The sequence below is a fragment of the Myotis yumanensis genome, unplaced genomic scaffold (assembly GCF_028538775.1).
Source record: "Myotis yumanensis isolate MYYU_CA2020_CCGP unplaced genomic scaffold, mMyoYum1.0.hap1 SCAF_19, whole genome shotgun sequence".
Lineage (NCBI taxonomy): Eukaryota > Metazoa > Chordata > Mammalia > Chiroptera > Vespertilionidae > Myotis > Myotis yumanensis.
The window spans coordinates 16,823,982-16,967,786 of record NW_027223770.1 but is presented as its reverse complement, the minus strand read 5'-3'; the positions used below and the strand labels follow the sequence as shown (position 1 = coordinate 16,967,786).

Genomic DNA, 143,805 nt, shown 5'->3' with positions numbered 1-143,805 from the left:
AGACGGTACCCTTTTATGTAATGATTTTTACTTTGAATTTATATTAGTTCACACAAACACTCCATCCATGCTTTTGTTCCGGCCCTCCGGTCCAGTTTAAGAACCCACTGTGGCCTTCGAGTCAAAAAGTTTGCCCACCCCTGGGTTATGGGCTCCCATCCCCAGGGTTCCTGATTCAGGGCATCTAGGGTACAGCTCAGCCATCTGCATTTCCTACTCGTCCCAGGGGCAGCTGCTGCTAATTCAGAGACCAGGCTTTGAGATCCCCTAAGTTAATAGATGTCAGACTTACAGCAGGGCCGTCACTTCGCAAGCAGATATGCATGTTTGCTAGTCTAATATTGTCCCCAAGTGCCTGAGGGCGCCAGAAGTGTCTGGGTATTGAGTCAGAAAGGGAACCAAGAGTGATTGGTTGAACATTGTCCGTGACAGATACTGGAAACTGAGCAGATCTATGGAGACAAAAGAAGACAGTCCTTGTTTTTGAGCAACGTGTATTGAAGTGTGTATGTGGAGGTCCATTTCCACGATAGGAGAAAGGGTTCCTGTCTGAAATATGACACTTCTTTGGGACAAAAGCTGGCAATCTGAGTGTGTGACTCTGGGTCTCACTATTTAAACTTCCTAAAATACATTGGCTAGTAACATGGCAGAACTTAAGAATGTCTTTCCCAAATAACCCTTGGAGGTTCAAGTGGAGGATGTATTGAGAGGCCGAGTTCATGGTCTGCCCCGGAGCATTCGCAGACTCGCAGACGGCAGGCGGCTGGGAGAGATCAAACCTGGGCCAATGTTTGGAAAGGCTATCGGCGCCCAGGTGGGAAGTTTCAGCAGGAAAAACAGATGCCTCCAATTTGGCTTTTAAGTGTTGGGAACTTGGAGGGAATGCCAGAGAGGCTTGTTAAATGGGGATCCACCTTGCTGTGAAATGTTTATTCTCGTAGCAGGTTTATTCTTTCAAAACACAGTATTTTAAACTCTATCTGCTGCGCATATCTGCTCTTTCCTCATTTGGGGTGTGTTTTCCTTTCCTGGAGGACCCGTGGCAGGTTCTTTGTTCTTCAGGACAGTCAGATCCCATTGGTGTGCGAGTTGCTGGGATGTTGCCAGGGGGAGTATTTCTCTCAGGGAAAATCTTGATCTACTCGGAATCTGGCTTGATGGTTGTGGTGTTTGGGAAGCAGAAAGCTGTAACCCTGTCACCAGTTCACAGAAGGCGACGATTAGAGTTGAGCTGCCCTCCCAAGCCACTTCCAGGGGATGGCACTGATGGAGGTTTGTGCAAGACCCTCTGTCCACCAGCATCCCATCCCTGACAGGACCAAGGATTTAAGGAGGAAGGGCCGGAGGCGACGGAGCAAATCGGCCAGCTTCAAGCAGTACATTAGGAAGAGAATCCATCTGCAAAAACCCATCCTACATACCTGCCCTATGACTTTGTTCTGCTAAGGAGGTTTCTAAGAAGGCCTGGCCCCGTTCTCCATAAGTGAAGGCTAGTTCTCTGGCTAGGGGCTGGGTTGGCTCCTTTTTGTCAATGTTACATTGCCCCATCCTTTCTTTTTCCACTCTGGCTCCCTGGTAGCTTGCCACCCTGTGCTGTTCGATTACAATACCTTTTTTAAAAATATACATATTTTTTAATTGATTTCAGAGAGGAAGGGAGGGAGAGATAGAAACCTCAATGATGAGAGAGAATCATTGATCTGTTACCTCCTGCACGCCCCCCACGGGGGATCAAGCCCACAACCTGGGCATGTGCCCTTGACCGGAACTGAACCCTGGACCCTTCAGTCCACAGGCCGATGTTCTATCCACTGAGCCAAACCAGCTAGGGTAGATTTACAAGAACTTTTGATACATGTTTCTGAGTGTAAGCTGAAAGGTACTGAGTCCAAGCAAAGGGTTAAGTGTGGTGTGTGGAGAGAGCAAGAACTCATCTGGGATCTTGTTCCCTCACCGTTAACACAATACTTACACTTATTTCAAAGAGTTGCTGTGCCCATTCAATAGGGTGATGCACTTCAGTGGCCATTAATAAATGCAGGCGATTAATAAATGCTACCTCGCTTCTTCTTTTCGGCATGATGCGAGGGTGACTTTCAGTAAGACAAAGAAACCAGAAGTCCCACCCTATCTCAGGAGTCTTGCCGACCCTCCTCCTGCCCAGGGCTAATTTTCTGACACCTGCCAACCTAACTTCTCCTGGTGCCTCGTGTTACCAGGCAAAGGGGGAGGCAGCCTGCCTGCGAGGACCAGAGGGAGAAGCCCAGCCCTTAGGGACCGGCGACCTGGGTCTGCACAGAGTGCCGGGCAGCCCAGGGCAGCGAGGACAGCAAGGCCTGCACCGCAGGTCCCTGGGAAGGAAGGTGACTTAGAGGAAGCCGCTGAGCCCTGGCTGGTTGAGGAGTTACAATGCCAATGCCAGCCTTCTCCTAGCCGTCCCCCGATTCCGCTGCGTCTCCAAAACCCTCGGAAGTAACAGCATTGCACTGGAAATCCCAGGGGGCTGGGAGAAAAAAACACACACACATTCTCTTAACTTTTTCAAACCACAAATATTTGGGCCGCGTTGGGAAAAGGTCCCTGGGGCACCGAGTTCCTATTTGACTCCAGCAGTTTGACCCTTCTTCTGCAAGCCCTGGAGCGGGGGCTGGGGGCCCGGCCGGGGCCTGGCGTCAGCCCCCGCCTGGCTCGCGCTGTGAATGGAAATCTGGGGGTGGGGAGTGAGGCGGGCGCTGGCCGAGGGCCGGGAGGGGAGGGCCGGGCGCGGGCGGGGTGCGGGGTGGGGGTGGATGCGCGGAGACAGCCTGTTTTTCTCCGTGTCTGGCCGCGCACAGCCTCGCGCGCTCTCTCTCTCTCCAGATGTTCGCTGTGTTTATAGCTGCTGAAGCCAGAGGAGACCCAACGGCCTCGTTACTAAGTTTGCTGGGTGCGCGGCGGCCAGGGGTCCGAGCCGAGCCGGGCGCAGCTGGAGGGGCTCGCGGGGGCGGGGCTGGGGGAGGCGCGGGCCCCTCCCGCCTCCGTGTCCCTAACCCCCCACCCTGCCCGCCCTCCTCCCTGCGCGCCTCCCCCGATACGCGAGCGCACGAGAAGAAAAACACCAGCAGATTTTTTATTTCAGAGAGTAAACACTCGGGCCGCGGGGGTCTGGAGGTTATGGGAAAAGAGGAAACCATCAGGTTAATCGGGCCGGCGCACACTTCCCCTGCTGAAAGAAAGCAGAAATCGCCACGCGGGGCGGGCGGTTAACCCCCGCGCTGCCGGCGCCCCGGGACCGGGATTTCAACCCGGAATGCAGGCAGCAGAGGCGAGGGGGAGAGGCGGCCGGAGGGCCTGGCCTGAAGGACGCCCCTTAAGTCTGTGTTGGCACGTCTGTCTGTTCCCAGCGAGGAAGAGAAGGTTGGAACACAGATTCTGGACTCCGATTTTTTAAAAAAAATATTGTTATTGATTTCAGAGAGGAAGGGAGAGGGAGAGAGAGATAGGAACTTCAATGATGAGAGAGAATCATTGATGGGCTGCCTCCTGCACACCCCGCACTGGGGATGGAGCCCACAACCCTGGCAAGTGCCCTTGACCGGAATGGAGCCGTGACCTCCTGGCTCATAGGCTGATGCTCAACCACTGAGCTGCGCCCCGTCATACTCAGATTAGGTTTTTCCAGAGGTGTGGGGGAGGTATAGATAGTAGGGAGCTAGGGAAGGGGGCCACACCCACCCCAGAGCACAGGTGCGGGTTGCTGCTGTGGAGATGAGCAGAGGTCAGAGGGACTGACTCAGGTCCAAGGTTTTAGGCCTGCGCCTCCCACCCCTCCCACCATGGCCAAGCTCTGAGGCCTCTGAGCCTCAGTTTCCCTAACAGTGGCCACCTCACAGAATTGTGGGGCCGAAAGAAAGGCCCTCGCTGCAGATGGCAATGCGCCAAAGCATGGCTCCCACTTCATGATTTCATATTTACTTTAAATTGACCAAGTCCTCCCTCCCTCCCTCCCCCCTCCCTCCTTCCCTCATCTCCCTCCTTCCCCCCTCCCTCCCTCTCTCCCTTCCCTTCCTTTTTCTTTCTGTATTAAGTGCTTCAGCTTCCATCTCCAGGCATTTGCTCCCTGGCTGCCTATCTGGAGAGCATAAATATTTCATGGGCTAGAGGTCATAGGTCAAACATGAGACCTAATTGCACTCGGAGAGAAATGACCTTTTCACTGATGTATAGGGCAACCTTTGGCTCCTTCGAGGCTGCCCATTGTGTGGGCCACCAGCTTTCAGTCCAGACCCTGCCCCCACACCATGGTCTGGACAAGTGACCACCCCTCCCTCACCATCACTCTTTTTAAAAACAGGATTATGCTTCCCCCGCTCCATTCCTGAACATCCCAGTTAGATTCACTTACGACCTTCAAAGAAACGTTTGACTCTTGGACTTTCTTGCTATTTAAGAACACGGACCTTTGGCCTGGCCACGGTGGCTCAGTGGTTGAGCGTCGACCTATGAACCAGGAGGTCATGGTTGGATTCCCGGTCAGGGCACATGCTCGATCCCTGATCTTGCAGGAGGCAGCCGATCAAGGATTCTCTCTCATCATTGATGTTTCTATCTCTCTCTTCCTCTCCCTTCTTCTCTGAAATCCATAAAGATTATATATATATATATATATATATATATATATATATATGAACACAGACCTTTGGACCCTCTGTTCACTATTTTAGGCGGCATTACAAAATGAAAACACCAAAGCTACCAATTTCCGAAGTTATCTTAACAGTCTTTCCCACACCTCCGCAGGCTCGCAGGAGTAGAAGTAACAGTGACTTACTATCCACGGAACCAGGGTTCTAGTTGCTTTGCGGTTGCCACTGAATCCTTACCTGCCTCACACCTTTTGAAACATCAATCCTGACAGCTTTGCTAAGTCTTAGGCCTGCAGATCCTCATAGCGCCGGGGGTCTGACCCAGGCGAGGTCCAGGAGTGTGTGATGCCTCTGAAATTGTGTGCAAGGATTTCTCTAAAGGTCTGTAGCCCGCCCCTGATTCTAAAGGTGGTCTGAGACCCCCAAGAGGCTAAGAGCTACTGCCCCAAGGGAAGGGTACCTGTGTATCCCTGTGGCACTTGGCATTTTGCACTTGAGGACACCACGCATATCTGTTGAACCGGATTGAATTCACTCGTAGAAGCTTTCTTCCTATCAATCCCTTCTCGCCCCTTGGTCCTCCCCCTGAGAGAGTGTTTAAATCTGGAAGCTGTTTCCATCCCATTGTCTTAGAGACACTGGGCCTGAAGCCTTGCCTGAGGTCTAGCCACATCTCTCCTTTCTCTTTGTCCTCATCTGCTTTTACTTTATGCTCCTTAGGATGATCTCTCCAAACACCCACGGAGGTCATGGACCGTGACCTCTCCACTGGGAGGCGGGGGAGGGGAGGGGACAGGGCAGAGCACCCCGCTCCACTTCAGGGCACACTTGCCAGGGAGGGACAGATGTGCCTCAGCATCTCCAACTCATGCCCGTGGGGGAGCGGGGGGGGGGGGGGGGGGGGATGAGTGGTAAAAACAGTGCCTCCCATGGGAGCAGAAAGGCAGAGGTAATGCCCCCTCCAGCCGTGGCTACGGAAATAGCCCCCTACTTAACCCTCTGGTGCTGCACTCTCCAGCCAGTGCCTCTGACTCTGGGTGACCTTTGGAGTCTAGGCCCTCATTGATGACCTTTGGTTTTTCTTGGAGCCATTGTTTGTTCTATTTGCTGCCACAAACGAACTTAGATGAGAGGAGACCATTTCCAGAAGTCTCAGATCTAGTGAGAGAGATCGCCCCACCCTGTGAACTGGCCCGGGACCTCTTAGCATCTCCTTGTTTGGTCAATGCCGATGGACATTCTTACCAGGGTTACGGGCTTGCATCGTGTTGAATGCTCATAGGTTAACTGTTGGGTTTTATAATGAGACAGGCTGAGAGGACTGTGGGCTATTCCTGGAGAGTTGAGTAAAGTTTTGGAGATTAAAAAAGGTTGTGTTGGCCTCAACCATGTCTGAAATACCCCGGCATTTCATCTGTGCTTTGTGCTTTGAAAAACTTGAGTTTAAAGCCCCCCGATCAACAAAATCAACCTATTAGGATGCAAAGTTCATTGCCTTTTGTGCTGTGTGCTGTGTGTGTGTGTATGTGTCTGTGTTTAACATGGTTTCCATTCCTCTGAATTTCCAATTAGATAGCTTAGCTGGACTTACCTCTCCTTCTAGCTTGTCTCTCTACTGATCAAGAAAGAAAAAGACTATAAGTAAAAATAGTTCCCATTCTCTTTCAGTTTTAAATACTATTATTGTAGAAAACTCAGGAGAAGTCCTGTCCTGTCCTTGAGGTAGAGGAGTTGTCCTTCACGGAATACTTCCCAGATGCTGAGGATCACACATGTGGTCTCTTTCATTCTTATGAGGGTGACATCATTCCCATTTTACAGATGAAATGAATGAGGCTCAGAGAGGTAAGGTTACTTCTCCAAAGAAATCTAACTATAATTCTAGGAGGTGGGAGAGGTTTAATTAAACTCCAAGGCCCGTGTTCCTAACCATTAAACAAACATTACCTGCTGCTCCAAACCTTTTTTAAAGTCTTCATTGCTGCCTCATCCCTGGTGGGTAATGTCTACCCTCTAGGGCAGGGGTGGGGAACCTTTTCCTTGCCAAGGGCCATTTGGGTATTTATAACCTCATTCTCAGGCCATACAAAATGATCAGCTTAAAAATTAGCCTGCTATATTTGGTCAAACAGTTCATTAACTCACCCCTAGTGCCTTGGCAGGGCCAGACCAAATGATTTCTCAGGCTTCATATGGTCCTCGGGCCGGACGTTCCCCACCCCTGCTCTAGGGTAAGAGAATATAAGCTTTTCTAGCCATCCCATAAAGCAGGGAGCCATGGGAACCTTACACAGACGAAATAGGGAAAAGGAGCCACTGTGGCCTGATTTCTTCTGGGCCCGCTCTCTGGTTTCTTTCGGTCCAACGCTGGTGATGGAAGTGCATGAAGGGGCACCGATCTGCGAGGCTGCATCGGAGAACGGCGTGGTCTCTGCTGGGCATTCACTTCGGCTCTGTCACCTCTTACTCCCCTGCCAAGCAGCTTTGTGGGACACCCAGAGTCGCTGAGCAAGAGGAGCCCCCTTTTGAACGTTTCTGAAAGCTTGTCCCCTTGACGCTGCCCACAGTGTACACAGCACGTGCTGAGGTTGACACAGACTCCTCAGCCCTCCGAATGGGGAGACTAATTGAGGGGAAGCTGCTCTCAGCACACAGGCTGGGCTGTTCTCTGTGGGTTTTACTATCAAAAGGCTTTGAAAAGTGCAGCTCAGCCATTGTTGAATATTCCACAATGAATTAAATACCATTTCTCTCCTCCTCACAGCTGTTCCATGTGAGTGAGCGTGGAGTGCTTTTTTTTTTTTTCTTTCCTGGCAGAAGACGCCTGATGTCTAAACCCAAGCACAGGGTAATGAGATTATTTGTGTGTGAATTCTTTAGGAAAAGCATTGCTTTCTTTTAAACTCAATGTGATGCGGAGCTGCTGCTCTGCAGACGGGGAGGGGGAATCCAGGGAAAGAATGGGATTCAAATGTGTCTGAGCATCAGTGGGAAGAGGCAGCGGGGAGGGTGAAGGGAGGGGCCCAGTCTCAGACCTTGATCCACAGGCCCCAGGCTGCCTGCCTGCATCTCTCAGCCCTACCAACTGGGCTGGGCTGATGGAGGGAAATTCCATATAATTTTTTAGTAAACAATTAATCACTTTCCCATCTGCCCTTTCAGAATTCCTTCCTGATCTCCCATGCTTTTCATGGAATTGCAGGAACGCTTGTTTGGCTCCCTACCTATTTTTATATCAAAGAGCTTTTTAAAACTTTACATGACAAACTCCAGAAAATCGGTTTTCTTAGAACATGCAGGGCGGTTTCCAGAATTAGGACATGTTCGACCTCTGCATTACGGACTGTACCAAGTACCCACTCAGCTTCCCTTGCTTGAATCACTGTCCCTCCTCAATTTTTCATCGGCTTTCATAGAACACAGGCTGCAGGTAAGCAGTGAGTTGGAACTAAGTATAAAATCAATTAAGATTAAATACCAGCGTGGAGTTAACTCTTCTTAAAGTATCACCAGCGTGCTACCAGCTGCCCTTTAGATTTATGGAAAATGAAGGAAAAGATGGAATAAATGGAAAAAGGGGGATTTAGGTTAGCCAGGGTGAAATTTCACTCTGACATCCATTTTTAAAGGATTTGGGGATTTACCTCTCCCCTCAAATACTTTTCCAGGATATTTCGGAGGCAGTTTTAAGTGATGTTTAAACATTCATATTATCCTTCTGCTTCTCTCATACAAGACAAAAATTTCAAAAACTGTTTTAAGGAAACGTCTAGGGCATGTTTTAGGAAATGGCCAATCAGAAGAGAGCAGGTCAGCTACGAAAAGTAAGCCATCGACTTTGAGAATAATCTTCCACTTCTGCTTTGGTGAGTGAGGCAGCGGGGGCCTCGGTTGAGGCATGCTGATAGGAGAACTTGACCAACAAGACTTGGGGGCCAAGGATAGAGCGTTTGAAATATTAATCTGCACCTTCTCCCATTGCTATTGGTCACTTTCTCTTTTCACTTCCTAAATTCCCATGTCTGCCTGAGTGGGCAGATGGAAATTAGTCATTCCTCCCTCCCCCTAACAGAAGTGAAAGGTCTGCTGGTAAGGCAAGGGAATCTATGTTGTTTTTGTTGCATTATTTTTATTTTATTATTATTTTAAAATATATTTTTATTGTTGAGAATGTTAGGGTGTCCTCATTTTCACCTCTTTGCCCCCCTCTGCCAGGCTCCCGCCCCACCCCAGGCCCTCCTTGCACTGTTGTCTGTGTTCATGGGCTATGCATATATGCATACAAGATCTCTTACCCTTTGAGACAGCATGGATAGACAGTGTTACGCTAAGTTCAATAAGCCAGGCAGAGAAAGACAATACCACATGATCTCACTTATATGTGGGATCTAATGAACAAAATAAAGCGACGAACAAAATAGGTCCAGAGACATGAAAGCATATGGAACAGACTGACAGATCTGGGGGTGGGGGAGGGCGGGGCGGGAAGGGAGGGAGGTGGTGGGAAGAGTTTTGGCTGCTTTAGAACACATAATCTGCCCTAGCTGGCTTGGCTCAGTGGATAGAGCGTCAGCCTGCAGACTGAAGGGTCCCAGGTTCCATTCTGGCGGAGGACACATGCCTGGGTTGCAGGCTCAATCCCCAGTGTGGGGTGTGCAGAAGGCAGCCTATCAATGCTTCTCTCTCATCATTGATGTTTCTTTCCCTCTCTCCTTCTCCTTTCCTCTCTGAAATCAATAAAGAACTATATTTTTTTAAAACGTGTCTAACAATACGCTTTTTTTTAAAAAAAGAACACATAATCTTTCCTCTTTCTGGCTGTATATTGGTTCTTTACCATATGCATATATGTCATGTTTTGATTACTTTTTTGTAATAATTATAGACATATCTCTTTAAAGGGAAATTGTAAATTAAAGAATGGTTGGGGGAAAGGCAATTTGGTCTCCTCATTTACTGGTTAGAGCATTGAGGTCTCTTCCATGGATATTTTTCTGTGAGTAGTTCACCTGGATATCACACAGACACCTCCAAGTTACACCTGAGCTCATCACTTTCCCCTTCCGCAGCCTAGTCTTTGCCCTCTATTCTGTCTCGATGAATGACACCATCATCTACCAATCACCAGGCTAGGAAACTGGAAGTTACTATTTACTCCCTTCCTTCTGCCTTTAGATTGCTTAAGGCCCTTTTAATTCGGAAGTGGCGGACATCTGGCTCAACCAGTTTAAGTTTAAGAAGGGAATTTGTGGACCTACCGAATTGACAAGTCCAACAGCACTCTGCTAGGACAATTAGGGCCTGATGGATAAACAAAGTAGGATTGTTCAATGCACCCCTCTAGCTGGCTGTGAGAACTAGCAAGATTTGGAAATCAGCTAAGAAATTACTAACATTCAAAACAACAACAACCAAACCATCCAAATCCTGCAGAGCAAAGTTCAAACAATTGGTCCAGAAGGCTGTGTTCTGTTTCCTCTCCCTCTAAGGCCAAGGGACTTTGCTATTTATTCCTATGTCCCCGTTGTGTGGCCAATACTTACCCCAGTGCGGAGGATGTGATAACTATCTATATCTGGACTGTCCAAATTTGGCACAGCTCGTGGAGGGGTGTCTGGTATCTGGGTGCTTATTTGGATCCCAGGTAATTCAAGGTGTTCGACTAGTTTTAGATCCTGGTTACATTAGAGCACCTTTCTTCTGTCCCTCCTCAGTGAACAGATTTATTGAGCCTTTATTCTGCATGGTATTGGGGTCCTAAAGCAGGTGTTCCACTTGTGCTCAAGTAGTATCAGCGTAACCGTAAGGGAGCTGAGAGAGACAGACCACGATGGGCAGTCAGGAGAACCCCAAGAGATTGGGATGAGGGGAGACCAAGGCAACAAGGTTTCTCCCATGGCCTCTTTCCAAAAGGTGTGAACGTGCGTGAAGGTGGAGTGAGTTTGCCTGGAGAGGCACTCCCTTGTCCAAACTTGGGGAGCAGGATGAGGGATTTGCACAGGGGCAATTTTACTGCTGTTTAGAATGTGGTCACTCTTGCTCTGCTTTATGTATCCTCGTTCAATGTTATTCTTTCCGTATGTACCCTGTGTTGATGTTCACCTCCCTGACCCCAGTCTGGCCCCGTGTGAGCCTGCCCGCCCGTCTTTCAGAGGTGAGTGTAGACTTGGCTTATGCCTCCCAACCTGCGTGAAATGTTCCATTCGCCGCTCTGCAGCGGCTCACTTCATTAGCTGGCCTGGTGTTTACAGAGCCAGGAGATAATATTTTTAGGTTCCATTTGGAGTTTCCTGGGCAGCTTCTCTCTAAGCCACTTAGGAAGTTTAGAAAAGGAGGTCATGGAAATGTTAGACGTTTTTCCACTGAACTTGGGTTAAGCAAATGGTCTTGAGATGATGTCCGTAGGCTCCACTGGGCAGACGTTACTGGATGATAGGAAATTCCTTCTTCTTTCTCTTTTATTTGTCTTGCCTTCACCTCTGAAAAGCAGAGGGGCTATTTTTTTTAAATAACTTTACTGAGATAACCTGTATTGATATAGAGTTCACATACTATACAATTAACCCATAAAGTGTACAAGTTAAAGTTTGTATATATATTCACAGTACTGCACAACCATCACCACAATTTAATTCTAAAACATTTGTCCCTCCTAAAAGAAATCCCATTCCCATTAAGAATCAGTTCCATTTTCTCTCATCCGTTGCACCCCTATGCCCTAGTACCACTGGTGGAATTTTTGTCCATAAATTTGCCCATTCTGGATTTCTCTTACAGATGGAGTCACACATTATGTAGCTTTTTGCCACTGTCTTCTTTCACTATTTTCAAGGCTCATCCATTTTGTAGCATATATCAGTACTTCGTTCCTTTTTATCATCAAACTAGAGGCCTGATGCACAAAAATTCATGCAAGAGTAGGCCTTCCTTCCTCTGGTTGCTGGCACCAGCTTCCCTCCGGCACCTAGGACCCGAGCTTCCCTCCTCTGGCTGCCCACAGGCATCGGAACCTGGGCTGGCTTTCCTCAGGATGCCTGCAGGCAATGGGGACCTGGGCTGGCTTCCCTCCGCCCCGGCTTTGTCAGAAAGGACACCCAGATTGACGTCCGGAAGATATCTGGTCTAATTAGCATATTATCCTTTTATTATTTTAGATAATATTCCATTAAATGGATATGCCACATTTTATTTATCCATCATTTGATGGACTTTTGTGTCTATTATAAATAATGCTGCTATGAGCATTCCTATATAAGTTTTTGTGTGAACATATGTTTTTTTTTTCTCTTGTAGAAGTGGAATTGTTGGGTCATATGGTAACGCTATAGTTAACTATTTGTGGACGTGACAGGCAGGTTTCCAAAGTGGCTACATCATTTTAGATTCCTCATACAGCAATGCCCGAGGGTTCCAATTTCTACATGTCCTCACCAATACTTGTCATTGGGTGTCTTTCTGATAGTTCCCCTAGTGAATTCGGAGTAGGATCTCATTGTGGTTTTGATTCATATTTCCTTAAAGATTAAGGATGTTGAACATGTTTTTTTCATATGCTTATTGGCCATTTGTATATCTTCTTTGGAGAACTGTCTCTTTAAATCTTTGCCCTGTTTTAAATTGGGTTGTCATTTTTCTATTGAGTTCTAAGAGTTATTTTTTTTTTTTTTAGTCTAGATAGTTTTTTTGTTTGTTTGTTTTTATATTTTTTAAATTTATTTCAGAGAGGAAGGGAGAGGGAGAGAGAGATAGAAACATCAATGATGAGAATCATTGATTGCCTGTCTCCTGTGCACCCCTTCCCTCCCTCCCCCCACTGGGGAGTGAGCCCACAATCCAGGCATGTGTCCTTGGCTGGAATCAAAGCTGGGACCCTTCAGCTCAGCCCACAGGCCCAAGCTCTATCCACTGAGCCAAACCAGCTAGGGCTGGATATAAGTTTTTTTTTTTTTTTTTTTATCAGATATATGATTTACAAATATTTTCTTCCCCAATGAGTTGTCTTTCTACTTTTTTGATATAGTTTGCAACACAAAGTTTTTAGGTTTAATTAGCCCAATTTACCTACTTTTTCTTTTGTTTCTAGTGTTATCACTAAGAAATCATTGCCTACCCCAAGGTTATGAAGATTTACTCTTGTAAATATTGTTTCTTATAAGAGTTTATAGCTTTAGCTGTAACATTTAGGTCTATGACCCACTTTGAGTTAATTTTTGTACTTGGTGAGAAGGGGTCTTTCCTTTGTATATGAATATCTTGTTGTCCCAGTACCATTTGTTAAAAAGACCTTGAATTGAGGTCAGGTCAGCTCGACTCCTGTGCTGGGCCTTGAGCAACTTATGTGAAATAATAGTAGCCAGCCCTAGCCGGTTTGGCTCAATTGATAGAGCATCGGCCTGTGGACTGAAGGGTCCCAGGTTCGATTCCGGCCAAGGGCACATGCCTGGGTTGTGGGCTCCATCCCCAGTGTGGGGTGTGCAGGAGGCAGCCAATCAATGATTCTCTCTCATCACTGATGTTTCTATCTCTCTCCTTCTCTCTTCCTCTCTGAAATCAATAAAGAAATATATTTTTTTTTTAAAAAAGAAATAATAGTAGCCAGGAAAAAGCAACAGAAAACAGCCATGATTTGTGCAACTTGTGAAGAATGCAAAAATCTGAAAATCTAGTAATGCCAATTGGTTATCAATTTCCTCATCTCCAAATAGGAACATAATTCCTTCCCCTTACTTCCTGAATTACAATAAACCACAGCATATTTAATTTTTAATTCACTTCAGTGTATTTTAACTCCAAGGGAAAAAAATAAGCAGACTTACCTAGGAAAATGTCATCAAAATGTCATGAATTATTTGTATACATCTCATTTAATGCAAGTTTGTTTGTCCAAGGCATTAATATTGATGCTATAGTTCTTTTTTTCCTTATTTTTGATAGTTTTAAAGGAGGTCACTAATAGTTGTCTGGCAAGCATCTTGAAAGTATAGAGTTTGCCATAGATAAGACTCTTTAAAAAAAAGATTGATATTAGAGAGAGAAAAAGGGGGAAGAGAGAGAAAGAGAGAGAAATATGGACATGAGAGAGAAACATTGATCTATTGCCTCCTGAATGTACCCTGACCCGGGATTGAACCCCAAAATTGGGTATGTGCCCTGACTGGGAATCAAATCCACCACCCTTTGGTGTACTGGACCATGCTCCAACCAACTGAACCACACTGGCCTGGACAACATCAATAAGACTGTAAGAGGATTAATATATTCAATTAGGGCATCTTAAAGGAACAGCCACTATGAAGCCAGAGGAAGCAGAAGTACCTCCTATATTGGAGGTGTGGGCACACATTATACCCAAATCAAGCCCTCGAGTCCTCTTACCTTCTTTTCCTCTTTCTCCCTCTGTCAGGGGCTCAGTTGGCCTTTGGGGAAGAACTTGAGATATGTGACTTTAGGACCATGAGACCTTTCCCAGAATGTATTGTTCATGCATCTGTAATGCCATGTCCTACTCTACAGAAACATGCTACTATATCATCCCAGTATACATTCAGGAGAGGAAAAAAAAATAGAAATCTGTGCCTGTGACCAGCTGCTCTTAGTTGTAATGCTTCCCAACATCTTCCCGCTGCAGCTGCGAGGGAGCTGTGAGGCAGACACTGACCCTTCGGACCACAGGGGTGACTCCATGTCGGTTTCCCTCGCCCCTCAGTTCCCAGGGGAAGAAAGCTGAGTCCTTCCTCCCCTTTCCCTTAATCCCCAGCCTTGATTTCATTCCTTCTCTGGTTCATCCTTGAGCTCAGGCAGATGCATCGCTTCGCATCCTACTGTATCCACCTCCCAATGAGGACTTCGCTTACTGTTCCCTGTTTCGAGTGGAGATGGGTGAGAACTAATGCATCAACACTCTCTTCTCACCATCATGCCTTCCCTCCGTCTCCCTCTATGCACACTTTCTTTTTTTTTTAAATTTTTTTATCTTTATTTTTTTTAATATATTTTATTGATTTTTTACAGAGAGGAAGGGAGAGAGATAGAAAGCTAGAAACATCGATGAGAAAGAAACATCGATCAGCTGCCTCCTGCACATCTCCTATTGGGGATGTGCCCGCAACCCAGGTACATGCCCTTGACCGGAATCGAACCTGGGACCTTTCAGTCCGCAGGCCGACGCTCTATCCACTGAGCCAAACCGGTTTCGGCTATGCACACTTTCTTAGTGGGAAAATAACGACTCCGAAGGTTTATGGTACACAAGTGATGAAAGGTCTCATGAGAAATCCAACAAATGATGACAAAAGACTTGGCAGGAGAAAACCACAGTTAAAGGTCTCTGAGTGGCAGGTGAGAGATTTGGGACTTAGGAATAACTTGAAAGAGTCCAGCCAATGCGTGTCTTCAGTATTGTGTGCAGCTGACTCCGATCAGAGTTGTACAAAGCACTGGGGAATCTCTGCACCTTTGGACAGACACGCAGGCCGAGGGCTGGGGTCCTGCCCTGCTCCTGAACATTTCTCAGAGGGGCTGGGAGATGCCATAGAGCAGCAGTTCTCAACCTGTGGGTTGAGACCCCTTTAGGGGTTGAATGACCTTTTCACAGGGGGTCTCCTAAGACCATCAGAAAACACATATATAATTACATATTGTTTTTGTGATGAATCACTATGCTTTCATTATGTTCAATTTGTAACAATGAAAATACATCCTGCCTATCAGATATTTACATGACGATTCATAAGAGTAGCAAAATTACAGTTATGCAGTAGCAACGAAAGTAATTTTATGGTTGGGGGTCACCACAACATGAGGAACTGTATTAAAGGGTCGCGGCATTAGGAAGGTTGAGAACCACTGCTGTGGAGGGACCTGCTTCGTGACCTTCCAGGCCAGACAAGGTAACTCACTGCTGTTATTTCAATCACAGGAAAGGGGCTGTGCACGCTCACATTTAGTTCTAAGGTTTGGCACATAAAGGATTTTAAATGATCCAAACTGAAGAACAATATAAACGAACAAACAAAACAGAAACAGACTCATAGATACAGAGAACAGACTATGACTGCCAGCAGAGTCGGGGGTTAGGAAACTAGGTGGAAAAGATGAAGGGATTAAGAAGTAAAAATTGGTAGTTACAAAACAGGACAATGTAGGGAATATAGTGAATAATATTGTAATTACTATGCATGGGGCCAGTTGAGCACTGGAAATATCGGGGGTGGGGGGGAATGCTTTGTAAAGTATCTGACCGTCTAAGCACTATGCTATACACCTGAAACCAATACAAAATAATATTGAATGTAAACTATAATTAAAAAGCAAAATAAAATAAACTTTAAAAATAAAATGACCCAATTTATGAAGATAGCATGTAATGGATATCTCTTAATCTCTCTTCTAAGGAATCCCATTTGCAGAACTACCTGGCCAGCTTACCCTGAAGCCATTGGTTAACTATAACCTGCTAACTGGAATGTATTGACATGAACTATCCACAGGGCTGTTCCGTAGAGTAATTTCCTTTTCCTAATGAGACATGTCTTGTGTGTTTTTATTTGTTTCTATTATGCCTTTTGACATTGCTCAAAACCTCAACTGGTTTTAGAAAGCAGCTATTTCTTTTTTTAAAAGATATTTTTATTGATTTTAGAGAGGAGGGGAGAGCGATAGAGAGATAGAAACAACAATGATGAGAGAGAATCATAGATTGGCTGCCTCCTGCACACCCCCTCCTGGGGATCAAGTCCGCAACCTAGCCATGTACCCTTGACCGGAATTGAACCTGAAACCCTTCAGTCCGAAGGCCGATGCTCTTATCCACTGAGCCAAACTGGCTAGGGCAGAAAGCAGCTATTTCAATCCCACGTAAAGTATGCTATCCTCTAAGACCCTAATAATATTGTTTACCCCGTGTACTTAATTCTTGTACCCAATATCTCCACGACAGTGCTCACATTTGCATGTTTCTTATCTTATGTTCCTACTCTTTGAAGATTATATGCATGTGATATTTCTACTGGATCAATATGGCATTCACACTTGCATCCGTTTCCAGTCGCTCTTCTCTTTCTACCATGTTTTCTATTTATCTTTGTTGGAACAGGTTATTCCTGCCATGTAGTTTATTTGATCTGTCCTTGCTGATTTAACAGGTGTGATTTTTACATGCTCCATGCTCAATGGCTGCTTTGTATTCATACATTGTCTTCATTTATTATCCTATTTTCTACATATCTTCGAGGTGTTGGGTGAGTCTGCCTTAAGGCAAGGTGTTAGAATGGAGGCCCACTGTGGTGAAGGCAAGTAATAAAGAGCTTCTCGCTCAGCAGAATTTAATTTTACAGACTTCAATCCATTATGATCATTGTAAAGTGGGCATTCCTAGCAAGTTGGGGGGGCTTGCCAGAGTGAAGTCACTGCCAAATGAATGGCAGTGTTTTCTCCCCTGATCTCCAGTTGGAGGTTATAAACGCTTTTGCTGATATGATGACTTATTACTGTGATGGCTACTGCATGATCATGGAATCGTCTCTGTGTCTTTCTGCCTTGATTTATCTCTTTACATGGAAGGTGCCCTCAAATATTAGAAAAACACATCTCTTGAAAGTTGAAATTGTGGTGGCAAAATAGCAAGGAAAGAAATGACCCCAAAGGACATCATGCACAGAAATGAATTTATACAAGAGTCATCAGACATATACAAGACTTTATGATTTAGGGATTGGAATCATTCAATGACTTTGGCTTTTTAAAAAAATGTTTAGGGATTTGGCAGAGTTCAAATTCTGTTTTGCCAAGTGCTTTAAATTTTTTTTTAATGCTAATTTTGAGGCCCATGATTATTTCATGGAAAATTTAAATTGAATGGGATTTCTTTGTAGTTTAGTCATTCCCTCAACAATGTAGACATCCAAACAGATTGGTGAGGCTTCTTAAAACACTTGGACGGAAAGGTTTGCATGGTTTAAAAATAATTAAGCTAGAACCCTCAAAGACTGGAGTTGGTTTGAAACGTTAAGTTATTGAACTATTAAAAAAGATTTAGAAAATGACTGGCCTGGTCTTCAATTTTATTATTAAAAAATTGTATCTAGCCCGAGCGAGTATGGCTCAGTGGATAGAGCATCAGCCTGCGGACTAAAGGGTCCCAGGTTCGATTCCTGTCAAGGGCACATGCCCGGGTTACAGCCTCAATCCCCAGTAGGGGGCGGGCAGGAAGCAGCCGATCAATGATTCTCTCTCATCATTGATGTTTCTATTTCTCTCTCTCCCTCTCCCTTCCCCTCTGAAATCAATAAAAAAAATTTTTTTAAAATTGTATCTAAAAAGTATGTGTATGTGTGTGCATGTGCATGAGATGGGACACTTTCAAATGGAGGGAACCATGTCTTAAAATACTAATATTCTTTCCCAAGGGCACAGGCCATCAGCAGGGAGGCTGGCCATAGGCCTGCTTTTACTATCTCAGGTCACATGGAACATCAAATGGTCCTTTTCGTCATCCATCCTTTGATTCATTATTTCATTCACTTACTCCTTTATCTATGCTTTCAACACCGATTAAAGCAGTGACGATGTTACTATGGTGAAGTCACTGTGTTTTAAGCTGGAAATGAAAACGTGGACGGAATGTGGTTCCTGCCTTTGAAGGGCTGAGATTTCTGAGCTGTGGAGAGAGTGCTTGCTCAGTCAGGGCCTTGTGCACTGATTTGAAGCGATTTGTCCTGAGAACAGAGAAGGTTGGGGCAGGAGGGCAGGACTGTGCCCAGGAAGGGTCTGGAAACCTTCATGGGATGGGGGGCAGGGGGTGCTGTTTGCTGCTGTGTCATGACAGATGAGTGGGACAGGTGGTCTAGGGCTTTCCAGCGAGACAAAGGCCTGCAAAAGCGCACCCAAGGGTGAAGCAGTAGGGTGTGTTCAAGGGCCTGGACAAGTCCCCACTGTTGGAGTGCAGGGTCCCTCTGCGGGAAACAAGTGAGCCATGCTTGAAAGAAGGTAGACACCAATTTTGGCCTCTTGGGCTCCGCTAGGATTCCGATGGGCAAGAAGACGTCTTTGGAGGGATTTATGTCTCCGTCATATTTAGAAAGTTGTGGTTGCCACGTGGTCTCTGATTTCTGCTTTCCTGTCTGATACCCGCCCGAGAAGCCCTCTCTTCCCACAGATCTGAGGGCTGTCCCTGCCCAGGACACAGATCTGCCTGCAGCTGTGCTGGCTGCGTCCCCCAGGCTCTGAGGCTTCACCGGGGAGTCCCTCAGAAACGCTCCCCTCTGGCGGGAATGCAGCTCTTGCAAACTCTCATGTGGCTGGATTCTCACCAAAGATTTTTATGTGGTAACAGAAAATTTTCCTTCCCAAATCGTTTATTCATTTTTATTTTTTAATCCTCACCTGAGGATATGTCCATTAATTTTTAGAAAGAGTGGAAGGGGGGGGGGAGAGAGAAAGAAAGAGAGAGAGAGAGAGAAATCGATGTGAGAGAGACACATCCATTGGTTGCCTGCCACAGGCTTCCAGACCAGGGCTGGGGATGGAGCCTGCAACCGAGGTACGTGCCCTTGACTGTAATCAAACCTGGGACCCTTCAGTCTGTGGGCCGATGCTCTATCCACTGAGCCAAACCAGCTAGAACCCAATTCATTTATTTTTAAAATAAAATAAATTTCATCCATTCCGTGAGGCCAGAGGTAACTGAAGTCTGAACTGGGATTGACGATGTGCATGCAGCATGCACCAATGATGCCATCATTGATGAGATGGCTTTTCAAAGGCTCCCACTGGTGATGGGAGCTGGTGAGAAGTGGAACATTGGCTTGTCTATCTCTAGGCGCTTTGCGGAGCTTTAGGACTGAGGCTAGCTCATCAGGAGACCTGCATGGGGAGGGAGGCGTGTTATTTAATTAGCTTCACAATGGGCTGACTTGAAGGCACGTGGTGGTTTTAATGGAGGGAGATAGATGTCCTTTTTTGCAGGGCTAATTGTTGGGGAAAAGCAGGGTCTTTGTTCAGGCCCAGCATGAGGGCTCTGATCCTTTGGAGCCTAGGGCTGCCCCTGCTTATAATTTTAGACAGAGCTATTCAAGGCTGCCCTGTAGAGCAAAGAGGAACAAGAACAGCATTGTGTGTGCAGGATCCGTGCCCAAACCTCCCCAAAGTCACTAGGAAAAAAAGAGAGAATGGGAGGACCCGGCCATGTGCATGTCGGAGTATTTCCCCATCATTCATTTGCTACGCTTGTTGGAAAAGGGCAAAGCAACACTTTAATCCACTTGGAGCTGAGGCGGGGTGACTTAACTAAGCACCCCCAGAAAACCAATTAAGTTCACTCTCCCCATGGGAGGGCGTTCATCTTGCCAAAACGGAACGAGCAACCAGTGTGGAGACTGATGTATATTCCATGCTGCCAGCTTCGGTGGCTGGGTGCCAGGCACTGGTCGTGCCAGAATGCAAATTGTGTAGCTGGTGCCTCTAAATAGCGCAATCTGTGTTGCTAGAGGGCAACAGAAGAGCAGGGATGTGCTGACGGGTGGCGTGGGAGAGGCAAGGAGAATGCCTTTCCCTGGGGCTCTTTTGGGCAATTAGTCAGCACAGGTACTTCATCAGAATGGTGGGTAGCAAGTCCAAGCTGGAGGGAGTGCTGCTACATGGGCCCAGCATTCTGTAACCGAATGCATGTGTATAGCCCAACTAGAAATGGTTAGAAATTCAGGTTTGAGTACAACTTGTTAGAAAACTTTTGGCGGTCAGACAAAAGATTAGGTAAGGAAAATGTAAGATGGGATAATACAGTAAAGGGCTTTAATGAAGTGAAGGCAATGGTGCTCTGCCTAAAGGGGGCTCATATGGAGAAGGCCTCAGCCACATGGACTAGGGTAGGGACTGCACAGTGTATAAGATTCTACTAACTCTCTGACCACCTTAAAAACCAAGTGGCTAGGCCATTTGCGTAAGACAGGGGTCCTCAAACTTTTTAAACAGGGGGCCAGTTCACTGTCCCTCAGACCATTGGCGGGCCGGACTATAGTTTAAAAAAAAAAACTATGAACAAATTCCTATGCACACTGCACATATCTTATTTTGAAGTAAAAAAACAAAACGGGAACAAATGCAATATTTGTATTTGCATGTGGCCCGCGGGCCATAGTTTGAGGACCCCTGGTAAGATCTTATTTTGCTCAGGTGGTACAAATCACTGAGTGGGTATCAAACCTGCAGCAAGAATCCAATAGTGGAAGGAATCCGAGAGGGTGCCTATGCTGCTAACATGTAATGTAGCTGTGGACACGTGATTAGAACTCCGCATCTCACGTCTATATAATCATAATCAACCGCTTTCATACAAGGGTTTGGTGTCAAGATTTGTGCAGAGTTGCAGACTCAGGCCTAAAATTAGCTTTATTATGATGTCATGATTTTAATAGCACACACCAGGGGGGCCTCCATGTTGGAGAACGTCGGACGCCACAGTTTGGATGAACTTCCATGAAAATGTTATACTCACTGCCTTTCATTGGTCACAAGCTTGTTTTCCAATGAAAAACAACAGTGAAGAGATACTGAGCACACGCTCTAGATCCGACACAGTGCAAGTCCTTGGCACACAGTTCCTTCCACACTCAGTTCAACCCTGCGCACTGGGCTCCGTGATCGGCTCCATTCTCCAGGTGGAGAAACTGAGGCTTCCTGGGACTGGCAGCTGGAGACTGGCAGGGCTAACCCCCAAGGGCTGCCTATCTCCTGCCGGGGCCTGTGCTCCTTCCCAGTCTCTTACTTTGCCTCCTGGGTCGTTTCAGGGTTGAAGTACCTTCTCTGCAGTTAGGGAAGCAAAGCCCCTCCAGAGTGGATTTGGCAAGAAAATCTAAGATGGGATAACACAGTGAAGGGCTTTAAGTGAAGGCAATGGTGCTCTGCCTAAGGGGGGCTCATTTGGAGGCCTCAGCTGCACGGAATAGGGTAGGTACTGCACAGTGTATAAGATTCTGCTAACTCTCTGACCACCTTAAAAGCCTCCTGGGTTGTTTCAGGTGTTGGTATGGGCTATTTGGAAACTGCAGATGTTTGCATGGGGCGTTTACTTAGACATGTCTCCCTACCTCCACACTTTAGTCAATTCAATTCAATTAAAAAAAAAAACACGCGCCCAAAACAAAACCTGCTCTCCACAGCAGAACATGCTCACTCCCCGAGACCGAGGAATGTGCTGGTCCTCTCCTGGATCTGCAGGGATTGCTGTCAGCCATCTGGTCCCCCAATGCTGTGGAATTCCCTGAAAGAAGAGCCCAGCATCTTTTTGATTTTTCAAAATTCTCAGCATGAGTCAGAAGGTCTAATTCCTGGAAAGGGATCTCTCTTGGGAACTTGCCCTGGGAGAGCTGCCTGCCCTGTGCTTTCCGCCACAGTTTTGCTCAGGTCCCCGCCCCCTGCACCTCACCCTTCCACCCCCCACCCCATACTCCCACGGCATCCCTGTGGCACTTCCCACCCAGGGCCTTTCTGGGATGAAGTCTTTCAAGATGGTTTCCCAGTCTGGGGAAAACACGTGTTTCTGATCAATCTGATGAAATCCGTTTCCACGCGGAAGGAACCTCTATACTTTCTCCTGTCTTCATGCTCCGCATTGCCTCCATCACTTATGATGTCGAGCCCCGGACCCTTGAAAGGGCCGCACAGGCCAGACTGATTAAAGGGCGCCTTCTTGCAGGTTCCACACGTCAGACTTGCTTCTCTGCTCTTCGCCAGCTTGAAGGAAGAAAGGTTTTTGTTGCGTAGGAGCCCATCCGGATAGATGATGTGCGCTGGGGGCTGTTCCACCCCACGCGTCATCGCCAGGCTCCCTCGCAAGGGAGATGCAGATGTGGAGCGAGCACAGCTGGCTTCCTGTCAATTCAAGAGGCTTCCTCTCTTTTCGGCCCTTAAGAACAGAGAATTCAATGTGAGCTGGAATCCCAGAGAAGTTGACATATCCTTTCTTGAGGCTGTTTTTCAACTGTCAGCTTTCACTCAGTGGCATAGTTGCTGCTCAGTCAATTTGAAGTCTGAATCGTTGCACTGGACACCCTGTTGTTGTTTTAATGGATTTATCTTCCTGCGTTATTGATGAAACTCAGATTCTGGGCACATTTTTTTCAGGATAATACACATACAAAAGAGGTCTGTCACAGTAAGATCTGTAACATCAAATGAGATCTCTGTTACTAGATTCAGCGTTGGCAAAGGTAGGATTTGTATTGGCTCATTAGAACCCAATAACATTGTACGGTGAAGGATGCTAAAGGTAAGCTAGAAATAGATTCCTGTGTGCAATGTTTGTAGATGACTGCAATGTTGTACTCAAAGAACGTTAGATTTATGGGCTAGTAAGATATACTCACTCCATGTTTTCTTGGGCCTGTTACATGAACCGAGGTCTGAAGGAAGGGATACAAAATCATGTGTGTTCATGATCACCATCACAGCTCAGTGGCAATGGTAGACCCTAACCAAACCCATTATTTCTTTGGTTTCTATGGCTTAAGATCAGTCTGGTTTCCCATGGACACAGCTCCATTGTCCATTAGCAGATATAACTAAGTGTGGAAAGGGGTAGGCTGCCACAGTCCAGCCAGCAAGAGGTTCAAGCCGTCTTTATATGTTTCTGCACCACCTGCGAGGGGGCAGTGGCTTAGCTAACTTACCCTCCCCTCTCCATTCCTAGTCCCACGCTCAGACCATCCCCTCCCTGGGGGGTGCCTGCAGTATGCCCAAAGGATTCCAAAAATGCAATGCTTCTGGGGACCCGACCAGTGACAGTAAACTTGAGAAGGTGCAGGGGATTCATAGCAGGCACTGGGCTCCCTATAAAATGCCTGACACCTGATCCTTCCTCACAAAGATGGAGAAAACTGGGGTCCTTTTATGCATTCTCTTATCTTACAAATAGTGAATTCGGCGAGCACCTCTTACCTTCATGACAACCTGAGAAATAAAAGATTCCACTAAAAGTTCAGAAATTGCTGAAGACTGTTTCTGAGCAGCAGTCTGAGACTCTGAACGGTATGCTGTGCAAAAGTTCAGACCAACAACAGAACAGCTAGCTTGCTTTGTGGTGAGCCAAATGCCATTTTTCACTAACGATACCCAGGTATACTCAGATGAAAACAAAAAAAAACAAATATGGTGACTTCAGGTAACATTTTCCTTTACGGGGCTGGGGGGTGGGAGATGAGAGGAGCAGAATAAAAGTTTACAAGGCCCTTTTCCGTTGGAAGAGAGTCCCTTGGTTATCTCTTAAGTCTTCAGCTTTGAGGAACTTGAAGTCTCACAAAAAACACAAGACAGATATCGGAGTTCAAGATCTACCTTAGGATGTTAAAAAGTTATCTGTTCACTCATTAAATAATCAACATAATTTATTGAGCTCCTCCCCTTCTTGGCTGAGCACCTTAGTTTATAATGAGGATTGGAGCTAGCCCCTGCCTTTAGGCCAGTGGTTCCCAACCTTTTTTTGGCCATCCCCCACCTAAGCATCTCTAAAATCCTGAACCGACCCCGCCCCCCCCCACTACCCCCGGGACATAGAATTCTTATTATTCAAAAAGTGAACTCCTATTCACGTGGAGGAAGCCTAAAAGGCCATTAACTTGGTCTAAACAAGCTTCCAAAGAACATGGCATCCATGAAAGAGAAAAATAAAAGAACAAAAGGGCAGTTGAAGGATTGAGGAAGAAACCACTAAGAAATTGTTAAAATAATCATATGAAGTGACATGAAAAAATAGCAAATAAAGTTTCAAAACATATAAGAGAGAACTGAAATGCATAAATAGGTCACAGCATATATCTATATGCTATATATGAGGCCCCAAGAACCATAAGAAATGCAAAAAATTCACTGTGAATAACTCATTCTTGAATTGCCCCCCTTAAAAATCAAATTGCCCCCCTGTGGGTCGTGTGCCCCAGGTTGGGAACCACTGCTTTAGGCCGTGTGGGAGGCAAACCGGCAGGTTCAAATAGGCCCTTGGAGTGTGCTCCCGCTGCTGAGCACAAAGGGGCACCTCTGGGGACGGCGAGGGGGATTCTGGAATTCTTTGCGTGCAGCAAGTGTTCATGTGGGGAAAGGCTGAGAAAGGGCCTCTGTGTTCAGTGTAGATTTTTGGCTTGACCTTCCCTTGCAACTCCTGTGACCTGCTGAGACCCTGTCACTTCCATTCCACTCTGTATCCTTTGCCCTGTACCAGACAGAGGGCCTCCTATTGACTTGGCTTATTGTCCTCCCATCACCACTGGCCATGCAGGACAATTAAACTGGCTCTGTGAAGTACTGGATGTATCACCAGTCCTTCATTTCATTTTGGAATCCTGGGGACAAGGACATAGAATTTCTGTGACTCTACCGCCTCTTCTGGTCCCACCCTCCCCTTCCTTCTGGTCCCGGACTTCTCCTTCCACTGTTCTCAGAGGAGGTCCCTTCTACTGCTTCCGCCTACACCACAGTCCCTCTTCCTCTCAGGGACACTTCTTCTCCCAGTGCTATCTGCTCCCTCCGCCTGGCCTCCAGCATCAAGAACAGGATGAAGAAACCCCCCACCCCACCTCTGCTCCTTCATCTCTAGGGTGGTAAATGCTAGTCTTTTGGGGCCATCAACTTGGCATTTCTAAATGAAAGGGAGAGGAGAAGGGGGAGGGGGAAGATTCCACAATAAAATTATCTTCATTTAAGATTCAGGCCACAACTGCACAGAACATCTGTCTTGAAGTCTGGTGTTGTCTGTAACCAAGAGGCGAGCAGGGTAAGATCAGGGGAGGGCCTTGGCCTTCCAGCGGCAAAAACACCTGCATCCTGGGGAGGGGCCAGGATCCCGTTCCCAGGGGTGCAGCGAAGCACCTTGCTAGCAGCCTGGTTTCCTGCCTCTGCCCAGTTATTTAAGAACATCGGTCCTCCTGCCATCTACGCTAATGCCATCATCCCTCTCACTCCCCCAGAGGCCAATTTAGGACAACTTACATTGGAATCCAAATTACACAATCCCCAAAGGCTCATGGGGCAGCGTGCATTCTGCATGATCCCTGCCCAAGAGGGAGCAACATTCCTGGGAAATCTGCTCAGGCCCTCGCAGGAGAGCAAGCTGATGCTGGGTGTGGGGGAGCCTTGGGACCCAGTGGTCTGGCCTGGCAGCTCCCCGCCTCTTTGTGTGCGATTAGGGTACGTGATGTCTAAACTGGTGGATTCTAAACTGCCTCCTGGCCTGGTTATGGGGCCAATCCATCCCACATTGTTGGGGCTGCAGATGCAGCTGAATGGCTCATAATTACAGTCTACGGAAACTGCAGACAGCGAGAGAGCCAACCCAGACCCCTATTCTCCTGCCAGCCCACACCAAGCTGTCTTCCACAGGGAATGACAGTGGTTATCCTGTCATGTGCTCGCCCAGCGACAGCACATGCAGTGCCCAGAAGACGGTTATATTTCTAGAAGCCGAGCGATCCTCGGCCTGTTCCTGTGCACATTGTATCCCTGCTTCGTGTCTCAACAGTGTCCGGTAAGAGACCAAGCCGAATGGCAGTGGCTTCTCCAGCGAATGTGATATCTGTAAACGCAAGGAGCTCCCAGGAGAGAATTTCAAACGGGGGGGCGGGGGGGGGGGGGGTCCCGTTCTAGTCCTGGTGTTGCCTTTTTTTGCAGGCTGTGTGGCTTGGGCCGAATGACTTACCCTCTCAAACACACACACACACACACACACACACACACACACACCCTGGTAAACAGGAGGACTGTCCTTGCCTCTCCCTAAGAGACCCTCCCCTAGTTCTAATGTGTGACAAAGCCGAGGCCTAAGGTTTTGTTTGCAAAGAGCCACCAAAAACGTGACCTTCCTTCTCGAATGCGGACCACAGCTTTTCCGTGACTCTTAAAACAAATACCAACCTGCAGACTTCTCTTCCTCTCAGATAGGGCTGGCGTTTCCCAACTGAGACCCACGCGGGTGAGTTCCCAGATCGGGAAGCAAGGAGCAGGCGTGGGGAGAATTTTAAAAGAAATGTGGTCATTCAACCTGAGGGTCCCGGCTTCTCTGTCAAGCTCCCCCCAACCCCCGCCCTCCGAGAGATTTAATATGATTTCTCAAATATTCTACCTTATGCTGGAGCTTAATAGCAATCACAGTGATTTAATAATAACTGAGCACTCATTCTAACCCATTGCTTTGCACGCATTTTCTCATTGAATCTTCCAAACCACCCTAAAAGGTGGGTGGTATTATTATCCCTGCTTCTCACAGGGAGGGACTGAGGTTCAGGACTGTGTGCCTGATGTGGGCGGGCTAACTCAGCTGGTTAGGTGGGGGAGCTGGAATTTGAACCTGAGTCTTATTCCAGAGCTTACACCACTCTTGGTTTTACTATGGAAAGCTTCCCAGGCCAACAGCCCGCCCCCTCCCCCAGTCCTCCCCTGGCCTGCCCATCCCTCCAGCCGCTTCCCTCCCAACTGCAGCTCCTCTTATCGCTCATTGTTTATTGTACCATCTAAACAATAGCTAATGAGTCTGTATTACATGGTGGGGAGAGCCAGGGCTGGTTTTATTCCCTGAAACAGAGATGAGGTTGTGACACAGGAAGGTTAAGTGGCTTTGGTGAGGTCACAGAGCCAGCCTGCAGTCAGTTCTGGGTCCCCCACTCGGGTTCTTGGGTTGACCCCAAGGCCCTTTGACATCAGAGTTTAATTAAGAGAGTTATTCTCAACCCCCGCCCCCCCCCCCCCAATCTCTGATTTTCCATTTTATTGCTGCTTGATGGTGGTGGACGGGGAGCCCCAGGAATCTTTCTTCCCCGGGTGCTTTTAAAGGGCTCCACTTATCAGAGAAACCACTTGCCTTCCAGTTAAGCCTTAGGAGCCTGTTTCTGTGTCAGAGACTGTTGCCTGTTCTCAAAGAAAAACAACCACAAACTCAGACAGGTTGTTAATCGAGGAGTTTCTCTCTCTCTCTCTTTTTTTTTTAATCTTACACTTAAACCGGTAAATTAACATCTGTGAGTCATCAGCTTGTTCTGGATTAGCCGTTAGTGGTCTGGCTGTTTTTGTATTTACCTCTAATAAAGCGTACTTTAGCTGGAAACTCAAGAGATCCTTCGGTTTGTCGAAGTTCAACATTCAGGAAATTGACGACTTATTCTCGCACACTTCTGGAGAGGGGAGTCTGTCTGCTATGTTTGAAATTAGGTGAATTTTCATTTTTCTTTTAGTTCAGTTTGGGGTGGAGTTGAGGGAGGACTATAACTGACAGAGTTTATGTTTTTTTTTCTTTTTACATACTTCATGTTTTTTGAGGGAATTCATGTGAAAATGTGACTATTTTTTTTTCTTGTACAATAATGTCTAGTTCCACACCCTTGTCCCTCAACTCCTGCAGCCTCTTTTTTTTTTTTTTTTTTCTAAATCTTACTGGCATGATGTTCCTGGCTTAAACAGCTGCAGCACTTGCTGGATGTAATTCCCTAAGTCTAAGGAATGTTTAAAAATATACTTCTGTTTTCTCCCAAATGAGGGAGCAACAGAATGCCAGAGGACAAGCACAAGCTACTAGTATAAAGTATGTCCTCTGCTGACTTGTCTTGAATGCCTTAGCAATCAGATATAATCTAGGAACAATTTAGCCAAGCGGGAGGCAAGGTTCAGCCGATTTTGTTTTGCTGGTGGGGAAACTGAGGCACAAATGACCTGGAGTGACATGGGGACTGGGGAACAGACGCTCCCCCCTGCCCTATGGGAGAACGGGCAGACCTGGGTGCGGAGTCACTGACGTTTTTCAAGTTCATCTTCACAGCCATGGCAGACCAAACTCACTCGATCTTTAAATTAGAGAGAGTTGGTGGCAAGCTGACGCCCACATGACCAGGAAGTTGATAATTCATCATTCAACACGTATTTATGGAGCATCTGCAGTGTGTCAGGCACTGGGCCAGGCATTGTCTTTAAGGACATGGCAAGACAGAAATGGCATCTGAAGTTCATAAGGAACATTTAGGAAAATCTACTTGTCTTCTAAAGAGCATAAAATTTTCCCTCAGCTGTTGTGGCTCAGTAATTGAGCCTGGACTTATGAACCAGGAGGTCATGGTTCTATTCCCAGTCAGGGCACACGCCTGAGATAAGAGCTCAATCCCCAGTAGGGGGCATGCAGGAGGCAGTTAGTAAATGATTCTCTCTCATCATTGATGTTTCTCTCTCCCTCTCCCTTCCTCTCTGAAATCAATGAAAATATATTTTTTTTTAAAAGAAGAAAATGTTCATTAATCAAATTTGATTGGGTTAATCACATTGATACTTGCAATGTTTTAACTTGTCCGTACTAGTGCTCCTTGTCCCAAGTGAAGTTTCAACCAGAGGGTTCGATGCATAACTTCTGATAACACCGATATGATATTTATGAGCAGCTCCCACAGAGATAACTTTCTGGGGGGTCTGTGGGGGCTCCTGGCCATCTCCCCAACCCCATTCCTTGACTGGGACCCTCAAACATTTCGAGTTTCTGTGCTTCCGGCCTGGCTAGGTTAGAAAAGGGTGAGGACACGTTGAGTTGAAGAACTGAAGGACTAAACCTCCCTGCTGCTGGAGTGGAAAGTGTTTACAGTTTAACCAGGGAGGACTCTTAGCGAAGAGGGGGGTTGGGGGATATTAGCAGCGGTGTTTAGGCTAACGTGGAGAAGAAAGCTAAGGACCCCACTGGGGAAGAGAGAAAAGACGTGTTCTGAGGAAGCTGCTTTTGAAAAAAGCCAAGTACTCATACAAGAATTAAAACAAAACCCAACATTTTCTTAAGAGAACATCAATGAGAGAAAATTCCTCCAAGCAACACTTGATTTGCTCAGTTCTTCTGCTAATGTATTCACAGTGGGTACGGCAGGGCTGGTTTCCGATCCTTTTCTTTGGGGCTCATCTGGATGTGTGAATGCACAATTCATCCATCAGCTGTTTCCCCGGCTTTTCCCAGGATCAGAACTGCCTGTTCTTGTCATCTGGGGGCCAGCATTGTTTTCCCGTACCTTTTGGAAACACAGCTGGATGACAACAATCCTTCACAAATGAGGATTATTCCGTACAAATATTTTCCCCCTGGTTTACTGAACGAGGGGCATGATCTGCAATGTGAACCGGAAGTTCAAGATTTATTTTCTATTCCTAGTTCCTTCCCTCATTTGCTGTGGGAAGCCTGAGAGTTAGAAGGCTGCAAGGAGACGAACCTGGGGTTAGAGGAAAGCAAGCAGGTGTGTTAAAACTTATGAGAGGCAGACGTTACAGCGACAGGCAAAGCTGTGGGAGTTCAACGTATGCTTAGAAATCGGGCAACAGCACTTAGTAAAAATAGCTTTCTCCGAGGTTGCTCAGAAAAGTTTATATTTCATCTTTTAGTGACTGAAAGAGAGATCTGAATGTCTGGCCCTAGCTGTCTCTATATTGGAGTAGATGTACATACCTCTATATCTTCTGGTTGCTAAGACCAACCATCTCCATTTATGATAAGCAATGTACCAGGGGCAAATCATTAATGATTCGGGATCATGTTGGGGTGTCCGAAGTGCCTGGCGTTCCCAAGTGAATGATGTCACGGGTGATGGCTCCAGAAATTCACAGCCACAGAGACACCCGCTGTCAATTTTATCTCCCAGAGGAGAGCCTGTGAAAGGGACAATGGGGACATAGTTAGGGGCAGAACAGTAACTTCCCCTTCGGTGTCAGCACTGCTCTGAGTGAAATGAAGGTTATGGAAGCCCAGGACTGATTCTAGTTTGGGGGCCCTGTTCTGGACTCTCCCAATAAAACAGCAGCATGTGAGCCTCTGTTTTGGGGTGCCCAGTAGGCTGCCTTGGGCTTGAGGCTTATCCAGGGCAGGTCGGTCTTTTCTTGATTGCACTGTTGGGTTCTGAAAAAACCTACAAACAGTCCTGCTTTCCGGCTCACCAAGCAGAGGGAGTCCACTATTCCTACAGCCCTTGTGCGGACACCCGCTCGCGAGGCTCCCGCGCCTGCTCACACGCACGCCCTCCACCCGCATGCCTCACGTCCTGTGTGTCAGTCTTTGTGAATGAATGATGTACACGCACTTCCAAAACTATGCTGCCACCGGGAGGGGGCCGGAGCCGGTGACCAAGCCCTCAAGAATGCGTGGAGAATCAGGGGGACTTTCCCGAAGGTCGGGGAGACTCTGCACGCAGCCTGCTCCCCGCGGCCCCGCGCATCCGTGCCCAGGGTCCCCCCGGCCCCAAGGCGCACCCAGCTCCACGCCTACCCCTTGGCGGCCTGAGCCGGGGTCCGGGGTGCGGGGCGGGGCGCCGGCTGCCGGGAGCCCCGCCCACCTTCCTTTCACTTTGGGCGGCCGCTTCCGATTGGCTGGGAGTCCCGGCCCAGCCGCTGCCCGCCCCGCCCCGCGCCCCGCCCGCGCTCCCCCCCGCGGAGGTCCTGGGGGATGCGGTGCGGGGGGGGGGGCCGCAGACCCGGCGCCCGGCTCCGCGCGGAGAGAAACGCCCTGAAGAGGAGGGAAGAGCGCGCGCGGGAGGGAGGACCGGCGAGCGGCTCCGGGGAGCGGCGACGAGCGGAGGCAGCCGGCGGCCCAGAGGAGGGAGCGGGCGCGGGCGAGCCTGGGACCCGAGCGCGCGACTTTCCCCGCAAAGTGCCAACTTCGCCGGGAGGACCGGGCGCGCACCTTCTGGGCGCGGGAGGGGGAAAGCCGGCGGGCATTTGAGACTTTTAGGGAAGAAAATCGGATTGCCCCCGTCCCCTCTCCCCCGCGAGACGAATCCCCATTAAAAAGCAGAAACAACAAGAATAACAGCAAACTTGCTATCATCCTGTCCGCCCTCCACTCCTGGCACCATGAAGGCGGCCGTCGATCTCAAACCGACCCTCACCATCATCAAGACGGAAAAAGTGGATCTGGAGCTTTTTCCCTCCCCGGGTGAGTGGTGACGGCCCAGACGCGCACCCCAGCTCTGGGTCGGGGTCCCCTCCTCGTCTCTCCCCTCCCGCCTGGCAATTTCCTTGCAGGCTGTGCATTTGTGCCTGAGCGGGCGATGCTGGTGGCAGCTGGAGAGAGGCAGGGAGGAGGACTGTTGGTGGCCTGAGACCCTGGTTTGGGGGTGGTATTTATTTTCACAGCTGTGTTTTCGTGAAGAGTGGGAAACAGCTTATAGAATGTCCAGCACCCCATTCCCACTTCTTCATGTTTTTTCCAAATGAGCAAGAACCCTCTGGCTTTCCCCCCCCCCCCCCCCCCCCCCTTCACGTTTGGGGAATGGACAGCCTCAGAGGACATCCTTCCCCTGACTATGCATCCCTTAGAAATGGACCTGGATGGAGGGCCTGGGCCAGCAGAGGGGGAAAGGTGTCTAACTGGCCGGCCCTCCAGGTCTTGTGTTCAAATGTCCTGCTTTCCTGAGCTCCCCTGTCACAGGTCGCTTAGCTTTCTAGCGCCTCTTTTCTGGGTGAAGGACAAGGCGATGGGAGGAGAGTTGAAATGGGCATTTTAATGTCGGGAAACATGCTGATGCTTTTCATGCAGATTACTCACTTTGGCCATTTTTCTCATCCGCCCTCTGGGACTACAGATGCCTTAGAAGAGGGCAAACATCCCAACACCCTGCTTTGGGTCTTTGGTTAGTTAGTGGGTGGTGGTGTCCTCTTCTTTGATTTGAAGGACTTTAAGAAGAAAGGGGTGGGAAAGAAATTTCATGTTGCCTTAGGCACAGTTTTTTTTTGGTGCTAAGCAGTTTCATGGAGTCTGACACTCCATTATTCCTGGAATAAATGCCGTTTAAGAAGAAAAGATGATTGCTTTTAGGATAAGGCACTGCCAGCTATCCTTTGAGATTTGTGATTTTGGAGGTGAAGTTAGCAAGATACCGAGAAAAGGCGATGCTTTTCGGAAAATAATGAACTGCAATCATGTATAAGTGTGCATCAGCTTCTCCATTAGTTTAGCTGCTGCTCCCTGTGGCTTATCCTTCCTCGCCTCTGCCAGAAGGATTAGTTGTGCATTTTAACTCTTTCTGAATCTGCTTACACTTTCAACACAAGCCAAGCCCATGTTTTGTCGCTTGGAGGGTCCTTTATAGATGCCAGTGAAGACAGGGCACGTCCTCCCCTCTCAGACCCCCTAACGCAGTGGTTCTCAACCTTCTGGCCCTTTAAATACAGTTCCTCATGTTGTGACCCAACCATAAAATTATTTTCGTTGCTACTTCATAACTGTAATGTTGCTACTGTTATGGATCGTCATGTAAATATCTGATATGCAGGATGGTCTTAGGCGACCCCTGTGAAAGGGTCTTACGAACCGCCAAAGGGGTCGCGACCCACAGGTTGAGAACCGCTGCCCTAACCCTCAGCCCCAGTTTGGATCCCTGAGAAGTGTGCCGAGAAGGCTCTAGCTTGTGTGTCCTCAAAGGATGGCGATGGATGGTGAGAGCAATGCTGAGATCTACTAGAACCAGAAACATTTCAGGCACTTAGAGCTACCATTCAAAACTGGCGCCCCTATGACAGTTGCCTTTGGGGGTCCAAGGAAGCCAGAATAAGTTCTGTTAGTCACAGTTGATTCAAACCATAGAGGCAACAAGTGAAAGGGTAGTGCCCTATGGAGATATACACGCAACTAGCAGGTCTTTTCCTTTAGAGTGGCTTGTTGATACGCGTGTCCATAGATTGGGTCGTGTGGGAAATATGGTGTAGCTACCAGTATGTCAGTTCACACACCTACAGTGGAGCCCAGGTGCGGGGAACGGAAAAGTCCCTGGCAACCCAAGGTTTAGATCACAGTAAACAGCTGAAGCAACTTTTAAGTAATTAAATGTGACATTTTAGAAAGTTTAAGTATATTATGCTGTTGGTTATTGATAAAAAACAAACCCTGGTTACATAACTTCCCTTCGTTTTTTTCCATCTGTAAAATGGGTAGAATAAGGCCGAATGTTACAGTCACAGCCATTCACATAAACGTTTTTATAGGCCTCTATTTATTTATTCATTTTCTAAAGGTTAACAGACCATGTCAGCAACCTTCAATACAATAAAATTTCAGCTGGTCAAAGGGATTGGTCAGTTTTCTGCCATTCATTGTAATGAGGCTTGATTTCTGGAACTATCTTGGGGGGGAAGAAAAGGGAGAAACTTGAAAACACATAGATAGATTATAATAACCAAGTTTTAGTGAATTTAATTCTGGGTGTTTAGAAACATGTGTGAACGTTATACCCATACCCCATAGAGGGGAGAGGGAAAGAGAGGCCCGGATAAGGTAAGTCACTCACCTGAGAATATCTAGTGAGCTAGCGGCTGAAGTACAATGAATCCCTGTTTCTAACTTCGGCGTCCGCTGCCTTGAGCAACACCGCACGTTACCTTTCAAAGCTCAGCAAAGAACCTTCAGTTGCGACTTAAACGTGCAGGTGCAAGGATGGAAAACAGGCCGGCCTGGCCGCCTGCTTTGTTGTGGGAGGAGAAGACCCTGGCGAGCGGGGATTTGCTTTGCCCATCAGACCGTACAAGACATGTGTTTAAAGTTTAACTTCTCGCAGCAGCGTGGCTCTGTGTCCACAGCTGTGACTTAAATATTTGTCAGAATGAGTCTATGGGTTGTTTAGTTTCTTACGTGTGGAGACGACTAGTTTGGGATCTTATCTGGTTTAAATAGTTAAACCTCCCCCCCCCCCCCCCCGCACCCCGTCCTGGCTCCCATGGGAGAGCCAGAGACAAGCAGAAGGGAGGGGGGGGGGACAGGGGAGGGGGGTAGGGACAGGAGTCCTGGATTGTTTGCTTGTGTTTGTGAATAGGACTTGATCAGGAACCTTTATTCTAGAGATGGAGACCTCCCCGCATTTTTGACAGCTTTCGGGGCCCGAATTGACATGCCTGTACTTTGAAATGACATTGGAATTGCATTTTCCTTCGGCGTGGGAAGATAGACCGTGTTGATGGCAATGTGCGAGGGCAGGGTTCTCAGATCTTAAATGGGCTGAAACAAACAAAGCTCCCGAGGGTCCATGGAGCTCCCTCCCGGTGGGGACCTTGCTGGGGACGGGGTGGAGGCTGGGTGCCAAAGCAAATACATTCCCAAGCTGCTTCAGTTTTTGTCTCCATCCCACTCCACCTTCTTGGGGAGGTGAGTGTCATTTCCAGAGAAGAGCGAGAGCCCTAATTTTGGATGTGTCCTGCTTTACAAGAGTAAAAGGTTCGCACCCCCCCCCCCCCCCGATCCGAGCAGAGGATGTCCATCCATGGGGGACCTTAGAGATAGGAAGACACTTTGTCCCTCTCTCCGTCTCTCTCATCAGTCCGTGTATCTTCATCAGTGTAGACAAGAAGGAGGCAGAGTTGCCAGGCTACCAGGATCCCCTGTTCATCTTGCTTCAAGACCCTCCCCGCCATGGACCACCCCATTAGTGACTAAGGACCCCAGTGGCTCAGAGCTGGGGCACTGGAGCCAACCTGTCTGAGTTGGAATCCCAGCTCTGCTACTTCCCAACTGTGTGACTTTGTGCAAATGACTGCATCTCTCTGTGCTCCAGCTCCTGCATCCATGAGTGTCGTAATTGTTCTACCTCATGGGTTGATATGAGAATTAAATCTAGGAATGTGTGCAGCCTGTTAAAACAGTGCCGGACTCATAATATATTCTCTCGAACAGTTAACTAGAAAACAAGTCAACAAAAAAGGGACCCTGATTGGGGTAGAATTTTCAGGGGCCCTTGAAATGTTGGATAGGGGCTACCGCTGTATTCTGTACCTCTTTAGGTAAGAGAAGAGTACAGTTAAAGAGACCGCCTTCTCCTGCTTAGTGGAGATCTCCAGAGAGCACACACGGAGATGGGTAACTTTCAGAGGGTCTCGAGGTCTCGCCCATCAGAGCTAAAGGCACAAGGGGTCGGTTAGTTACTTTGGGTGATGGGCTTTGTCAAGGCTACCTCAGATTCAAACAGCCACCAAGACTAGAAGCCACCAGGACCTTTGCAGGGCGGGTGGAAAAGTAGGGTATTTCAATTATGCAGGCTTGAGAAATGCATCGTGTCCAGTTATTATAAAGTATCTCACATTTTATTTATTTATTTGGTTGGCAGAGCTTGCATTCCTGGCATTTTTGGTTGGTTAGTATTGCTGGGGTTTTTTTGTTTGTTGTTGTGTGTGTGTGTTTTTTTTTGTTTTTTTTTTTGGTTTGTGCAACTTTTTTTCTTTCTTAAAGAGACCAGACCACCCTGTAGGAGATCACCTCCTTCTAGGAGACAAACCAGCCCTAGGCCAGCCTCCCAGAGCCAGCTTGCTCTGAGCTCCATCGGACTCTGTGCAAACCCAGAGTTGCTTACTGCAGGTCAGGGCTTTTCAGGAAAGCCAGGCTCCCATTTCCAAGAGCACAGGTAGAGGCTCGGTGGCAGCACCATTAGATGCCTCTCAGGTTTGCGGAAGGAATGACCCGGGGCTGTGGTAACATTCCATGAGTTTGCGTTGAAGGGAGATTCTTGTATTCACCCCTATCGGGGTCTTCCTGATACAGGTGGAGCCTGCATCATGTACTTGTCATGCTAACATACAATTGCTTTTTTACATTCTGGGGTGGGGGAAGTTTTATTTTATCTCCTTTTCAGAGGAGGAAAATGATATACAGAGAGGTGCACAACTCACCCAAGGCCACATTGTTAGAAAATTGCAAACTGACCAGCTGTTGCAGGCATTTTATGCCTAAAAATAAAAACACCATGTTATTCTTAGAAGCTGTGGAAATTAGAAGAAGGCCCTAGCTGGTTTTGCTCAGTGGATAGAGCGGCGGCCTGCGGACTGAAGGGTCCTGGGTTCGATTCCGATCAAGGGCACATGCCCGGGTTGTGGGCTCGATCCCTGTTGTGGGGTATGCAGGAGGCAGCCGATCAATGATTCTCACCATTGATGTTTCTCTCTCTCTCTCTCTCTCTCCTTTCCTCTCTGAAATCAGTAAAAATATATTTTAAAAAAATAAATAAAAGGGGAAGATGAGAAGGCAGTGATGGTTGATGCTTTGGGGGTTTAGGGGTCCCAGCCACCCTGCATGACTCCGCTGAGCCTGGGGCAAGAGCCTGCCCAGGCACGGTCTCCAGACCTGGCAGTCAGCTGGGCTGCTTCCAGAAGATGCTGGAAGGGTCCAGCAATGTTTGCCTCCGACCACCAAGCGGAGACTCAGGACTCTTGTTTCCCCAGTGTAGTCACTGTCGCACAGGTGGGGAGGTGATTATGTTCGCCTCCAAGGTCGCATCCTTCCTCAGGCTCCTGACTCGGCTTGTTCCCCCTCTTTCATCACGGACGCTGCCCTTCCCGGCATCTCACTTACACGCTGGGTGATGAGAGACAGACCGGCAATGAGTTCACGTTCTTTCTATGGTTTTCGTCGCATTTTCCTGCCTGCAAAGAGGCCAGAGGTACCTACCTTTGCTCGCTGCACAGCAAGAGTTTTTTGTGTGTGTTTTTTGGGGCCTAAAATTTAGTGCTTTTTCAAAGCCTAAAATGTAGTGTTTTCAAGCCCATTTCACGGGCCAGGGCCCACTATTTGCAGTTATTCCGGCACGAGAGGGAAAGTGAGCCCTCGGATTCTACCTGCAGGCCTGCCCGCCCTCCACAGCCCATGGCTGATGGAGAAGCAGCCAGACACCAGGCTCCTTGTCTGAGCGGAAGGTATCGGCTCCTCTACCCCTGCCCGGCGGGGAGCATTTTCTCCAAATAATCAGCATCCTCAGGCCCATGCGGTCATCACAGAGGAATCTGTGTGTTAACAACACAGTCGCCATGTTTTTATCTGGCTGCTTAGAACCTCCGATGGGATTCGCCTCTCTGTTCACCACCTTCTAGGTCTCTTCTTTGCTTCTCGCTGGTAAGCTTTTCTTAACTCAGGGATAGGAATGCCAAGACAATTTCCAAATCTATCATCTCTTCTCGTCATGCGTCTATAGCTACTTTTTGCAGCTGGATTAAAGATCCCCCCCCCCTTTTTTTTTCACCCTGTCAGTAGATGTTTTTCAAATTGCATAAACAGACTCTTCCTACTTGGATCCCTTTCTGAAACCCCGTGTCTATCTGTGTTACCTTTTAAATTTAATTGGGCAGTGTAGAGTCTCCCATGCAGATACAGAACGAGATCGGTCTGTAGCGTAGGTTGCAGGAGATCCGATTTCGCTGGCGCGGAGCCATGCTTACAGACACACTCAAAATGTTGTTGTTCGGGCCATAAATATTTATTGATTATTTGGCCAACTTCATTCTGTTTTCCAGGTGCTTTCCAGTGTCTCCTGCTGGGGTGCCAGCCTTCCCCCCGGACCCTTGAAATATGGCTTCTTCCTGCCTCATCAACTTCTTTCAGTTCTTTTCTGTAGCATTTAGTTCTTTCTCTGAAAATCGTAAACTATTGGCCAGGTCATGCTTTAAGACGCAGGGGAACAGTGGAAAGTTTTAGGCTATTGGATTTCGGATCTTGATGGCTTATAGATTGGGAGGTCATATAATTTGCTATCTAAACCTGAACACTTTTGACAGTGTAGTGGGCGCTGTTACTAATTGCACCGGGACAATAGATATGAACTGGAATTCTCCCAGCAAACGAAGGTCAACTATTTAGACATGGAATTTGAATGATAATATTCTTTTTAAATATCTACTCTGAGTTGTTAATATTAGGGTTTAGACCAGCCAAAGTAAGCTGAGAGGACCAGATGAAGAGTTTGAGGCAATGTAAGTGCAGTGTGGTTTTCTCCCCAACCCCATGGGTTATATTTTTAAATGTTTTTGACGCATAATATAATATTTCTCAGCGCCTGAGAAACAACTAAACATCAACCTCAAACAAGTTCGTTTCAAGCATCTGCAACCTCTTGGTAGCTTTGGTTGTGATGCTAAGCTGTTCACTTTTGCTTTGCAAGGTTCTGCGGAGGGAGGGAGGGAGAGAGGGAGGAACAGAGAGAGAGAGAGAGAGAGAGCTTTTGAGGAGGTGGGGGGGGGGGATGTCATCATTACACAAGTGAAGACAATTAAAGCTGTTGTTTTGTTTTAATGCTTAGCCAAGATGAGAAGTTCTACTGTTGGGATCAAATGGGGCCAAAAAGAAAAAAAAAGTTTTTGTACCATGAAAGTGGGTAACACTAAAAAGTAAAAGCAAGCCCTCAATTCTTCAGGGAGGGAGGAAGAGAACAGTGGATTCAATTGCAACATCCCTTTTGGCTAAAGAAGGAGGAAGGAAGAGGAATGATAACAAGAAAAAAGTAAGAAAGTGTAAGCAAATGAATGCAACAACAAAAGGCCATAATGAGAAAAGGGAATGAAGGGTTGTACGTGATGTTTCATAGACTTTTGGAAAAGTCCTCCTATGGGCCAAGCATCGCCCTTGGGTAGGGTTTGCAGTCTCCGGCGACCAGGTTGGTCAGCGTGGGTGCCACTCTTTGTGTAATCATTTCTGGGTACCTGTCACCCCTCCCGGGTGGGGTGTGTGGCTGGTCAGGAGAACTCGGACCAACTAGTCCAGGTGTTCCAGGTGCCTCCATGGCTAGAGGTACAGGAGACCACTGTTGGAATTTATGGACATATGTGGCCATCAATGAACACTCCTATTTTCTGTGCCAGTTGGGCCCCTTCTTCCAACAGTTCATGGGTCGGCTTCAGGGAGAACAGGGGTATTTCAGAAGCATTTGCAGGAGGCCTAAGAACAGAGATAGGATGGTGTCAGGTTTTAGATGCAGAAGACGGGGTAGGAAGAATGCCAAAAGTTTGGGGTGAAAGAAAGGTTTACATAAATATGAAGAAAAATACTGATGGTAGGAAGGAGAGAGAGGAGGAAGTGTGAGGCATGACCTATGTGAGAGCATCTGGAATCCCAGGATGAATTTGGCCTTTGAAAGAAGGGAGATATTTAAGGACAGAGTAGTGTTATGGAAGAGCCTTAGGAGAGAGGTGATTTGTTTTTTTTTTGGTAGTGTTTCTTTACTTCACCCTCAAACTGTTAGTTGTTAAAACCTCTATATCAGCTTATCAGGCTAAGCGTTAAACCTCAGAGATGATGACAGGATCAATCACGTACATATTTTCAAGGTACAAATGGAAAATAAAGAAACTAGGTCAGGCCAGGCCATTCCTAAGTCTGCTAAGTGTAGGCACCTGGGTTTTGAAGTATTTAGGAACTCCTGCTCACAATTTACGAGATTTTTGTGCTAGGATTACAGTTTTGTGCTAGGATCACTCATTAGTTGTCATGTACATCTCAAGTCAGAGTGTGTTGTTGAGTTTGATTCTAAAATTCCCTTCAGAAAATGCCTCACAGGAGATTTTTCAGCAGAATTCTCCTCTGTGGACTTTAACACTTCAAATTCTTTGCCTAAGATTTAAGTTTATTCTATACATTATGCATATGGTGTCTTCTATCCTTAATAGCAATTAGAGGCCTGGGGTGTCATGAGAATTCATGGGTGATAAGGGGAGACCCGCCAGCCTTGTAGGAATAAATACTGTGTACGGAATAAATAGGATGGCCACTCCGGGGGGCCTGCCACTATCTGGAGGCCTTGATTCTAGCCCTGGCTTTTCGACTGTTTATCCCTGTGACCTTGGACCTCATGTCCTTCATGAGTCAAAGACATTAACTGGGGACGATGGCCTATGAGGTTGCTCTGAGCACTGACATTTCATGACTCTCACATTGAAAATAACGAAGGCCTCCAGAGAGCAGGGACTGTTGTTCAAGTGGTTGCCAACATAACCTGCCTTCTCCCCCAAATTGTGTTCATCCCCCCAATTCTGTTCATCACGATTCCATTACCTGGGGGAATTTTGAGTGGAGCCGTGAAGGTTGCCTTTCACAGAAAAAGATGGAAAGAGACATTAGAAATTTTCAGTGGCCTTGGTTACAGTGACAGATGCCCAGACACCGGTGTATTGTCTGGGGGTGACCCCGGGCCCGGGGTCAGACCTTCCTCTTGGTCGCCCTCCATGAAACAGCTTCCTTTCTCCATAGGCCTCTGCTACGGTTGCAGCGGAAGGCAGCTCCAGCGCGGGCTCTGATCTGGAGGAAGGAGGTGGAGGTTGGGGGTCCGGGAGGTGAGGCAGCTGGGCCCAGCTGCATCCTCAGGGCTGAGCCTGTGGTTTGCGCAGGGAGCTTATTTCACCTAATGCACTGCCCTGTACATCAACAGTCCCTCCTGGTTCTGCTGAAATCCACCTCGTGCCTCTTTCTGACATCCCCACGGAGTCAGGTCCCTGCCTCCTGTCTGTCAGAGGGGAGGCCCCCCCGCCCCCCCCCCCCCCTGGTTTCTGGCAGCTTAGGGAATGGTGTCTGGACCCAGGCTGCCCGCAGAGCCTGGACAGACAGGCTACCCCTGCCTTGGGCTCCCTTGCCTTGTGTCCATCTGCTCGGGAAGCTACACGTGTGTGTTGAGGGGTGGCAAGCTTTTCAAAGGCTGCTTTTGCAGCAGCGGGAGAGCATCATTGCTCGCACGCAGGCGTTATCTGGACATCATTTTCTTGATGTTATGTCTACATTTTGAGACAGGCCCATCATGGTTACTCTTTTCTTTCAGAAGCAGAGACCTAAGATCAGCAGGCCCCGTTTGGGGGAAAACTTCCCTTGATAATAGGGTAGAGTTTGCCTACGGGTACTTCTGTAGGCTCATCTCATACCCACTCATCTTTAGCTTTGTGTTTTGTTTCTTTCCCATGAATTATTGGGTGCTGTCTTATGAATGTGTTAACTTACTAATTTGCCAAGAACCTTATTATTTTCTCCTAACAGTCCCATTTCACAGATGAAGAAACGGAGAGGTTAAACACCTTGCCCAAGGTCACACAGCTGGGTGCTTGTTGAATTTGGGCAAATGCCAAGGTCTGTGGGTGCCGATTGTGTACCAGTTCACTTAAGGCTTGGCTAGAATCGGCAGCATTGTACAGCTTGACATGAGACTGTGCCGTATTCGAGCCCCCTGGTAATCCTTGGAGTTCTCAACAGTTTACAAGCAGGGGGATTGCAGAGCAGCTATGCTGCTGCTTTTCCGAGGTCACATGGTATATGGCAGAGCTAGACCATGAAGCTAGATTTCTCAACTCCCCCCCCACCCCCGACATCCACATTTTAAACATTCCTTTGACTTGATGAGCACATGGTGCATTTACTTTAATAGTAGTAGTAGTAATAATAATAATAATAATAATAACAATAATAAGCATTAGCTTGAGATCAGAACTGTCAACCAGACATCCTTTCCTCTTTTGCTAGAGACAGATTTCCCTACTTATTTTATATGTAGTCCATCCCATGTACATTAACTGAGCTCTGAGTGGGCCGTGACATAGGACGAAGAAAATTTGCTGAGTTCTCCGTGATGCCAAGGCCCTGGCCAGCCTTTCAGTAAGATGGCAAGTGAGTCCCTTCTCAAGAAGTGAAAAAACATGCCTTACTTCGCGGGCGGCTCACAGATAGGCCATTTCCCTCTGGTGGAGGCTGCCCTTGGACTTTGAGACACGCATTCGTTTTTAATCCTCCGCCTTCTGAAAAGAAGTTCTGATCCCACCTCTGCTTTCTTATGTTGAAATATATGCGCATGGTCTTCCGTGCCTCAGTTTACTCTTTTTAGCAAACGAGGTCCACTTTAATGACCGGGAGGACCTTCAGGTACCTGGAGGAGCAGATCAGGAAAAAGAAAAACACCCCAAACCTTTGAATCTCATACTGCATATTGCGGGAAAGAAGCATATAAGAAATAATGACACCTTAGATGCCTAAATCCCTTCCACCCCCACCCCCCACCCGCCCCTTGTCAGTTTCTATTTGGAGTAGGGGCATTTGCTATGGCACCAGGTACCTACACAGAGTTTAGTCAAGTTGTATTAGATGATTCCTCGAATACAGTGTGTCGCTTCTTGCCAAAGCCGAAGCCCTCTCCCTCCTGTTTGCTTCACTCTGGGAAGCCAGAGCAGCCCAAGGCCAAACCCCAGGTTGTTACATTGAGCAGGATCCTCTTGGCACATTGCTGTTTCCATGGGAGTGAGTGTGATGCTAAGTGGTCAGCAGTGCCCTTGGGGGCCTCTGGATTATTGGGGAACAGGAGGTGGGATGGGGAAGCAGAGGAGGGGTTCGTCTGATGGCAGCACAAATGGAGACCATAGGGTTACGTGTGTGTGTTTGTGTATGGGCACTAACTTGGGTGCCAGGAACATTTAGGCTTGTAAAGCACATCTTAGTGTGTCTCCTCACACAGGTATGCAGGCTCTGGCTCATGCCCCCCTCCCGCCCCCCCCCCCCCCACTTGGGTATAGTTTGAACATTTTCTGGACCGACAGCCAGGCAGGCCCACCTATAGGCGGCCACCCTTTTTCCTTTTAGCGCCTGGGTGAGAATTAGGGCACCTGAGTCTGCTTCTGCTCTGAGCTGCCAGGTGATAGCCGCCTCTCCGAATCTCTTCTGTGCGCCTCTGGGAAAAGGGCGCTCCCCGTGTGCGAGCTGCCCTTCTTGGGAGACAGTGGGGGAGTTCATGCGTTCACGTGGAGAATGCGCTCTGGAGTCGCTGGGTGATGCCAGGAGTGTTATTGGATTAGTGAGAGCTGTGATTCTGAGCGCATACGGACTCTCTGAGGGTGAGTCACGTGTGCATGTGTGTGTGTGTGTGTGTGCGCGCGTGCACGCGCGCAGGAAATGCACCCTTGATTTCACAGAAGATGAAGAGTTCAATCTCACACCTTTCTCACCTCTTAATGGAAACTAAAATGCTCTTCAAAACTGCTGGGTGCTTGCTTTTGGTCTCTGTGTACGTCTGTGTTCAGCTGGGGGGAGAGAGAACAGTGAAACATAAGAGCACCTACTGTGTGCCAGGCACTGAGCAAGGCGTTTCACACAAACAATCGAATTCTTCAAACAACCCAGTAAAGATAAAGAGATTGGATCTTGGAAAGGCTCCGGGAATTTTCCCCATCAGAGAGCTTTCAGGTCACAGATGGGAACTTCGATCTTTCCATTTACAAAGCCCTACAAACGCAGAATCAGTTCCTGGAGGAAACTTGCCGGTATTCTCATCTGAGGCTTTGATTCTTGGAACATTCTTCTGTGTGGAGTGCCTTTTAGGCTACTCATGATGTGAGGATAGGGCAGAAAACATTCAGGATATCTATAAATATCGACCATTGGGATGTGTAATAGAGAGAGAGGCTTCCCCCTCCCCCCCCCCCCGCAAAAAAAAAATAAGTTCACATAATGTCTACTTTGCATTTCCAGTTTCAAAATGGACAAATGAAAAGTGGCTAACTAAATTTACTGAACTTGTGCACAGAATGGGCAGGCTTTGGCCCTCCATTGTCCAGATTGGGAAACTGAGGCATGAAGTCAGAGCTTCCACTGGGGCTTGAGAATTCTCCAAGGAGGGGCTATTCTGAGGGACGAGTCTAGGCCTTGAGGCCACTGGATGCAATAGGAATGTTTGCAGAAAAATAAACACACACGGAATGATTCCGTATCGACAGGGTGCACCTGGAGTTAACCTCTGATTGGAGTTTTTTTTTTTAAAGTAGATGTGTATGTATTTATTTATTTATGGACTTCTGAAGGCTTCTCAGAGGCACTTCCTGGCTCTCTCAGGCCCTAACCCATACTGTTCTGTGATGGATGGGCTGATGGGAGACCTTTGAAATTCCAGACTGGTTGCATTGTCTCAGAGGATGTTGGGTGCTGGGTGAGCAACACAGTGACTTCGTTTGTGAAATGAGATTGGGCCCCGGCAGCTTGGCCTGGCTTCCCAGGGTCTGATCAGCTGTGTTGTGCTGTACAGGCTCTTGCAGACGGCCAGGGAGGAGCGGAGAGGAGTCCTGCCTGTTCCCAACTGCCTGGCTTTGTACGAAGATAATATTTTCAGCTTTTTTATGGGCGGACTGATGCCAAGAAATTGATCCTTGAATTTCCAAAAGGCTGGTGTAAGATACATAATAGGCTCCTCCTCTACAAACCAGCCATGAGTCTATTTGCCAATCTTCTCACAGTCCCTCTGCTAAGGGAGCCTAAAATGCAACTGACCTTTTCCAGTAACCGGTACTTGGTTCTTATATTCATCTGGGGCATTTGTTTATGCCACATGTTTCTTTCCATAATCTTAAAATTTAGATAACAGGAGGCTTTGAGGTCTGAGGGAAGGGATTTGCATCGGGGTTGCTCCCTAGAAAGTAATCTTCATCCCTGAATTACACAGCCTCTCATTCATTATTTTGGTTACAAGACATTCCTCACTGCAGGCACCCCAGTGCCCTGGGTGGGAAGCAGCTCTGGAGGGGAGGCAGCCCTGGGTTTGAAGTCCTGTGCTTGCTGATTTGTCCGTAGGTGAAGTATTTAACTCCCCGAAGCCTTCCTTTTTCTAATCCTTTAACGAAGAGCTGGCAGGATTCTTGTAAGGATCGGAGAGAATTCCTGTAAAATACGTTTGCACCGCCACAGGGCACGGTATTTTTATCATTATCTTGTGGGCACCGTATTTTGTACAAACGTTCAGCTGACGGGGCTGTTATTACTTCGGTGGTTGTTAAAACTGTGGTTACTGTTAACCTGGTTACAGAAAATTTTCCACTTGACACCCCCATCACCAAGCGGGCCAGGGCAGGCCCTGCGGCCAGGGTCACCATGGCTTCCTCTCACGCACCCTTAGCAGCCCTGAGAGAGAGGGGGCCGGTCTCGCTCCCAGCTCCCAAGCATCGAACCAGGCCTTTTACTGGAATCGTCCTTATCTGGACGTGGTTGCCTAACCGCTCTCCTCTCTGCCCTGGAGCCCTTTTTTTTTCTGGGAGTGACTTGGGCATCTGAGCTTTCGCAGGAAAACTCGACGGCTGAATACAGCTGGCCAGGACTGGAACTGTGTCCGCCCTCCTGTCCCTTCCTGAGCCAGGCTGCCGTCCATGGCCAGGCCAGTGCATCCGTTTGGACCGTCCTGGCTTTCTTCCCCACACCCCTGTCCCTTCTGGGCCCCGGCCAAGGCCCCTGAGACCCTCCCCGTCCCAGCAGACTGTCCCCGAAGCGCTTTGGGGCGGAAGGCGTCGGCAGGAACCCCGGGCACCGCCGGAGGATGCCCGTTGCCAATCGCAGGGGTTGATTTACAGCCAGAATCGGGCACCTCGAAAAGGGGATCCTGTGTCTTTAAGCAGCTGTGCGCCAATGTGTGTAAATGTGCTTGCTAATCCGGTGACTAATTCGGTATATTATAAAGCAGCAGTGAGCTGGCTGCCAAGGCAGGCTGAATCCCAACTGGAGTGGTGTGTAAGGGAGGCTCAGAGATGTCGCTCTTGAATTCTGCCATAGCCCCCGTCCCTGGTGTGTTCCCCGAATCGGAGTCAGCACTTGCCTTCCCTGTTCCCCATCTCCGCCTGTCCCTCTTTCCTGCTCTCTCCAGCCACAGCCACCCCCCTCCCCTGCCCACCCCCCCATTCCTCAGGTCAGTTTATAGTTTATTTCTGAGGGTGGAGCCCGCTCTCTCTGAGTCAGGGCCAGGGAGCCAATGGGAACTGCTCTGGGGCATTCCAGGGGACAGAACTCATAACCCCTCTTGGGAAAGAATTTTCCAAAAGATCCCTTTGGTCACAGCGCGGTGACTGCACCTTTCCCGGCTCACGTCCAGGGAGCCTGGCCGAGTGTGTGTTTGCTGGGAGCCCTATCCTACCTGCCCTTCCTTTGTCTTCCCCCAAGGGTTGGGCAAGAAACCTCTAGAAGGAGCCAGGTGTGATGGGGACTTCTTTCTGAAAACGCAGTGTCGCTGTGAATCAGAGCTTGGCCTGCCTGGGCGGGGGACACCTGTGGGAGGAGGTGTCTGAGGTATCCTGCTTGTCTCCTAGAATCTGTGCCCCGCTCATCCCCACATCCGTGATCCCAGAAGTGGTAGAGACCAGGTGTCTGCCTTGGGGAATGGACCGGCCTTTCCCACCAGGCTTCCCCTTGCTGGTGACCCCTGACCCCTCCTCTCCTTCACCCTGTGCACTCAGGACACTGGCAGGCTCTTTCCCACCCCATCTCCTGCGGAACCCAGCGCACACTCTTCTCCATCTCGGAGCCTCCTGTCCTAGCAGCAGCAGGTGCGAGCCTGTGGCTCTTGTCTGGCCTTCATTTCCCGCTGGAAGGAAACTCCCAAGTGCAGGGTCCCTGTCGCCCAGGCATCGCCCTATTCACACTGCTCAACCCATAGCCCGTGGCTCACTGGATCGGCTTCAAATTTATTTATTTTTATGGAGATGCAATTCACGTAACACAAGTTTCACCATTTTAAAGTACATACTCCGGTGGTTTTAGCCCATTCTCAGAGCTGTGCAGCCACCGCTGATGTCTAACTCCAGTACATTTGAATCTCTCCAAGGAGACCCCACACCCACCAGCAGTCAGTAGGTCATTTTGAGGGAAGGAAAGCCGGGGGGGGGGGGGGGGAGAGGGGTGGTGAGGCTGTGGAGCAGGGGGCATGAGGAAGTGGACCTGTGTTTCCTGACAGAGCCCAGCACTGGGCCTGAGGCCCCGAGCGATGCCTGGGGGAGCTCCCTGCATCTCCCCAGTCTCTATGGACCCTTTCCATCTCCCTCCCTCACCCCCCCGACCCCCAGCTTTATCCGGTGGCTCCCTTGGTTAGGTGCCACTGTGTAGTGAGCTCCTGTAAGTCTGGGCGGAGATAATGAGCGCTTTCCCCAGCTGCAAGCACCGTGTTCAGACCAGAGCTGGAGGCTGTGGCGGCTGCAATTTCCTAATGGCTTCCTGACAGGCAGAGCCATTTACCGGGAGGAGGAGGGCTGCGCACCCCAGTCCCTGTCTTTCCCACCTGATGCAGGCTGGCAGGCGCACAGTGGCTTCTGCTCCCGCCTCCTTTGGCATCCAGTACTTGTTCTCTGCTCGCCACCCATGGACCTGTCAGCCATTGATCGGGATGTTGGGTCTGCCCGGCCACTTCCCAGCCTCTGGGGTTTGCCGCTGGGGGCGTGGGGAGGGGGAGGCGTCTGGCACTGTCCGCTCTGGGCCACAGTGGGCCTGCGAGATGATCCCAATCTAGGTGTTAGGGGCCACGAGGAGAAGCCCATTCTGAAAGGAGAGAAACAAATCTGCAGAGGCCAAAGGAGCCCACAGCTAAGTGTATCTTTCCTGGAACCCTTCGCTCCCTGACCTCTAAATGCGTTTGCATGTAGACCCGGAGCTGCCTGGGTAGCTTCAGGACATGGCCTTTTGGAGTTGCACCTATGGCCTCATTAGTTAGATAGGTCAGGTTCAACGTACAGGCCGATGCCACGGATTTCATGTTCTGGCTTTGGTGGGGTTTGGGGGATCTCCTCAACCCTGTCACTGTGTCTCCGTTCCCCTACCTGCAGCACAGCTGGGACTGGGGTGGAAGTTATAGAACCTTTGAATGCTATGATGGCGATCTGTTCTCGCCATCAGTGCATTTTAGACGAAGGTCAATAGATCACTGAAGTGTACTGCCATCTTCACTCTGCCTGGATGGGTCGGAGAGCACCTCACACTTTAGAGCCCCTCACATTTGCACAGACTGTTGTCCTGCAACTGGAGATTGCTGGCTTTACCACCCCTGGTATTCCACTGGCATCTCTGCTCAAAAGAAAGGTCCATCGTAGAGCCTGATCTTCGTGAGTGAAAACTGGTAACCTGGAGTGGTACCAGGTGGCATCCGGGGGCTGAAAATTCCTGTCGTGTTTGTTAGGTCGTAGGATGGGTCGTTTCTCTGTGGTTCTGATGAACTTGGGGAAGTGCGGTGTTTGTGCAGAATGAAGATCCAGAGCTCGATAGCAGTGAAGATATGCGTAAGTAAACACGGTGGCGTAGAGGAAAGAAAAACAGCAGACAGGGCCACACGAAGTCTAGAATTAGTAACCATGTGGCCAAGGGCAAGCTGGTGTCACCCCCTTGAGCCTATTTTCTCTGTTGGTCAAAGAAAGGGTTTGAAAGAGGTGATATCTCTATCCCTTGGGGTGATGCTGTGGGACCAGTGGCAGAGCTGGCTCTTCCCCCTCTCCCCAGGGAACCTACTCTTCATTCATCCTAGCAGCCAGCGGGGGAGCACATCCCTCCAAGAAGTTGTTCAAGTTTCATAGAAAATTCTGTGAATTCCTCTTCCTGCTTTGGTTCTGGGGAGAGCATTGAACATCCTCTGGCCATGATGAGGGTAGCTCAGAGGAGCAGAGACCAGTGTGACGGAGTGATAGCTGCTGCTTAAGGCCAAAATGAGAGATTTGGTAGGTCTAGACAAACTTGGGCGTAGCCACCGAAGATAGGTTTAGCGGTAAACTTAATGGTTTAGGGAGAATACCCATAATCCCTTTGTGGCCATCTCTCTGGATCCTAAGTACCTCCTTAGCAGCTCAGGAAACGTGAGCTGGACTCTGAAACTATTACCTAAATCCTTTAAAGCAACAGGATTCCTGACTCCTCATTACGGACATGAGTTTGGATTTACTGAACGGAGTGGGGCCTTTATTTCATGAGTTACTGAGCATGTAGAGCCTGATGCTGTGAAGTCCAGCTGCTCCATGTTAGGGCAGGGCCATGGCTTTGTGGTGCACTGAGCTGGCGTGCAGGCGCTTTTGAAGACCGTGATAGGTGCAGAGATGGGCTGACTCATGAACTTGCCAAACACTCTGGGTGGGAAGATTTGTATCTTTGACGTCAGCCTGGCTTCAGGGTGGCAGTGTGTGTCTCTGCCTTCTCCCTGCTCCTGCCATGTGGCTCCCACGTGGCTCCCACGACTTACACTGGGGTGATTCAGCAGGGACCTTAGAAAGGGAGAGCTTAGCCTGTTGGAAGCAGGGGGGGAGGAGTCAAGGAAGCGGTGTTTCCGGGAAGTACTGGACCAGGTGGGGTGGGCCGAGCACCCACTTGGACCCTCATAGTTTGGCGTATTCAGAAGGTTTTAGTCTCCACCGTCTGCTTAGCGCAGAAGATGCACAGGAGTGTCTGCTTGTGGTGGCCTTGCCCATGTTACCTCAGTTTTGCTGGTGGTTCCGGTGCATTAGACCACCCTACAGAGGTGAGCCCTAAACATTTGACTCCTGCGCTTGTGAAGTCAGTGAGAGAGTGTGGAGTGTGGAAGGGACACAAGGCATCACTCTGAACCATTCCTTGGTCGCACTGGCCCCAGCCGTGTCCAGCACACACATGCTCTGTACTTAAGCTTTTAAACGATAAGACGTGGAAGTGCCTGCCTCTGGGTCCCTCTGAATGTGGTGCCATCACCCGCCTAGTGTCATTGCAATATAACCTACGCTGTCTACATGGAAAGGAAGATAGCAGTCATGTGTAGGTTTCTCGCTGCCTACTTAGTGTTGCTTTTCCAGGAGCAGGGAGGGAAGTTGGTACCAGGAGCTTGTAGGCAGCAGCGGGAACTGAAGTTACTCTTCAGGGGATGTCAGTATTAAGCTCCGAATGTCTTGACTTTGGGGAACGGGGGGGACGGGATCCAGGGGGTGCAGTTGTGGCTCTCTCGGTTGCCCAGTACTGCTGAGGGCTGTTGGTGGACACGCACAAGAAGGCAGGAGGGCATGCAGCAGATGACTGCCTGGAGGGCACACTCCTGTGTCCCCACGCCTGCTTCCCTGGCCCTGGCCGGCTCCTTTTCAGTTTGGTGTCTGTCAGAGGCTTGCGTGGCCACTGCGGGCCCTGTTTAGTGAGGATTAAGAATATAAGTAGCACAGTTGGGAGGGATTAAAATTGTCCCCCCAACTTTATGAAGGAACTGTCCAAAGGGGCTGAAATAAAGGGGAGACAGATCTTCCCCGAGACACGAGGCACAAAGTCGTGCATTTCAGCTCTCGGCCCCTATGATACTCCACAGAAGCGGGGAGGAGGAACTTGCCCAGGGAAAAGCTCTCCCGTAGTGCCCTACCCATGTGTAATCAATGGTCCTGTGAGACTGCTGTTTCAGGGGCCACAGAGTTGATATCCATCTACTGCTGAGTCCCCTGACATCCCCTCCTTCCTTTGAACTCTGTGGAGAAAGGTCTTCACGGCTTTGGGCAGGGCTGAGCAGTGGTTACTGTTCTGACCTCCCGTCTTCACAGTGGCTGCATTTTAGCAGCAGCCCAGCTAACGACTTGGCTGAAGAGATCCTGTAGACGAAGAAGAAACCCTGTGAGAAAGAGGGAGCTTATTCCTAAGCAGGCCGCGTTCCTGGTGACCTCATCTTCCTCCCAGCTTGAGTCCAGTTGGAGCTGTGTGTACAGGGCAGACTTCCAGTTCCTCCTGTCTGGGACCCACAGTGGCAGATATAAATAGAGCAAGGCTTCGTCTGCGGCCATTGTTCTCTAAGCGCCCATTGTTTCTGGGAGCAGAGTGGCTGTAGCAGTTGAGTGTTAGGCATGCTCTCTCTCTCCTCTCGCTCCCTCCTCCCTCAGTCTCCTCTCTCTCTCTCTCTCTCTCTCTCTCTCTCTCTCTCTCTCTCTCTCTACCAGACACACACACATACTGTACAGAGATCTGAATCCCAGCTCTGCTGTTCTCCTCAACTGTCTTGTGAGAAACTTGAGGTCTCTCCGTGATGTATTTGTGGCCAAGACGAGGCTGTGTGGATCCAATGATAGTCAAGCCAGAAGGATATGTAACTGGTTGAGCAGCTGTACCCAAAGGGTCTTGATTAATGTTGGTGTCTGAATGATGCATGGTCTCTGGTATTACCTTATGGGGCTCAGAGCTTGGTCATTGCCTCTTTAACGTTTTTGTCAGGGGCTCTGATTAGAGAAGGATGCCAGAAGCTTTCTTAGTAAGTGGCAGATGGTGCAAAGCTCATAGGACGAAGACAGATTCATGATATAAAAATGACCTCTACATGTGGAAACATGGGTCAGAACAAGGTGAAGTTTAATACAGATAAATGTAAAGCTCTACTTGAGGTTAATAGGATTCTGGTGGTGCCGACATGGCTCATTGGCAGCGCCTGAGCAGGGGCCTGGCGTGCATGGTGCATGGGTGGCTTTTGGAGAGTGGCTGTTGGAAAAGTGAGTGTTCGTCTGCACCAACAGAAGTGGATGGAACAGGATGGTTACCCCCGTGGCCCCATTTCATTCCTGGGAAGGGTGGGGTTCACTTAGGATGTTCAGAGGCTCTTCTTAGGAACATAGGCTTACAGGATTGCTTCGGGGTGGGGGACTGGCCCAAACCATGCCATCATGAAGGAATCAAGGGATTTTAACAACTGGACAGAAGTGATAACAGAGGGATCAGTGAAAAAGGGTGAAAAGCTGGTAGATGAGGAAATATTAAAGTTGTACCACGCAGCTTCCACCCGTGGAACTCGGCCCGATGGCTAGAACTCATAAGAAGGCAGATTTGAACTCAGTGTGTGTCATTTAACAATAAGTACTGCCGTCCACCAGGGACATTCAGTGGCCGGAAGAGCAGACAGCAACTGAACACAGTAAGTGAGGAGTTATGAGGAGAGACCTCGACAGGCCTTTCCGGAGAGTGTGGTGGTTGTGTCCCAGGTCCTTCCCTGCCTGGATTGTCATTACTCACTAGCAGGGAGTCCTTTGTGGACTTGGAAAGCTCGGGTGGGAGATGTTTGACGAGTGTGTTGGTCTGTTGGGATTTGTCCCTGTGCTGGGAAAACGGGCTCCTCTGTTCTTACTTCTCATTGTGGTTACCCTGGGTTGAAATCAGACAGTTGCCCTGTGCGAATGTGTGCGAGCGCGCGCTTCCTTTTCTCCAAGATTTATTTATTAAAAGGAAACACATCTGCATGAGAAGCCTCAGAACACAGGAAGAATGTCCACTTTGTTTTTCTTGCCGCAGCACCGAGACATGGGGTTCAGTTTCCTCCGAGGCGTTTTGAAGACTGGCTTTCATCTCCAACAAGGCTCTTTCCCATTGGAAAAAAAAAATGGCCCTTTTTTGGTTTAAAAAATTATTTGTATAGTGTATAAATAAATAAGAAAGTCGAGAGAGAATTTCCCTTCCAAATTGATGGGAAAATGCTACTTTCTGAACACACCATTCACTGGGAGTAGGTTGCTGGCTCTTCCAAGCCTTCTGTGTCCCTTTATTCTGGTTTGAAATGTTCTGATAGTCACTTCCCCTGCCATTTCCTTTCTTTCCCCGTTTGCTGCGTTGCCATCCCTCCTTCTCTGGTCCTCACCCAGCTCTTCCCACCGTTGCCTCTCTCAGCTCCTACCTGCCGCCAGTGGACCCTGCCCATCACCAACTCCCTCCTTGTGCTTGACCTTGTCCTTCTGCTTTTCCCGGGCAGCCTTCAGCGACGGGAGCCACACTGAAGAGGCCTGTCTGTGTGTTTGTTTCCTGCGTGGGAGGGAGAGGCAGGCCTTGAGAAAACAGTTCAAAAGTGCAGAAAAACGTTGCCTCTTCCAGCCCAAATAAACGGGCTCTACTCCATTTGTTTGCCCACATTTTCCCTCGCCCTCCGCCTTGCCCAGCCCAGCCTGCCTGGTGACGCTCAGGAGCCCCCACCATGCCTATCCTGGCCCTGGACCAAGTGCCCATGCGGCCGGTGCTGGGTCCGATGTGGGGTGGAGCCCTGAGCTCCGGTGTCGCAGCTGCTGTCAGCAGAGAGTCCTGGGATTGAGGTGCTTCCCTTCTCCAGAGAGAACCTTCTCTGTAGTGAACATGATGGAGACAATGAAAAGAAATATTCCTGTGTTCATTGTGAGGATTAAACTAAATACCCGTGAAAATGCCAAAGCCTGCTACATAGTAGGTGCTCAATAAATGGTTGGTGACTGGGACTTGTTTCTGCCCCCCTGCTTTGAACTCTGCCAGCAGGTGTGGGTAGGAAACTCCTGGTTTCCTGTCTGAGGGTCTGGGTGGCTCATCTTGGTTAAACCACTGAAGTTACCTGTGTGCGCCTCAATATGTTCACGTCTCTGATGAAGACAGTCCCCAAACCTGGTTGTTGTTCAGGATCATAGGAGAATATGGGAGAAATTATCTTCTAAAACAGAAAGTTCTACTCAGACAGCAGGACTGAAAACTATAGCTGGGAATCCAATGAAATGAAAATGAATCTGGTTCCCCCAGTCACCCGCATCACCCATTGCGGGATCTCAGGGAGCGAGGCCTCAGACCTGCCATTCGAACTCGTGGAAGGGGGTGCTTGGATAACGGCAAGATGTCAGATGTGTGCCGTGCTCTTCTTGCGTGGGGTATCTTGTGCCGTGCTGGTAGCAAAAGCCCTTGACCTTGAGAGTGTTGTAGTTGCAGGCGGGCAGGAGCTTGCCCTCCCTCCGAGGCGTAGGACCTGGAAAGGACCAATCGCATGCCCGTGGCTCTCTGCCAAGCGCTGGTGGACAGGGCCCAGGCCTCGTTTTCCTCTGAGTAACCTGCAGGCCCGGCTCTGTGTTTTCATCACGCTGCTCTGGGATGCCCGGATGTGGAGGGGGTCAACGGTGATCACCCATGCAGCCATGGTTGGAACCATGGGAAGGACTCTGTAGAGGGCTCTGCATGGTCATTTCAGAACTGCAGCTTTTAAAGTGCTCTGTTGAGGTGGGCTTCGCATGCGGGAATCCTAATCTCAGTAGTTAAAACCTCCTTTTCAATTGTGAGAGGTTATTCATTTAAGGGCACCCGAATGACTGGGGTACAAAGGCAGCTTGGGTCTTGGCAGTTCCAGGCCTAGAGAGAAAAGGTTGGAGTACAACACTATGGTTTTGTTTTGTGTCATACTGAGTCTGCGATGGCACTCTTAGTAAGTTTTGAAAACTCAAAGGATCTCAGGCCCATTGGATCCTGTAGCTGTGAGGTGTTTTCATGGCAGAACACATATGTTAGATAATTATTGCAACAGAACAATTTCCCCTTTAGCAGAACAGAGGATGCAGAATAGATAAGAAATTAGTTTGTTCTGTTAAAACAAAGACCCCGATTCAGGGGATGTCAATTTCCACTTATGTCTCAGAATCTCCTTTTTTCTTCTCATTTTCTCATTTGTACCTGGGGAAATGGCCAGATTCCTTCTTTTTCCTCTAAGCATTGTGAAATAAAATCTTATGGGTTTTTTTTTTAAAGAAATCTTTATGTTTTACAAGATGTGTTTCAGTTCAGTTCATCACCAGCAATTTATTGAGGACCTACTATGTAGGCTTTGGCATTTTCACATACATTTAATTGAACCCTCACTGCGGGGCAGGTTCAGAATCCTAGAGGACAGCATGCCCCGTCTCGCTGATCTCTGAGACCCATCTCCTGCACCTTCCCAGCCGGGGCCGCTAGGGAACTCACATGGTGAGGAGTCCTTCTGGCAGGGTCATTCATTCATTCAAATGTTTCCTCCTTCGGGCCGTTCGCTCCGTGGTGAGGGTGGGAGGTTTGAACTGTTCCAAGGAAAGAACCAGAAAGTGTAGCTGCAGGACCCAGGGGGCAGTTGTGCTTTCTGGCTCCGCTCCTGGAACGGAAGAGCCTCGCTGGGTCCTCCCCGAACACCTGGGATTGATTTGGGCCTCGCTCTGACTTTGAAACATTTGCTGAGGTGGAGGATGGTGAAGGGGGTAGGAAAGAAATAAATCCAGTGATTAAAAATAGCTTTTGCATGTCAGGTGCCTGAACGAATTTGGGAACATGCCTGCAATCCCTTTTGTCTGGCAGGTCTGAACCCCGGCGCTGCCGAATTACAACCGCTTTCATTTGTTTTCCCTGCTCCCCGACCATGTAATGGTCAAGGGCTCATTGGAACCATGTGTGAGCCTGGTGAGTCACCAGATCCTCAGGACTTCAGTGGGAATAATGTGTTAAAACGCCTTTTGGGGGCTGGGGCGGGGGTGGGGGGGTGAAGGGAAAAAGGGAGAGGACTGAAGTCACTTCCTACAGATGTTGAGCGCCCAGCCTGTCTGCAGGCGTCTTTCCCAGGGCTGGCTGCAGGGCTGAGGCCGGCCTCCCGGGGCAGCTAGGAGCATGCTTTGCCTTCCGGAGGGCCACGTCCTTTGTCCTGGGGCAGCTTCCCTCTGAGTAGAGGCATTTGTCTCCGAGTTGACAGGTTGTACCCAAGCAGCCTGCGTCCCCCAGGGACAGTGTGCAGGTAGCAGAACCCAGACGGTGTGATGGGAGACTGGCTTGCGCTTTCCGTGTCAATTCCCTGGAGGGTGAACTGGGGATTTTCTGTGCAGCTTCTTTCTCTTTCTTTGGTGTCATTTCCTATGGGCTGGTGATGTCCAGGGGGTGGGGTATTAAGAGAAGGGCAGCCCTACCCGGGTTGGGTCAGTGAATAGAGCACCGGCCTGCAGACTGAAGGGTCCCCGGTTTGATTACGGTCAAGGGCATGCACCTTGGTTGCAGGCTTGACCTGGGAGGCAACCAATCAATATATCTCTCTCACATTGATGTTTCTCTCTGTCTCTCCCCCTCCCTTCCACTCTCTCTAAAAATCAATGGAAAAATAGCCTCAGGGTGAGGATTAAAAAAGAAAGAAAGAAAGAAAAGGGAAGAAGCCCAGGTGCATGTGTCCCTGACTGATAGGAGTCTCTTTGGGGGCTTATGGTGTCCCATTATTTGGGGTCATGATGGACTGTTTGGTTGGCCCATCGAGGGCACTGAGCCATTTTTTGCTTAGGTCTTGCCTGAGCCAAGAGTCCGGCTTGTCCCTCATCGCTCTGTCACATCATTAAGTTTATGAAACAGAGCTGAGGGGCTGAGGAGGGCCACGCCTTCCCTCCTTTGCATTAACCTCAGCCAGAAGCATTTGGATTGCGCTAGCTCCCTCCGCTGCCAGCTCTGCCCGCCACGTTCCTAGGGCCTGAAGCAGGATTTGGGATCAGGATGGAGGAGAAAGAGGACCCTTTTCTGGTCCCTTCATTCCTAGTTCCAACCCCGTTGAACAGGCAAGAGAGACTATTGCAGAGATTCCCTTCACATCCTTCTGAGATGGTAGTGTTTTCACTGGGAAGGCCTCTTACAGACCAGTGCCAACTGCCCAGAGCAGTCCGCACTGGAGTCAGTTAGCAGTCACTGGCCACAGCCCCTGTTCTGTTTCTATTGATCTGAACGAGTAAAGGCGTCCTCTCCCCTCTACCGGGACTTATTCTAGGCTGTTTGGCACCCGCCTTGCCAGAATCCCAGCCTTTTTGCACACTCCTGGTGAGAGCCAAGGTTCCTGGGGACCGTGAGGGAGAATGATCCCTGAGGCCTCCTGCTTGTAGGACGTGGGTGTCAAAGGCAGCACTCACTACCCTCCCTTGAAATCCTCTCTCTCTCTCTCTCTCTCTCCCCCCCACCCCCCCGCCCCCCGACTTCTCCACTTTCCAGATCACGGTAGGGTCGCTTCCCATGTGGGCCTGCGTATGCGATGTAGAGCTAGATGTCAGCGCCGTGGAGAGGAGTCCAAAGCCTTCTTTTTCCACAGGTTTATCTGCCTCTCCTAAGCTTTCCCATGATGACCCTCCTGTATCTCAGAGATATCCCCCGCCCCCCCCACCACCACCACCACAATGAAATATCTGTGGGTGAAATGATGTGTTGTCTGGGATTGGCTTCACAGGTCTTCAGTGTGTGTGTGTGTGTGTGTGTGTGTGGAGGAGATAAAATAAAAACTGTTAGCATTGATCGATTTTGGGTAGAGATTCATTGTATTCTTCTCTCCGCTTTGGTATGTGTTTGAAAATTGTCATAATGAAAAATTTGAAACCCTATGTGGGATGTAGACACTGCCTGTCCACAGACCTCTTTTTAGCACGGCACCAAGTGGCTCACCCAGCGTGATCGCATTAGTGGTAACAAGCAAACCAAGTCAAGCCCAGTGCCCGTCCCAGCGGGTGCCTCTTCCTTGTCGTCAGAATCCTGCCTTTCCATCTGTGACAGGTGCTCTTTTATCCTCCCCCATGAACAAGCTTTCCTCTTGGTTTCCTTTCTCTTTAAGAAACACATTTCAGTGAGACTATGTAACTAACTCATTTTATAGTATGTGCACTGCTGCCCATGGGCGTGACTTGGGGTGACCATGGACAGGGAAGGAGCCAGGTGGGTGTGTCACCTGTGTCTCTTTGTAGGGAAGGCTCATTACCCACAGTCCCAAGAGGGGAAAAGGTTACAGATGATTCTGCCTGGCTTTTATTTACATCTTTATGGGGCCAGCCACGTGAAATCCTGGCTTTCTTCAATCCAGGAGCGGTTTTAAGTTCTTAATTATTTCCTCAAATGTATTTAATTTTCAAATAAGAACTGAAGGTCCTGGTTTTTTTTCTCTCTCAGCTGTAAACATTTTAGCCTGTTTGGATCTTGGGTCGATTCCTATTTGCAGCAGCAGTGGGAGAGTAGAAGAACATTGGACCTAAGAGCTGAAAGGTTGGGTTCCAGCCTGGCCTGGACCCTCCCAGCCCTGGGACCTGAGGCCAAGTTCTTGAACTTTTGGGATTTCAGTTCCCTCATCTGTGAAATTGGATCTTGTAATGAATACCTTCCCAGGCCCCTCTGCAGTTTCAGATTGTGAGGGTATGTGGCGTAGAGTACGGGAAGGGTCTTGGTGGACAATCCCCAGAAGACACCACTAGTATCGCCATGGTCATTGCGAGGGTTTGGCCAGCCCAGTGGTTGCCTAAGACTGAAACGCTGAAACGTGCACCCGGTCCTTAGCTGTGTCCCTCAGTGCCTCACCCTCATCCCAGATGCTCCAGTCCTTCCTGCCACTTACTTGAGGATGGAGAGAGGAGGACCATCTCAGGTCAAGAAGGCCAGATGTCTTGAACCTCTCCCAGGACAAACGCCACTGCGGGCTCAGATTCTGTGCAACCCTGTTGCTCTGTGAGCCGCTCAGCGTTGAGAAGTCACATGGAACGCCCCTGACACTGAACAGCCCTGCACTTTGAGTTACATACAAGTGAATTGAAACCTTGTTCTACATGTGAGTTAAAACATCCACCGGGCGTATAGGCTTTTGTTCAGGGTGAGGCCACAGTGAAAAATAAGCAGATGTTTCCCTGCATTGAAAAGGCCACGGGCTCATTATACGCCTACGGATTCAAGGAACGCTACCTGCTCGTTTCCGCCTCCACACGGCAGCCTCGCTAAGGCTGAGGCGGCGGGGCCTGTATTTATGCACTCGCTGTGGTACAACTCCTCTCAGAAACTTAGGGTGATTCTTGTAAACACTAACTCCTATTTAGGGTCCTGAAGTGTGATGTCAGTAAGAAGTCTGATATACTTGTAATGTATATATGTTCCCAGGTTCTAGTGCACTGTGCTGGTTGGAATCCCCCCTGTATTGACGTAGTCAGGTGTTCAGCATTTTGAGACATTTTGAGACAGATGTGTTATGTGAACTGAAGCTATCACCATGACCGTGATGAACACAAAGGCGGTTTTCGTTCTTGTCCATGAAATGCAATGAGTTGATTTCTGTGGAGGCATTGACTGAGTTCTTGGCGCTGCTCCTTCAGTGAGAAATACTTAGTACCCGATGCAAAAGGATTATAATTAGGCCTGAGAGCGAGTGTGGTGAGAATAGAGATGCTGGCTTGGGCTGCCCCGTGTCAGGTCCTCCACCTGCGTGATGACTTCATTACTGTTGCTGTTCCCTGTAACTGATGGACCCGCCACAGTCATAAACTCGCAACTTAGAGGGAATTTTTGCGTTCACATTTTGCACGGGAAGAGTTTAATATTTACGTCACTATCCACTGTTGAATGTGATTATTCATCATATTTAAAGGTAGTGTCACTGCTACTGAAAAAGACAATCCCTTAGAGAAGATGTTTGATTTAAAAAGAAACACACACACACACCAAAATTCCACCCTTTAGAAAAATGGTGGATAAATCTCTGACTCCCCTGTCTGAATCCGTGGGTCTCAGGGCCACAATATGCCCTCTCCTGAGCTCAAGTCCAAAGGCAGGTGTCCCAGATGTGCGGGAGTGGCTTCCATCACTGGGCTGGGAGCACTTTAACAGGAGATCCAGCGCTTTGAGTCTCAACCGGGGGCAGAGCCGTGGGCACCGTGCAGCTGCGGCCGCCCACATGTGGGCCAGGCTTTCCAGCTGGCATTGAGGTGGACAGGCAGAAGTCATTCCAGCTGCTTCCCTCACAGAGAACAAGTGAGACTTGGAGAGGCCGGCTCCCCGACAGGAAGCAAAAACCTACACGGGGAGTTGTGAGCCCAGAGGTCCTGTCCAGAGCCTGCTGCCGGGGTAGGCGGAGCTACAGGGAGCAGGGCTCCAGGAAACCGCTTTCTCAGGCTTTCTGCTGTCCTTGGCCTTCACATGGCCCTGGCATCAGGCTGCCCACGCTGCCCTGTGAGGAGGTGCCTGGGCCTCCTGGCCAGCCTCCTCCTTCAGGTCCCGTTTGCAGCAGAAGCCTGCCTGGTCCCTTTGGCCTGGCCTGTATTTTCCACATGTGTTGTCCTGGCCAATTTCCGCCATCAGCAAAGTCCCTTTCATCGCGTCATCAATCTAACGGAGGGAACAAACGCACAACCCACAACCCACACAGCCGAAGTTCACGGATTTGTGTTGGACGGGAGGGAAGGGAAGGAAAGTTGATTCACATTCAGAAAACATGGTGTTCGCTGGACATACGTTGACGGACTTGCGTGTTTCGCCCCCTTCCTAGGAGTCAGGGAAGCTGCCCTTGTCCCTTCTCTCAGATGACATGCTCTCGGGTTAAATAGTCTCTTTTTCTAAAGCAAAACCGGCTGCTCTAAGCGGAGACATTTCTGGACCTGCCACTTGGCTGTTCTTGGGCGTGTGGAGCAGGGACAAAGGGAGAGCCCTGATGTGTTTCTTAGTGACTCATTTGATGATGACACCATTGTTTGAAGGCTTGAATGTTACATAATCAACACTGTATCCCCTCCCCCTCCTCTAACAATCTGGGATTTTCCATCATTTTGTCAACCTTCCTGCAGGCATGTTGATTTTTCCACTAGATTTTTTTGGGCACGTCCCAGGGCAACCCAAACTCTCCACTCCCCACATCTTCAGATCCCCGCTCCCTGGAGGGCCTGGGAGCAGCTGAGTGAAGCTGCTGTGCCTCCAGGGCAGATGGACTCTGAGCTGTGTCCTGACAGCCTGGCGCAAACCTCAAAGCTCAAAGCACAGAGCAGGCAGAGGGAAGGTGCTGGCTGCCCTTCTCTCTTGTAATGCAGTTCCCTTCACTTGGGCGTTCAAAAGCAACATGTCGCCTCCTTTTTTTCAAAGGTTGCCCATTGTGATCATTTCCCTCCACTGTTTCCATGTCATTCAGCCAAGAACACGTTGCGTGTGGCCATGGAAGTTTTTGACTCGCCAGGGTTTCGAGATGGCTAGTTGAGGAACCTCTACCGTGGCCATGCCCGGAACTCAGCCCTTTGGTAAGCCAGTCTCCTAGGATACCCTGGAGACACAGGCTGAGGAAGAGGACTTTGGAAATTAGTGCAATAAAGTGGGTCACTGAAGGTCACAGGATGGCCAGGAGGAATTCTCGTGACATTTCTTTGCTTATTAACTTTTTTGGGGAAATTGTGCTTGAGGTCGATTCAGGAGGTTGTAGACTCGAGCCATAGTATGTGTTCTTGCTGTGAACATGGTCTGCAAGTACAAGAAGGATTGAACATTGAAGAGATAAAGATGTACGTGGGTACAGAAAAGGGCGACACATTTGTGAATCTGCAGATTTTGACACCTCGTTCTTCCCTCCTACCTGCATACATCAGCTTTACAGCTGTTACCTCCTACATGCACTTCAACTTTGTTTGCTTACCCTATCTGCCTTGCTGCCGTCCCAGTCAAAGCCACCATCATCTCTCACCACAGCTAATAACTTTAACAAGTCTACCCACATCCATTTATAGTTACCTCCTGCACAGAGCAGCTAAGGTGTCTTCTTTATATTTTCCATTTTCTAAATGTGGTGAAATAAACATAACAAAATTTGCCACCTTCATCATTTTTAAGTGGACAGTTATGTGGCATGTTGTGCATCCGTCACCACCATCCATCTCAGGAGCTCTTTGCATCTTGTAAAACTGAAACTGTCCCCATTACACAGCAGCTCCCTGTTCTCTCCCTCCAGGCCCTGGCACCCACCACTCTGCCTTCTCTCTCTACGGATTTGACTCTTCTAAGTCATTCATATCATTAGTCTTTTGTGACTGGTTTATTTCACTTAACATAATGTGAAGGTTCATCCATGTTGTGTATGTCAGAATTTCCTTCCTTAAAAAGGAAGGAAATAGTACTGTATTGTATGAATAGTATTGCGTTGTGTGCATATACTACATTTTGCTTATCTATTTATCTGTTGGTGAACACTTAGGTTGCCTCCACATTTTGTATAATGTGAATAATGCTGCAATGAACGCAAGAGTACGCATATCCTTTTGAGACCCTGTGTGCAACTCTTGGGTATATAGAAAACTCCTAACAGTGAACATCAGCAACAAGAAAACCTCAAACAGCTCTATGTAGAAATGAGCAAAATGTTTGAAAAGACATTTCTCCAAAGAAGATACAAAAATGGACAGTAAGCACATGGAATAATGATTAAATATTAATAATCATTAACTAACCATTAGGGAAATACAAATCAGTAGGGAACATCATTACTCATTAGGAAAATATAAATCAGCATCATCAGGGAAATACAAATAAAGACTACAGTGTGATAGGATGGCTACTATTTCCCCTCCTTCCTCCCCCATCCCCCAATAAAAACACACCCAGAATGTAGTAAGTGTTGGCAAGCTTTGGAACTCCTGTGTGCTCTTGGTGGGAAATTGAAATCATGTGGCCACTTTGAGGAAAGCAGTATGGCAGTTCCTTGACAAATAAACAATAGAATCACGATAAGGTGATCTTAATGTGGTCATGTCATTCCCCTGCATCAAACTCTCATTGACTTTGTAGTCTACTGAGGATAAAACTATTACATCCTTCATACACTCCTGGCTTACCTTCTTAACGTCATCCCAAGCAACTGGCCTCTGCCACTCTGCTGCAGCTTCAGATCTTTTGACACTAAAATAGGCCAAGTTTTTCCTCCTCCCCCATCATGACCTTCATGGATGCAACCCCGTTATCTAGGATCACTGTCGTCTAATGTTAATGGTCCTTAGGATCACCTGGATTCTGTGTTAGAAATGCAGACTCCCAGGTCCACCTCTTGCAGGAAGGCTGGAGAATGGCTGGGAATTGGCATTTCCAACAAATTCCAGGTCATGCCGATACAGCTGGTCTGGAGGAACCACACTCTGAGAACCATTGGTCTCTAGAATATTCTTCTCATTTAAGCTTCTATATATCCTTTAGATCTCAAGTTAAATGTCTCTCTCTTCGCCTAAGGGAGGCCTTCTCTGATTTCTCCAGACCAACAGGAATTCCTTAGACGTTCACAGTTTATCTTCTCCATCTCTGAAGCCCTTCGTAACGTTTTGGGCATTTAATTGCGTAAATCGTTTTTTAATGACCGTATCTCCTGCCAGAATCTGATCTCCAACTTCAGGAGGAGGGGGTTACTTCTGTCTGCTTATCGGATTCCTTGCACATAGCAAGCGCTAAATAATTATTTGTTGAACGGATGGATATTATTTCCTTTTCATAGGTAACTGGAAAGGCGTAGTAACATTAATCCTCCCTGTGAATTATGAAGGATAAATAGGGACTGTGGCGGAATTAGTGGAGCTATACAGAAAGAATAAGCATACTTTGCTAACCAGGGGTGTAGGACATTCTAGGCAAGAGTCAGTTTTTTTTAAGGGGCCTAGCAAACTGTACCTGCCCCTGGGAGGCTGTTCGTAGAGTGATTTTTTCAGTTTGCCTTCTCCAGACCACTCATGTCCTATTCTATTGGATGGGTGGTTAATCACCCATTTAGTTATTTTTTTTAAATGGAGATAGAATGGACATATATCATTATATCAATCTGGGTGTAGAATATAATGATGTACTCTTTGTACAACACTGCAGACTGAGCCATCACCTATTTAGTTTTGACTCTTCATGTGGTGTTTTCTCTTACAGATATGGAATGTGCAGACGTCCCACTACTAACCCCAAGCAGCAAAGAAATGATGTCTCAGGCATTGAAAGCCACTTTCAGCGGTTTCTCCAAAGAGCAGCAAAGACTGGGGATCCCAAAAGGTACGTTCTGTCCTTGGGAAAGAGGTTGGGAGCAGGCTTTTAGGGGAGGTTCGTTTTCCCACCTGCAGTGGGAGGTAGGCAGACGTTCCCAAACTTGTTTGCGGATCTTCAAAAAAAAGAAAGTCCCCAGCCCGGGCCGTGTCCCAGATCAATTAAATCACAATTTCTGGAAACACCAGTGTCTTTGAAGCTCCTCAAATGATGCCACATACAGACACTTTGGAAAAATCACTGTTTCAGAGCTGTTCCGGGCTGCTGTTGGGTGAGCTGCCTGAGCTCCGCTTCTTGGAATGTCCTGATGGCTCTGTTCTTGCCCGTGGGCTGTGGTGCAATGTGTTTATCCTGGGGTGTTCTCCTCTGAAAGGGTGTATTCAGGAATGTGAGGGGACTGGGGTTGTCAGAAAGGAGAACTGACCGGGGAACACTTAAGCCTTCACGCAGCAACATTTCCTGAATAGCTGCGAGCAGGAAGAACACTGTGCTATTGAGTAAGAGCAAGGCTGCCTTGAGAGCGGTCATGACAGGCCTCCAGCCCTGTGGGAACCAGGCCCCGGACAGAGCCTGGGAATGGATCTGCACCTTCCCCAGGTGTGCTGCTCTGCCACAGCCTCTGCCCACAGCAACGCCCAGCATCCTCTTAGGGTCACAGGCGGGATAAAGTGAATCCCCACCAGCCTGCTCCTTTGAAGAGGTGACCTTGAGAGCAGGTATGTGGGCCCTGCAACCTGCCGCCATCTGAGTTCTTCAGGTGTCCTGGCTGGTGTGGCCACGTGAAAGCTCAGGCCACGTGGGAAGATCATGCAGAGCCTGAGCTGTGGAGCCTGGCAGTGCCAGGACTGTGATATGGACGCACTTTGCAGGGGGTGTAGTTTAATACAGGCACCTAACCATGTTGTTCTTACTAAGTACCATTCCAGCAACTGACTGTCACTAATTGCTATGGTTAGTACCAACCATAATTAGCTAAGATAAAAATAATTAAGAATAACAGTCTCAAGTACCCTGGAGGAGGAAAGAGCAGGGAGAGGTGAGTGTAACAGCCAGAACAAACTTGACTTTGTTATTATTGCTCTTCAAGAGCTCATCTGCTCCTTGTCCCGGGCTTTACAAAAAGTCTAATGGGAGCCCTGACCGGTTTGGCTCAGTGGGTAGAGCGTCGGCCTGCGGACTGAAGGGTCCCAGGTTCAATTCCGGTCAAGGGCATGTGCATGTACCTTGGTTGTGGGCACATTCCCAGTGGGGGGTGTGCAGGAGGCAGCTGATGGATGTTTCTCTCTCATCAATGTTTCTAACTATCGCTTCTCCTCTGTAAAAAATCAATAAAATATATATATTTTTAAAAAGTCTAATGGAAATCGGGCTGTGAGATGGGACAATTTGGAAAACTTGTCTGCACGGTGGGTAGAAAACACTCCTGTGTTCCTCTCTGGCCGATGACTGTAATCTCCCAGCTGGCGAGCTGAGGAGGTGGGGAGGTTGGAGGTGGGGAGGTTGAATGCGGGGAGGCGGAAGGTGCCCCATGACATGCATTTGCAGGCTCGTGCTTCCCGGATCTTTCAACCAGAGAACATCCTCATCAAGCTCGGGTCCCTGGCGTCCTCTCCGAGGCCCAGGCTAGAGCTCGGGGCCTGACGCACTGGGTCCTCCTGTGCTCTCTCCCCGCAGACCCCCGGCAGTGGACAGAGACCCACGTGCGGGACTGGGTGATGTGGGCTGTCAACGAGTTCAGCCTGAAGGGCGTGGACTTCCAGAAGTTCTGCATGAACGGAGCCGCGCTCTGTGCGCTGGGCAAAGACTGCTTCCTGGAGCTGGCCCCGGACTTCGTTGGGGACATCTTGTGGGAACATCTGGAGATCCTGCAGAAAGGTACGTGTGTGTGTGTGGGGCGGCTGTGAGAGTAGGCAGGCGAATGCATCCAGGTACCAGGTGGCGGGACATCCATGCCATCCCCTGGGGGTGCCCTGTCTAAGCCCAGAGGGTCGAAGGCATGCCAGGACAGGTGCTCCATCGACGTTAGCTTCTTTTTCTTCTCTGCATTGGAGGTGCAGATTTTAAGCTTTAGCGAGATTGCGCTCCTGATGCTTCTTGCAAAATGGTGAGCCCCATCCTTATCTCAGACTCATGACTGTTTCAAGGAGCAGAGCTCACAGCCAGCTCGGAGGTATATTTTGTTCCTAGTAATCTCAGTGCACCCTCCCTTTATCCACGGCCCTGGTGCCCAGCCCTGCCCCCCAGGAAGCTTAGTGTCTCCGAGCTTGTTCATGCCACAGGCTCCTGCCCACTGGCCGGGTTGCAGCAGCAGGAGCTGGCCTACCTTTGCATCTGGAGCAGGAACCGGGGTCACGTCAGGACATGGTGTTGCAACCTTGTAATGACATGGCCTCCCGGCTAGTCTCTTCCAACCTTTTTGGACCAAGTGACTCATGTACCACAGCCCTGGCTGAGGATAGAAACAGCAGCAGGCGGCAAACTTGGGTGTTTTTGCGCTTATTTTTCTGAATTTCTTCTTAAAATAAATGGCAGTTACCAGCAGTCAGTGGTGCCCTCCAGCTGACTGTAAGCCTAGAAGCCGGCCGCCCTCTGTGACCCAGGCCCACCCTTTCCCTGTGGTCACCGGCTCCAGCCCTTGGCGCGGACGCTGGGGGCAGGGAGCAGAGCTCCGGGCTAGCACTTTTACTCCGTATAATACCTTCCTTTGTCTAAGGATATTTTCCACTCTGCTGTGCTCCACAGGGGCCCAAATGAGAGTCCTCTGGGCACAGAAGTGTTATCCCTTTTCCCTCTTCTCTTCAGCTTCTGCTGAAAAATAAATAAATACACACGGGCAAGAACGCGGTGGCTCTTGCCCCAGCTGCCCTGGCCGGGAACTGGGGGCGGCCGCACAGCCTGCCCAAAGCACAGACAGGTGCCCCTGTGGCTGCACACCCACCCACTCACACCTGTTGACGAGAGTGGCCTGTGTAGAGAGGGACAGACACGGCAGGCTCATCACAGGTCTGATGTGGCCCTGGGCTCCTCACCCGTGGGGCCTATCAGACCGTGTCACCCAGATATCTTCTGCTAACACATTCCTCTACTTCTCACCATGGAGTGGCCAGGCGTCCTGGAGTGTCAACCTGCCTCCATCATGGTTATAATCAATACCTATATAGCACCTCCTTGTTTTCCTTTAAATATGTTGCCTTAAGGACCTACTGAAGAACAAAAATCTAATGTTAACAGAAGCATTTTCTTTAACGGTGGTCTTTCTTTTTTTTTTTTTTTTTAAATCTGACCTTTCTCTTGCTTTTTTCATTGAGGGAGTCCGTCACCTTCCCTATTCACTGAGAAGTATTGACTTCGCAATACACATTCTAAAGCATTTCTGATTTGGATATTTCTGTCCATTTTTATCAATGATTAAAACTTCTCTTCTAGAAAAGAAAAAGAAAAAAAAGAGAGAAGAAAAAAATCAAAGTGCTTTAAAATACGTTTTCCCGTTTGGATTCCCACCGCAGCCCTGAGCCACGGGTGGGCAGGCACTGGTAGTGTCCCCATCTGCCAAGGGAGGACAGCTTAGGTGGCTTCCTGGTCACTCACTTCCTTGACCCTGCGCCTTCGCAATTTAATTTCCCGCCCTGTGTCCTCTGAATAATAATATGGACTCACAGGGGAGCTTCTGGTCCCCAAGAGAGGCTGGACCTAGCTTCTTGCAGAAGAATAACAAGAGAATTCAGGAGCCTGAGGGAATGATTGAGTACATCCTAGGGCAAAGCTGGATCCTCCCGCCCCTTTTCTATTGAGAGAGGCAGCGAGAACCCTCTGTCTTCAGGCCCTTGAAGAGCTGAGCGAGAGGTTTCTACGGAGGCTCTGTGATGAAACTAAAGCAACAAAGCTCGGAAAGAACATAGCTGCTCGGGGTGCGGTGGGGTGGAAGGCCAGAGGTACAGGGGATGTTTCAATCTGATAAGCTGCTCAAGCAAAGTGTAATCACTTTATCTCAACTGGGAACTGTTTCTCTGTGCAGGCATCAACTTGTTTTCCCAGCAGCCTCTGCTCCCAACAAGGCTATCAGATACCCGGGGAAAAATCCCAAGCACCCATCTCTGTGCCTGATTCTGGGAAATAGAACCAGACCTCGCCACACGCTGGGCAGAGGCCAGGCGGTTGGAGTCCAGGGTAGCCAGGGGGCCTGCAGGCTCCCCTTAGTTCAGCAGAGAGCCTTTCTGGGCTCAGTTACCTCCATCTGCATTCCTGTCTCCTTCCCCTGGGAACTTGGCTCCTCGCAGCAGTTTGGTTAGGTGGCTCTTCTGTGAACACACTGTTTTACCCAGTGGTGACCTTTCTGGCATCCTGCTCCTTAGCTGGGCCTGAACTTGAAGTCTGAGGGCGATGGGAAAAAGCACACAACAAAAAGCAGACCTCTGTTAGAAGAAATGGAGGCTGTAATATCTACCTGCCTGAAGAATTTTTTAAAAATATATTTTTATTGACTTCAGAGAGGAAGGGAGAGGGCGAGTGAGATAGAAACATCAATGATGAGAGAGGATCGTTGATTGGCTGCCTCCTTCACATCCCCGTGGTGGGGATCAAGCCCTCAACCTGGGCATGTGCCCTGACCGGGAATCTAACCATGACCTCCTAGTTCATAGGTTGATGCTCAACCACTGAGCCGTGCCGCCCAGGCTAAAGATGGTAATATATTTCTGAAAAGCTTTGGAGCTGATCAGGTTGAGTGGTGGGGACTGATTTTGGTACCTGCACAAGCTGCCCTGTAGCCTTTGATGCAACTGTGGTCCACGCATGCGTCAGAATGAGGGCAGAATATCTCCCTAGCTCATAGGGGTCGCCCACTGGCACTCTTTCCAAGATACGAAGTCCCCTCTCGCAGTCACTGAAATAGTCAACTCAGCCATACTTTTGTGATCTCAGCCTTAGATAAAGCCCCAGCCAGGGTGGGCTCACAGCGCAGCTGGGCTAAGGAACAGGCAGGTTTCCTAGAAGAGGGGCTGAGATCATTGTGGTCCTTGCGTCCGAGGTCCTTTCGGGCCAAGCAGCACTCTCATGTTGACCTCTCTGTCCCACCCCCTCCCCGGTGTGTTGCAGAGGATGTGAAACCCTATCAAGTGAATGGAGTCAACCCCACTTACCCAGAATCCCGTTATACCTCGGACTACTTCATTAGTAAGTTCACCTGCCACTCTTCTCCCCTCCTCTTGCTCATTGGGGAAGGAACCCTGTCCCAACTAAGCTCAAGCTCCTTCATGGTAACTCTATGGCAAACCATATTCCCTTAAACACAGACTATTTGGTATTCGTTTTATTTTTCCCCGCAAAGCACAAGGCTTCAGCCTGTTTGCACGCTGTCCTGACCTGCAAACTCCTGCACTTACGACCTCCTGCTGATACCATCAGCCTGAAAGTCGTGCAGAGAACTGCGGCCATTCCCGTTGGAGCCTGTGCCCTGTGGGGCCATCGGAGGGAGATTGGGTTAGGAGTCTGGCCATGGCCCTTGTTCTCTCCCTTTTACGCGTGGATATGGCAGCGTTTCTTCTGAAATCCTCCCTCGAGAGTGGGCCATGCAGCTTCAGATCTGTCCCAGATCTGGCTTTGCATCTCTCACAGAAAATAAAACCTTGTCCCTTCTGGTACAGGACACCCAACAGTACCAGAGAGGGGGCGGGAGGAAGGGTTAGTGTTAGTGCAGGGCTCTTCTTACCTGATGGTGTTGCTTCCAAAGGGACTCTACAGCAGCTTTGTTTTTGTTTCATTTTCTCACTTTATTATGATTTTTCTTCTAAGAACAACATAAGTTCTATGGAGTAAGAGCTTACCAGGAGCCAGAAGTGTTGGTAGGCGTTTTGCATATATATTCTTGTTTGATTTTTATCACAAGGCTCCAAGCAGGATCGCCATCATCCCTATTTTAGAGATGAGGAGATGAAGCCAGAATAGGGAGGTATCTTGCCAAGGGCCCCAGCCATCAAGAAGCGGAGCAAGGTTAACTTGCCCCGAGGCCCTTCTCATTGAAAATATGTTCCTCTTCCTCCCTAAGGTAGTCGGCCTGTTAACACATTGTAGGGCTGGTGTCAATGGGGAAGAACTGCTTGTTTTAGGTACAAAGCTCTCCCCTCTTTTAATGCCACCCTCGCTCTGTTTCCAGGCTATGGTATCGAGCATGCTCAGTGTGTTCCTCCCTCGGAGTTCTCAGAGCCCAGCTTCATCACAGAGTCCTACCAGACACTCCACCCCATCAGCTCCGAGGAGCTCCTCTCCCTCAAGTATGAGAACGACTACCCCTCGGTCATTCTCCGGGACCCTCTGCAGACAGACACCTTGCAGACGGACTACTTCGCCATCAAACAAGAAGTCGTCACACCAGACAACATGTGCATGGGGAGGACCAGTCGTGGTAGGTCAGATTTCTTCTCCAGAAGCTCTTGGTTTCCAAGAGTTTCCTAATGTTGAGAGATTTTCAGGTCTGCTATTTCCCCCTCACTATCAGCCCTGGGGATTCCTGAGTTTCATTCAACCTTTCCATCTGAGACTGTGTAGATAGGAAAGAACTTCCCACCATGGAACTTTAGCCACTTCCATCAGCATGACAACGACCCTGAGTTCACGGTAGAATTGAAATCGGGCAGGATGACCAATCACGTTTTGTATCTGTATAAGACATTTAAAAAAGTAATAACTAGTTGGATGTGGTTGCTGTTTAAGTTATTAATTTTTTTTAAAGAGGATTTTGCTTAAGGAGGACACAGTCGAACAAAAATGGTTCAGGGGACCCTCCTGAAAGCTTAGTTTCGCAATGCTCTGATGCCCCAGAGCATTCTGGGTCAGACTGCCTGGAATCTGAATGACACCTGCTGCTCAGTCCGGGCTTCTGAGCCATCTGTGAGTTTGGGAAGATACAGGATGGTTAACCAGTAGTTTATTTGGTACCGGTCATCAGCAGCCTGGTGACAGTGTGTATTCAGCTAGAGGACTGAGGGAAGAGGTGGCTGGAGGCTTCCCTTATGACATTGATAAAATATTCACGGACAGTGAACTAAATGTTCCAGAATCGAGCTGGTTGACTTTCTAAAGCAACAAAAGTGAAACACACTCCGATTTTAAGATCAGGGCATGAACTCCCGGAGGGGCAGCCACCCTAGTGAAGTGTGCAGATGGTTTTGTTGCTAAGACAAGTGCAGTCCATCAGAAGGAGGGATTTGTTCCTCCAGGAAGAACTAGCTGAGTTCTAAAAAGTCTTAAAGGATGACTGTTCCCATAGATAATGAGAAGGAATTGCAAGCAGGAGGAGGAACGGCAGAAAGCCCATCCGAGGGCTCAGAGGCCTTGGCTGGCTGGTCTCCTGGTGACTTCTGCTCAGTGGTTGCCCTGAGACTCTGAGGCACTTGGAGAGGGGCAAAGGCATCTTCGCTTTGAAGAGCCCCCCTTTGGCATCCTGGGCCGCACACCTTGCCATCTTCTTCTAGTGTTCGGGTGTACACTTCCTCCTGGCAGACCTCCGGGCAGCCAGCGGGCCTGCACAGGGAAAGTCCCCAGCAAGATCAGAACCTGTAATCTCTCTGCTTCGGGCCCCAGGCTGCTTGTGTTTCAGACTGAAGGGGATGGGTGGGATCAGTTTGCCTTCCCCTTTCTGACTGTTTATTTTTGGGTGCATGTCTATTTAAATACATACACAAATGGGCCTGTGGATCCTTCCCCCCCCCCACCCCCCCCTCCCGGGCAGGTCAGAGTTTTCGCACAGCTCACTTTCCTATGGGGCTTTTCTGTACGTCTATGTGTTGAGGCCGAGCCTGTGGGTTTGGGGCTCGGCCATGTTGTAACTTTGGGCAGAGCTGCTGTCACATGCTTTTCGGTTGCATCTGGCTTTGCATTTGTGTAATTGTCTCTGCTTCTCCTTCTCTTGGTTCTTGGTTTCTGTCCCCGCCACCCCTGCAACCCCAAATTAATAACTGTGGAGCAGATAGTGACCCGTACAAAGGGCGTGAGGTATTTCTCTCTGGCCTCATTCTCCTTCCCTCACACCAAGCTTCAGACCACACAGACTTGGGGGCCAGACTGTCCTGCCCACGGCTGCTTTCTGCACGTTAGCAGTGCTGCAAACAGGACGTATTCCGAGGGCTGACTGAATCTGACGTGGTGTGATTGGTCTAGACTGGAAGCATCCCTCTTAGCTGGTTATTATGAATAAAGCTATTCATCTGCTGCATTATAGCAAACCATGTGCTTCTCTGCCCCACCCCCTTAGACTCTGAGAGCTGTGGTTGTGCCAGTCTGTTCAGGGGCTGCTGGGGGGCCACCCTATCTGCTGTGAGTGCTCTGAGGTCTGCTTGGTGGAGTCAGGTCGCTTGGGAAGGACCTCGCTGAGACTCAGAAAAGTTAGCCAGTGGACATCCTTGAGGACATGTGCGTCCTTGCATCAGCCCAGTAGCACAAGCGAGTGTCTAATCTAGTTGGATTCAACCCCATTTTTGGAGAAAATGCCCGTAAACAAAGGTTCCTCGCTCCAGGATTGTGAAACAGAGCTAAAATGAAAGCAGCTCACTGCTGTAAACCGCAGCTCTCAACGGAGTTGCCTCCGGCTCATGTTTGGGAGGATGCCAGAGAGTGGCTACGTCCAGGTTAGTGTCCTGCTCGCTGGGACTCCTGGGAAATGCAGCTGTCTGCTTGTGGAAATCCCGGCCTCCGTGCCTTCCCCAAAGAAATGTGGCCGATAGAGGTAGAATCATTCCAGAGAGACTTTAGTATGGATATGCCCTAAGTATTGGTGACTTGGTGGGGTGTTCTCTATGAAAACATACATTCTCTTTTGTAGGCTTTTGGTATGTTTGTCTCACAGAGACACTGAATGACTCTTCAGATGGGTAGCTTTTTATGAGATGCCATAAAATGTCCTGTTGTGTTAAAAAGAGGGTATTGCATTCTGGCTGCGGGCTGTTTTCTGGAGTCTTTTCGTGTGGATTTCTGGAAGGGGCAGTTCCTTCATTTATAAAGAGTTGTGAATGTGACAGTGGACTGGGTAGGCAGGGCCCGTAACTCCATGAAGCTCTTCAGTTTGCCTCCTGGACATGACCCTTCTTTGAATGGATGGTTGGAAGAAGGGCCAAGAAGAAGTAGCTAAATGACTACCTTTGTGTTATAAGCAGTATTGGAGAGGATAAGAGGTTCAGGAAATCTACAATAGTGGAGTATATAAAAATTACATATTTAACTGAATACCCTTATTCTGGGATTTAAAAAAAATTAAAATCCTCAACTTAGTTTTTCCTTAGTAATTTTGGGTTGGGCACCAAAATGAAATATTTGAATTTCATTTTTTTTAACCAATCTCTACTATTAAGGAAAGGGAGAATAGGCCCAAAACACACTAGTATGGGGTTGTGTTGGCCAACCTTATTCTGGAATTTAAACTTGTAGTAGATCAGCCAGCTCTGAGCAGTTGAGAGTTGACTTACAGGTATTTCTACATACAGATTTGTCACATCCTTTGCCTCGTGACTTGTGCTGAATCGAGGTGACCATTCGGTCACCCAGGATTTAATTTAGGTTGCCTAAAAAGTATCTGGAAGTAGAACATAAGAAATATTCCTGCGAGCCCTTTCAAGCTCTTAGATGCATTTCCCTCTAGTTTTTGTTTGTTAGCCTCCCTTTTCAATGGCATTTTTTGCCAATGGAAATTTCTCTTGGAGCGATTATGCAATGATAGCAGCTGTTTACAACCTGGTTTGGGAAATTAATGAACTTGCATGATCTTGTGGTCAGTTAAGAATGCTTTAAGCAACTGGGAGAGTAAAAGATTTCTGATATTGCTGTGGATCTTAATAACTCTTTCATCAACTCCTTTGTTTTTTATTGCCCACGCTTCCCCAATGAAGTACACGTTTCGAGTACAAAATTGTACTTGGAGAGAATCAGCGGCATGGATTTCTGTTTAGAAGAGTGCTCGTATTTTTTTCTTTTTTAATTCTCCTGGAAAAAAAGCATCTCATTGCTTCTTTCTCTGTTTGAAAAGACATAGAGGCAGTACTTGTATTTCATTTTAAAATAGTATTTGGAAAAAATGCTAAGAAAATAGCACTTCAGCTCCAAGGTCAAGGGAGGTCAAGCTGCTCTTAGTCGAATGGAATTTTTTTCTTATGACCAAAATATTTTGCCAAATTGGGCCTTTGGAAATTATCTCATTGGCTTGAGTTGGATTAGGGAGTTGAGTCGCACTGCTTCGATTTCTTCACTTATTCATTCAGCCCCAAGGCATCAGCCAGAAACCCCCAAGAACATGTGGCGAGTCTCAGCTTTTAGATTTCTGGCTCTAGGGCTCTTGAGGTCCCAAGCACGGCTGTCTCCCTCTGACAGGCAGGAGCAGCCCGTGGCTAGGAATCTCCATCCTGGGAGCTGGAGAGCAAGACAGCACCGTTCAGGGCAGTGGCTCTCACACTGCAGCCAGCCCAGGCCCTCCTCCCAGAGCCACCCCACAGCTCCCATCCCCCTCGGCCCTCTCCCTTCTTCCATGCTTCCTGCGGGTCTGATGAGCGGTCTGTCCTCACTCAGAGGGTTTTTACAGTTGTCTTTTCCCAATCCCTCCTCCCCTGCCCTCTTCCTACCTCCTCCTTCACCTCCAGGTAAACTCGGGGGCCAGGACTCTTTTGAGAGCATAGAGAGCTACGATAGTTGTGACCGCCTCACCCAGTCCTGGAGCAGCCAGTCATCTTTCAACAGCCTGCAGCGCGTTCCCTCCTATGACAGCTTCGACTCCGAGGACTATCCAGCCGCCCTGCCCAACCACAATCCCAAGGGCACCTTCAAGGACTATGTGCGTGACCGTGCTGACCTCAACAAGGACAAGCCTGTCATTCCTGCTGCTGCCCTGGCTGGCTACACAGGTAGGCGCCTGCCCCTACCTCGGAGCCTCGGTGGGCGTGCTGCTGTGGGTGGGCTCAGTGGAGGGCCCTGGGCCCGTCGTCCCAAACCCCGAAGACTGCCTTTTGTTTTTGCGGGGAGCGGGGAGAAGACTCTAAGAGGCCTGGTCAGTCTCTCAGGCCCCTCTGTTTATGAATAGCCATTGATTGTTGGAAGCAAAGAGTATCCTTCTATCCGAAGGGATCGTTTCCAAGAGTGGTAGGAAAAAACACTTATATTTTGGGTCTTTTTCCATATCTGGGGGAAGGGCACTATGTTAATTTGGCGTCTCTGGAAACTCTGCCTCGTGGCCGAGCATCAAGGGCTTTTCTCTAGGCGGCTCTTAGGAGGTCTTTCAACATACAGAACCAGCAGCAGCATCGCTGGGAGGCATCCCTGCATGGCCTGCACCCTGGGCTCCGCTGTGGGGGAGCATTCATTAGGGGGGCTGTTCAGATGGCAAGAGTGTCGTTGGTCACCTGAACTCTGGCAGGTCTCGGCCAGGAAACCTTCTTCCTCACTTGGCTTTGTGACTGGTTTCCTCCCAGGAGTGGAAGTTATGGTGAATGAAGAAAGACCGTAGAGGAAGAAAGATGTGTGTCGAGAGCTTGAGCTTTGATTGAGGATCTGGTAATAGAACCAAACAACATCTTGTCCAAATGAGCTGCAGCGGGTCTGCTGCCCGGCCCTGGAAACCTTTGCAGGATGTGCCTGGGAACTAGCCAAGGAGCCTTATAGGGTTGAGGCTCAGATCCTTTTTGTACGATGGTCGTGTTTTCTAAAAACTAGAAATTGGGTTGTGAGCGCAGCTTATGTTAGTGGATTACTCATCTGTGGCCTAGGCCTCCATTCTCTTGTCGGTAACTCCACCCTGGCCAGGTTGCCACGTGGGCGAACCTTGGCGTGCACGAAGCTAAGCAGCAACATCTGTGTTTCTGTGGAGGTATCTGAAGAGTGAGCCCCATCTTCCCTGTGTGTCAGTGAAGCCTCCGTTTTTATTAGAAAAACAGCTGACCTCTGAGAGCAACTCAGCTGCGTAGAGAAATCACTCATTTTTCAGAGCTCCGGGGTGGGCCCGCTGGTGCTGCTCAGGGCATGCGCGGGTGCCCAGGAGTTCCGTCTGTGTTTTCAGGTAGTGACAAGGTCTCGCTGTGGAGCCAGGGGCCAGAAAGGAACATAAAGTGCCCCTTCTCTGCTCTGTCTGCACTGTCCCCCATGGTCTTTGCTGGAAGGTCACTCATGTGTGGGAACGTGTTACTCTTGAAGTGACCCCCTTTTCTAGCTCCAGAGAGCAGACTCCTGGCGAGTTTGCCCATTCCTGTTAATGACCCTGGGAGTGGGGAAAAGTCAATTCAGTCTCTTTCAAGATGGACCAACGTTCTGGCCTCTGTAGTTACAAGGGTAGTTGTAGGTATTTTAAGAACTAGACTCCAGTTGGATTCACTGATGGAGGGAGAAGTGCTGCTGCATTCGGAAGAGGAAGGAAAGGCCTCTGTGGCTGAACGATGACTCTGTGGGCTCTGGAGGTAACAGGCATCTCCATCTGGGCACGCTGGCTTCTGTTCTTGGGGCGCAGAGGAACTACGCCCTGTCATTTGCCCAAGCATGAAGGCCAAGTCTTCTACAACTTCCACCCCAACTTCCGGTGCACATCCCCAGCTTAGTTTCTCCTGATTAAGGATGTGCCTTTGTTCTCTCTGGCATAATCTCCACTATCACCACCGTTCACGTCCACAGCCATGATTCTTTTCCCACCACAGTTTCCATCATTCTCTCTTAGCTACAGACGTGATTCTGTTCATTTCCATAGTTAGGGCAGCTTGGTGGATAACGAGATTAAGTAAACTGACTTTAAGTCCTAAAGTTTGAGTTCTGGCCAAAGAAAACCCTAGGATTTAGGTCAGCCTTCATGCGATGAGATTCTGGTAACGGTCCATGGCCACACAGCAAAGGTCTAGATCAGCGGTTCTCAGCCTGTGGGGTCGAGACCCCTTTGGGGGTCGAACGACCCTTTCACAAGGGTCACCTAAGACCATCCTGCATATCACATATTTACATTAGGATTCATAACAGTAGGAACATTACAGTTATGAAGTAGCAACGAAAATAATTTTATGGTTGGGGGTCACAACATGAGGAACTGTATTTAAAGGGCCAGAAGGTTGAGAACCACTGGTCTAGATGCTTCCAGACATGGTAAAAGCCCGATTTCTACCTCAAATAGGACCTTCTCAGCAAGTGCTGCCCTGTAATATTATTGGATTTCCACATGGGAGATGCCTGCAGAGCTAATAGTCTACAAGAGTGACTGAAAGGGTTTTGGCTAAGATGATTTGAGAACCTCCACAAGAATGATCTGAGAGTGGGGATCTTTCCCAGGGTCCCAGTTTTGAGGAGAGAAGGACAGAGATGACTTGGAAATTCCAAGGATTAGGAATGAGTGTGAAGTACAAATGAGGGACATGAGCAGTCAAGACAGCCAACACCAAAGGCTGCCTGTGAAACTTCTCTGGCAATCCAGACTCGGGGACAAACAGATAAAAGCATCAAGAGCTCTTTTATCACAAATATAAATAATGTCCTGGAGGTCTGAGTTATGTTTGATCCCTTATTTGGATATATTGTTTTTGATAGATGCCCCCTTTCTCCTCCCTCCCTCCCTCCCTCCCTCCCTCCCTCCCTCCCTTCCTTCCTTCCTTCCTTCCTTCCTTCCTTCCTTCCTTCCTTCCTTCCTTCCTTTCTTCCTTCCTTCTTCTTCCTCTCCCTCCATCCCTTGCCCACCCCCTCTCTTTTTCTCAGAATAAAATATTCAATAAGTGGAAGAAAAGGGAGGGTGATTATTGATTATTGGTCTCAAAGACTAAAGTAGTCATGCGGATTAAAAAACGTTTTTAAGGATCTTAACCATTCAGTTGTTTCTTCTTTATAATTGTAGGTTTAATTTCTCATACTATTTCAGATCACGGTGAGAACAATAGCCCAGAAAACGGAAGTCCTTTACGCTCCCTCCCAACTGTAACACACTGTGTGATTTTAGGCAAATTTACCTTGTACCCTTTTCTACTTTTAGCGAAGGAGAAGTGTTCGTCCTTATCTTGGTGGTAGAAGATCTGTGAAAATGTAATTGAACCAAATCGATTAATTTAAACAAATAAGTGCTAGACATTGTGCTAGACATGGGAGGGGGGTGGAGGAGAAGAGCTTCATGGTAGCAAATCAGTTATTTCAGCAAATGTGTCCAAGCACATGTTGAGTGCAGATAAGTTGCTAGGAGCTTTTGAGGGTTCACTATCTTGTCAAATTCAATATTAGTGTAATTGTCTGTAGACTTGAATTGGATTTTCTTACTGCTGTGGTTTCGATGAAGGCCAGGATTTGTTAGGCAGATGGGGGTGAAAGCCCACCTGGCTCTTTTCTCTGCTCACTGCCTGGCGAGCGTCTCCTGCCCACATTGCAGACTGATTCTAAGACAGCGGTTCTCAACCTGCGGGTTGCGACCCTTTTGGCGGTCAACGGACCCTTTCACAGGGGTCGCCTAAGACCATCCTGCATGTCAGATATTTACATGATGGTTCATAACAGTAGCAACATTACAGTTATGAAGTAGCAATGAAAATAATTTTATGGTTGGGTCACAACATGAGGAACTGTATTTAAAGGGCCAGAAGGTTGAGAACCACTGTTCTAGGAGGTGGGTTTTTGCTCTTGAGCCCTCACTGTGGCCCCTTCTCGTTTCAGATACATCCTAGAGAATGGGGAAGGGGAGGGAGCATAACAAGTGAGCCCCAACACCACCCAAAGAGCAGGCGGGGACTGGAACACAGATGGGTCTCCCGCTTTATGCAGACATGCTAAGATGAGCTGAAGTTTGAAAAAATAACTTAGAAGGCGGAAATCATTGTATAAGTGCTGGCAACCCTTTTTATTGCTTGTAAAAGTCACTCCTACTCTTTTTTTTTTATCTCAAGTTCTGCCTTCCGGCCCCGCCCCCCCACCCAACTCCCTTAAATTTTTATTACTCCAAAGTATGTGTGGCCACACAGTAGGAGCATTTGGATCCTTACATCACAATTCCTTGGCCTGAATGAAAGGATATATGTATAGATTCTCTGAGCTGGGAGCAGGACCCATTTTCCTCCCCTTACACTAGGAGCCTAGGTCTCCATCCATATCACTTTCAAAGAAACAGATTTTGTTTCCTCCTATGATGTCTGAGTTACTGCATGTACGGGTGGAAATCAGTTAGAAACTGAATTTTCACAGCTTCTTGCACAGTTACGTTCTTCCTCCAAAGATAAGAAAATTGCATCAACCTTCACTGGTCTCCCATGGCAACTTGTTAAATTAGGTCAAGATGTGGGGGCAGATAACGTGGCTTGAAAGCCTGCCTGTTAGCGGAGTTAAGAATACATCAAATGCGATGCTGGCTTCCGCCGAAATGTACCTTCTTACCTTGCTGTGAACTGCCTATGGTTGTCAAACTGATACAATCAGAAAGCTCCATTTGTCTCTTGTGGGAGGGTACATTAGGAACCGCACCTAATGAAGAAAACAATCGGAGGCAGGCGGCCCCATGCTTTCTGGTTAGCTAGCTGATCGACCTAAGCAAAATGCTTTCTGGATTCTTGAAGAAAGCAGGCCGCTCTGATGTTTGCTGTCAGGTTCAGTAGGTCTAGAATCACATACTGGATCGTCAACTAGGATTGTCTCTTTCTGTCCCTCCAGCCCCATTTTACAGATGGTGAAACTGAGGCATAAAAAGTGACTTATTCAAGGCCGCCTGATTGCAGCCTGCACAGAATGGCAGCTCCTGGATTGGATCTGAAGTGCCAGGCGCCTACGAATTTTGTCTCCATATTAAGAAATGACAGTACTCATGGGTTATGGTCTCAGTGACCTCCTCAGAGCAGATCAGGGGCCTTGTCTCCCGATAGTCGCTAATTAACACTGTATGTACGTGACTTAGCAGAATGGAGGAGGGGCCAGGGCTAGTTTTTGGCTTTCGTCCAAAGTTATTGGTCTGTAAATCACCTTTATCCAACTCCATTCCGGATTGCCAGGCATTGCCAGACAAGGAACCCATTCCGGTCCCTTCTGGAATGGCTACGGAGCCGACCTGGTGGGAATGCTCTTGTTGTCAGCATCCAGGGGTATCCGCCCCCTTTGGGTCGCCATGGTGAGTGCAGTGGTTAGGGTCTCTTTTTCACCCGGTGGTCTGAGGAAAGCTAGGCCCGAAGCCATTCGTGAACTGTAACGGAGTTAGGTTTTATAGCGCAGTGCGGGGTTTGCGACTAGAGAGTCCCCCAGTTTCCTCAAGACTAAACTGGGGACTCACTGGAATTCAACTTCCAAATATTTTGGCAGGAGACAGAAACAGGTACCGGTCTTGTAGAAAAAGACATCCCCCTTCCGGCCCTCTCCAATTGCTCTGGCCTGAAAGAAGTCTTCTTGCCACTTTGTAGAAGGCCCTGGAGCGAGTTTAAAGTCACAGAAGGAGACAGTCCCAGCAAGCCCAGAACCTGGGCCTTCTGGCTCATAGTTGAGCTTTAGGGGTCAGTAACCCTACGCTACTGCTAAAACATGTTCTCGAAAATAAATAACTTGACTGCAGAAGGAAGTCCTTGAAAGCCCTTCAATGCAGAATAAAACCGGAGACTTGGCAGCGAGCGCTGCCTGGAATCCGTTTTCTGGAGGAAAGCGGGGTTGCAAAGTGATCTGGGTGGTGGGCCCCGGCACAAGCCACGCCCGGGAACTCAGGCATGCGCCTAAGTTGCTGATCAGGAAGGGGAGCGGGGTCACCAAAGAAAATTATCAGGGCAATGTGGATTTCTACAAGAGAGTAAAAAAATTCTATCCTGAGGCAGCACTGTTATGAGGGACAGCATACAGCTTTTTAATTTGGGGGTTTATTCCCAGAGCCGACCTGGAAGATAGCCTCACTGCGGAAAGCTATAATAATAAAAGCATAATATGCTAATTAGACCGGACAACCAAACGACCTTCTGGACGTCCTTCCGGATGTCCTTCCCGATGAAGCCGCAGCTGTGAGGGCCAAGCCCCTTGCACGAATTTCGTGCATCAGGCTCTAGTGTTGGGATAAGACAGAGTGAACTGACGACAGCCGAGGAGAACCAACTGGTTGACGTGGGCACAGAGCTCAGATGCCCGTTTGTGCAGCCCACGTCTTTCACAGGGATCCCGGGTCCGGCAAGGGAGCTGGCCGAGGGCTTGGGGGAAGCCATCCGTCTCAGCATAGAGCATTCTTGGGAAGCATCTGAGTGGACAGGAGGGAAAGAGCTAGAAATGAGAAAGGCAGCAACAGAGTGTCTCCCCGTTTCTGGCTCAGAGGCCCCTTCCTTGGCAGGTGGCAGGAAGCCAGACAGACCCCTGGTCCCAAGTGGAGCTGTGCTGCCAGCCAGCGGCCCAGGAGCCGGGGGATTCCGGTCCTCTGCGCTGTTTGGGGGTAGGTCCTGAGGCGGGGCGTGCTGTGATGTGGGGGTCTCCCTGGAGAAATGGGCTACCCTGCTGCTCAGTGATGGGGCTGGTGGGGAAAACTCCTGGCAAGATCTGACCCGGGTGGGAGAAGAAGCCTCCTTCTGTTGCCTGCAGGGCAGTTTCATGGCTCCTGCTTCCTGATTCACGTTTGGACAGTTTTTCTTCATCATCTGCCACCGGAAGAAAAGGATCACGTGGTCGGGGTCTCACTATTAAGTCTTTCTTCTAAATGTCTTTAAAAATGTGGAAATCAGAGGTTTCCTGTTCTCCATCGAGTGATGTCCACGTGATGCCCGCAGGGTGGGTGTTTACCCGAGCCCACTCTGTCACTTAGTTATGCCTTCTGGCCACCCATGTTGTTTAACCAGGATTATTCCAGGGGCTGGATCAGTAGGGTTAAGAGTGTGGACTTGGGAGCATGTCCTGAGCATGTCTTGGCTTTGTCACTGACCAGCTGTGTGATTTTGGATAAGCTAACATCTCCATGCCTCAGTTTTCTCATCTGCAAAATGGGAATAATAATAGTTGCTCTCTCCTAGGATGGATGAGAGAATGAAATGAACTAGGTCATGGGACGCACCCACAAATAGTGCTGGTGTATCGGAGAGTTCTCTGGGTGCCGGTTGTTACCACTGTTTTCCATATTATCCTCCAACCTGTTTGACTTTCCAGGATCATACATGCCTTGTGGTTGGAACTATATGTTTTATGTATAGAATTCCAGTCATTGCTGGCACTCTCCTGGGTACAGCAGATATTTAATGTCAGATTAGGTCATTTCTGCTGTTGAGCAGAACTCATGTGTAGGAACTCCCGCTGTTTGCTAGACTCTCTCATATCCATTACATTATTTCACCTGTCACCAGGAGCTACGTGAGGAAGGTTCTGTTGTTCTCGTTGTACAAATGAGGGAGTTGAAGTTCAGAGGGGGAAAGAGGACTAGCTCACAGTCATACAGCAAACAACAAAGCAGATGCCTTTCAAAGTGTTTCACAGTGAGACAATGAGCAGGAACACATCCGATGTCGGCAGTGTATTTGTTTGGGTCTGCGGAGGAGCCAATGTCAACACCTGGTTAGACTTGCTCTAAAAGAAGGAGAGAGCAAGGGAAGGCAGGGGAGCCTCTAGACCGTGCTCAGGTGTGTTACCTGTTAAAGGACAGAGAGAAGGAAGGAGACTGGGGTGGGAAGAGCCTCTAACTGCAGCTCAATCCCTAGGACGGTCTGGCCAGGCTGGTGGGGGATCCGCTGGTCAAAGTTGCCCAGTGGAGGAGTTCCATGTCTCTCAGCAAGGGCCCATGCCTCCAACCATGCTCAGTCCCTGGCTGGAGCAGACCCTAGCTAGCTTGACCTTGGTGGGGACATGGTGGATCCAGTCAGTTATGCTCCTTGCTGCAAGAGACTCGAGTAGCTCGTTGTCATGGCTGCTATACGTCGTGTGACCCCCATCCTACCTGACTACCAAACATAGGCTGTCAGTCAGGCCAGCCCAGCTCTTCTGTCTGGCTAGTTGTAGAGCAGGACTCAAGACCAAGGCCAATCCCAATGCTCCTGGTGGCCCACAATAAGCTCCAGAAAACAGAGGGTTGTTGATGACAAATAACCAAGTGCATTGCCTGATGTGTGACTCACCTCTCCCTGAGAGATAATGAGAGTGAAAGTTCTCCTATGGTGAGTGCATGTGACAGTTTAAACACCAGACGAGGATGGGACTTGCTTGGCTGGGAAGGTGTGCAGAGGGCACAGCTCTGTGGAGTGTGTGACCTTCAGAGCCGGGGTGGGCACAGTTTCTGAGAAGGCCTCTCAAAGCTGGGTTCTCAGTCGGGCCTTCTTCACAGGGGTAGGTTAGGACATTTTCAGCTCATCACATGAAGGTGGCACAGAAAAGAAGGTATTTCTTCTGTGACCTCCAGGCTCTTGTCACTGTTAATATTCTCTTTTGCTATTCAACCCCATCTGTCCTCAATGCCTGATACTGGAGGGGTATTCAGAAATCAGTTGCTGGATAAATACTTAAAAAATCCAGTGCCGGTTCACCTCCCCGAGAATTGTAAGACGCTGGACTAATCATTTCTCTCATCCTTGAGGTGCTGGGGACACGGCCCCTCGGGTAAAATGAATTTCAGAGGCTGTGTTGAGATAGGAGAAAGGCCTGGGCGCCAGCGTTCTCAAGTCCTGTTTTCCAATGCCAATCAGTGAGCGCCTCTTTCCTTCTTCCTGTTACCTGGCTACGTGTAGGGAGACCTTTCCTTCAGTTACATTGGTTAGAGAAAGCATTGCCTTGGTGTCAAAGAAAATTCTCACCCTGTACCCTCAAATCCAAACCTAAGCCATTTCTGGTGACTTGAAAGAATGGGTTGCCTAGAAGACACCAGGAGGCAAAGCTCTAAGGAAACCCACTTCCTGACTTGAGCTTCGCTGGCTCGCTGTCCAGGTCTGTGTCTGAGGGCAGGTTGAACTTGGTTAGGGACTTAGGGGAAAGAGGCAGGTGCATTTGAATACAGGCTGCCCCTTTAAGAGAGAAACAGTCTCCTTTCTCCTCCAGCCACCCCCACACACACGTGTGCTTGAACGCATGCAGGTGTGAGGAGCCTGAGCAAAAACAAGGGTCTTTTCTCCACACACTGAAGTGTGTAACTGTCACATTCGCAGGCCCTAGGGCAGATGCCACAGTGAGCCTCCCTTACGTCTGTCCCAGGTGGGGCAGCCAGGCCAGCCTGTGAGCCACCAGTAGGGCCTGCTACCCAGCCTGCCATGGACATGGATAGCTGGACAGACTTGTGCCTCACCTTCCATGAATGCTGATGGGGTCTACCTCTGAGAGAAACTGCTGACATTCATGGGAAACGCTGCTGAACTTGGTCAGCCCTCCATAATAATCAGGCAGAGCATGCTTGGCGAGGAGCATGAATGATTAGGGAAGAAAAAGCACATTGGAGGAAAGAGGATCTAAGTCTGTCTGTGGCCAAGATTTCCCCAAACCATAAATGTCTGTCATACTTTCACTTGCAAAGCAGCTTGCATCTGCTCTTTCTGGGCCTACCTACTTTGAGTTAGAGCCAGGACTTCTCGGTTATTCCTAACGCGAGCAGATCTCAACCGGCCGTTCTTATCTGCAGTATTGAGAGCAGTTCACACTCGTCTGCTTTCATCTTTTGTATGGTTTTTGGTTTTTTGTGTGCCTCCAACTCTCTCCTTTTTCAAAGTTGCCATATAAAAGGCCGATTTAATTCTTGGAAGAATAATTAAATTTTATCTAGTGCTTTTGCTGTTTTCTTTTGAGTTCTATCTTTTACTTGTCTTGCTTTGAAAAGTCTGCTTTGGAAATATATTTTCTATTGCTTTATTCTTCTCTTTAATTTCATTTTTGTATTTTATATTGTTCCCAACTGTTCTACACTGTCGTAAAAAATATATATATACATACACATATTCATATTCCCTCATGATTTAGACTTAACTTATATCTCTATAAAGTAGGAAGGAGCAGGGACAGTCTAGGAATGGGAACACTAAAGGCCATAGAGTTGAATCAGTTGCCTAAGCTCGCAGTGAATCAGGGAGAAATTTGGATCAAAGCCGTGGACCACTGATTCCCATTCTGGGCTCTCCCGAAGGCATGGGGCTATTTTAATTCTGTAGGATGCTGTCTGCTGTCATCTCAGCCCTCCGCTGCTTAACCTGCTTTATTGTTATTTTTTGATGCTTTCTCCTATCTTTTGGTCTCACGTGTCAGCAAACCATAGACTTGGCATCAGAGGATGGTTTTCATGGCTTGTAGAGCTGTTTTCTAACTTGTTTCCACTGTTGGATGCTGGTTAGAACACCAGTATGTTAATGGTTTTTCAGGTACCTGTAGGAATGTCTGTTTTTTTGTGGTTCTGAGTTGAATTTTTAGAGCTTCTATCCCCAATTGCTGCCCTTGCGTGACTAGCCATTGATAAGGGATCAGATGTAGAGGACACATTGACTATATAGTGAGTCATTAAACCAAGGCCTGTTGGCTCATTATAGAATGTACTGCACATGGACTATGTTGGAGCTGAGATGAGACTGGGTCGGGGTAGGGGCAAAGGAAAGGCACAATCTCAAGCAGTCCTGCCCTTCCTTTTCTTAAAATAAAATCTTCCCAGTCCTTTGGTTGCCAAACAATCCAGCATAAGATCCCTTGACTTTTTCAGTCCCAGACAGAAGGGTTGTACAGCTTCAGACGGAGTTGGGTCCACAGGGCAAGAAGCTGCCAGGATGTTTTCTGTTGGATTCGTCAGAAAACTTCATTCAACAAGGACTTAATGGACATGGAGAGATTTGGGAAATGTCTTGTGACTGATCATTTAGAAGGGGGTTGACAGAAAGGGGGTGATGCTTAGACTGGGGTCACCCGCCCCACCCTCAGAGTTGGGAGCTCTGACAGTGAGTAGCATGAGAAGAAGACACACTGATGAACACGTGGGTGGGTCATTTCTGGAGTTGAGTGTTCTGTTTTCGCCACCATCGTTTGGCTGTGGGTAGACACCTGGGTGGCAGGGAGGGGCAGCCAGGCCCGTTCCCCTGCTGCAGGAGCACCTGGCAGATGTGTGCTCTCAGGGTAGAGGCAGCCCTGTTGCAAGGGTGACCAACCATGAGAGTTTCATAGGTTAAAATAAACGTGGTGTTTGATTTGACTTTGAGAGTCAAGCTGAAGAGATTAGCTTCTCAAAGTAGCAAATGAATCCCCAAAGGACAGGAGGTGTGGTAGTTTTTATTTGGGGGAGCGTGTTGATGAAACGTAGCCAGGAGTCACCCCTGCTGTTTGGTCCCAAATATAGTTTTAAGAGAGAGAAGCAATTTGAGTAGCTTTTTAAGTCCTAATACCTTTTTCGGGGAGGGGGGGGGGGCGTTATTGTAGTCTACAGTTCAGTACATGTTTATTGGGCACATGTCATGGTATGGTAAGCTTTGGTAAATGCTTGCAGGGAGCAGATAAATGGAGTCATTGAACAGCAAACAGCTTTTGTTGTTGTTAATCTTCACCTGAAGATATTTTCCCATTGATTTTTAGAGAGAGGGAAAGCAGAGAGAAACATCAATGTAAGAGAAACACATTGATTGGTTGCCTCCTGCATGAGCCCCGATCAGGGCCCAGGCTGGGGAGGAGTGTGTGCCCTTGACGGGAATTAAGCCCGGGACCCTTTGGTCTGCAGGTCGACGCTCTATCCACTGAGCCACACCAGCTAGGGCAGCAAGTAGCGTTGTCATGATTGGTGTCTGTTGGTGAGGCACCATTCTAGGCTTTGCATGTGAGCCCTTGAGCATATATTCTAGCAGTGAGGGTGGGCCTAGAGCAAGCCGTCAGGTTGGTCTTGTAAGCAAACCGCAGTGGGAGGAAGCCCACCAGAGTGACTGCCCTGAGCTCACCTCCCTCTGTGTGGAAGTCAGCTCTTCCGTGTGCCAAGCACTAGGGCACAGGTGGCAGATGAGAGCTTGCAGTTGAAGTGAGAAGGCAGACCTGCGGCCCCGCCCTGAATTCACTAAGGGTGAGTTCATGGTCAAGGCAGGCAACCTCCGAGCCTGGAAAATGAGAGGAGAGATACTGACAAATGACCACCTTATTGTCGAGAGCATCTTGATAATAGTTCTCCTAACCCATTTCTGTATATTTCTTTAAGTTGCCCACTTCTTAGATTCAGAGTATGGAAGCAAAAAAGCAGGGGTTTTTATTTGTTTGTTTGTTTTGTTTTTTTAATAGCCAACTCTCACGGAGATGTATTGGCAGGCCTTCCAGTGACTTGACAAGGAGAAGGGACTTAAAATGTAACCAAAATGAGTAGGAATTTATCTGAAGCTTTGCCTTTGGGAGAGAGAGAGAGAGAGAGAGAGAGAGAGAGAGAGAGAGAAAGGAAGGGAGGGAGGGAGGGAAGGAGGAAGGAAGGAAGGAAGGAAGGAAGGAAGGAAGGAAGGAAGGAAGGAAGGAAGGAAGGAAGATAGATTGTGGCCTTGGATTTGAAGTGCCTTGAGCGTCCTCTCTGGAGGGAACCATTCTCATGGGATTGGCTGTTGGTCTGGGATGCCTCCAGGTACCCACCTGATATTTCTTCTTCTGAGTTGTATCAAGTGCTTCAAATCAGGACTGTGAATGTTATACTAGGAATTTTCCTCATATCCAGAGCTGAGAAGAACAAAGCAGGCAGGGGAAATCCCCCTACTGCAGCCAGAGGAAGGGAAGGAGGGGGAGGAGGAGGAGGCAGACGCAGGGTGTGGAGGCGCAGGGAGTTGGGGGTGTGTGTGCGGTGCCCTCCCCCCCAGTTCTTTGGAGAGAGACTTCCTTCTAACAGGGACCCCTCTGTTGTTGTGGCTCAGAGCTGCGACTTGAGAGGCATAGTCTGCCAGTGATGCCACCGGATTCCTGATGCGTGACACCCCGGGCAGCCTGCTGAAGGCCGCCCTTGACTGCCCGGGGCCCCCAGACAGGGATGCCATTGTGAGTCACATTTAGTCTGTGAGCTCCCTCGGCCCATGACGGGCACTATTCTTAGCACCATTCTCTGCTCCCTGGGACAAAGGTCACCGGGACCCCAGTCTGGTTGGGTGGTTGGCTGACACTGGGCCCAGGCGTGAGAGGAGGTGCAGGAAGGATGGAGGGGGAGGCTTTGCGAAGTTAGGAGATGTTGGAGCAAGGGTGAGGGGTGGAGCCCTGGGCCCTGGGGACGGACACCCAGCCGCACAGAAACACCCGTGGGCGAGCCTGTCGCTCAGAGCGCTGGCCTCATCCAGTGTTTGCACACATCTGGGGCACCCGAGGCTCCTGGACTTGGATGTTGCTGGGGAGTCTATAGAGTTAGTGTGCACCCCCAGCCCAGAGCTCCCTCCAGGCTGTGGGCCTCCAGGTGGCCCCGGATCGCCTTCCCAACCTTAAGTGAGGGTGACACATTGTGGAAACAGGCTCCTGTGTCAGGCTGTCCACTGGTCCAAGCCCACCCTGGGGCCTTCTTGCTGGGGGACTATTCCATGTCCTTCCTGTTCCTGCCGCTCCCACAGCTAAGGGGCCATTCAGGGCTCAGCACATGTTCTGGAAAGGGCTCAGGACCACGGATTCCCCTGTTGGTACCACGTGGGCTTTCTGGAGGGTAGGGAGTGGCCTGCAGGAAGCCCAGGTGGAGAGCCCTGGGTGCCCTTCCATTCCAGGTGGCTCAAAGGGGTTTTCCTCAAGGCCTGGGGGGAGGAGGCAGCCGACCACCGCTGTGCTGACTTGGTTACTGTGACGCTGAGCAGCCGACCATCCCCTCTAGGTCCTGTGCTTGCTTCAGGCATCTGCCTCTCCTGCCTCTGATCCCTCTTTCCTTTGGTGTCAATAGAAGAAAAGACTAGAGCTCCCGAATGTCACAGTGTGATGTTCTTTATGAACAAAGGTGTGAACTCACAGTGAGGAAACCCCCCTGCAGACAGGGCCTCACCCTGGCCCCGACCCTGTGTGCAGACACCAGGGCTCGGCTCTACAGAGCGGGGCTGGGGCCGGGCAGATGCTGCCCAGGCGGACACCTCAGTCCAGGGAACGGCACAGGCAGGACGACCAGCCACAGGCCCTCCTCTGTCTGCGACCCTGTCCCCTCTCTACATTAAGGCTGCCCAGCCCAGAGGTGGCGTGCAGGCTCCTGGGCCCTACCCTCCCGGACTTGGACTTGCCCAGGTAGAAGCTGGTACTTCCTTCCCTTTCCTTCGCTTGGTATCACTAGCCCTCTCCTCCCCAAAGGGATTTTAAGATAAATCATGTGAGGGAGCTTTTAAGGTAAATGGTGGGAGGGAGAAGGAATGACATGAACGGCTTGCACAGGGGACCTAGCCAACTGGATGGGAAGTGTCACCCGTGGAGGTGGATGCCAAGGTCCCTGGCTGTCCTTCGTCCTGTGGCTGCTGGGGAAGGTGAGGAAGAGAAGGTGTTTTTTAAAAGTGGGTCCTTTTATCCCTTGGATTCGTGTGACCAGGCAGGCCAATTCGACGTCAGCCTCCAGGTGGTCTTCTCTGGGGTGGACGTGGTATGGAGCTAAGAATGTGGGGGTCAGACTGCGTGGGTTCCATCACGGCCACTCCACTTCTGTTGTGAGTGGCGTTGGCCAACGCCGGTGGGCACGCCGCACTGTTTTCTGTGCTGTAACGTGGGAAGAACAAATACGTTCACCGTAGCAGCTACCCATGGAGTTACTGTGAGGAGGAAGTGAGAAGGGTATAAGCATCAACACAGTGTCCGGTGCATAGTAGGTGTGCACGAAATCATAGCACTTAAGAGCATTGCAGCTCCTCCCTCTGTCTTATGTCTGTGGTCTGGGGACCTGACTCAGATGAGGACAGCAGACTCCAGGGCTCATTTACATAAATTTGGGGCAGTTGATTTTTCTCCCTCTGTCCCTCCTCGGGGGGTCCTGGTGGATGTATAGTCATTTTGCACTTCATCAGGAAGCCTATTATATCACAAGGGGTTTTGCGGCTGCTTTTTTTTTTCTATCAGAAATCCCGTAGCATCTCTCAATAGAGATTTGTTTTCTTACACCTTCTGCCCGTCAGAGTGGCTTTTCAGTGGGTTCCTCACATAATGTTGCCTTTAGTCCCGTGAGCCCAGGTAGGGAGTAGTAGCTGGTGACTTTAATTCAACTTATAAGAAATATGCAAATGTGTGTGAGTGGCCCACCCAGTGGTTTTTCAAGGAGGGGTGGAGACAGAGGAGGATAAGGCTTAAGTCATCCAGCACTCAGGGCTGTGTTTTCTAAAGTTCATTTGTTTTGTAGGCATTTGCTGAATTGTTTCATTCTGGGGTACGTGTAGGGTATTTCTTGCATGAAGGTTTCAAAGAGCTCAAGGTGCGTTTTTGAAGGAGGATGCAGTGATATTTCACGTGCCCTGTTTCGCGTGGGGTGTGCAGGGGAGGAGCGCTGGGCCCACCACCAGGAAGCAGTTACTGAAGGAGCGCTTCCCAGATGGCAGATCACAGCACAGAGCAGTCACTGCTTCCTCACAGGTGTCTGGCCAGGTGGCCCTGTGCCTGGAGTCTGACGGCCTGGACACTGGACCCAGAAGCACCGTTTTCTAACTGTGCTCGGAGCAAAGTCATGTGACTTTTCTGAGCTCCTTTTTCACAGATAGAATGGGAACAGCAAGGCGGCTGTGTGTCATGTACAGAGGAGTGGGCAGTGGACTTTAGGAGCGAGCGACGTGATGCATATGCATGGGCCTTATAGACGTGAAAGGTAGAAGAAGAGGTTACCCTGATCGATCATAGAGGACATTTCCCTTTTAGATGGAGAGGGAACCAACCTAAAGCTGGTGTTTTATTGGGTCTCAGTTTACTTTGGATCAGACACATTTGAAACTCAGGTGAAGGGTTAGAAGTTTAAAAAGTCAGTTTTTACAATGTGAGTCGGAGCATCCCCAGCCTCCTTCATCTGCATAGGCAGGTACTCTCAGTCCTGCCCTGGCTTCTGAGACGGTGTGCAGGGCCTGTTGAACCAGTATTTCTCTCTCTGGTGCACTCATGAGGCATAGGAATCAGTCAACATTGTCCTTTCTTTTTAAGATTTTCAAAATTGGTTTTTAGAGAGAGAGGAAGGGAGAGGGAAAGAGAGAGAAGGTGAGAGCGAAACGTAACATCCATCCGATGGGTCCAGCACACTCCCCCCCCAAGCCCCCAACTGAGGATTGAGCCTGAAATCCAGGCATGTTCCCGAGTGCATGGGATGACACCCAATTAACTGGGCCACAATGCCCAGGGCAGCTTGGTCATTTCTGAATAAAAAGTTATCCTAAAAGGAAATCTATGTAGCAGGAATCTTCTAGCATAGATAAATTGACATTGAGTATGCCAGGCCTTCCAGAACTACAATAGTGGTAGTGTTGTTGGCTAAGACAAGACAATGTGTGTGTGTGCATGTGTGTGTGTGTGTAAATTAGAATATACTGGACTCAGGAAGAATTTAATAGTCGTCACCTGACCTTCGAGGATTTCTGGGTGGCAAGTTGATGACTTGATTCTTTCCTCTCTCTGTTTGGATGCTTGCCTATGTGTGACCTGGGAGGACAGGATGGTGCTGGAGAGGAATATGGTGACCCAACTAAGTCCTTGTTACATAAGTCTAAGATCTTCCCTCTTGCAAATCAGGGGCCAAAGGCTCCCTCTAGAGAGGAGTGCTTATGAGGTTTGACTTCCGATTGGAACTCGCAATGGGCATTCCTTGGTTAATACCTTTTTTTTTTAACTTCTTGAGGCAAAATGACTTAATTGTAAAGGCCCAAAGGACCACGCTGCCTCAGAGGATAGAGTCAGTGTTTTCTTTCTAGAGTCTGCTTAGCAAGAAATGTGGCCTGACCCTTCAGCCACTCAACAGAAGGCAGTTGCTCTATTGTCTTGTGTTTTTCTTCTCCTTTGGGTGGGAGCGTCTTCCCCTTCTCGGTCTGTGTGAGTTGTAGCGCCTCCTCCCTGTGTCCTGTGTGTTGCCTGCCTTTTCTCCTGGCTGGATGGACAGGGGAGAGGGAGAGCTGGGTCCTGGGATCCGGGGCTGAGAGGGCTGGGCCTCTGGAGTAATGAGTCAATGCCTTGTGTTCCAGGCAGTGGACCGATCCAGCTGTGGCAGTTTCTTCTGGAATTACTCACTGATAAGTCCTGCCAGTCTTTTATCAGCTGGACAGGAGATGGCTGGGAATTCAAGCTCTCTGACCCAGATGAGGTAAGGAGGGAGGGAGCCCAGAGTGCTGTGCGAGAGAGAACTCTGGAAGAGGCTGTGTGATGCCGAGGACATTTTCTAGGATTCCCATCCCAGCTCTGCCACTTGCTAGCTGTGTGACCTCCTGCAAGTTGCATAGCCCATCTGAGTCTTAGTCTCTTTACTTGGAAAATAGAGAAAATCTCTACATTGCCCATTGTTCTTGGATTGCCCAATAGGATGCACTGGGGTCTCAGGCACATAATCATCCTTCGTAAATACGAGTTGTCTTCTATTACTCAGTCCTTCTCCTGGCCTCACGGCTCTGTGAAGCTGAAAGGGCTCAGACAACTCAGGAGGCTTTGGGAAAATGGGTGCAATTTGTTCATTAAGCCATTCTTTGTTCCAACAAATGCTTAGTGAGTGGTTGCTCTCTGCCATGCCCAATGCTGATGATAAAAATGGAGAGCCAACCACTCGGTGTGGCGCACCTGAGAAGAATTGTGCCCCAGAACAGAAACCTGCATCCTGTTGATGAAGGGCAGGTGTGCCTGCAGCTCAGCGCTCCTCCAGCCCCTCACATTCCAAAGCAGGGACATTCTCTCTCTTTAAAAAAAAGATATTTTTATTGATTTTAGAAGGAAAGGGAGAGGGAGAGAAAGATAGAAACATCAATGATGAGAGAGAATCATTGCTGGGCTGCCTCCTGCACACCCACACTGGGGATCGAGCCCACAACCCGGGGCATGTGCCCTGACCAGGAATCGAACTGTGACTTCCTGGTTCATAGGTCAATGCTCAACCACTGAGCACCCGGGCCAGGGACATTCTCTAAATTATACAGGGATGGAATAGAGTCTACAGTGTTGCGTTCCTTTTTCTTTTTGTAAACTTTAATTTGTTAGAAGTCCAGGGTCATTATTTTTCATCAACCTAGAATCAGCGGTCCAGCCATCCTTGCCTGACCCTTCAACATTGGAGTTCAGGAGAGATCAGTCAGGAGAATACCCTCCACGTACATGAACCTCTTCCCGGACTGACTTGAACATCATGGGTCATCATGAATGGCTATAGGCATATAAACATGCATATTGGATTATTTCATAGATTTTTAAACCCCCCTCTCCCATTTTTAATTTCAGGTGGCCAGGAGATGGGGGAAAAGGAAAAACAAGCCCAAGATGAATTATGAGAAACTGAGCCGTGGCCTCCGCTACTATTATGACAAAAACATCATCCACAAGACAGCGGGCAAGCGCTACGTGTACCGCTTTGTGTGTGACCTGCAGAGCCTCCTGGGGTACACGCCCGAGGAGCTCCACGCCATGCTGGATGTCAAGCCGGACGCCGACGAGTGACGGGCACCTGGGGGGCCAGGGAAACTCTGCTGAGACATTTCAAAGACCCACGTCGGTTGGACTCTTACTTTTTAATGGTTATTCTATTTTTAATTTTCCAGACTCATTTTTTTTTTTTACATTCAGGGGTGGGAGCTAAGTGAACTGCAGCTATAATCAATTATGTGTGGTTGGCAAAGGAGAGCCAGGACTGGTGGGGTGGGTGGGACAAGAAATTCTTGAGCAAATTTGCAGGAGAGAGAGAGAAAGGTCTCCATAGAAGCTTGAAGAATCTAGCTTGAGGGAGGACTAGACGCGTATGTCTGATAATTTTTTAAAAATCGTCCCTGGGAAAAAAAAAAGTGCCTCAAGTGATGAACTTATTAGCATAAGCAATTGAGGCATCAGGGTTCATGAGATGGATGAAGGGCAATTCGTTTGCTTCTGTTTTTAGGTCTGGGCGGGGCCAAAAAGAGGGAGGTGGGGTAGGACAATTTGTTTGGGGAGGGAGTGCCCAAAAACCAAGGACTATTTACCTTTTACTCTACTTTTAAAACAAAGGTGGACTTCCGTGGGGGAGGGACCAAAACTGTTTTTGTGTTGAAATTTATTTTATTAAATTTTGTGCCAGTATTTTTTTTCTTCTTAAAAATCGTCTTAAGCTCTAAGGTGGTCTCAGTATTGCAGTATCATGCAAGGTTGTTTTTATTTGCCAGCTGAGGATTCTGTCACAGCGAAAGGAAACTGTTTATATAGACCCCACTGGAAAGGCAAAGTGCTGTCACCGAGGTCGGACCCCAGATCCGGGTGGCTTCATAGATGAAGGAACTAATGATGCTGATCTGGGGACAAGGGACCTGTGCATGTGAATGTCATCTGTAATTTAAAAAAAAATGATCATCACGCCCCTCTACGTATTTGTCGTTAGTGGATTCTCGGGGTTTAGACTTAATGTTGGCTAAGAAGCATTAGGCCTTCAACTTGAATGTATTTGGCAGCCCTGGGTGGGGAGCACAGTGAATCAGGAGCTGGAAAGGTCATCAAGGAGGAAGGTTGACTTGGTTCTTTTCCTATGACTGGGAATCAAAGCTGTGTGCCTGGGCATTACCCCTCGGGTCTTAGGAAGTAAGTCCTGAATGCATGTTATTCCCAACTAACACTTTATCTTTTATGTCTCATCCTCTCAACCTCCCATACTTCTTGCTCCCCCCCACACACAAACACAAACACACACACACACACACACACACACACACACACTCGTATTCAGTGCAGAGAAATGTAAAGCTTTCTGATTGGGGAGTGAACGAGTGACAGCAGACATGAGTTGAAGAGCATATGATAAAGCCATTTAGACTCATTGGGTGTTTGGCGCAATGGAAATTGTGGGTGCCTAGAAGCGAAGGGTGGCTTGGCTGTCTTCCAGAGGAGAAGCGCAAGGCTTTCCTTTGAAGAACTTAGGCTAGTTGAGTGGGATGTCCATCCAGCAAGACCGCACATGCAGAGCGAACAGTGCAGCTGCTGCTCGGGTCTTGCGCTTGGACCGCTGTCGTGGCACAGGGTAAGTGAAGGCTCGTCATGGCAGAAGAGAGGAATGACTAGAAGGCAAAGGAAACATAAGCAAAGGAGCTTGAATGAAGACAATGAGGTGGTCCATGAGATGTGAATATATTTTTAGTTCCCCCATAATTTAAACAACGGAGGCAGCTGTGAAGGGTAATCTGAACATGGGGTTTGGGGTCGGGGGTTGGGGGAGGACCAACATCTAAGTGATGAAGACAAGTTCCTCATTCAATCAGAATCCCCACCATGGCCGAGATGCCTGATTAAAAAGGGTGCGGACCATGGGACGGCTTTGCAGACGGCAGGGAGAGAGGAAGAAGTGGTTAAGGTGGGCTTCTCAGGGCTGGCTTCCCCAGGCTCTAGCTGAGTCACCGGAAGTGCTAACCACTTCCAGCGCATCTTCGGGAACGTGGATTGTTCACTCCAGGTCCTCTCGCAGACCCTGGCTGTCAGGAACTTAGCTCTGTGACTCACGCTGATAAAGCAGAGTGTCTACTTGGAAGGCCCAGGCAGTATCTGCCCAGCTGTGTATTTGGATCTTCTTCCAATTGCAGGTGCCTTAATGAAGCTCTCGAGATGTTTTAGGAGCTGCTCAGGGAGAGTCGGCGGAACTGTTGAACTACATGGTTTTCTCTTAGGTTATTTGATCTTTGTTGGGCATGGGCAAAGGTGTGCGTGCATGTGTAAGTGCCTGTGTGCGTGCATGTGTATGTGCGTGCGCGAGAGCATGTGTGCGTGAGTGCATGTGTGTGTGTGTGTGTTTGCAGACATGCAAAACTGCAGCTGAGATAATACCTGGGTTTTCTAGGTACACCTCTCCACATTTCAGTCACAGGCGCAGGTAGAACCAAAGGCTGGGCATCAGTCATGGCTTGCTGTTTGCAACCAGGCATACAATCACCTGTCCAACTCATCAATCTTCCCTGTTCCATTGATGCCCCAAACTCCCCTCGTGCGAGTGTCTAACCTCTGCAGCCACCCCATGGCAGCTCCGATGTAAGAAAGTGCCTCCCGTGCTCCCCAGCCCGCTTGCTCGCTGCGCCACCTTTCTCTGCAGGTCCACCGTTTTCAGTATTTATAGATTGTTAGTTAAGACCGCTTTGTTGATCTGGCCAGATGCCTTCTTCTCCTTCTGTCCAAAGGCCAGAGACCATCCCAGGAAGAGTGGTGGGTGGTTTATACACTGGAAATGCAGCAGAATTGTTGCATTTATGCTTTTTTTTAAAAAACACACACACACACGTTAGCTTCAGAGGAAGGATGGGCAAATCTGGTGTAGCCGGGGGAAACCCTTGTTTTCTTGGAGATGCCTTCACCCACGTCAGTGCTGGCTGTCGGGTTCAGAGTCCCCTTTGGTTCCCTTCTCCTTGCAGAGGCCGCTGGGGACTTTGGCGCAGGGAGCCCTGGTTGGGTGGCGACGGGGATTGGAGGTAGCATTCCAAGATCAGATGTGCTGTTCCTCACTTTGAAAGTGAGCTCTCCGGGTTTTAGAGCATTAACCTGCCTGTCTTCGTGGTGGAAACGACACCCCCTCTCTTCTAGCCATGCTGTGCATGCTGCTTCCTCCGTTGGGGTCTATATAAATGTGTTAGCTCTTACCTACATTCCAAAGAAGTTTCAAGGAACCATAAGTATATGTATCCAGATACATATATGAAAGATATATATGAAAATGAAACTATCTCTATCAGGAATACTGCCTCAGTTATTGAACTTTTTTTAAAGAATACTTTTTTTTTAAGCTGAGAAATATAGGGGTAAAAAGATGTTATATTGTGTTTGACTATTTTCCAACTTGTATTTTCATATAATTTATATTTTTTAAAAAGCTGAACATTTAAAAGCAAGATGAAAAAAAAAAAAAAAAGGAAAAGCAGGTGCTTTTTAAAACTCAGAACTGAGGTAGCTTAGAGATGTAGCCATTTAAGTGTCTGTTTTGTTTTTGTTTTGTTTTTTTAAATGCAAAAAAGTTTCTTATGGGGGAGTTTTTGTCTGTATTTTAGTAGCTGATGCTGGCACATCATTTCCCTGAAGAGTTTTTTATATACTGTAGCTTGATTTCATATTGTATTTTAAACTGTGTGAGATTAAAGACAAAGAAATTCCTTTATAACGATGTGGGTGTGGCTTGATTCTTTCCCTGTCCGGTGCCTGTGAGAAGCGGGACAAATCAACCAACCACAGAAGCTCAGGAAGGGATGCCATTAGGTTTTGCTGATCTTGTTTGCTCAGGATCCTTCCGAGTAAAAATGTCCCAATAAAGTGAGAACTGCAATAAGAATATAGGGAAGTATGATCGATCTCCCATTCCAGTTCTTGAATACACGGTGTTATCTTTCATGAAATGTCCCTGGCCTTATCACACCTCATTTTCTTCACGTCTGAAGGATTTAGGGCAACGTGAAGACAATTTTTAATGACTCAGCAGATAAACATCTGATTTCAACTAGGTCAAGTTCCTGATACTACCACAGGAAGTTGAACATCTTTCCTGATGCTCTGGACAGGAACAGTTTTCTTGTTTCTTCTTCTTTTTTTAAAATATATTTTTATTGATTTTAGAAAGGGAGGGAAAGGAAGAGAGAAACATCAATGATGAGAGGGAATCATTGATCGGCTGCCTCCTGCACGCCCCCTACTCAAGATGGAGCCTGCAACCTGGGCATGTGCCCTGAACTCGAATCGAACTGTGACCTCATGGATGCTCAGCCACTGAGCTACACCGACTGGGCTCTTGTTTCTTCTGTTACCAATTTTCTCTGCCAATTTGGACCCATCACATCCATCTCCTTGACCCCAGTTCTTTTTTGGGGACTGAAAATTAAGAATGAGCCCCCAGCACCCATAAATACAGTCGTATCTGTAAGTGCTCTGGGGAGGAATGCTGAAACCCCATCTGCATGGTGCTTTTCTCTTACTGTTGAAACTGAGAAGGTGGATGTTTTTAATTAACACCAACATTTGCAACATGAATCCCAACTCACAGCTGGAGAGAGAATTTTTGCTGAATTGTTCACAAAGAGGGCTCTGTTTTTGGAAACTGCTTCTTCGGGCCTGGAGCTTGAGGTTTGCTGAGTGCCCGTTAAGCACCAACTGTGTGGTCTGGTGGTCGGGGAGCCCCATTGGCCACGAGGTGGGCTCTGACATCCCGGTCAAGCCACCACCACTCCCTCAGAGACTCGGGGGGAGATGGCGTGAGGTACTTCTGTGTTTTAGTCTTCAGCTGCAAACCTGGGCAAAGTCACAACTCCTGAGCCAACCTGAGGCCACCTCTGAGCTATTCTCCCCCTACATAAACAGAACACGGAGAATAGGTTTCTGCCTTAGTCAAGGATTTGGGCAGAGAGCTTTCCTTTGATGCCAAGTGGCTTTTATACCCCAAGTATCTGATTTAATGCTGAGCAGGTTAAAAGACATCAGGCATGCTTGAATGAAATCAGCTTAGTCCTCATGTTTCTCAAACTAAGAGTTCAACTGGGGAATGCTTAGGCAAGTGGGCTTTGGTGGTCTTTCTCTCTTTTTTTTAAATGATCACCCAAGGATATATTTATTGATTTTTAGAGAGAGGAAGGGAGAGAGAGAGAAACACTGATCGGTTGCCTTCCATATGTGCCTCAACCTGGGATTCTGGGCATCTAACTCACAACCTAGGTATGTGTCCTGATCGGGAATCAAACCCACAACTTCTTGGTATACAGGACAATACTTCAACCAATTGAGCAACCTTGCCAGGGCTGGTGAGCTCTCTTAGTGATGCTGCTGAGAGCGCCATATTGAAGTGGTGGTGGTAAGGATTGAGGAGAGACAGTATCCCCTAAACCAACCGCAGGGTTTTCAGAAAGCAGGCTAGGGTTTGGATAGAAGGAGATACAGGGAAAAGAGGAGTCATTCAAAAGAAACTGGAGGTAAAAAATCTATAAACTTAACATGCTTTCAGGAGGTTGGGGGAGAAGGCAATTGCCCACGCTATTCTGGCTTGTCCCTGCCATGGCTTTGGAGCAAGTTGTAGCATTGCCACACACACACACTCACACACACACACACACACTCACACACACTCTCTCACACACACACACACTCTCACACACACACACAGTCACATACACACACAGTCACACACACACTCACACACTCACACACACACACACTCTCTCACACACACACACACACTCACACACAGTCACACACACACACAGTCACATAGTCACACACAAACACACACAGTCAAACACACACACTCTCTCTCACACACACACACTCTCTCTCACACACACACACTCACACACACACACACACACACATACACTCTCTCTCACACACACACACTCACACTCTCTCACACACACACTCACACACACACACACACTCTCTCACACACACACACTCTCACACACAGTCACACACACAGTCACACACAAACACACACAGTCACACACACAGTCACACACAAACACACACAGTCACACACATACACACATACACTTTCACACACACACTCTCACACACACACACAGTCACACACACAGTCACATACACACACTCACACACACAGTCACATACACGCACACACACTCACAGTCTCACACACACACAATTGAGCAACACCAGGGCCTTCCTGTATAATGAAGTGTAACTATTTTAACGAAAAAAGAAAAAAAATGTGGAGGATTGTGTTTTGTGCTTTGGATGAAATGAGGGAGGCAGTGGAGATCGGAGGTTACACACTGGCTGAGTGGGCTGATCCCAGGCCATGGAGGTGCTTGGTGTGGCCTTCCAGAGTGGGGACTCAGCTATGCAGCTCAAGGGAACAGTGTAGGGTCGCCGGGTCCTGGCTGGGTGGTCTTTGATTCTGGCACGGACACTGAGTGGAGACAATCTCCTCATTTGTCTCTAGAAGGTCAGCACCACACATTCCCACTCCTGCCTGGGACTTTGAGTTTGTGACCCCTGTGAAGAGATCTCTCCACATTCCAGGTTTACTCGGCAGGAGGCTCATCTTATTCTAGAACCTTCAGTGGAAGAGAACAGGAGGTCATCAGGATCCTCAGAGCCCTGTCACTTTTGAGCGCTGCTCTTTCCATTATACCATGCATGCTGCCACCCAAGCACTCTAAAAGGGTTCCTTTGGTGATGCTGGCCAATGGCTCACCACCCCTGGGTGCCACAGCCCTGGCTCATAAGAGGTGCACTTCACATACCAAATAGAGGACAAGGCCAGTCTTCTTTCCGTAGGAAGCTTTTCTGACCTCTGCTTTCCCCCACTGGCTGTCCTGGGAGGTGGTTTGTAGCACAGCTGTATAGATGCCTTCCTCTAGCTCACATGCAGGGATACGTGACCCTCTGGGTAGCTAGCTGGTCCAGGGACCTGGCCAGGCCATTTTATGGGTATGCCAGTTGTTCACATGCCATTGCTTGTTCACTGTTCTCTGGGATCTCTTCCTGCTATAAGAATCCTCCCCTAAGAACAATAAATATCAGAAAAACAGGTTCCTGGCACCTCTTGCAATGAGGCAGAGATTGAAGGAGTCTGATAAAAGCAGGTGTTGATCAACTAGTGAGAAATGTAAAAGGCCTAACGTTGAGGAAGCAAACATACCCAAATTAGGGAGGTAAGGTGGCTTAGCCTCCCTGTCCCTGGGCCAGTGTCACTTCCTGTTTTACTCCACGTCCCAGGCCCTTTCCCCTTTTTCCATTTTCCTGGAAAATATTTCTATCCTGGGAAAAGCAGCTTCATTTGATTGCCTGGCATATCTCAGTGTGCTGACGCCCAAAGTGATGATGGCGATGGTCCTCGTCCCCTAGCAACCCTTGAATCAACAAAGACCAGGTCTCAGGACCTGCTATATGATCTCCGGAGGCCTTTGAGTTTGTCGTCTTGCCTGTAATCTCTCATTCCTGCCACTCAGGCCCTAGCTCTCTCAGGCACAGAATTTTTACAAGGCTCTGCTGTCAGGTCAGCTCTGGGACTCCATGTGATACCACCCGGAGGAGCAAGGAGGTTTTCAGCAGCCACTTGTGGGAATTCCTGAAGGTCAAGAGATAGCCACTTCCCATCCTACACTGTCAGCCTGAGCTTCTGGTCCTGGACAGTAGCAGGCTATTTTTAACTTTTCTACAGGCAAAACCTGAAATTTCAGCTGTGACTCTTCTTATACTTCTTCAAGAGCTGTCCCCCTGATGTGCCTGTAAACAGTAAATGACTTGAAGAGGTGGCAACAGTCTTCAGAAGGCTGGGAAATGGGTGATCTCTATTCGCTTGCATTGCCTTTTTGAGTCAAGAATATTCCAAAGGTTAGGAGAGATGGGATGGAGAACCTCAAAAAGGCATTGGGGATTTTGAAGTGTCCATGCAAACCTGTCGTTGCTCTCACAGATCTCCGGGGAAGACAAGTTCAAAACCGTACGTGTTCTCTCTGCTAATCTATTTCTCAGGCATACCAATAGTTTCCCATATGTTCTGGTTTCCAAGAGAGTAGGAAAGTTTACTATGGTAGCCAATGTACCTTTAGTCTAGGGCCGTGGTCGCAAACCATGGCTCGCAAGCCACATGCGGCTCTTTGGCCCCTTGAGTGTGGCTCTTCCACAAAATACCACGTGTGGGCACGCACTGTATGTGCGATTGAAACTTCGTGGCCCATGCGCATAAGTCGGTATTTTGTGGAAAAGCCGGTATTTTGTGGAAGAGCCACACTCAAGGGGTCAAAGAGCTGCATGTGGCTCGTGAGCTGTGGTTTGCTGAGCCACAGTTTGCCGACCACTGGCTAGGGTATTTATGCAGATTCAAAGAAAGGTAAGAGGGTTGGGGGAGACAATGACCAGCGTTTGGAGGACAATGGATATTTTGTTCAGGTGTCTGTTTTCTCTATGGTCAAGTTTTCCAGATGATATCACAGAGTGTGCACTTGAACCCAAGGGGACTTACTGGTAAAGTGCCTGGCCTTAGACCACTGGAGTGGGGAGTACAGTCATTAGGGTGTGGCTGGAAGGCTTCCCTGGGCTCAGGTTTCTTGTTAGGAGTGGGTAGGGGTGTAGGTGGGTAACTGATGTGATTGTGAGGCATGTAAGCTGCTCTGGTCACCCATGTGCAAAGCCTCTGCTCATAGCAAATTAAGGGTTATGGACATGTAAAGGAATCATTGCTATCTAGTGTAATGACAGTATGGTTTGACACCTAGGCAGAACACCTAACATGAAAAAATTTATATCCTAAAGGTGAGTAACTTAACTAGGTGGAAAGGGAAAGTGGTAGAGGTCAAGGCCTACAGATGAGAAAGTTAATGGGCTGCTAGAGAAACAGGAAGTAGTTTTGTGGAAGCAGAGCACAGGGTGCAGTGGAGGAGTGAAGAGAGGTGAGGAGGGGAAGACAGAGAGGCGATGATTCAGGGCCTGTGGGCCGAGACAAGGCCATGTGAAGAGCAAGGTGGAGCCCCGAGGTTCTTCCCACGTGTCCTGATATAATCCTGTCTGCAGAACAGAACAGATCAGAGGGACAGGATAGCACCAGGAGGCCCCATTCGAAAATGATTTCATTTGTTCAGAAGAGACGCCTCTGAGAGAATCAGCAGCGAGTAGATCAGAAGTGGGTGGAACCACAGGATGGGGTGAATGGTTAGTGTGGGTGGGTGGTGGGCTCTGTGTTAGGACCAGGACGTTGGGAGGTATGCAAAGATGACCATGACGATCCTTGTCTGTGGACACGGCATCACCAGGATCTGGAGAAACCTCAAAGTCCACCCCCTCATTGTAGAGATAAAGGGTTTATGGTCAGAGAGTTTAGGTGATTGGTCTGAGGTCACATTGGAAACTGGTGACAGGCACAGTGAGGTCTTACGCCTACTAATACCAAGGCAATCCTATGTGTATGATGAGGGTTCAGGGCCCGTCCCTCCAAACACAGGCAAGAAAGAGTCTATTTCTTCCCTCCTCCCCTCCCTCCTTTCCTTTCTCCCTCATTCCCTCCTTTCTTTTCTTCCAACCCTTCCTTCCTCTGGGGACAAGAGCGATTTGGCTCACAAATGGATGTGACAGGCCTCGCTGCAGGACTGAAGCAGGCTGTCTTCTCATTATGGTGCTGCTCTGTCCCTGGAGCCCGGGCACCTGCCCCACCCAGGCCACAACTGCAAGAGAAAGAGGTGCTCCTTTCTCTGCTCCAGCTGCATGCTCTTCGGCCTCCCTGGGAGCTGCCTGAGCCCCAGATGCTGAGTGATCTCTGAGGATTATTCCCAGAATCCTGTTCGGGGGACAGGAAACAGCAGGTGACAGGGCAGTGTCCAGCTTCCAGCTTCCATTCCCAGCTCAGCATTTCTTGCCATCTCTGTGCCTTGGTCTCACATTCCTTCTCCTAGACTGACAGCTCCTGCTTTTTTATGTTTTATTCTTGCTATTATTTCAATCCTTAGTCATTCTTCTCTCTCTCTCTCTCTCTCTCTCTCTCTCTCTCTCTCTCTTTCTCTCTCTTCCTCTCTCTCTCTCTCTCATCCATTCCCTTTATTCTCCCTCTGAGTTTCCTCTGTGTCTCTCATATTTTATATTCCTAGAGAGGAATAAAAACATCTAAGGTATGAACTCTGACATGAAACCGCGTGGTTTTAAATCCCAGCTCTGTCACTTTGGAGCTGTGTGATCTTGGACAAGTTATTTACCCTCTCTGTGCCTCCTTTTCTTAGTCCATGAAACAGGGATAATAGTACTCACCTCACAGGATGGAGATGGAGCTTGACACAGTGTTATGTGAGTGGGAACCTTTAGCAAATCTGAAAGGACAGCTCAAGAGAGTATTTTTCTCCTTACTTGTGAAACATCCCCCCCCCCTGCAAATCCCCCCTCCACCCACCCCTTTCCCACCTTCCCCACCGATCCCTGGGACAAGGAAAAGACTTAGCATTCAGAGTAAGGACTCTGGAGGCCTTGTCTGCAGAGACAGGAGTGTCTGTGTCCCACCCTCCAGGCCCTGGGACAGGCTCCGGGTGCCAAGGCCTCCCGGCCCGCTGTGGCAGCTGCTGGCGGGCAGAGCCTGGCTCCCAGCGCTGCCAGGCGGTGCTGTCCTCCAGCTGGAGGACTCAGCATTTTCCACGATCCTTGCTGTTTGTTTTCCTCCTCGGGCTGCCGCGCTGAGCGGGGCCTTCTGAATGAGGTCCAACAGCAACCTCTGGCTGCCCAGCGCCCTCGCCCACTGCCGAGCTCTGCCCTCCTCTGGCCTCCTCCCCTCGCAGGCAGAGGGAGCGGGCCAGGCTGGCCAGGCAGAGGCTCCCACACAAAGTGCCATTGTACGGCCCGTCTCTGGGAGACAAATGCAAGGGGTTTCAAAATCAACGGCGAGTTATTTTTACCCGTGGAAGGGCTGACATGCCTTTCTTTCCCAGCTTGGAAACAAACCTTAAGGGATGCTTGTGCTGCAGAGAGGGTTTAATTTTCTCTGGCTTTCAGGCTTGAGGAGGGAGGCTCTGAGAGACCTGGACTCAGAGAAGAAGGAACCAGAAACCCAGGCTGCTGCAGCCTCTGTGCCCGTCAGGGTGGGGGCTCTGGGGAGACCAGACTATTGTCACGTGGCCCTCCAAGTCCTCTGAGCACCCGCTTTGGTCTTCCAGACCTCACACCTCTTCCCCCCTCGCATCTGACCCCACAGTTCTTCACTGGCTCCTTTTCTCACCCAAATCTGGGCCTCCTGTACCCTGTACTGGAAGGAGTCCAAACCAGAACTAGGGGGCAGGGGTCTCCTGGGGGAAAGGGCACACTCCAGGGACTACACAGAATAAGACATGGGATATGGGAGGAAACCATTAGAACTTCTATTCCTATTTATTTTCTGTCTACACATAGGAAATGGATTTTCATTTACTGACAATGAATTGGCATATTGACCCTGCTGCCTTCCGTCAGGCTTCCTTGGGTCATTTGCATGAATTCAAAGCACTGTAGGGGACAGTTGGAATTATGCAATGTCGTAGGGGTGTCTTCACTGGCCCTCTCATTTCTCTTCTCACTGTTGGCATATTATGGTGGGTTTTTTGTTTTGTTTTGTTTTGTTTTTAATCCTGGCCTGAGGATATTTTTTTCCATTGATTTTTGGAGAGAGTGGAAGAGAGGGAGGAGGGGGAAAGAGAGAAACTTCAATGTGAGAGAGACACATTGATTGGTTGCCCCCTGTACACATCCCAACCAGGGCTGGGGATCGAACCTGCAACCCAACTGAGGTACATTCCCTTGACCAGGAATGGAACCTGTGACTCTTTGATAGGCGGGTTCTAACCACTGAGTACCAGCCAGGCTATTATGGTGTTTTAAGGCTTACATATACACCAGGAGTGGACTTACAAACCAGATTATCTAATTTTAAGCAAATAACCCTCACAAAATGGACAAGTGGCTTAAAATGTTTTCTGCAATGCAACTGGATCAAAGACAGCAAAACCAGATTACTCCTACTCCTGGAACAAATTATTTGTCACCCACGTATATAGTGAGGTTAAACCAACAATGATTTAATTAGATTTGGCCAAATAATTTTCCATGTTAGTAACAGCTTATTAAGTATAAATTTACAACATTTGTCATTAATGACAACTAGTGCCCTGGGTTTTATATTATCAATCAATACTAAGACCTATTAGTATATTATGCATCTAGTTTACAAATGAGTATGCATATATTGGAGGTGGTGCTTAAATAAATTTACTGATAGATGTGTAGAATCAGAAAAAAATTGAGATGACTGGCCTAAAGGCGTATTTGCTATCAGCCAGCAAGATTTCTGCTTTGGGTGAAGAAAGCTCAACATTTGAAATCAGTTAAAATCAGAGTTTAAACTTTGATTATTCCACTTAATAAACTAAGTGGCGTTGGCAATTCATGTAATTTCTCTGAGCTTTAGTTTCCACAAAATCACAATGTTGACAGGTTCTATTTTGAAGATCAATAGAATAATTCATGTTAAGTGCATAGAACCGATCTTATCATAGAGTAATTGCTCAAGGCATGTTTTGCCGTTCACATTCTCACCATGCTTCTGCTATGGAACTAGGGAGGAGGAGAGGGTTTAAGATGAAGCCTAGTCCCTATGAACTCCTACTCCTGGCCCTAAGAGAGCATTCCCTTTGGCTGAGAAGGGGAGCCTGTGTTTTTTTAACATATCACTGATTGGCTGTTCTTGGCGCTAAGAGGAGAGAAGATGTGAGAGTGTATGTGTTTAAGAACTGCTCTGGGTAGGCATTCCTGGTGGCTCCCTAACAAGTCTGAAGCAAATGGTTGTATGTTGGTGTTAATCCCGTTAGCAGGGGCCATATTTTTATATCAGAAGGTCTAAGACAGTAGGGCCTCAATTGGCAGTAATCAGCCTCCCATAATGCAACTCAGCCAAAGGTCTCAGGAGTGAGTGAGGCATGGAAACTAGGAAGCAAGCCCTGAGCCTGGGGCCTGGGCTTTGGCACCACCCCGCTGTGCTATAAAAGAGGCCGTGTGTGTGTGTGTGTGTGTGTGTGTGTGTGTGGAGGGGGAGTGAGGCTCAGTTCTTTTGGTTCCTCTCCCCAGCTCCCATTTTGCACACAGGGCTATAGGATGGAGGATGGTGAAGCCATTCAAGTGTGAGAGCCATACCCTTCCTCTCTACCCACTTGTACCCATATCTGTCGCTTGAACTAGGATTTAAATGATCTCCTAAGAATTACATGCTGACTTTGAGAGAACATCAACCAGCACGTATGGAAGCTCTTTATTCATCAGAGCCCTCCATTCCAAAAGAGAGAGCTTCAGGCACAAGTCAATGCCAGACTCCCCACCCCTGGGGGAATTTTGGGGGGAGTCTCTGACCATCTCAAGCTTTGAGAAAGCGATTCATGAGTGTTTCCTTCACAGTTCTAAGCTGGGAGATGCAAGAGAAAACAAGTGAGGTTTTAAAGCCCAGCGTTCAAAATACGTTGTTAGGTCTTAAAAGAGATTCACTTCACAAGCAAACAGCCTCCTACGAAAGGCGGAGTGAGTTGGTGTGACCTGAACACGGTTGACAGCGAAACTGCTCTGGCCCACTGCTCTCTGGATGACCTCCCTGGGGTGCCGTCCCGAGGTCCATTCCAGACAGGTGACCGAGCTGTGAGTCAGGCTTGCCTGGGCAGGAGGCAGCTGATACAGAGAATACACCCATTCCTGTAACCTGGCAGCCTTGACCGCTGGCCTCTGGCGGATTAGTCCATCCGGGACAAAGCAGCCTTTGTCCTCACAGGCTGCCCACAGGTGGAAAGGAGGGAACACATTCCTTCCCTCTCCCCCCACCAGCCATGCAGGGTCCTGTATCTCCCGGATATTCTCTGAGCCACCCGCTTGTCTTCTCGTCTCAGGTTAGACTTCCTTGAGTTTAATGAACTGCATTTGATCTCTGACTCTGCCTTCACGAATAATTCACTTGGCCTGTTTAAGGGTGAACTCCCAGAGTCCACTGTGGCAATTCCCAAGCCTGTAAACAGTGATATATTTCTGGGACTTTTCCATCCTGCCAAGCATTCTTCACTCTCTGAATTTAAAAAGTCTATCTCGGGGCCTTAATTTTTCTTTTTAGAATCAAAACATGAACTTGACCTAAACTCAAGTTGAAAGACCTAGGACACATAATGACCTGTCTGAACTATCATTTCCTTTTTTTTTTTTGCAAATGTTGAACAAATGGAATAATGTTATAAAGTATCTTTTAAAATACCTGAGATACAGCAAATGCCCAATAAACATTAGTTTTCTTTCCTTCATCTGTTCTACAAGACAGAATCTCTCCAAAATACTTTCATTCTTTTAATATTAATTTTATGTATTTTACAAATAGGTTGTATGTTTATTAAAATTGTAGCTAACACTGAAAAATAGAGTTAATTTTTTAAATCACCTTATATTTTTCACTATTAAAATGTTGGCATAAATTCATTCAGAATTTAAATACATATTTATATATGTAGTGCTATATACACATATTTATATGTAGTACAAATATATATATATATATATATATATATATATATATATATTTGATACTATGCATGCATTTTTATTGAGGTAAAACAACAGTGATATTCACAAGTCTTAATTGTTCAATTTGATAAATCGGTGTAAGCAATGCTCCAGAAAGTTCCAATATCCACCCCTTACAATCAATCACTATTCTGATTCTTGTTCCAATAAGTTATTTTTGCCAGTTCTTGTACTTCATAATTCATGGGGTATTGGGAAAAAAAGCTTTGCCTCAGTCAGGGAACAAAATTAGCCCTAGACTGAATGCTGGTCTACGCCTGCCTAATAAAGATTAAAAGCAAGACTCTCAAGGGCCAAACTATTTCCAAGTAACTTAGCTCAAGAATATTTTTAGGAATACAAAAATACTCAACAAATCCACAGTGTCTGGTATCCAATAAAAATGATCAGGCATGCAAAGAAGCAGAAAAATAGGACCCATAATAAGGAAAAATCAGTTAGTTGGAACTTTCCCAGAAATTGTACAAATAATGGAATTAGTATATGAGGATATTAAAAGAGAGTAACAATTTCACATGTTCAAATAGCTATAGGGAAAACTGAACATGCTAAGTAGAGATAAAAAACATATAAAAATTGATCCAAGTCAAACTTCTAGAGGTAAAAACTATAATGTATGACATGAGAAGTACACTGGGTGAGATTGATGGCAGATTAGCACTGCAGAAGAAAAAATTAGTAAACTTGAAGACATAGCAAGCATATAGAAAAAGAAAGATGGAAAATAAGATAAGCAGAGTGTCAGTAAGTTATGGGACAATTTTAAGTGCCTGAATAAACACATATCTGGAGGCCCTGGAGGGGCAGGAAGTGTGATCTAAACTTTTTTTGAAGAATTATTAATGGCTGAAATTGTCTTAAATTTGATTAAAACTATAGACTGACAGATCCAAGATATAGAAGCCCAACACACACAATTTGAAAAGCACATTATAGCCAAAACCGGTTTGGCTCAGTGGATAGAGCGTCGGCCTGCGGACTGAAAGGTCCCGGGTTCGATTCCGGTCAAGGGCATGTACCTGGGTTGCGGGCACATCCCCCGTGGGAGATGTGCAGGAGGCAGCTGGTCGATGTTTCTCTCCCATCGATGTTTCTAACTATCTATCTCTCTCCCTTCCTCTCTGTAAAAAATCAATAAAATATATTAAAAAAAAAAAAAAAGAAAAGCACATTATAACCAAATTGTTTAAAACCAGTGATAAAGAAGAAACCTTAAAACTAGAAAAGAAAGACATATTTTATACAGAGGACAAAAAGTAAGAACAACAGCAGATTTCTCATCAGAAACAATTCAAGCAAGAAAACAGTATATACCAGCTTTACAGTACAGAAAGAAAAAAATCATTCAACCTAGAATTCTATTCTTAGTGAAAATACAAAAGCAAAGGCAAAACAAAGACTTTTTCAGATATAAAATATTGAGTTTATCACCAGCAGAACTGCACTATAAGAAATCATAAAGTCTTAAAATTTTTATAAAAAAATAAGTATGCATGTTCATGTATGTTAACTTGACTTATTGTGATGTTCACTTTGCCATCTTTACAATATTTAGCCTTCCTACTCATGTGCATGGTAACCTTACCTTTGTATTTTGGTCTTCTTTAATTTCTCTCAGGAATATTTTTTTTTCAGTGTAGAGTTCCTGAGATTCTTTTATTAGATTTATTGTTAAGTATCTTATATTTTGTGGCAACACTGTAAATGGCACTTAACATTTTTCCCCATTGTTTGCTGTTAGTGTATGTTTGCCTGTAGGTCTGTTGACCATGTACACGCAGTTAACTCCGTAATTTGATTGTAACTTTTTGGTAACTTTATTTTTTGTTAACTTTTATATGTCATGAACCAAAGCACTAGCTCCTAACACTTGATATAGGTTTTCCTATCTGATGCTTGCTGTCAAGATCAATAGTTAGGAAGGGGTGCCTGCTAAGCGCCCTACCCATCCATTATTCCATTTTTCTTACATGATGTTAATTTGAATAACATCTTTGGAATTTTTAGCCATAAAACTTAGCTCTTATTTCCTCATCTGTAAAAATCAGAATAATAGCAGTTGGTATTTTTTTTTTCTTTTGAGAACTCCTGCTGTATGCAAAGCAATGTGCTAAACACTTTACATGCCTATCTGAAAATGACAGCACCCATATAGCTCTAAAGTAGCTATAAAGATTGAAATAGATGTTACATATAAAGCACAAAATCCAACTCCTGGTACAAATAAGAGCATTAGCTAAGTATTTAACTATTAATTAATAATATTAATCTACTACTGCTACTATTTTTCCAAAGTGGCATTGATAGTTGTTGGAATTGTTGACCATTGTATGGCAATTACATGCAATGCTGTGATATTTACTTTTATATATGTCTGGCAACTATTTCCTAAGGCCAATCTCTCAGAAGTGGGATAACTGTTTTATTTTATTTAGATCAAATTGACATACAAAATTATATGAGTTTCAGGTGCACCACATGCTGATTCTGTATTTGTATATGTTGTGAAATAATCACCACAACAAGTCTGGTTAACATCCATCACCATACAATGGAATTACTGTTGAGACTCATTTAGTTGCAAGTAATCGGAGACATCTTGAGCTCTCCTAGGGAAAAATATCTATTTTATGGATTTGGGGATGAGTGATGGGCCTCTGTGACTGCCAGGAAGGCAGCTGGAACTGTGAAGGTTCCAGGCCAGGGGCTGAAAAATCACCAGGACTTCCTCTCCATCTCTTGTTCTCCTTGCTATCCTCCTGCAACAGTCTTCCTCCTGTCCACAGGCAAGCTTCCACTGTTTGTCTTGTTCCATATTATAGGAAACAAGTTTTGTGAAAGTCCCAGAACTTATGTGGCCTGGGTCCAGCCACATAGCACGAAACTAAATCTCTTCCTTCTATTTCACAATTGAAAAAACCCAAGGAAAAGACTCTGATTAGTCCAGCACAGGTCAAGTGCTTTTCCCTGACCATGTAGCAATGGAAAAGACACCTTATTGCCTGGCACTTCTCTTGTCTGTAGGGCCGGCAGTGTTCAGGCAACTCACGGTTCCATTCTACTGGGTCAACGTTTATGCATGTCGCAATTTTAATGTGTATTACCAGGTTTTCTTCCAAACTGGTGTGTATGAGCAACTGTTTCTAAATCAAACTAGCAACTTTCTTGTCTAGTCCACTATATCCGAGTCTTTCAAATGTAATATTCAATTCATATAATATCGGTAAGGGAGAATCTAATGTTATGTCTTTTTCCTAACGCGGAACATCTCTCCTATATCTATAACTCATTCCCATCCTCCTTTACTTGAGCCTTCTTTTTTGGGGTGCCCCTAATTTGGAGTGTCCTCCGAGGATCTAGGCTTAGCACTCAGGAGTTGCACCTTTTAAGAGAGCTTACCAACTCTCATAATTTCACTCAGCACTTTGTAATGTCTGTATCCAATATCTATCTCTCCTTCCTAACTGCTCTTCTATTCTGTCATTAGTACCATAATTCTTGTATTTATGGCCAGAAATCGAGATATCAACGTGGTCTACTATTTTCCCCTCCTTTGCTATAGTCACTGTCTTGCCAAGTTTGTTGGTTATGGGCGTAGTCATCCTTCATTTCTATCTGCTTACCATCCGTCTCTGTTATTCACATGAAAGCATAGAATGGCAGACCTTCAGCTCCCAAGTTTAGATTTTTACAATTTAGGTCACAAACAAGAATGGGCTAACTCTTTCAGCCCCAATCCCAAAATGCTCTGCAAGGGTCAAGCTCCTATTTCTAGACCAGTTCAGTGTAGCTAGGGGGTCAGGGTCACACAGCAGAAATACGAATGGTTATCAGCCCTTCTGGTTGGGGTGTGTCGTTCCCAGAAAACAGGGACTAGAAGGACAATTCTGTCGGTGGCCATTACATGAGTCACTGAAATATCATAGGAAGAGGGTCACGTGTTACCTGAAGTCAGAATGTGGGACACAGTCTACACATTGTTGATGAATTTTAGGTTCAAATGTAGACTTCCCGAGTAAATAAAGCTTGATTTTATGCTGGAATTTTTCATATAATGATTTCATTAAAAAAAAATCTGAACATTCAAATAAAGGAAACATCATCCCATGTTCCTGGCTTTCGTTGATAAGAAAAATCACACCACCGGCGGCCTTTCCAGACGCTCAAGCTCTATCATCCAGACGTGCAGTGTGTGATCGCCTTGCTGCCAAGGCCTGTGGCCTCCAGCTCCCTGTTGCTTCACGCTGCTGGAGTGACATCAGCGCTCTGGGCTTTCCCAGATGTGAGCCCGGAGGCTCTCAGTACTCTTAGTACAAGTTGTTTTTGGATTTGGAAGAATAAGCAGACAGATCTAGAAGAGGCTTCCCAGTTGCCTAATACATTGTTCCTACTGCTCTAGTGGTCAAAATTCCACTCAAAGACAAAAGTTAAACTCAAGGAGTGAGTCGCTCTTTGGCTGCTAGATTTTAGGTGTTTCTATGAAATTTTTCAGGCTGGAGAAGTACATTAAGCCCTTCCTGCCTCATGGCCCACATTGGATAGCGCTTTCACAGGGGATTTTTCCATCCAGGACTTGCTAGACCATCTCATGCCTCTGGGATTATGCAATTGCTGTTGCCTTTGGCTTTTCGGTGTAGTAAGAGTCTACTCATTTGCCAAAGTCCAGCTCAAATATTTCCTCTCCTATGAAGTCTTCGCCCCCATTTTTAATCCTCTCCCACTTCTGCTGATAAAGCTGGTCCTTCTTAAGTGAACCCGCCACACGCTGGCTCTTGACTCTTCAACAACATCTAACAAACAGGTTGGACATCTACTTTGTGCCAAGTATAAGTATTTAACTTGTACTTACATGGGATGAAAGTATAGGATGAAAAGGCGCGGCTTCTTGCCTATGAATATCTTTTAATCTCATGGAGAGGCATGAAAGGAAAATACCATACAACATGTTTAAGAATTGTACGTGTGTGTAGGGGAAGAGATGGGCAATTTTCTTCTCTACTCCTGGTGTTTCCTTTAATGTGGAAGGAGCTCCATTAATGTAACACTCCTCATCTCTCTATGCTCCTTACTTGCTCCCCTCCAAGGAGTGATATATTTGATTGATGAGTGTTGAAAGAAGAAATTAGTCCTGCTCATAAGGGATTCATACTATTTTTCTGTTAGATTATGCTGTAAATCTTACACTTGTAGGCCCTCCAGTAGGGAAGTCTGACATGGTCCATCTGAGCCTGTGTCTTGGTCAATATGCTAGACACATTCTGGGGATCATTATTAGGAAGGTCCCTTGTTTAATTGTCCAAAGATGTACATTTCTCACAGTTTTATGTCAGCTTTATCAGTAATAAGGGTAATGGTTTGGCATCCTGTTCCATGTGTGTGTGTGTTTTATCTGGTCTCCCCTTCCCCATTTATTTCAGAACTCAAGTATTATGTTCTTACCCCTCAAGCCCTCCCAATAATCATGTAGACAGGTGCAGGCTGCAAGGGACTTTGGTAAATGGGATCCAGAGTGGGAATCAGAGACGTTTCTACAAAGGAGGTGATGCCTCAACTCTTTAGTACTTTAGTAGGAGTGTGCTAGGTGGTCAGGATAGACAAATTGTTCCTAACATGAAGAGCACCATGTCCACAGAAAGAACACAGTGATTTCATGCAAGATTGTGTCACCTGGGTGAAAGGCCTGAGGGTGTCCAGAGATGTGACTGGAGAGGTTAAGAATTAGGTCACAAAGGGCTCTGTCATGTTTAGGAATTTAGTTGTTTTTCTATAGCCCAAGGGGGAATTGGTTAAGAAATTTTGGATTGAGGGATGCTATGAGGAATTTGGGTGCCAAAAATAGGATTCTAGCAGCAGTAAGAAATAGACATGGTAATTAAGACCATATGGCATTGGCATTAAAACAGGCAATGTAGACCAATGGAACAAAACAGAGAGCCCAGAAATAAAGCCATGCATATAGAATCAAGTGATCTTTGATTAGGATACCAAGACTATGCTATAGAAAAAGGATACTCTCTTTTACAAATGGTGCTGGGAAAATGGCATATCCACATGCAAAAGAGTAAAATTGTACCGTATCTCACTCCATGTACAAGAATCAACTCAAAATGGATTAAACATTTAAAAGTAAGACCTGAAACGGTAACACCTAGGAGAAAGTGTTGTGACATTGATCTTAGCAATTATTTCATGGACACCAAAAGCACAGGCAACAAAAGTAAAAATAGACAAGTAGGACTGCATTAAACTACAAAGCTCTGGCCTTGCAAAGGAAACAGTCAACAGAATGAAAAGGCAACCCACATAATGAGAGAAAATATTTGCAAACCCAATATTTTACAAGGGGCTAATTTGCAAAATATGTAAGGGACTCTTACAACTCCACAGCAAAAACACAAATACGTGTAACACAATTGAAAAATAGACAAGGAACTTGAATAGACATTTCTCCAAGGAAGGCATACAAATTATCAAACAGGTATGTGAAATGTTGTGCAATATCACTAATCATTAGGCAAATAGAAACCAAAACCACAATAAGATATCACCTTAAGCCCTAGCCTGGGTTCCTCAGTGGTTAGAGCATTGGTCTGAGCACTGAAGGGTCACAGGTTTGATTTCCAGTCAAGGGCATGTACCTGGGTTGCAGTTTCAATTCTGTCCTGGTCAGGGTGTGTGTGGGAGGCAACCAATCTGTATGTCTCTCTCACATCAATGTTTCTCTCTCTCCCCCCCCCCTTCCTCCCTTCCACTCTCTCTAAAAATCAATTAAACAAATATCCTAGGCTCGGGTGAAGCTTAACAGCAACAAAAAACCACCACCTCACATCTGTTAGGATGGCTATTATAAATAAAAGAAGATAACAAGTATTGGTAAGGATGTGGGGAAATTGGAACCCTTGTATACTGTTAGTGGGAATGTATAATGGTGCTACTATGGAAAACAGTATGGAGTTCCCTCAGGAACTTAAAAGTAGAACTACAATATGATCCAGCAATTTACCTTTCTGGTGTAATTCAAAAGAATTAAAACCAGGATCTCAAAAAGATATCTGCACTCCCATGTTCATTATGGCATTCTTCACAATAGCCACTATATGGAAACAACCCAAATTCCATTGACAGACAAAAAGCTAAAGAAAAAATTGTGTATATATACACAATGGAATATTACTCCAAAAGGAAGAAAATCCTACCATTTGTGACAACACGGTTGGATCTGGAAGACACACTGAGTGAAATAAATAAGTCACAGGAGGACACGTACTACATGATTCTACTTGTACGAGGTATCTCCAATAGTCAAACTTAAAGAAGCCAAAATAGAATGATGGTTTCTCAGGGATGAGGGAGGGGGAGGTGAAAGTTATTATTGAGTGAGTAAAAGGTTATACAACATGAATAAATTCTAGACCTGCTGTACAACTTGATGCCTATAGTTAATAATACGGTGTTATACACTTAAAAATTTGCTAAGAGGGAAGTTATTCTGTTAATTGTTCTTATTTTTTTTAAAAAGGAAGAAAGACAAGAGACACAAAGAAACTTTGGGAGATGATGGCTATGTTTATTACCTTGATTCTAGCAATTTATTACCTTGATTATAGCAATGGAATTTGGATTGTTTCCATATATTGGCTATTGTGAATAATGCCATAATGAACATGGGAGTGCAGATATCTTTTTGAGGTCCATATGTCCAAACTCGTTAAATTGTGTACATTGAATGTGTGGGTTTTTTTGTGAGTGTATCAATCATACCTCAATAAAACTAAAAAGAAAGAAAGAAGGACACTTACCTGGTGGAGGTGAGGAGATGTTTGGAGGTACGGAGACTGGTTTATGCACTAGTCCATGCGACAAGTGATTAGGCACCACAGTAAACAATGGCAACAGGAAAGGATCGAAGTGAAGTTCAGTAGATAATAGCAGAGTGCACTCTGTAGGATATGGAGATTCGGTATTAGAGATAAGGACGGGTCTATGCTGGCTCCTAGATTTCAGGGTTGATCACCTGAAAGGATGGAAAAGATGAGATGCCTGTGACCAATGCCTCTATCTTACCACCCAACACATCGCATCCTAATTCGCTGATAGTTCAACCCTCCGTGTTTGTGACCTCCTCAGAAAGAGGGCCTGTGACTTTCATTTCATTTCAGTGTCCAGGGGTCTTGTATATTGCTTGATATATAGTAGACGCAAATACTTCTTCAATTTTTCACTAAAAAACATTCAGTGCTTACGATGTGCCAGGTACTACTCTAAATGCTTTATAAATACTATTTCATATATGCCTTAGAATAATACCTACAGAATAAGTATTATTATCCTCACTTTAAATTAGGAAACTGAGGCACAGAGAGATTCATTAACTTGTCTAATGTGATAATAAGTTGCCAAGGTGGGGTTTAAGCTCAGGCAGTCTAGCTTCCGAGATGTTGCTCTTAACCAGTGTTACACTGAATGAATAGGTATTTCACTCTCTTGGAGCCTAAGTTCATACCTCCAAAGTGACTTCTATCCACCTTCAACTGAGTAACATCTTTGAGACTCCATTCAACTATCCCCCAACATTCCAGTATTCTCCTGAGCCCAAAGTAGGGTTCAGAACCCCTCCTGTGCTTTCAGTGTCCAGTGCTGACCTCTGTCCTAAGCCAGACCCCACCTTCCTGAAAAAGCCTATTTATTTTTCTGTCTCCCTCACTAACCTGTGAGCTCCTCAATGGCCAAGGGCTACATCTAATGCATATCTGTGGTCAGAGCACCTAGCTTTCATTGATTTGGGCTAAAATAAAAAAAAGAAATGACCCAACAAGATAGACATCTGTGCGGTAGGGTGCCCAGATGCACCTTTGAGAGATGGCCTACGAGTTGGTGGGGCCCAGGGGTGCGGTGGGGTGGGGTGGGAGCTGAAAGGCAGGTAGAGCAAGGGTCTTATCTCAGGGACTAAGCCCTTCTAATCCCATGAAGAAGGGGGTCGAGTCGGAGAATTCCCTGCCATTGAAGGCTCCAAACATCTGTTTCTCATCTTCCTGTCCATTTACGATGTTCCCTCTCCCTCCCTCCGACTCTTGGGGTTGGCTGCAGCTGGGAAGCCATGTGGAAGTAGAGTTCCCGGGAAATCACCGAGGAGGCTCCAGGGCTGTGGGCTCATTTTTCATTGGAAAAAGCCAAATCCAGCAGAGGCTGGTGAGGGCTGGTAAAGAGAGCCTGGCTGAGGATACCTGTCGGCCATGTTTCTAATCTGTACAATCAGGAGAGAGGGGTGAGGGGTGGGTGTGTCGGTGTGGGAGCCCAGGGGGTAGTCAGACCCTTCCTGGCTGCTCTCCTTAGGCAGAGTCAGAGAGTCAAGTCCTCTCCATGGCTGAGCCTGGACAGTCCTGCCTGCCCTCGCTGCCCATCCCAGCAAGAAAAGGGTGTCCCTCCAGGTCTGTGCCCAGGCTCCTGCTCCGCACTTTCTGCCTACAGACTTCACAGGGACATGACCAGGGGCAGGGAGGGCACATCCCAATCTTGTGGGTAGCAGCCGGATTGGAGCAGAGCAAGGCAAAGGAGACAGTGAGACCACAACAGCGAAGGGACAGGAAATGCCATCTTCTGGAATCTCTGTAAGGCTGGTAGTAAAACTTGGTACTAAAGTTAGTGCTGAGCACTAGTGTTGCCTTTAAGCTGCTCTCTACTTAATTTGGCTCTATTGTATTGACATTTGTTGAGAGCCAGGTTAGCGTAGATGATGCCACAGCCTGAGAAAATCATAGATGAACCTGTGGAACCATCAGATTCCAGTTTGAGCTCTCTACTAGACATGGGAACATTGTATAGATCATTCAGCCACCAGTCTTTGTTTCATCAGCCATTAAAATTCAAGAGAAGCTGCCTGGCCAGTGTGGCTCAGAGATTGAGACTCGACCTATGAACCCAGAGGTCAAGGTTCGATTCCCGGTCAAGGCACATGTCAGGGTTGTGGGCTCGATCCTCAGTAGGGGGCGTGCAGGAGGCAACCAATCAATGCTTCTCTCTCATCATTGATGTTTCTATCTCTTTCTACCTTTCCGTTCCTCTCTGAAATCAATAAAAATATATATATTTTTAAAAATTAAGCGAAAAAAAAATCAAGATTTTTCTTTGAGATTCTCAAGGGATTGTGTTAATAATAATTCTTTATTATGAATGCCACCATTTTTTGGGGGGAAGGTTTTTACTGAAACTTGAAGCATTGGCAGTTCTTTCTGAAGGACTTGAAATGATCTAGAATGGGCCTTTGTGGTCCATGGCTTGGTTTGGGGTATTATGTGTGGTGTCCTCCACTTCTCAGCCCATCAAAGGCCTACAGTGACAGCAGAACTGATTCTCAATCTAGGGTTCTTTCCATGAATGACTTGGCCCACTGTAACTGACTGAATTTGAGACTCACATGGTCTAAAAAAAAAAAAAAATATTTCTGTACCACATCCAAGTGTGAAGAAAAGCCTGGGAAATGTCGTTTCCAGAAAATGTTGATGGTTTATGAGAACAGCAGATGAGATTATTTGAAATTGAGGCCATTTCTGATAATCTAGGACTAAGGGTTCCCATTCCAATGGGCCTTTCCAATTTATATTTTAGGGTTCCAAGGAATAACCTCCTGCTTTCCTCAACCTTTGCCATAGACTCCCACTGTGCCCTGAGAAGAAATGTTTCTGTGCTTCCATTGAGGGAGAGCTAATAGTCTGGTGGAATTCATACTATGAGGTAAATGACTACTATCAGAGCCTGAGGGCAATGGCAAGAGAGTTTGTGAGTCTCTACAGAACTGAACTGAACCGGTAACCCCATACCCGCCCTGTAACAAAGGTGCAGAGCACCAGTCGAGGGGCGTTGATTCTATTTCAAGGAGCACCTGGGACTCTCCTCACAGCTTTGTTTGGCTAAAGCTTAGCTGCTGGGGCAATTCACCTTACCTGTACCTAGTTCCAACTTTTCTTAGAGTGAGTCCTCTCCCAGACACCCCGCAGGGCTAATCCAGTAAACATGTTGGGTAGGCTCAACTCCGAGCTTGACAGAACTGCACAGACATGTTTGAGTCCAGCAGGGTACACATCCTAGACTGAATAGTCATAGTAACAACAACCAAGACATCTGATATTCATTGAGTCCTTGCAATGTGTCAGGCATTGTGCCAATTATTCTGCATCAATTATATTATTCAATTGTCACAACAAATGACCCCGCTTCAGGCAATGAGTGCTGGAAGGTGTCTCAACCTAGAGCAAAGTATGCTTATCACTCACCTCATTTTGCAAATGAGAAAACTGTGGCCTGTGGAGAGAGGTGAAACACCATGCCCAAACATAGTACATGGTTGAGCTTATTTGTATGTAGGATGATTGGCTGCAGAGTCTATACTCACCCCAGCTGGGTTTGCTGCTTCTGTGGACACCCAGAGCTCTGAGATATAGGTCAGTGTTTAGTTCAGGACCTCCTGGGAGTGTCACTTCACAGGCCCCTGCTACCCTAACGAGTTAACACAACTGGTATTTGGAGTAGAGAGCACAGGTCTCCAGGAGTTGGATGCTTAATGTCTTTCTTCTTCCATTTTCCTGGTAACAGCTACGGGCACCATCTGTGGTTCTGGGACTGGTTAACCCAGGGGTGGGCAACCTTTTTGACTCGAGGGCCACAATGGGTTCTTAAACTGGACCGGAGGGCCGGAACAAAAGCATGGATGGAGTGTTTGTGTGAACTAATATAAATTCAAAGTAAACATCATTCCATAAAAGGGTACGGTCTTTTTTTTTTTTTTTTTTAGTTTTATTCATTTCAAACAGGCTGGATCCGGCCCACGAGCCATAGTTTGCCCACGGCTGGGTTAACCCCTTTCAGTGGCTGGATGTGGGTAGAACTTGGTTATTGTTACCTATTGAAAATGGATAAAGGAGTATTGCTATTAGCGAAAATGTCAGGATACAACTTCCTTTGTGCAAATGCAAAGGAAAAGTGGGGAGGGCAGGTGATTCCATCCCTCGAACGTTCCCCTCCCATTTTGATGTGATGGAAAGAATGAGAAGGCTGCGCATGGCAGAAAATGGTGATAAATGGCCCCATGTCTGGGCCAACCTCTCTTCAGGGAGAATGTCCTAGGATCAACCAGCTCAGCCAGAGGGAACTGGGTCCTTCCACAATACCCTAAGGCCCAGTGGGGCACCTCATAGTTGGCCACCCCTGTGTAAGAACCTGCCTTTATGTTGATTATTTTGACTATTGTTTAAAATATGTTTTATTTATTGATGAGAGGAAGGAAAGGAGAGAGAGAGAGAAAGAGAGAGAGAGAGAGATTGATTTTTGTTGTTCTACTTATTTATGCATTCATTGGTTGGTGCCCTGACCAGGGATAGAACCCACAACCTTGGCTAATCGGGACGACACTGTAACCATCTGAGCTCCCCGGCCAGGGCCTATTTTTACTGTTCTTCTGAACAAGTTCCATGCTTTGGAGAAGGGAATGCCCCCTTTCTTCAGTCTTCACCAAGGGTGTAGCCCCAGGGCTTCCCCTCTTCCCTTGGCCCCAATGCTCCACACTTGGGTGGGGAAAGCCCTGTTGACATTTTAGAGGGAAAAGAAGAAAGAGTGGGTGGCCTTTAGGCAATCTCTGCATCCTCAGGGCTCAGAGCCAGTTGGAGGCTCTCTCAGGCATGTGACCTGCATGTCGTTTAATTGCCTTAGACGGACAAGAGCCAGGGAAGGAAGGCTCTGTGGTTGGGAGGAAGCTGCTGAGGTGGAAGGAACCTGCCTCTGGCAATGAGTTCTGGAAGGTGTGTCAACCAAAGTGACACCGGTCAGAGAGGGCGCTTCTCAGAGGTGAGGAAAGCTGGGTTTTGAAGGTGGCCAGAGGGTCCTCCCCCACTGCCTGCCCTGGGGCCTGGAAGCCCTAGCTCACCTCCCTCACCTCAGGCCTCAGGAACAGGCTGGACATCATTTTCTCCTGTCTGAGATGTGATGTTATCAGGAGTCTGCTCATACAGGTGATTGAGAAAGCCTCTATCTTGGAGTTGGAAGGCCTGGTTTTGAGTCTAGCAAGTTTCCAAGTCTCCTCAAGCCCATCTACAAACAAACAGATCCAGAGACAGAGAAGCATTGATCAGATAAATGCTCAAACCTCAGAGGGAAGGTAGGGGAGGGTGGGGGTAAAGGGAAGAGACAAACCAAAGGACTTGTATGCATGCATATAAGCTTAACCAATGGACACACACAACAGGGGGTGAGGGCATGATTGGGTGGGTGGGGGAGGATAATGGGGGGATGAGGACTCATATGTAATTCCTTAATCAATAAAGAAAAAAAAAGTAGTGCTGGCCATCTGGTAGGTTAGCTGCAAGACTCAAGTGAGTTTTGAATGTCAAAACCTCCTGTAAATATATAATGGATTATTCCCATGTGAAAGGTGACCATTATTTCTACCCAAACAAGGTAGCATGCTATTAGTTAGTGATGTATGTTCATTATGTTATCAGTTAATAACATACACAATTAATATATATTACTTTAATTTTTTTTTTTCAAGAGAGAGAAAGAGGAAGGAAGAGGGAGAGAATCATTGATCAGCTGTCTCCTGCACATCCTCTACTGGGGATTGAGACTGAAAGCGGGGCAGGTGCCCTGACTGGGAATTGAACCTGTGACCTTTTGGTGCATGGAATGACACTCAACCAACTGAGCCCCCTGACCAGGGCAGCAGTTAACATTTTTAACATATACTGCACTAACTATTTTTCTTTAGTACTAGAGGCCTGTTGCATGAAGAGATTTGTGCAATAGGCCTTCCCTTCCCCTGGCTGCCAGCTGGTTTTCCTCTGGCACCCGGGACCCAGGTCTTCGCTCCAGCCGGAGCCTTCAGTCATCGCTCCACCACTTCGTGCCTATGTATGCAAATTAACTGCCATCTTTGTTGGGTTAATTTGCATACTCTCCTGATTGGCTGATGAGCATAGTGAAGGGACGGTCAATTTACATGTTTGTCTATTATTAGGTAAGATAATAAAACAAATATTTATTTAGTGACTATTGTGAGCCAGGCACAGTTCTAGGAACTGGCAATACAGTTGAGAACTAGATCCTTGCTCCCCTTCTGGGGCTCACTCTGTCCTGGAAAGACAGCTCATGAACAACTGCATGAAAGTAACAAAGATAACCTCCATCACTGATGGAGAAAGGAAGTAAATAATTCAGAAAATGAGGTAGAGAGTCTCTGGGGGTGGGATCCGGCAGTTTTGGGCAGATGACTTCCTTCTGAAGAGCTGCTTTCTGAGCTGAGTCTGGGAGACGTGAGAAGCCACTAGTGTGAGGGGAGGTGATGCTCTGAGTGGGAGAAGGTTCCGATGTAGCAGTGAACTTGAGGACCAGAAGGAGGCTGGGGTGGCTGGAGCAGATCCATGAGTGGGGCTGGGGCACGAGATGAGCTTTATGGGGCTGCCAGCGGGTGTGGCCTTCGGTCCGTGGTAAGAATCTCATTCATAGGGGAAGCAATTGGAAGGTTTCCAAAGGGAAGCAAGTGATCCGATTCATATTTTAGCAAGAGCTCTGCATGTTGGTGGATAAGAATTAGAACAAGACAATGAAAATCAGGGGGGACTTTAGGAGAGTACTACCTACATCATCACACTGATTATCAACCCCATATAACAACCCGATGAGGGGTGATGATATGTTATTATCTTAACTAGGAAACAGGCCTGCGGGAGCCTGGGTAGATTTTGCGAGGCTACATTGCTAGCCAGTGGCGGAGCCGGCATCTGAAGGAGGCGGCTCTGCTTCCAGAGATTATGTCCATAAACCTTCAGAATATCATTTCTCCCCTCAAAAGCCTTTGTAAGCTGCTGCAAGTGATGCTATTAGCTGTGGCTAACCAATGGCTGGAGGGAGCCGGATGAGGTGAGGAAAAGAGTCCAGTCTGGGCGGGGTTGGGTTGGCGGTGGGAGAGGCCAGGCAGCTGTTATTTGCATCACACTCTGGACCGCTTGGCCTCTGCTCCACCCTCCCATGGGTTTTCCCGGCTCAGTCCCAGGGTCTCCATTCCCACCACATCGTGTCCCAGCAGCTCTGTTTGTGCCGGTGCCCAGAGCGCTCCACCGAGGCCTGTGGTCACAGGATGGCTGCCCTCCACGTTCTGCCGCAGGTTGGGAGCCGTGGGGTGAACATCTGACAGCTCTGTTTTGCCATAACAGCTGTCTCCATGGTAACAGCATGTGATATCACTGGAAAAGTGATTTGCAGGACTCCCGAGCTGGAAGGAGGGAAACAGGAGGGTGGGGCTGGAGACGGACAGGGCCGGGCCATGCCGGTGCCTGAAGGGGTTAGACACACAGGTCCCTTTCTGTGGCCCTTGTCATGTCATACCTTGTTCTAGCCTCAGAGAATCCAGATGTTCATCGGATAGGCTCAGGCATATTGGCCCCATCATACACGTCTCTTCATTTTCCAGCCAATCTGGCAAATGTTTGCAATAACCTCATTCTGTGAGTCCCAGGACACCTTCGGGCTGGAGGGGTTAATGAGAACCAACTCTCCCCTGGTAGCTTCCCTCCTTCCCCCTGGGGCTACCCTGAGCCAGGCCAAGCCTAGGTCAGCAGGGCTTGCTGTGCAAAGATCTCCTAAGACAGACCAGCAGTCTTTTCTTAGAAACAGGAAATTGTCTTCAGCCAAGTGTAAATGAAGACCCAGAAACCCAAGGACCGCTCCAAACTCTCAGACAGAGAGGGCTGAGCTTCTGGCAGGGTCTCCCCAACACACTGGCTCATGAACTGGATGGAGCTCAGCTGTGGCCGCAGCCATTTCTTATTGCACTCAGACCATGTAAATGCTAGTAACAAATTCACTGAAACGCTTACAGCAAAGTCTTTCCCCACCCTAACATATATACATACATATGAATCACGACAAGATTATTTGTTTGTTATTTTTCATAACCTCGGAACTTATTCATTGAACAGACACTAGCACGGTTGGACAGATTACCGACAAACTTCCTAGGCTGTTATTGGAAGAGGAAAATGGAGCAAAAAAAACATTGTGTTTCTTTCTAAGAATAGAAGTAGTAATAGGGGCACTGTGCAAAGGTTCATACATCCTGTGTCCTCCAAGTCTTTCTTTTCAAGAGATAAATTAATATCCCTGTGCTCCTTGCAGACTGGGAGCATAGCTGTAACTTTGCTGTGGCATCCCCAGCACCTGGCTTGATGCTTGAAATGCAGCAGCTACTCAATAAATAGTTATTAGATAGATGAGTGAATATGCAAATGAGCAAATCAATGCAATTAGCTCTTGATTCATCGAGGTCATAATAAGTCAGCTTTGGACTGGGGAGTATTGCTAGTCAGGGGCGGGTGAAGGACAGTAGGAAAGGGCAAGCGTTGGTGTGGTGGCGAAGAAGAACTTTCTCATGGGGGTGGTGGTGGGAGGTTAGGGGAAGGAACCTTAGACTGAATGTCAGAAAAGCAAGTATTAAAGCCTGACTCTGTAACCAGGTAGCTAAGTGACCTCAGACCCATTGTTCAATGTTTCTGAGCCTCAATTTCTTCATCTCTAAAACAAATCTTTTAATACCTACCAATCCTATGTAATAAAAGAGTAGTATGCAAATTATCCCCTCCACAGGGAGTTCATCTGGAGTTTGACCAGGGGGCGGAGCCGGCCAGGGGAAGGGAGAGAGGTCCCAACTGGCAGACAGCAGCTAGCATCTGGCAGCCACTAGGGACCCTACCAGTGCACGAATTTCATGCACTGGGCCTCTATTATTGTCATAATTGCCTTGGGATTAAATGAGACAAGGATGGGAGAGAGCTTAATAGAGTTCCTAGCACACAGTAGGGCCCCTGCACACTTGATAAGTTGACATTTTGGCAGCCTTGGATCTGTGACTCCATCTCTTCTAAGTGGACAGTGTCATTTATTTTCCCTTGATGGAGTTCCCTATTCATTTTCACAGTCAACAAGTGTCCACACGCCTCTGAGAGTTCTTTCCTTTGGGCCACCCAGCGGAAAGCCTCCCCTGTCCCGGCTGCTGTTTCTCTCGGGCAGGTCACTTGGCCCCAGTGTTCCCAGCCTTCCCTCTGTGGTCACTGTAATTGTCAATGCACTCTAACTGAGTGAGCACTCATAAAAGCTCCAGAACGCACCCTCATGTGTTTTTGGAGCTGTGGGGTGTCAACCACTGATGAGATTTTATGCTTTTACCTAAAACCGGGCTGGGGACCAGCATTCATGACTGTGCTGGGCCCACCCTTCCTTTATGAGCGAGGACTCATGCTGAGAGGAGACAGGCCATGGCCCCAACCCTCCCAGCTCTGTACTTTGCTGCCTATCTCTGCCACCACCTACTCGGGTGCCTCAGTGACAGCCCTTGTGGGGGCAGCGCCCTCCCCCTCCCATGGCACCTGGGCTTTCCGATGAGGCTGCCAGCTGAGGGAGTGGTTTCTGTGGTGCGGTCCCCACAGCTCATTTTCCATTAGAGTCACCAGGCAACCACCAGAAAGCGACAACTCCTGACGCAAACGCTCCCTCGCCCAGCACTAGCTCAGGATCCCATTACTAAGCCTGGGCTGGCTCCAGGGCTGGGTGTGCCAGAGGCATGCTGCTTGCCAGGGTGGACCAGAGGGGCCAGGGCCGGGTTCTCAGCAGTGCTGTGCAGCTGGAGGTGGGGCCAAGGTAGTGAGATGGGGTCTGTGAGTCAGGTAGGGGCAGCCAAGGCCCAAAGCAGTGATCCCAGGTAAAGCAGTCTCCCTTGTCCCACGCCGACTGGAGCATTTTCATTTTAGGGTGTCACTCAGGAAATAAACTGCTATGCAACTTTAAAAAATGATGCTAACATCTCATTGTTATATGATGACTTCCAGTGTTCAAAGCAGATCTATTTCCATGACTTGTTCTCCAATAGCTGGCTGAGGTTAAGTATGGCATTTTCTCTATTTTAGAGACAGGGAACTGAGGCTCAGAGAGAGTTTATTAGCCTTGTCAGTGAGCATTTAGTTCACTAAGATGATGAGCCTTAGGACCTCAACCCACATCAAGCCGTGGCTTCATTTAACTGTCTTTGTGTTGTTGTTAGTCCTCACCGAGAATATTTTTCCATTGATTTTTAGAGAGAGTGGAAGGGAGGCGGAGACAAAGAGAAACATCCATGTGAGAGAGACACATCGAATCGATTGTTTGCCTCCTGCACATACCCTGGCCAGGGCCAAGGATCAAGCCTGCAACCAGGGTCCATGCCCTTGACTTAAATTGAACCCAGGACTTTTCAGTCTGTGGGCTGGTGCTCTATCCACTGAGCCAAACTGGCTAGGGCAACTTTCTTCTCGAGGACTCTGCTCTTCCTTGAAATATTAGTTAATTAATCCAGTCCTTCCCTTACTTATTCATTTAATAAGTAGCTATGGAGTACCTACTATGTGCTGTTATGAGTAAAGCAATGAATAAAACATCCAACCCCCTGAAACTTTGACAGGAGACACAGATATGCATGGCATTTCAGGTGGAGATAAGAATACTGGGGAAAGGTTGGGTAGAGTGGGAAGTTAGGGGGAGCCAGTCTGTGGGTGTGTGGGGAGACTGAGGAGAACCTTCCAACATGTTGACATTTAATCTGAACCCGACAGGAGTGAGGGAGTGAGTCCTAGTGCACGATGGCTCTTGGACATGTGCTGGACAACATCATGGATTAGGGCCTGCCCCCAGCTCTCTAGGGTACGTATTGTTACCCCACTGACAGAGGAAGCACCCTCAGAGAGCAGCTTGCCCAAGGCCTACAAGTAGAGAAAGAGGGTGCTACCCAAGGTCTGTCTTCAAAGCTATGCTCTTGACCAGCGACAGTTTGGGCAGAGGCATCTCATCAGGTGGGGAGGGGTTTGGGGCAGGGTCCTCTCTGCTCATATTCCTCAAAAACATTCAGCGTTGGCCAATACCACCGAGGCGAGGTCAACCGGGCACGCCCTGACATAATAGAGAGAGTGGGCTGTTTTTGTGATTTGACTTCCTTTTGATTTCCTGTTTATATTTCATATCAGGCACAGGACCAGAGCCCAGAGGTGACGGTCAACATCAAGGGTGTTGTAACCCCAGAGACTGGACTGATGATAGTAATGTTTCTTTACATGTCGCCACATGCCAAGCAGTAGGTTCGATATGTTAATACATGTAGTAACTCATCAATTTTCACAAAATCCTATCGGCCACAGGTATGACTTTTATCTCCATTTCACAGATGCTGGGCTTGCATAGAGGAACCAGGGGAAGTTACAGTAGTAAGAAGTGCCTGCCTTCAATTCAGCTCACTTCTTACACCATCACCAGCTCCTGGGGCCTGAGGGATGGGCAAGGGAACTCTCCAGTGGCAACAGCTGGTGGAGAGGGGGACAGGTGAAAGGTGGGGAGACTGTGGGTCTGCTCTTTTAGCTTCATGGATTTCCGTGATACACTTAAGTGGGGTGCATTGGGGCTGGTTCTAAGTGAACCCCTTCTTCTCCAGAACTGCTCTATAGAATTATGACAAACAACCCATTAGTTCACTAGGAACAGGGGGGAAACTCCCAGCATCCCATTAGATTTTAATTAACTTAATTAATTAATTAGTTACTTAATTACTTGTGTATTCACTACCCAGTCAAGTCTTTGTTCATCACCTCAGTGGAGGGATTGAACAAAAAAAAAGAAAAAAGAGAAAAATCTCATGGATATGGACAACAATGTGGTGATTGCCTGGGTCGGGGGTTGGGGATGAGAGGAAAGTAGGTGGAGGAGGGCAGAGTGGTGATAAGTGGTGATGAACTATTTGATTTTTAAATTTCTCCTTTTTTTTCTGATTATTAAAATACTAGTGGCCCAAAGCATGAAAATTCAAGAGTAGGCCTTCCTTCCCTCTGCTGCTGGCACTGGCTTCCCTCTGGCACCCGGGACCCGGGCTGGCTTCCCTATGGCCCTGGCTTCATCAGGAAGGATGTCCAGTCTAATTAGCATATTACCCTTTAATTATTATAGATAGGCTATTGGCAAAAAAAATATGAGAACATGCAGTAAAAGGTGAAGAAAAAGAAAGCATCCCTAATCCTATCGCTCAGAGCAGTCACCATTACCATTCTGATACCGTAGTGTTCTCACTCTCCCTAGGCCTCCCTAACATGTCATTTAGTCACAACGGTCTTTCACATGGAATGATGCGAGGTCACCTCTATCTGGTGGTTTGAGCTCGACCCCAGTCCCCAGCTCCACACACACAGAAACAGCTCTGGCTCAGGCTCCAGCGCCCACTGTTTTCTTTGCTCACCTCCTTGGAGCTGCACAGGAGTGTGTGCAGCCAGGCCCCGCCTGGGTCCTGTGTCTCCTGAAGGACTTTAGCTGACCCTGGGCTCGGGCACGGCCAGAGGGTGGCCGCCTCTGCTACTGAGCTATATGTTTCCCCTGACAGGAGCTCCCCTCGTCCTCCCTAGACAGCGAACACTTGCGAGCAGACAGCAAGATTCACGGCTGTCTGGCTTCTCCCATCCTCCCCCAGATGAGTCAAGGCCAGATGACAGAGCATTAGACAGACCTGAGGAGGAGCAGCCTGGGGATCTGCAGCACGCCAAGCAGAAACGAGCACTATCTGGTCCCAGCTCGGGCCCGAGCTTAATCGCAACCACATGAGCAAAGTCAAGGCTGCAGAGCGTAGTTGTGATTAGAACAGAGTTGCCTTTGGGAGACAAATGGGGATCAGCTGTTACCGCATGAGCAGACGTACTGTTGCGGACAGCAGCCTTTTAGCAGGAACAGTAGCTAACTTTCATTGAGTGCCTATCACTTGCCTGGCGAGGTGTTCAATGCTCTCTGAGGATGACCTCATCAGCTCTCAGAACACACTGCAAAGGGAGGAACTATTTCTATCAGCAAGGAAATGAGGACCCTGAGGCTCTACGGGGGCAGGGAAGGCACCCAAGGTCACCCAGCTAGTATGTGGTACAGGGGTAATTTGAAACCATGCGGTTTGACTGTCCATCCTAAACCTCACACTTAAGGTTTCATTTCATTCATTCACTCCTTTACTCACTCATTCATTCATTCGCTAAGGAAGCATACTAATTCAAGCTACTGCCATCTGTCACCTGGACAACAAGGAGTAGTAACTTCCTAAGACTTGTCTCTCTCTAATACAGAGTTTCACCTGGGAAAATTTCACCTGGGAAAATTTCACTATGACAGGTGCCTAGTTCAGAGATACTAATTTAAGTGAGATGTGGCCTAAGTGTGCAAGATATCAATATCTATCTCTACATCTATGTCTATATCGAAGCATCTGTATCTATATCTATTTACATATATCTGTATCAGTTCTCATCATGTCCCTCTCCTGTGTAAAACATTTTCCTGGAGAAAGGCCCACCTGAGAGCAGACACAGGGCCCAGGTGGGGCCTGGCTGGACCCATAGCCAACACCAGGGGAACAAACCTGTCCTGGCTGCCCGGAGGATCCCAGGTGAGGCCATCTCAGACCAGCCAACCCCAGCCAATCTCAGGAGGAATGGGCCACAATCTCAGGAGGAAGCCTCGCTGTAATCCGAGCCTGGGCCATGTCAACAGAACCTTCCAGTCGATCCATAGACTTGTGAGCAACTATGAATGGTGGTTGTTTTAAGCCACCAAGTTTAGGGTTCATTTGTAATGTAGCGATAGATAGCTGGTACACTTTAATATCACTTCCTGTTTCTCTTCTAGCCTAGACCAAGTTCTCCCACTTATCCACTCTCATAGCACCTTGTACTTGTCAATTGTAGCATTTGTGACAGTTCTATCAAGGCTAAAAATTAAGTAATTGATACTTCTTTTTCTCTCTGATTAGAGTTTTAGTTGCATGAGATCAGAGACCATATCTGATTTGCTCCCTAAAATACTTCTATCATCTGGCATTGTTTTTCACATTGTAAATGCTAAATAAAATTTTCTTATCAAGCAAATGCAAGAATGAGCCCAGCTGGCATAGCTTAGTGGTTGAACATTGACCTATGAACCTATCCCCAGTGTGGGGCGTGCAGGAGGCAGCCAGTCCATGATTCTCTCTCATCATTGATGTTCCTATATCTCTCTCCCTCTCCCTTTCTTTCTGAAATCAATAAAAAATATATTTTAAAAAAGAATGAATGAACATATTCCCTAAACATTTAGAAAGTGCCTTCTACATAGTGAGCAATCTGCAAGATTATAAAGATATAAGCATGAATAAAGTACAGTTTACAAGATGAAACAGGACAAAAACATATAAACAAAAATTGTAGCCCAAGTTAATAAGTGTAGTTGAGGATGTTTTTAGTATTGAAGAGCCAGGTAGAATAGTGGGTTGAATACATCTGGAGAAAATACTTTTTTGGCAAATGCTTTATGAAGGAAATATTTAGGATGATGGTTCTATATCTGATGACTGCATTGCAATGAATATTCAGATGCCATAGTCGTACTGCCCTTGGCAATATGACTTTTCAGAATGATTAACAAAGCTTGCTAAATTTCCATACAAGACAAAATGCAATCTTCCCTTGATTTGCATAGCAGCTTCATTTATAGAAAACTTAAAGTGGACAAAAGCATGTTTTTAAACTGTACAAAATTAGGTCTTAGGTGTTAATATGTAAATGAAATTAAGTATTAGACTTAGATAATTATAACTAGGTTTTCACACACATCAATGTCTGGAGGGACAATTGGAAACCATGGGGAATTTGGGGAAACCATGGGGAATGTGAGCACAGTGATTTCTGATGCCCAGCTAAGGGACCACTTCCCTCAAGAAATATCAGATATATACATTCAGGGCATTTTAAAAAATAGGCAGACCCTTGAGACAAAATGCAAGGAAGACCGCAGGGGACGGTTGTATGCATCTCGGATCTCCAGTCTTCCTGGCCACTGCACACTACATGGCAATACCTTCCTTCCAATATTGTAATACCTAAAGGTCACTCCAAATTTCTAAGGGCCTTTTACAGGCATGCAACCACATCTATATTTAACTACCCATATAAGAAAAATGCGGGGCTAATAATATTAATTTTTTATGGAGCAGTGTTCCTTGAAAGGACTTATCCTACTCATACAAGTGTTCTAACACTCTCAAATTACTTAGGTTTTATTGCAAAAGATGACTCATCCGATTTTCTTGAAGGAGAAAGAATGAATCTGGAACAGATGGACAGATCTCAAAGTGGAGGGGGCGGAGAGGGGGACAGCAATCACTTATATGCATATATGCACAGCCTATGGACACAGACAGTAGTGCGGTGGAGGCCTGGGGTGGGGAGGGGGCTCGGTGGAGGGGATAGAGGGAGGAGGTATGGGGGACACCTGTGATACTGTCAACAATAAAAAAAAAGAATGAATCTAAATGCTACTCCATTTCTTTCTCTGGAAGCAGATAATCTTAATATCTGAGCTGCTCATGAGAAGGATGTGGGCAGGAAGCGGCGAGCCCGCATTTTCATCTGACTGGGAACAACCCATTTCAAAACTCCGTTCATGATTCTGGGTCAATAGTAGCACAAGAACATGTGACATTTCCTGGAGACTTACTGTGAGGAGAGCAAGTCCTCATTACATTTTATTGATGGGAGTAGTTGGGGCGAGTGAAGAATCCTAGTTGTTGTGAGTTTGTAAGCATCTACAGATCATGTTAAAGGGTATATCATCAATGAACAAACATTTGAGCACCCGCCTTACATGAAATCACAGCGCTAGTTGCTTTGAGGATAAAAAGAATCCTATTAATTCTTCTGCTCTTCAAGGAAATGAAAATTGAAATTTGGAGATAGAATAGAATTGCGCAACATTTACTGACAACGCAGACTAGAGATGCCTAACGAGTAGTACAGACACTGATCTGAAGGATGTGTAGGACTTCGTTACCTTTTAGAGAAGGTGAAGAGCATTGTCTGTTGAGGGAACAGCATGTAAAAGATTGCTAGGGAGTGTGGTAGGGAAGAACATTATATGTTTCAGGCCAGCAAGACAAAAAAAAATGACAAAGAGGAGAAAAAGTTGAAAATGTAATAGGTATTGGGTTATATCAGGTCCTGCAGATCATGCGAGAGAGTATCCTTCTTGTTTTAATTTGACCATGTGGATCAATGAATGGTAGTCGAAGGGCCAACTTAACAAATTAAGGAAATTTACTTGGGTGACTATAATATTCCATAGATAATAGTCTAATATAATCTCAAGGGTCTGCCTATTTTTTAAAATGCCCTTGAATGTATATATCTGATATTTCTTGAGGGAAGCAGTCCCTTAGCTGGGCAGCAGAAATCACTGTGCTCACCAGAGATGTTCCCTATAATGGTACTTAGGGAGCATGGGCTATGACAACATACTGATAAACAATATTGGTATCATTCTCTTTTGACTTAGACTCACATATCTTTCAAGAATTTTTTTTAAAAAAACCTTTCATGGTTGGAGAAAACAAGAATGAGTTTACAACGTCTCAGCACAACCATGACTTCACCAAATGTGAGTTGTCGGGTCTGAATCATAGGGCTCATGCTTGGCTCCATTCTCCTTGGAGATTAAAGATATCTTAGAAGAGAGAACAATCTTAGAGAACAGAAGGCAATAGAAACACCAGCCAGAGAATTCCCTTCAAACTGCTGCCAAACCTTTCACCTTACCACTCTTCAGATTATTAAGAGATCAAAAGCCACTGTGGAGATAAGGGGAAGGGTCAGGAACTTTTGCCGACACTAGTGACTGAAAAACATCTGTAACCCAACAAAACTGAGATGAAATAAGTGCCTCCTTTCTCAGGGAAATGGAAGAATCAGAAAGAAGTGTTGCGGAGACAGTCTGAAAAGAGGTGAAATCACAGAGTGGATCCGTTCACTAAAGTAGGATCAGCAACAGGGATTTGATAGTATTTTTCTAGCTTTTCTTTACTGGAGCAATGGCAGAACGATTAGGGGCGATGCTAAAATTGGCAGAATCTGCTACCCCTCAACACAAAAAGGAATTATAGCTCTGTGAGGCGATGCATGGTAACTAAGCTTATTGTGGTAATTATTTTGCAATCTATACACTTAACAAATCATTACGTGGTACACCTCAAACTAATACAATGCTATATATCAATTATCTCTATATATAAAAGCCTAAGCAAACGACTGGTCAACCTGCCGCTATGACATGCACTGACCACCAGGGACAGACGCTCAATGCACAGGATTGGGCTCCCTCCTGTCTGGATTGGGCCTGCGGGGATGAGGCTGAAACCTGCTATCTGACATCCCCCAAGGGGTCCCAGATTGCGAGAGGGTGCAAGCCAGGCCAAGGGACCCCACCAGTGCAAGAATCCATGCACTGGGCCTCTAGTATCTCAATAAAACCGGGGATGCGGGGGAGGAAGAAAAGTGTAACATGACAAATGAAAAAAAAAAGTCTTGCTCATGCCATAAGTGTACAGCTGCTGATGCAGAAATATAGGAAGTCTTGGACTAGGAAGAAAAGGGAGGATGTAAAATCAATGGATAGAAGAAGTCCCTCTTAGGAGTAGGAAGAAGTTGAATGGAGCTTCCTGAGTCTCAAAAGTATCAACAATGTAAGTGGAGATCTCAGAGCCAGAAATGTAACCAGACATACTTGAGAGCTATCCTAGTACCCACGCACACAGAGAAAAGGTGAAGATAAACCATACGCCTTAGCGTATATCTTGCTAAGGTCTCCAGTTCCAAATGTTACTGGCAAGAAAACCACAGATGGCTTTAGAGTTGAGAATTTTGTGCAGAAGTGCCTTGGTTTGGGGACAGGCACATCTATTAGTACAGTGGTTGGCAAACTCATTAGTCAACAGAGTCAAATATCAACAGTACAACTATTGAAATTTATTTTGAGAACCAAATTTTTTAAACTTAAACTATATAGGTAGGTACATTGTTATTAACTTAATTAGGGTACTCCTAAGGCTTAGGGAGAGCCACACTCAAGGGGCCAAAGAGCCACATGTGGCTCACGAGCCACAGTTTGCCGACCACTGTACTAGTAAGGGCACACAGCAGGTCTCTGCTTCTGGTGCTAAAACTCCTTCCTCCAACTTGCAAACTACATAAAGGAACTACTCTACCATCAGGCCAGTTATTTCAAGGCTGGCTACAAGAAGAGATAGAAAAAAAAAATTTTGGCTGGACTGAAAGCAAGTCAGGCTATGATGTTTTTGAATTTGGGTTAAATTCCAGAGCTTTAATACTCAACTACTTCGGGCAAGTTCTATCACATCTATCATGACTGGCCTGTGTCTCGTGTCAGAGGAGACTTGTAGCATTCTGTGGGCTAACAGCATTGAAAAATTGCTCCAAGGTTATTTCAAGGATGAGTGCTTCTTTTCACATTTCTCGTTGAGATCCAACATGCCATGCAAATGATCAACACTGGCCCCTTAATTGTTTGGGGTCAGATAAAATCTGGCAGGGCAGCCATGGGCTTTGGTTTTGTAAATTGATGATTGCGCAACTGGAGGAATGGGTAATAGCTCCCTCTTAAAGAATGGTTTTCTCAGCCTATGGGAACCACAAGAATGAAGAAGGTCTTGAACCAAACTGGCACGCATGAGTCAAATTCCTAGGAATAACACAGTGAATCGCTGGGGAAGCTCCTGACCACAACACAGGGTGAATGCCACAACTCACAGAAGCTAATGTACAGTGTTGCTAACCTTTCTTCTACCTCTTCTCAGTCTTGCTCCAAATCAGAAGAGTTGGTCTTTGCTTGCTGGGTCCCTGGAAAAAATAGTTTCCCACCATTCTTTTTGTCTTTATCTTTGGGAGAGATTGAGGAGGCAGACAGAATGAGGTCTGTCTGCAGTCAGCATGACAGTGAGAGCTGTTTACATCTGTGTAAGTGTATGGGAAGGCCACTATTCACTTACCAGAACCGCTGCTCAGAAACAGAATAGGCAGATGTGGGTGAGAGGTTATGGGAGACCCATGGGAGAGGGAGGGAGAGGGCAGGGTAGGTTCCTCTGGTCATGGTGAAGGAGAAAAGAGCTGTTTGCAGAGCTCAGCCTGTTCTGAGGTTGTCTGTATAGCACAAGATTACCTTTTCTGTCCTGTCCACATTGGGAAAATTTCTCTCTCTCTCTCTTTCTCTCCCTCCTTTCCTTTCATATCTTGTTTAGCTAGTCATAAATTTGCATGATCCTTCCCTATGATCTTTTACCTTTCTTCCTTCTTTTCCCCACCATTGCCCAAGGCAAAGACAGGCTCATGTAGAGATCATTTAATGGACAAGACAGTCAGGATAGGGCTCTGGGGAGGATAAGAAAATTAGTGATGAAATGGGGACCACTAGGGCCTTTGTGCTTGGTGGCCAGCACCAGCTTCGCATTTCTTTCTTTTTGCTCCGCCACCCATAACCTTGACATTATGCTTTTAAATTCAAGTGATTGTTTACCCATCAGGGATACTTTTCAAGGATCCCAGTGGATGCCTGAAACCCATGGGGAGCGGGCCTAAGCCATCATTTGGACATCCCCTGAGGGCTCCCAGACTGTGAGAAGGTGTAGGCCAGGCTGAGGTACAACCCCTCGCCCAGAGTGCATGAATTTTCGTGCACCAGGCCTCTAGTATTAGAGTAAAAGTTATGTGAATGTGGTCTCTCTCTCTCCATAATTTTCATATTTTTTAGTCCAAACCTATTCCTGAATCTATAACCATCCCTCACTTGCAGTAAATAGCTGGGTGTCACTCTTTTCAGGGACCCCTTGCTGAAGTCTTCACATAGGCTCAGTGTTTTCTGGGCAACACGTTGACGTAAATAGGAACACATTTTCTGTTCATGTCTTGCACCCACAAACTTAGTGCCTTTTACTTTTTCAACTAAGCACTTACACACTGTGGTTGTAACTTTTGCAGTTGGAGGTGCAAGAGCAAAGCTAGCACATTTCTTTTTCCTTCTTCGCCATTTCATGGATAGATTTGTTCTAACTGCAGATCTTAATACCCTGAACATCCTGTTTTAAAAGTTTCCTTATCAAGTCCATAACTTTCACCTTTCACTTAAAGGAAGCGTCACTGCTGGTGTGCTTTGGGGTCATTATTAAGTAAAACCGGGAAAGCTCAGCGATACCATGGCAGGCAATCTGATACCTGAGATGGCAACTATGTGACTAGTGGCCGTGGATGGATACCCTGAACAAAGGGATGATTCACTTCCTGGGCAGAACAGCACGGGATTTCATCACTACTCAGAATGGCGTGCAATTTAAAACATATGGATTGTTTATTTCTGAAATTTTCGTTCCATATACATTTTTTAATCTTTATTGTTGAAAATATTACAGATGTCCCCCCTTTTTTCCCAATGACCCCTTCTTAACCTCCTCCCCCTTCCCATGCCCCTGGGCTGACTACAACTGGAACCATAGAAAGGGAAACAGCCAATAATGGAGATTACTGTATGTTTTTTCTCTCACCTCCAGAGGCACACAAACTTCTCTCTGTATGTCAACCAACTGGCCAAGATATTCCAGGGGTGCTGATGCATGGAGTATGTTTTTACATGCTAATATATCTAAAATATCCTTATATGTTAATATATCTGTTAAAATATCTCTACATACATGGGGCCATGTGGAGTTGGGAAGACTTGAGCAGTTACCATTGTTTTCCCTATCTCCCCTTTTCTTTTTTCAGAAGTAGGTACCATTTCATAGGCTGCTGAGCAAAGGCATGCTGGGAAATCCAATGCCTTGGCCAAGGATGCTTTGGAAAAACAGTAAGGCACCTCTCACCTCTTTCCACAGATCTCCCTGATTCATAAAATGTAGGGAGAAGACTCCTACAGTCTGGCCCTAGCCGGGTAGCTCAGTTGGTTAGAGTCTCATCCCAATATGCCAAAGTTGTGGGCTTGATCCCCGGTCAGGACACATACAAGAATCAACCAATGAATGCAAAAATTAGTGGAATCACAAATCCATGCTTCTCTCTCTCTCTCTCTTTCTTCTCTCTCTCTCAAATTAAAAAAAGACTCTTGGAGACCATGGATTCTAAGCCTCCTTGTTTTACAGAAAGAGAAGCTGAGGACCAGAGAGGAAAACTGCCCAGCACCCCATTTACGGTAGAATGGGACTAGCGTTTAGGCTCCTGACTCCTTGTCTAGTCCTATTTTTAGTTCACAGCAAAGCACTTCAGAGCCCTGGTTCCCACTCTCCCAACCCTGGTGCCGTGGGGGCGGATACGGTGACTTGACTCCCAGTTGTGCGGTTCTCACACTCATCAGCGTCTACATGGGAGACTTAGCTGCAATGCTTCTCCCTGTCTCCTGAGGTTCCCGGTTCACAGTCCAAGTTCACACCAGAGAATTCCTTCCCAGGGGCATCCGGGGTATGTCAGCAGTTTTCAGCGTGTCCGGGCCAGAGTGGCAGGACCTCGGACCTCCTGCTTCTGAGGACTCAGCTCAATCTCTGCCTGACTCAGCAGAGGTTTCTGGACTCTTCACTCTTTGTGCCGACCAAGTCTCAGATGGGCATTCACCAGGCGCAGTAGGTTGCCTCTCCGTGCCTGTAATGAGCAGGCCAAAAGAGCTGACGGTGGCCACTGAGAAAGAAAATGCACTACACATAAACACAGCATTCCCCGCTCTATAAATAACCCTAATTAAAATGAAAACACCCGCACAGTCTCATCTTGTTTTATTTTTCCTCTTGGACATCCTGGGAGGTCCTTGCAGCAGAACCTCGAGTGCTTTGCCAACAATAACCGGCTCTGAGAAAGAGAAATTTCGATGCTTCTTCAATTTTTCTTGCTAACTGGAGTCTGACTCTTCTGAGGTTTCCTGCTGGTCTCTTTCCCTCTTGTTTTTTTTTTTTTTTTCTGTTTGTTTGTTTGTTTTATTTTTTATGATTTATTTCAGAGAGAAAGGGAGAGGGAGAGAGAGAGAGAAACATCAATGATGAGAGAGAATCATTGATCAGCTGCCTCCTGCACACCCCACACTGGGGATCAAGCCTGCAACCCAGGCATGGGCCCTGACCGGGAATCGAACCGTGACCCCCTAGTTCACAGGTCGACGCTCAACCACTGAGCCACGCCAGCTGGGCTCCCCTCTTGTTTTTTAAGGTGACTTTCAGAGCCCTATCTCTGAGTGTATTCCCCTCCTAAAGTTTCAAGCACTCGCCGGTTGATTTATGAAAGCAGTTCAGCGGGGCTTAATTCATCACGCAATTCAAATAGTGCCAAGAAGGTTTCCCTCGGAGGGAGGCGTGGGGCTGTTCTCGTCCCATCTTTAAAAGGGACCAGATAACCTTAGACATAGCACAGAAATCTCTTTCTCTGAGAAGCCAGTGGGAGTGGGAGACGTGGCTCAGCTGTCAGAGGGGCTGAGCAGGAGGGAGGGCACTGGGTGGCCTGGTCTCTGTACAGGGAGGGTTTGGAGATGTTGCTGCAGCCAAGTAGCCCAAGAGCGAGCTGACTGCGTGCACAGAGCTAGCTCAGGGCCCTGCCTGGGCCCACCCCTGTCCCCTGCAAGAGGGGCTGAGGTTTTCCCATGCTGCCCTGCAGGGATACCCTGGACAAAGGTTAGACATTCAGAGGCCACACTGCATAGCTCTGGGGCTCAGAGAAGGGTCTGGGACCAGAGAAGTCACAAAATCACCCAATTTAAAATGAGAGTTGATATACATGTAAACTTAGAAATTATTGCCATCCAATCCCTAATGTTGTAAAATTTTGAAACAGATTCTGAGACGGGTTACTCGCCCAAGCTTGTGTGGCTCATCGGCTGCCTCCCGTCCGTGAAGGAGTCTAGGTTTTCTCTTTAAAATCATACTCTGCACTCGAATGTCTCATGCCAACTTCAGATCTCCAAACACTCGCACACTGTTCGGCCACACCGCTCACGGAGTCTAAATATTTAGTGCCCCTCTGGGCTTCCAAGCATCCCTTGCATGACTCTCATGTTTCTGATGACATCAACCCATCCGACTCTGTGTCTCCCACTAGCTGTGGGGATGGAAACCATGTCACATTCATCTTCACGATGCTAGCACCCATGTTTGCTGAAGTTGACAGACATTTTTTTAGACCAAACTCTGTTCTGGATGCCTAAGGAGATACAAAATAATGTACTAGTATATTCCCTTTATTCCAGCAGCTTACAGCCTGGTGGGTGGTATAAGAAAGACACCTGATCCTATCACTCCCTCACACAGGGACATCTTCAAAAATCACACTTACTGACTACTTTAAGATGCTATTCAAAGGGATCCTTCTCTTGGTCCTATTAATATATATATATATATATATATATATATATATATATATATATATACTAGAGGCCCGGTGCACAAAAATTTGTGCACTGGCGGGGGGGGTGGGGGGGGAAGTCCCTCAGCCCGACCTGTGCCCTTTCACAGTCTGGGACTCCTCGGGAGATAACCACCTGCTGGCTTAGGCCCGCTCCCCGGGTGGCAGATGGCAGGCCTGATCCCGTGGTGCCTGTCCCACCTCCTTAGGTCGCAGATGGCAGGCCCAGATGGCAGCAGGCGGGCAGCGGCTCGCTCTGTGCTGCCCCACCTGCAGTGTGCAAATTTAACAGCCATCTTTGTTGGGTTATTTTGCATACTCTTTTGATTGGTTGATGGGTGTAGTGAAGGTATGGTCAATTAGCATCTTTGTCTTTTATTAGTGTGTGTGTGTGTGTGTGTGTGTGTGTGTATGTGTATATATATATATATATATATATATATATATATACATATATATGATTTTTTACAGAGAGGAAGAGAGAGGGATAGAGAGTTAGAAACATTGGATGAGAGAGAAACATCGATCAGCCGCCTCCTGCATACCCCCTACTGGTGATGTGCCTGCAACCAAGCTACATACCCTTGACTGAAATCGAACCTGGGACCCTTCAGTCCCCAGGCCGACGCTCTATCCACTGAGCCAAACCGGTTAGGGCAGTATTATCTTTTTACTTTTCTTATTCACCTACATGTGGACAGTGTTAGGTTCCTGGAAAGTCCCTGCATTCCCTAACGTTAGTCACTTTCCGTATGGAGCATTCATTAGACAAGATCCATGTCAAATGCTACTTCATCCTGATAGCTGTCATCCACGAGTGCCTTGAAAGTCCTCAGCGTATTCACCCTCCCTTTCTCACACTCTCCTTACAGGGCCTCTGGTATCATGGTGGCTGACTGTGTAGTGTGTGTTATACACCTGGCTCCTTCCTCAGCCTGCCTGTTCCTCACATCTCACTAGGTTTTATTGTTTTTGTTTTTTAAATAAGTTTTTATTAATTTTTTAGAGAGAAAGGAAGGGAGAGGGTTAGGGAGATAGAAACATTGATGAGAGAGAAACATCCATTGGCTGCCTCCTGCATGCTCCCTACTGGAGAGCGAGCCTGCAACCCTGGCATGTGCCCTGACCGGGAATCGAACTGGTGACCTCTTGGTTGATGGGTCGATGCTCAAACACTGAGCCACACAAGCCGGGCTCTCACTATTTTTTAGTTCAGTAACTGTCAGCGCCCAGCATAAAATAATGTAAACGTCATGCTCAACTCACATTTGTGGAGTAGATAAAAGTCTACCTTAGTAGACTGGGATGACTATAGATGGGGATTGTATCTTGCTCTTGCATCCTCACCACATCTCAGTCTTTCTTCCACCAGTATTGGCTTAATCTATGATTGTTGATGGAAAGAATAGCTAGTAATTACAACGTAGCATGTGGAAGTACAGTAGTAGGAGGTGTTTCTGGAAGGTGCTTGCTTAGGAAGTAGAGTTAAGCAGTAGGAACCCCAAGCTCCCTTGAAAAGGAAGGGACGCATACAAGGATGGAGAAAATCAGAAAATGATCAATAAGGAATATTCTAAACCAGGGGTCCAGAAAAATCAATATGGTTGGCCTTGCTTACATGCCAGTTCTGTAGAGAATGGGAAGACGAGTGGAGAGACCGTTAGTTTTGGGCCAGAAGACTTTTGGCAAGTTGTTTATTTACCCCGAGCCTCCATTTTCTCCCCTAGAGAAGAATGATTAGTTTCAGGCCCACTGGTGAATCAGATGAAAGAATACACAAACACACGTTTGAGCTCTTTTGACATTTGATGCAGCTTCTGGCATTTCTCTTCTGTGGCTTCTCCTCCAGGGAATTTATTTTTCTTGTTTGTCCCTGCTCTCTGGGCACAGGGATTTTGTTTCCTAGTGAAAGAAATATCTGAAGGTCGATGTGCTAACTGTTGTGTTCCTTCTAGAAATTCTTAAGTAAATAATCATGGATTCAGCTATAAAATTGTTCTGGACAGCACTGTTTATGAGCCAGATGCAATCTAAATGTCTAGCTATAGAAGGCTCAATAAAATATAAAATACCCATATAATGAAGTATCACTTCATATAAACTTCAATCTGTGAGGTAAAAATGAGAGTCACATTTTTGGTACCCATTTGCATTTACTTAATTGTTGAAGGAATTGCTGGGCATTTTTTTGTTTATTGGCATGGTGGGTGTGTGTGTAAAATATATATTATACTTTATATTTATAGACATACTTTGTTTTTAGTGTGCAAATATCTTATAAGGCATGGAAGTCAAGTATAGGTGGCCATAGATTTTATCATCTAATCAAGACACTTTTGAGAGTGAACATTGGTGCTATCAATAATATAACCGGAAAGCAAGCATACACCCTGATTGCCACGCCCACATTAGGGACCTGCATCTACTCTCACACACTAAGACTTCCAGCTTTCTCATTCTGTGTTCCTTATTCTTGTCAAAGGCTCACTTGGAAAATACCCTTGCCCTAGCCAGTTTGGCTCAGTGGATAGAGTGTTGGCCTGGGGACTGAAGGGTCCCAGGTTCGATTCCGGTCAAGGGCACATGTCCAGGTTGTGGGCTTGATCCTGGGCACATGCATAAGGCAGCCGGTCAATGATTCTCTCTCATCATTGATGCTTCTATCTCTCTCTCCCTCTCCCTTCCTCTCTGAAATCAATAAAAATATATTTTTAAAAAAGGAAGAAAAATACACTTTTATTTTGTAATGACTTTTGATTTTGTAATGACTTTGCAACAGGAAAGTTGCAAAGATAGCAGAGAGTTCCTATTTACCCCTCATCCAGTTTCCCCTAATGCTAAGCATCTTACACTGTAATCATGGTACATTTGTCAAAAGCAAGAAACCAGCCTTGGTGTATTACTACTATCTAAGCCCCCAATGTTGCCAGTTTTTACAGTAATGGCCTTTTTCTTCTCCAGGATACCATATTGCATCTAGCCATTATGTCTCCCTCGTCATCTATAGTTTGTGATAGTTTTTCTTCCTTGTTTTTTTATGATAATAGTTTTGAGTTGTACTGACCAGGTAATTTTTGTTGTTGTTGCTGTTTTTCTCATGATTAGACTGAGGTTATGGGCTCTTGGGAAGAAGACCATAAAGGTAAAGTTCCTTCCTTATCACAATCTATTAGGGGGTACATGTTATCAAATATGTCTTATCACTAGTGAAGTTAACTTGGATCTGTTAAGCAGTGTTTGCCTGTTTTTTTTTTCCATTGTAAAATGATCTTACTTTTAAAAATGGAATTTCAATGTCAGTGATAAAAAAATCCAATATTGTTTGGGTTGATGTTTCTTTGGTTTGCAAAATGTCAGGTCTATAGCCCCAAAGTAAAGACTGAGGTTAACTATTGCTTTAGAGACCAAACTCTTTCCACAACAATCATAACTGATGGCTCCTTACATGGGACCTATCCTCCAAAAGGTGGTTCCATCAAAGTTGTAGAAAGAACAGGCTACAGACAGTGGCTGGTCCTGGAAATATGGGCAGGTCCAGGCTGGGAGTTCCATGATGACACAATTCAAGTATAATCCAGACTTAATTTTCTTAAAAAATGCCCTCTCACAATTCTCAGAGTCACTCCACACGGTAGAGGTTAGGCGAGAATGAGAAGATCTGCCCCAGGGGCAGGCAATGAAAAGATGCATTTTCTAAGAAGAATTTAAAATAACAATGAAACTTACAATAAGTCAATTTTCCTTTCTATTATCACCATGCCCTGGCAATTCTAAATAATATACGGCCAAGTATTCTTCCTCAGGAGAGTAGAAGTCTCCCACCACCCTTTTCTCTGGCAAGTCCCTGACCATTCTTGGTTAAGATGATGGATGGATTGCTCCAGCCACCTCAGATGTCTTAAAGGCTCTACGGGGCACGATGGTGAAATACCCCGGTTCTAGTCTGGCCTCTTTCATTTCCCAGATGTGTGATTTTAACCAGTTACTTATTCTACATGTTTTCTCATCCATAAAGTGAGACTAATCTCTCTATTTAAAAGGCTAATATGCAAAGTGTCCCCTTTGGGTCTCATCTGAATTCACAGCCATATGCTCCTTGGTCACCTGGCTTTGTGACTTGAGCAAATTTAGCGCACACACTGAGGAGAAAGGTCTTCCGGTCCCACTTAAATTGGATGAAAAGGAGGGGAGGAGGTAAAACATTACAAGTAAACTCTCTCTGTAAATGATCAAGAAATGAACTGTTGTTTATCTACTTTTGTTATCACATAGATTGCTACCCTGTTATTTTGGCCATTAGGCATCTCGGTAAATCAAATGGAAAAGTTCCAACAAACGAAGAATTCCAATGTTATTGTTACATGGTCTCTTTTTTTCCTGTTGGAGGTACATAGTGAGTCCAGGACCAGTGGATAGAGAGAGAAATACCACAGAAAAAGTAATAAGAAAAAACTAAACTCCCAAAGAGAGGTGAAGAGGTAAAGACAATGAATTCCCCCACAGAAGCCGAGAGGAGAACCTAAGAGGAATCCTGTACATGACTGAATTGTGTACCCACTGAACTAGAGTCTGAAGCTCCCTCTTCATCCCTGATTAATGGAGTGTCCTTTCCAGTCTGCCAGGTGTCCCTCTGCCGCCTGGTCACCGGCAGTTGGTGACGGAGTTAGAGCCTCCCAGGGCAGGGCAGGGCTGTGGGGCTTAGCACTGAGCAGACTGTGATCCAAACGTCACTGTGAGCTCCCCCTCTGGGTGTGTGCGCACTAAGTTAGAAGCCAGTCCACTGAGTCAGACCAGTAGGCAAAATGCAGCGAATGCCTATTGAAAAAGATGGGAAAGGAAGCAGACGCAAGGAAATGCCATGTATCGTCCAGCTCAACTCCCCGTTGGTCCTCTGAAGTAGAGGCAGTCGCCATCCGCCAGGCCAGGATCAGGATTTTTCATG

At 47.4% G+C, this 143,805-nt stretch overlaps 1 protein-coding gene across 2 annotated transcripts; it reads left to right on the top strand.

Moving 5' to 3' along the window:
- The first annotated feature begins 31,099 nt into the window (after positions 1-31,099).
- Positions 31,100-96,694, top strand: ETS1 (ETS proto-oncogene 1, transcription factor). 2 transcript variants are annotated; one of them, XM_070400207.1, is made up of 8 exons: positions 31,100-31,548; positions 63,514-63,633; positions 65,299-65,499; positions 68,719-68,796; positions 69,776-70,024; positions 74,244-74,504; positions 91,587-91,705; positions 92,824-96,694. In XM_070400207.1, exons 1-8 carry the CDS (start codon positions 31,467-31,469, stop codon positions 93,037-93,039), a joined length of 1,326 nt encoding a protein of 441 aa, XP_070256308.1. In that variant the 5' UTR covers positions 31,100-31,466; the 3' UTR covers positions 93,040-96,694. The 2 variants fall into 2 exon arrangements, with proteins under 2 accessions (XP_070256308.1, XP_070256309.1); XM_070400208.1 differs by lacking the exon at positions 74,244-74,504.
- Positions 96,695-143,805: the final 47,111 nt, after the last annotated feature.

Bases quoted from the DNA above. Each gene is read 5' to 3' on its own strand.
- ETS1 (XM_070400207.1), top strand. From the start codon at position 31,467: ATGAAGGCGGCCGTCGATCTCAAACCGACCCTCACCATCATCAAGACG. The intron at 70,025-74,243 runs GTAGGTCAGATT...CTTCACCTCCAG, and splicing joins CATGGGGAGGACCAGTCGTG to GTAAACTCGGGGGCCAGGAC. The intron at 91,706-92,823 runs GTAAGGAGGGAG...TTTTAATTTCAG, and splicing joins AGCTCTCTGACCCAGATGAG to GTGGCCAGGAGATGGGGGAA.